The 144,179-nt window shown below is 34.4% G+C and overlaps 2 protein-coding genes across 2 annotated transcripts; one reads left to right on the top strand and one right to left on the bottom strand.

Annotated features, from left to right (window-relative positions):
* Positions 1–23,247: 23,247 nt before the first annotated feature.
* On the top strand, positions 23,248–123,551 carry LOC124363571 (probable G-protein coupled receptor CG31760). The gene is made up of 9 exons (XM_046818826.1): positions 23,248–23,310; positions 80,557–80,649; positions 93,535–93,721; positions 94,826–95,042; positions 97,730–97,894; positions 99,729–99,855; positions 103,429–103,540; positions 103,726–103,858; positions 123,416–123,551. The coding sequence occupies exons 2-9, from the start codon at positions 80,575–80,577 to the stop codon at positions 123,549–123,551; spliced, it is 1,152 nt and encodes a 383-aa protein (XP_046674782.1). The 5' UTR covers positions 23,248–23,310; positions 80,557–80,574.
* A 7,609-nt stretch (positions 123,552–131,160) lies between these two features.
* Positions 131,161–136,544, bottom strand: LOC124363898 (probable G-protein coupled receptor CG31760). The gene is made up of 4 exons (XM_046819171.1): positions 136,396–136,544; positions 135,485–135,590; positions 133,423–133,566; positions 131,161–131,786 (listed from the first exon to the last, which is right to left on the bottom strand). Exons 1-4 carry the CDS (start codon positions 136,407–136,409, stop codon positions 131,577–131,579), a joined length of 474 nt encoding a protein of 157 aa, XP_046675127.1. The 5' UTR covers positions 136,410–136,544; the 3' UTR covers positions 131,161–131,576.
* Between the last annotated feature and the right edge of the window lie 7,635 nt (positions 136,545–144,179).

The raw sequence follows: 144,179 nt of genomic DNA, 5'->3' as shown, positions 1-144,179 counted from the left end.
TTTCGTGATTAAATTTGTCATGAAATTATTTATGGTAGCCTATCACGCAAAATTTATCAATTAATTGAGGTTTGGTAAGTGAGATTCGCGATATTTAAATTAATGTGATTAACCTGCCTTATATCGTTCATAGAGAAAAAGTGTATAATAAAATTGATTTATTAATTGATAATAAATTATTGTTTGGTTACGAGTAACTTGCATATAAGTAGTACGGGTTGTTTACGTTTTTTTGTAAAGGTCGAATAGCAAAATATACTGTACTCCCTATGGGACTGTTTGTAGGCAACAATTCTTTTTTTTATATACCCCTCCCAGTACTGTTTTCTATTACTGGCACTGCTTTTGTCCAAAACATCACAAGTATAGCTGAGAGAAGTAGCGGTCATCAGAAGAAAATTTATCTTTGCAACGTTTTCCATATTGCATACACGTGAACTTGATTTGGTTGCATTGAGGTTATATTATTTTGTAATCATAGTAATACTTTTATTTCTCACTTTAAAATTCTTTTTACATTTTATTTATTGCAATCATAAAGATGTTAATTAATCAAACGTTTTACTGGAAGACAGATATGAAGTTAATACAATTAAATTAAATTAGTGTCACTCATACACTCCTCACTGATTTATTAGGAAATTTAGTATATTTGAAAATAATTCGTTTCGTAGATAGAGTTTTGTTCATTCTCACATTAGTTAGTAAACAGAATATTTGAAACTTATACACCTCACACTAAAAACAAACAGGTTTTTAGAAAAAGAGGAAAGAATTCCTGATTCAGAACAAATACATTATACAAAAATAACTAAATAAATTATGTAATATAAATCAAACTTAAATTATAAAGCCTATTAAGGGACATTGTACTATAAGTTATTTTAGAAACCAAAATTGTACTCACCAACAGTTTTACTGTTTTATTTCTTTCCCTTCTTGGAGTGAACAAACTATGATTTTAAATATCTATTGTTCCACCAATGTTTTAAGTTGGAATTAGATTTGAACACTTAAACAATTATAACAGAAATTACTAATCACATAAAAAGGTATTTATCAAAAGAATTGTATCTATACTTAACATTAATCAAAAGGAATGTTTTCAGAGACGTGTTATTGTACTATGTGGTTATAAGATCCAGTTATTACGCTTACGTTATAAAATTGTATAGAAGCTCGTTCAAGTATAAAGTTTCAAGATATATATACAGGGTGGAAAAAAAAGTATGGAAACGCTTTCACTAATTTTGTATGGCTTCACTTATACAAATTAAATTTTGTACATCACCACTTGTATTAAGAAACCTAGTTTTTGAGACCAGTGGGGACATTTTATCTTTTCAGGGGGACGGCCCGTGAGGAGTCGGACGAAAATCTTAAATGTAAGCATTAGGCTGAGTTTGGTATCAAATTAAAGGTCTAGTAAAGAGAAACTCATTACCGCAAACCGCACTTAAAAAGGTTGACCCTATCCAGAGTACGGGCCGTTTGAATTTCATAAGTAACGTTTGATTAATTATTATTTCTCCGCAATTTCACAGTCTCAAGTAAACTGTTCTGACTGAAAAACGACACTTTATGGAACACAATTATCCAAAAGAATTAAATTAAAAATTATCTATGTATTACAAAAAAATAACCATACCTTTTAAATGAGGTGCTCAAACTGCTCTCCGAACACTTGTTGGCAATGAGCTTAGTCTATTATAAAAAACCTATGCAGTCACATTTTGAAGCATCTCGGGTGTAATTCTTCTTGCTTCTTCTAATAAACGATTTGTCAGCTCCTCAATATTGGCTGGTTTAGTTTTATACACATTATCTTTTAAGAAGCCCCACAAAAAGAAGTCTAGTGGATTAAGATCCGGTGACCTAGCCGGCCACTACAAACGGTACCCCTGCGACCAATCCAACGGTTAGGGAAACACTTCATCTAACAGATTGCGCACCCGCAAATAGTAATGGGGGCGGTGCTCCATCTTGCTGAAACCATACTGCATTAAAATTTGCCCCAAGAAGAGCACGCACTGCTGGCAAAATGTTATTTGTCAACATATTGAAATAAATTTCGCCTGTTAGATTTCCATCTATCACAAACGGTCCCTACAATGTTATTGTTTATTATTCCAGCCCACATATTCACTTTCTGAGGCCTTTGTGTGTGGCCTTCTATCATCCAGTGTGGATTGTGGTCGCCCCAGTAACGGCATTTATGCCTATTAACTTGTCCATTAACAAAGAATGTAGCTTCATCTGAAAACAATATCGAACTTAAAAAAATTTTGAATTTCGTCACACTTTCTCATCATTATTTCGCAAAATTCAGTCCTTCGATCAAAATCATCCTCTGCAAGTTCTTGGGTTAGGGTTACTTTAAAAGGGTGATACTTGTTTTTGTGTAAAACATTCAAACACTGAGGTATGGCTCATATCAAGATCTTCTGCAGCCACTATGGCCGAGGTGCTCGGATTTTCAACAAATGTTTGGAGTACATCCAAAGATTTTTGTTCATTTGTTGCCGATTTAGGCCTGCCACTTCTTTCGCGATCTTTGACTGTTCTAGTTTCTTCAATCTTTTTACTGTCTTAAACACTGTTGACTTACTAATTAGGGGTCTATCAAGAAAAGTGTTATTAAACAAATGCGCTGTTTCTTCATAGGGACGAACTAGATATCCATACCCACGCATCATAAGCAGTGTGATTCTCTCAAACTCACTAAGTGACATTGCTTTTAAAACTAGTAGAATAAAATGTAAACACTTAAGTAAAAAAAATTTATAACTATCGCAGTACCTTCTAGTGAAGACTTTCAACTTTATCTTACGTGGACGAAAATTATAACGTAGACTAAAAAACCAAGCTGATATTAAAAATACAAAACTGTGGAGTTTTGCTGTGACAGTACTGTTTGTATTGCCTAAACCAGTTTATGTTTGCCTGAGATAGAAGGGCTGGAGGGACTGGACCTTGACCTCATGTTGATAAGGAGTTAGGGTGGTATTATTGAATACTCTCAGTTTCTTGAAGACAAGACAGGAAAACCCCTATTTTACTGTTATTCAACAAATGTAGAGGTAAAAAAAATAATTTTTTGTTGGAAATTGTTTTTTCAAATTAACATAACCTACATAAAACATACTACTGAAAGTAAATTAGTTACTTCACAAGACAAAATTACTAAATTTCTTTGTCATGAAATTCATACGGCCCGTACTCTGGATAGGGTCAAACCTTTTTAAGTGCGGTTTGCGGTAATGAGTTTTCTCTTTACTAGACCTTTAATTTGATACCAAACTCGGCCTATGCTTACATTTAAGATTTTCGTCCGACTCCTCACGGGCCGTCCCCCTGAAAAGATAAAATGTCCCCCACTGGTCTCAAAAAACTAGGTTCTTAATACAAGTGGTGATGTACAAAATTTAATTTGTATAAGTGAAGCCATACAAAATTAGTGAAAGCGTTTCCATACTTTTTTTCCACCCTGTATATATATATATATATATATATATATATATATATATAAAGTAGACCAATCACACACACACACACACACACACACACACACACACACACACACACACACACACACACACACACACACACACACACACACACGCGCGCGCGCGCGCACACACACGCACACACGCACACACACACACACACACACACGCACACACGCACACACACACACACAAACTTGCCAAATATACCCAGTCGATTTGATTTCGATTGGACAACACAGAACTTCCAGAGAAGCGCCTACAGATGTTAGAGACTTCATTGAACTAAAGATACTACATTTCTCGAATGTTTTAACATTTTAAAAATCAAACTGCTAATATACTTATTGAGTTTAATTTCATTGATTTAAAAGTATTTAAATCGTGGGGAAAATCGTAGAGTTTAAGAGGAAATTCGTCTAGAACCACTAAGTTGGAGGAGAAGAAAGAAAGAAAGCAAAATCGAAACAAACCATGAGTAGGGATAGAGCTGGGTAGGAAAGTGAGGCGCTCAATGTCAGGGAAGTGTCATTGAAGAGCGGGGAAATCGTGAGTGTAACTAGAATTAATTCCTCAAAGTCCGGCCATTACTAGAAGATTAAAATGTTTCAAAATTAAACAAAATATTTTGCATGTTAGTGCTATCTACAAATCGCCGCATAGCTTTACAAGATTTCTGCCACACAATCCTTCTAGAGACGCAAAGTTTATTGTCATTACACTCCCGGGAGATCATACCTATAGATGTGTTTGTATTAGGTTAAACGTAAGACAGAAATATGTAGTCCTAACTTCGTCTGATAAAATTAATTAATTTATAATACTATTTTGTAAAGCGATTGGAGCAGACATTCTGCAACAAAATTAATACTAGAATACCTTTTTGTACTTTAACGGACAATTTAGTTTCCACAGTATGGTGGTTTTCGTCAATAATTATTTAGTTGCCTGCTAATAAATTGTATTTCAATAAAAAAGTAAATTGCCATGAAAGTAAAAGAGAAATAAAAATGCGACATGTTTAAAATGTTTTAACTATTATTTATTACATCTATTGTTATGATTTCGTGAGAACTGTCTCAATAAAATATCTTATTATTGTTGGTATGATAGATGCACCAACACACAATTCTCTATATTTCTCTCTAGTGTGTTGTTTATAAGGGTAAAGTAATGCCACAGACTGAAGATATTTCTATGTATAAAAATATCTGTAGTATGCGGTAATAGCAAAGAAGCCTTATTTACCTGGAAGTGCTGTTTTTTATGAATTAAAAATATGAATAGCGCATTACGTCTCCATTAACAGCAGGCCTACTGCAGTGTGTACTTTGCGATCTAAAACAAAGATATTGAATAAGAGAAGAATCAGGATCAGTCAGTGTAGTCAGCTCACAAATTGACTATTATTAAGGGACATATTAAAAATACGAGTTTAACAAAGAATTATAATTGTGTAGTAGTCAACGGTAGAAAAATAAATATTACTATTTTTAAAAGAAATAACCGTGATTTTTATAATGTTAACAATTGTACAATCTATAAAATCTTGTTATATAATGATTAATTACTATTAACTAATTATTTTGTGACGAAGAATATGAATGAAAATTACTATACACAAAAAAATAAAATGCAAACAATATAAAATTTAAGACTTTTTATTTGTATCGCATTTTAAAATTTCTTATTTAACACATTTCTTTTCCTCAACACTGCTCTTATTTCCTTTACAGTCTATTTTCCTTTAAAAATATGATAAAATTTAGACGATATACTATTTAAAATGTGGAATATACGTATACCTTAGGTATAATGATGATAACTTTAGTATATAATGATAATGACTTTAGTTTACTATATGATATAATAAAAATAATGGTCCTATTCCTTAAGGAAAATTTTGAAAATAATGATCACAATATAGGATTTAGATTTATAAACATTACAGGCTACATATCAAATTGCGATTTATAAGTAAAGAGTGAAATAACTACATAATTTTTTTAATTATGTAATATACGTCGTCAGCAATCATCCGGGTCGGTGGTTCCGTTGAAATGTTCTAATCTAGTCATAACCACTAATGAGACAATGTATGTACAAGGAGGGTAGAGGTTATATAGCTGTCTGTCTCTCTCCCTCCCATGTTGTGTGTTTGACTTACGACACGGAGCAGCACGGAGTGTTATAGCTCAGTTCACTATGTTTAAACATGAGCTAAACTTTGTTACTTACACCTTCATACATTTAGTTTATTTGTTCTTATTTAACGAAGGTATCTCTCTCTGGATATTCAAGTTCCCTGTCTGCTTTCAATTATAGTCATTAAACTTTTGTAGGTTTCCATTATATTTCTACATGCATTCTGAACAAACAATCCTGTACATAATATTTTCCACATAAGTAACCAAATAAATATTTATTTAAGATGTGTTTATGATTATAACATCTATCGTTTATTAAGCATAGTTTATTGTTATAACCAATATAATTTTTTAACATTAAAAATACTAATGCATTGTAACGTTATCGTTATCCATGTTTTGTTGTTCCAAACCATAAGGAAGATTACCCATAAAAATAGGTATAAATAATATAAAACAAATGTATTTAAACATTTCACATACGCACGTGAGATTATCGGCCTACTATCATTGTAACCGAATAGAAAGAATTCACGTTCTACAATACATACAATACATTACAATACAGTTCAATTACATTACAATTCATTAAGTAAAAGTAAATTTTTTCCGCCCGTATTTTTTTACGAACGAGCTTCAAAGTCACAAACTATGTGTCTTTTAGTATGAAGTTGTTCTTTCAAAGCTAAAGTTCAATTGTATTCATCTAAGGTCAACTTACCACAATGTTTAATCAAGGTTATTTGAAGCTCTCAGTAGCACGGATAGTAGACTAGTAGACTAGCTTATAGGCCTAGTACTGTCTGAGGCAGAGTAATATACTCGTAGACGAGTACCATGTAATACACCCTTTGATTATATAACACTTTATGAGACGATATTACACCCATTATTACAATCTGTTGTAGCTTTTAACTATGGTTGCATGCTGTCTAGTGGCGAACGAAAAGGTGATTATGAATATATTACAGAAAAGTATAAACCATGTTATATGTTATATTGAGTTGGCTACACTCGTACAATAATAATCATAAAAAACACAGGATATTAAGTAGATTTTTACCGATGGCCGTCATTTCAAAATTTCAAACGGAAGTCACGTTATTAGTTTAGATGTGTGATTTGCACAACACTCATTGGACAGTAAATCACAATGTTGGTAATAGAGTCGTAACATTTTCAAACATTTACAAACTCCATAATCTTGAAGCCTTAAACAACACATATAGGCAGTAATAAGTAGCAGTAACAGTAATAAGAATTTCTTTTTAAAAACGAGGATTTGATTGACTAACAATTATTCCAAAATTATGCTCATAAAAATATTTTCTTATCAAGGTTCAATAATTGTATACTCATATAACTTTAAACGGACATTATCTGGAAACATGAAGAGCTATTAAAAAAGATGCTTGAAATTGCGTGACTAATTGAAGTAAAGGATTGATTTAGGTTTATGTTGTGAAATATTGGAAATAAAGATTTTGCCCAAATGCGAATGACCACCATACTAAAACGTTTTATTGGTTATGACTGACTAGTGAACCCAACTAAGCTACTTCTAAATGCTCTGTATGTACCAAGTTTATTCTAATCTATTAAGAACTACAGTATTTATCGTGTTTACATTTATTCCCGCAATATTGTAGACTACTTAAATCTGTACTCGTGGCTTATGGAAATCTTACGTAATATAAAAAGGCGTAAGAAAAATCATTATTGTAACCACTTGAAAATTCCATACAAAGTTTTTGTTTTGCACTATAATGCATAATAACGAGTGGCGGACTTCCCTTTAGGCATGCTAGTCACGAGCCTGCGACGGCAGTTAGCCGGAGCTATTTTTGCCTGCAAAGTTTAGGAACAATAGTAGGCTACCTAGTTAAATCAGTTTTTGTTGAACGGGCAGGTATAATAGTTTTTCCGAAATTGATGTTTATTCAATTTCATGTTGTCGGCGGTGATGAGTAAAACACGTTCATATCGAGACATGCATGATAAGTCACGGTTATGTCGAGATATGCATGATGAGTCAAGTTCATGTCGAGACATGCAGAGATCAATGCGACTCGCTACTGCATGTCAGTGCGTGTTTATAGTGGCAGACAACGTTTATATGTTTATATTTATGACGAGTGTGGTTTTTATCTTACAGTTGTGCAATGAATTCTAAATTAGTTCTTTTTCATAGTTGAGAGTTTACACGCAACTAAAATCCGTTACGTAGTAAGTGCCCTCTGCCCATTTGCCTAAGATTTGCATTTAACCCCGAGAAGAGTACTAACCATACTTGACCACTCGTAATTAATTCGTATAAATGACACTGGCGCATATTACCCATTCTAAACACGTAGTAATTTGCTAAGCCAGGTGTAGATACTTATACTAATACTAGAATATTTCGTTACTCAGTTGAGGTCGAAACCGTACCGTAGATTGCTTGATTGACGCGATGCTATGCTGTGACGCCAACCCTCCTCCCATAACATAAAAGTAATACTTGGTAAATACTTAATCTAACTGTTAATTAAATTACTACAATAATGATCTAACTGTTAATTAAATAGTACCAGCATTTTTAAAATTAATAATAATATTTACAAGTTTGATACTTACGGTTCTTGATATGATTTTTAATTGGAGATATGTTAACGGCACTTAATAATATATAATACTTAAATATAATTACAATAATATTTTTATAACATATACTGTGCGAAAATATAATTACAATAATATTTTTATAACATATACTGTGCGATTTAGATAGGTTATGTATACTCTGTTACATTCAGATTGCAAAATATAACAACAATATAAACATTGTTACTGAAGAAAATTTAATGTTTTAGGGTAAATTTGGCCTAAAAAATATGTGTACATGTATGTCTCTATGTGATATTTTGTGAACTAAATCTGTTTAAATGTATATTTCAATAAATATGTGGTACTTATATTTATTTAATTTGTGTATAAAACCCTAATTTTTAGTAACCGTTTTTTACTATGTTTACTTTTCTAGCTACCTATAGTTATTTTTATTTGGTAAACGTATTAACCATAAAAAGATATGTGCATGTGACATTATAGAATTTGTTCAATTTTGAAAAAATGCACTCAATCACTTCTAAATTCAACACTACATCAGTATCGTAAAGGTTTTGCAGTTTTGTTGCATGTTATACAACAAATGGTGATTGTTTGAAATGTCAGAAAAGACTGAACGTCTATCAGCTAATATAGAATATGCTTCTTATCTTTTTATTAGTTCACTTGTAAAGTTTCTCAATAATAATGTAAAACGCTTCCACTTTAAACTTTTCTCTCCCTGTAAGGGCAACTTCATCTCCTTTCCCTTCATCTAGACGACTTGTTCTCTTGAGCAAACGTTGAAAGAAAGTGTCATAAACACTCTTACACCGATTCATTGTCTTCTTTTCATATGCGTCAAACATGTCACGAAGATCATTCATATTCTACAGGAGAGTCATATAGTTGGTTCGCTCTCTTATTAGACGTATCAACATTTTCACTACCGGTAGTTTCGCTTACTTTTTCAAACCTTTGCAATTCATTATTTCAAATCTCCAACATGATGAAGTTTTTAGTTTATACATGCCATACAATAGCAAAAACATAATTTCTTACCAAGAGGGTTTTTTTCACGGATCATTCTGGTAAGTATGCAGGACCTCGATTACAGTTTCCCGGTTTTCACACAAACTTCTGTACGCATCTTCACAGGCATACAACCTTGTATCAGATACACCGTTTACAGTGTTACATTTATGTACCTAGAGCTGCATTAATTGCTTCCAACGATATACTCGTATATATAATATATATATATATATATATATATATATATATACATATATTTACATACATACTATATATATATATATATATATATATATATATGATTATTATTTGAAGAAGTGTACTTAGATACACGAAAATTCATAAGTGTTTTGGACCATTATACCGTGGTTTGTTTGTTATTTGAATAACCTGTTATATATACCCGTACACACCACACACACACACACACACACACACACACACACACACACACACACACACACACACACACACACACACACACACACACACACACACACACACACACACACACACACACACACACACACACACACCACACACACACACACACACACACACACACACACACACACACACACACACACACACACACACACACACACACACACACACACACACACACACACACACACACACGCACACGCACGCACGCACGCACGCACGCACGCACGCACGCACACACACACACACACACACACACACACACACACACACACACACACACACACACACAATACTACATTTAAAAAAACGTGCATGCCTCCTGCCAACAGCTGCAGCACATGTGTCTATTAAGTTGAGTGAATTTGCAACACACAGAGCATAAAGAGCTTTGGGGTTACATTCTTTAATACGAGCTTGTAGGCCGGTATAAATTCCAGACATATTACTTGCATTGTCGTACACAAATTGTCATTGATGTGTTTCTACAACTTTCAACACAGTGCCAGCCTGATTCTCTGATTTGTGTCCGAAATAGGGAATGAATAGTGAGAATCGTTCAGTTGGTAAACCGTATATTCCACCATACCTTATTGCAAAGGACAATGATTGATCTGTGTGAGAGATATCTAGAATTTAATCTAATGTTACAGTGTAGTATTTGGAACTCTTATTAATGATAACCTTCTTAGCTTTATTAGCAAATAAATCAACAACTTCATCAGGTAGGAGGTTTTCCCGGGCAAGGGTTCCCGTATAGTTCAATGTGATTAGCTAGAAAGGGATCAAATTCAGCTACAAGCTCTAATGACACCATGAATTCTCCATTATGCAGAGAACCAAATTTTACATCATGGCCACGAAGAGGACAGCCTGTGTTTGTTAATTATTTTACAACCAATAAGCTCTAGCAAGTATATATCTCCAATATATACGAGTAATTTCTAAATACGAACTATAGTACTAATTTGTAATAGTTAGTACTATTTCCGTGCTAACATATGTAACTTACAATTTATATAATCTTCGTGTGTGGGCAAAATACTTGTAATATTGTTTCAAGGTTTTGCGCTTTTCGTTAGAAGATTTTAATTTTGTAGAACCTACATATTTTGAACCAAAAAGGTTCCATGAAGCAAACTAAAGCGAACCACTACTAGTAGAATAAACTAAATAGCTCCCTTGACCTTATCTTGCTAATTGACTTCTGGGAAACAACTTTACTTTGCCTCCAAATTGTCTTTTGGACTTTGAAAAACTACAGTTCTTATTCTGATCAATACCAAGACATAATAGAAATTCGATTGGAGTTACTGCCCAATCAATAGGATCATCTCTTATAAGTCCAGAACTACTTTACATTGTCCACTTGGACGCCTTTTTCACTACTACTGTTGGATTTTTACAGGACAATCGTTAGCGTTTGAACATGAAACGTTGGCGTCTGTTTTAGAAACTTCCACGGTCCTAACAATTTGAATGTTACCACTTTTATCCGTGTTAGTAGGCCTATTTCAGCTGTAACATGTTTCATCATTTTTGCTATTTTCATTTGGTTTCTTGTTTTAGAGAAATAAGAATCATATTTTTTATGGATTTAAAAACTTAGTCTCTCTTTCATCATCTTCATTCAAACATTTTCTAAATTCTGCACCACTTATCTTTCTTGTTTATCGTCACTCATAATTTGTTAATGATTAATGAATGGTTGATATGTTTACCAAATAAAAATAACTACAGCTAGAAACGAAAATATAATAAAAAGCGGTTACTAAATACTAAACATTTCGCTTTTACAACATTACCTACAATTAACGAAAGAAATTAACATAATATACCTATCACCGATCATAATACATAAGATACCTATGGTACATCGATGTTTTATTGCGGTTTATGTATAAATGAAACAAATATAAGTATCCTATATTTATTTAAACATACATTTATGCAGATTTAGTGTTTCGGAAAAGAATGTCACATACGTAGACACATAAGTTTTAGTTAAAATGTAGCCTAAAACGTAAAACGTTTTCAGAATCAATGTTTAGATTGCCGTTATATTTTATGTAATCTGAATCTAACAGAGTATACACAGCCTACTTAAATCGCACAGTATGCGTTATAAAATTACGATTGTAGTAACAATATTACCTTATTGGCTTACGTACCGTTAGGTTTTCTCAATTAAAAATGTTAGCAAGAACAACAGTATGTATACAACTTATGAATATTATTATTGATTTAAGAAATGTTGGTAGTTACTAGATGAAGTATTTACTAAATATGTTTTTTGTATTGGGGGGAAATTGGTGCCAGCTACATTGTAGCATCGCATCAACCACCCCACAACGGTACGGGTTCGACCTCAATTGAGTAACGAAATATTATAGTATTAGTATTATAGTACTCTACACCTTGCTTAACCCTGGAAGTGTCTACCAGAATTTCTGAAATGTCGGCACTTTTCATGCAATTTGCCAAAATTGCATAAAAAAAAATTATAAAAAAATGTTTTTTTTTAAATTTAAGTATAAAGCGTTATACATCAATGTTTTTGTTATATAACAGAGAATAAAACTAAATAAGTTTTAATAGGAAATTTTAAAAAATTAAAAAATCATGCCATGTATCGTGACTATAATTTTATGTGTGAAAAAATTATGTTATTTAAAAATATCCTCATCTTACAAAAAATTAAGATGAGTAGAACATGTAGGATAGCCAAATTGTAGCAAATTTAGTTATAAACACAAAAATATATAAATTTATTGGTTAAAAAATAAAAAAAAGTGATAACAATTATATTATGTTTATACAGAAAAGTGCAAATTTGCCATTTTTCAGTTGCTAGGCAACACAATGAAATAAGTACTATCAAACAAATATTAAAAAATATTACTAGATCCACATGGATCAGCCATTACTAGTTTTAAAATGAAACTAATTATTTTAAAACTGGACACGAAATATTATAGTACAGTATTAGTAGTAACTCTACACCTTGCTTAACAAATTACTTCGTGTTATGAATGGATAGTGATATGTGCCAGTGTCATTTATACGAAGTGAAATTACGAGGAAATTACGAGTGGTCAAATATGGTTAGTACTCTTACTCTGGGTTAAATGAGTCTTGGGGAAATAGCCAGGGCACTTACTGCATAACGGCTTTTGATAACATCACACCCTCTAGAGAAAAGTGACACAAGTCCAACTATAATTGTTTTCAGTATGTTGAATTGAAAAAGTTAAGAATTTCAACTATGTAGCTTTGATATAAACATTTTGAAAAAATTGAAAATGTTGTTACTATATAACATCCTGCCCTATATAGTCCTGTAATGCCTGTATTGAGTAACGTTCCAGTAAATTGAATAATGTCGAGATTTTACATTCTCCCATTCAGAGTTGATTGAAACCTTTTTATAAGCTCAGCGGAGAACGTCTAATTAGAATATTCTCGAGAATTGTCTAAACTAGAAATAAGTTTAAGCAGACGTTGTTCCACATAAACTTCCTTGTTTTAAAGTTCATCTTTATTGGAAGTATAAGTCTATTTCTGGATAAAATAGTTGATTTTTGCAATGTTATGTGGGACTTTTCTTAGAAGAGTAGTGCTCTTCTTCGCCCCCTGTTTTATATTAGTTACAATACATTGAATGAGGAATAAATTTAAAAAACCTTATATTTGTACGGTATGTTTTAATACCAAAACTTCAGGGAGTGCTGAAACAAATCCAAAGAATTCTTTACAATTCATATTACCCCATTATATAAAGCATTAATGTAACAAAGACTCTTGTAACAAGATTATACTCAAAATACCTTACTCTATGACAAAGAGGTAGCGGATCACGTGGACCTCTCTAAATCAGGTAGCACGTGCGTACAGTTCTAAGCCTGCTAAAGTTCTCCGACCACTTGCAGTTCCTAATTAGAATCCCAACCACGTGATCTGCCAACTTCTATTGTACTATATAGTACTAGCAGTTACTCGCGGGTTCGCTCGCAATTTCCTACTCAAAACAACGACATCGTGACCATATTCCTTTTTTACGACAATCTAATGACTCGTGAGTTATGTGACAATCACTGAAACATATTCCTATTTCGGGCCCTCAAGTCGGAGAGTGAATTAGTTTTTATAAGTACCGTGAAATAACTCCAATTTATCTAAAATATTTCAGTAACATTGCAACTATTTTAGACAAGCGTAGAGGAAAGCTAAGGTCGAAATTGTTAGCTTTTCAGTTACACACTCATATGATAAATAACAGAGCTCTATGTAATTTTGCAACGGGTGTGTTGATTTTGCGTTGATGTTCCAATATAATATGCATGTCTGAGAAGCCTATTTCAATCAAAAATTCAATAAAAAAAACCTAGGGCCGTTGTAGTTTTTGCCGGTCTAAGATGAGTTTGTCTAAAAGGCCTAGTGCATAAAAATCAACTGAGTTGTGTTTTATAACAGTTATTAGATCTATAGCTCAAGTTAAATAGTAACTTTGTCTTTGATTTACTGCATTAGAATATCAATCAAGTACTTAATATTTGTTAAAATGTACTGTTAATTGTAAATATTACTGTATCATCTTATTTTATTATCTGAATAAACTCTGTGCTTATCAGTGATTACAAAAAGGTTAAAATAAGAAGTGTTGCTACATTTAAGCTTACTCTATGCTTTAAAGTTCTAAATATAAAAAAATTAAAATGGCATTTAAAATGGTAATTAATTTAATTAAATATATGATTATGTTGCCACATAATAATGTTTACAAACGTTTACTATCTTCTGATAAAGAATTTTTCTTTCGAACCAGGAATTTTAAGAAAGTCCATGTAAAATTTCAATCCAGTAGATTTCACGTGATTGAGTAACACACACAAGATTACACAGACATACATCATTATATTTTTATATAATGGTATAGATAATTTATACAGAAATAGTGCACTATATTAATGTGTAATTACACCATTTTAGTATGTTCAAAAAATTTATAGGAAGACAAATCACTCAATGCCACAGGGATAAGTTAATGCTCAGTACAGAGAGATCATATAATGGCCCAGGTATCCTTACTTTACTTTTACAATGTCGTAAAAATCTTTAAACTATGCCATTTTAACTACCAATTATAAAACAAAACGCACAAAAAAGATAATCTAAGGACTCGGACAGAAGAAGAATTTTAATAAATCTATACGAAATCATAGTATGATTGTAAGAAGTTCGTCTACAATGAACCAATAAAATAGCCTTCCTCTGAGCCCTGATGTGTCGCCAATTTGGGTGTAGACCTACAGATGGGCCAAAGGATCTGAGCGCGCGGCAGAGGCTATACTACCCGTCCACGAAACATTGACCTCACCTACGCGCTCTATTCATGTGATTGATTTAAATGAACTGAACTAACGGAACACCTTTTATTTGATTATAACCACAAAGACACCCGAATAAATCAGTAAATATGCCATATATAAGTTTATATTTACTCAGATAAATATGTCTTTGTATTCTTTCCATTTCAAAGTTGATTCACAATTATTGTCAACTACAACAAAGTTGTTTGATACGCACCGCGGACACAACTCGCCTTGACCTCGGCGGTAAGAGCCACATTTTTAAACATAGAGTATTAAATTTCATAGCGAGATACTCTACGAAGTCATTGGACAAAAGTAATTTACCAAGGAACAGTATAATCTATAATATCTTGACGTTAGTGATTGGCCGGAGCTCGGAAAATTCGTATTGGAAGATATGCCATACATACGAACACTTATAAGGGGAATATAATCGCAGATGTACCGTAAAATCACTATAAAATTAAATATCATTATGATTTTATTGATTTTTATTGAGAAGAGATACTTACATTAGAGTTCTTACACTATCAAGAAATGGGTGTTTATGTGATTGATCTTATAATATGTAGAGTTTAGTTCATACATTTATATTCTATCTATGAATTGTCAGTATAAATAATCTTTATAAATAAACTTTTTTCATTTTCCAACATTATTTACCATTAGACAGTATACATAAAGTTTAGCACCTTTATATTCTCTGAACATTTACAAATAAAGCAATAATACTACTTAGAAAACTTCACATCTTTGAACTGAATCAACCTTTTTAAACGCTGTTCGCAGTGTTCATTTCTGCTAAACACACTATTTAAAATTATGTAAATATCGACCTATAATTATGTTTAGTATTTTTGTCAAAATCCTTGTGGATCATCCTCATTGGATGTGAAGACTACCACTCTAAAACATTAATCAGGTCCAGAAGGCATTTATAACGTTTAAATTTCCCATCTTGAGGCAAGAAGTGAATTTAAGCGGTCTACGTCAGGACTCACATTGCAATTTTTTGAAAATGTAAACCTTTAAGGGTGGATCTTTAGAGGTCGAATTTGTTCTCCAAATAGAGCTCTTAAATTTGATGCATTACTTGTAATATGCTCTCGTTTAAGTTGTTTTTTTGTGATTCGGCTCCTTGCGGGCTGTCCCCCTTATATCACAGAAAACTGGTAGTTGATATAGTAGGTACTAAGATTAGTGATAGAAGATATAGGCCGGTGTGGAAGTTTATGAACACCCCATGTAGTCCATTTATACATCCCGCTGAGATTGTAACAACTCCGATGAGTTACCGAAACCTATGAGGTAGCCTGCCCGCTCATTTACTGGGTCGGAAATCCGTGAGCTGTGTAACAAGTAACTTCAAAGCCTGTTAGATAATGTTACTATCTAACTTTTACTATAAATTTAAAGACTGATATAAAATCCATCTTCGTTCCCTTTTGATAGTAGGCTCCTCGTATCTGTGATAACATTTTCATAATCGGGAAACAAAACAAAATCAACTATGGAAAAAACATACCAAGAACGAATTACATTTAAATGGCCCTAATTATAAATTTTTGTCGTATTTACTTGATCGTGGCAACAAGGCAAACTAAACATTGGCGTCGGAAATATAGTTCACTTAAACAAGCAGTGGTCATAAACATGCAACGCCTATTAAATTACGTGCAAAGCAGCGAGTATCGGCTAGCAGTGCAGATATAAGAAGCAATGTAACTTTTAATATACATTTAAAGACTGTTATGAAACCTATCTGTTTTTACAAAAGTAGGCTTCTCAGAGCTGTGTATGTAAAAAACACAAACAACATTAATAAAAAAACAAATTATTTTTGGTTTGTAAATAGCAAAATTATTACGTTTTTATATATAGATTTGTATATATTTATGTACAGGGATATGTTTATGTATGTATACAGAGGAATTTTCCAATATTTAAAAGGAAACTTTTTTGTTCTTTGTTTTAATAACTTATATGTTTAAAAGTGTATTTTATTTAGTTAAAGCTACACAGAAGATGGCAGTTAAAGTGTTGAACTGGACTCTGTTTATTTATATATTATATTTTAGTTGCGCTGCCACATAACTGGAAATCGTGGCAGTGTAATTCCGAGGTTTTGTAATGTTATTTAATTGTTTAGTTATTATGGAATAAATCATTATTCTCATGTGTGTCTATTTTCTTGATCGGGAGAGAGGCAAAATCAGCTTTGGAACAAAAACCACTCTTTAGCACATTTTATTGATTATGGGAAGAAGGCAAACTCAACATTGGCGTCGCAAAAATATAATTCACTCGAATCAGAAGTGCTCATGCATGTGCAAAACCTTCGAAATTGCGTTGAGTCCGCGGGTAACTGCTAGCACACACACACACGCACGCACGCACGCACGCACGCACACGCACATGACAACAGACAGAACGCCAATGATCTGTAAAAACGTTTCTATAATTTTTATGTTTAGTAATTAACAAGCCTTTTGGTGAAAAGCTTGAATTGTACGGACAATAAACTAATTATGTATGTGAACTGTTACCAACCGTAGAACTCAATTATCAGCGATACATAAGTAAATATTAGTCTTTACAGTTGTAACTGATAACATTCAGTCGACATCAAATTAAAAACATGTTTATCAATTAAAAGCAAGTACTTTACATTTTGAGACATAAATACAAGTGAAATGTGATTGCACAGAGTGCGCACAGTCGCATGTCCGAAGCCGTTAGCTTGTTTGTGTTCTATAAAAGCTTTATACATATCATTTTGTTTACTATTTATGAATATTTTGAATAAAGGCATTTTTAAGTGTGGCCATGACTGTGTGGACACATTTACTCCTACATTAAAACCCATAATAGATTAAAATGTAAAATTGAATTACGTAGATGGCGAACAAAGTTCACTAGTAATTACTTATTAATTACTGTTCAAGTACGCGTACATTGTAATAATACGAGTATATGTATAGGGTGTCTAGAATACTAGAAATAGATTTACTAAAATATGTAATCTTTATTTTCAATGTAATTTAATTTAAATTTATTAATGGATAGTGACTCTATAGTAAGCGTTAAGAATGTTCAATTATTTAATTTGTATTCTTAAAGGGACATTTATTACTAAGAACAAAACAAACCAAATAACTTTCTCATACACTTGTCATACTATTGATTACTGCTGAAGTTTTAAAATTATAGGCCATACCTTCACTTCTAAAATAAAATTAATTAACAAAAATATTAACTTAACTTGTTTGATATTTTAAAATTAATGTTGATTATTCAAAAATACATTATTAAAACATTCATTAATCAATAATTAACCACTTCGTTCATCTTGATTGGTAAGCAAATTGATGTTTTATTGATTTAAAATCGTAAAATTTATATTATACTAGCAGTTTCCTACTGCTTCAAATGCAAACATTTTTAATGAAAATATTTATGATGTAGTTTGATGGAGCACTATGATATTTTTCAAATAGGATTAGCCATAAAACATATTATTTCAGTATCATAGTTGCTCCAAAGATTAAAAAGTTAAACACAATAATGACTGGTTTTATTTTAGGTTTTGTTATGTGAAGAAATATATTCATATAGGTCTCAAAACCTAATTCAGTCATAAAACATTCTACATCCACCGTTTTAGTAAGTTTACTTTCTGTTTTTAATAAATTCACTTTATAATAAATTGAAATAAATATTTTTTGTGCCATAGTTGAGTTTACCTACTAACTCGCTCAAGAAAGTATATACACAATTGAGTAAAGTTTGTGGATTTTGGAAACCAACTTAGATTCAGAAGCGCCAACTTCCGATATACGATATTTGTGATTCTATAATTAATCGACTTTGCATTTTTTACCTAGATCAAAAATATATGCATACGTACGCTTAAAAAGACTACTTGGGCCAAAAAGCATCTACTTCTGTCGCTCCGGTTTTCCTTTTGGTATAAATAGAAGAGTGTGCCATTCTTTTGTTTTTTCTTACAGTAAAAAGTCATACACAATGTCAAGGGAGCCAACCAGTTTTAAGTACCCTATGTAAAACCATTCACAGCTTTGCTAATTAAGGCGGGTTTTATAACAGCGTTAGATGCTTTCGTCACAAGTGCAATATGTAGTAGAAATTGTGTAGTAATTTCGTCTTTTCGATTTATAACAAGCACTGTATATTTAATATTTTCTAAAATTTAAATTTAAATAAATTGTTCTGCCTTTTTTGTGAACTTGTGAACAGCTGGAAGTTTCAACAGTTTTTAGTGTCAGTTAAGTTTGTATTACGTAAATATTATAATGATTTTCGTAAATTATAAAATACTCCGAGAAACCTTTCGAACTTCCTCGGATTCAGCCAATATAAAAAAAATTAACCAAATCGCCCGTTCTAGAGATCAGCGATTAGCAACACATTTAGGGTTTCATATTTAATTATAAGTCTCAATTCAACAAATGTTCAAAATATTATATCCATTTCTATTTTAGTGGCCCACTAACAAATACAATCTACAAACAAAGTCCATATCTTTATATCTATCCATAAAATCAATCCTTTTTAAATTAAAACTATATATGCACGAAATGTTTCCATGATATAAACTAAATATAAATAGTTGTTTTAAGTTATATTATTCTGCAATACCTGCAAGTTTGATATTGTGTCATCAAATATTATGGAAAATGTAAATATATTCAACTAATTTGATCAAATTTTGTAAAATTATGAATGTTAACATAATTAATAAAGACTATAAAAATCCCTTGAAATTACAATTCTGGAGTTTGATTTAAATGTGAGCAACTCGTTCCCTGCTCGTTACTTACGGAAAGTCTCACATAGATTTACTTAATCCAGACAAAGCTCCTTCTAAGTACAAGCCACTTGAAAGCTCGGCAAAATAAGGCCTCTTGAGTTGGAGTATCCCTAACCACCTATCGACGTGAGGTGGCCAACTCGATTATCCGGCCACAAGAGCAGCCCCGCCCCAAACTAGCTTTTTGTTTATTTCAACTTATAGCAATTGCCTAACACGACCGGACAAACTTGTCTCATTTCCCCGTTCGCTTTCTCTCACTTTTTACAATTTATTGTGAAAGAATAATCTCCTATTTTTAAAATTTCGTATAAACACACACACACACACACACACACACACACACACACACACACACACACACAAACACACACACACACACACACACACACACACATTTTAGGAGGCTGTTACTATCGTCACCATTAATCGGTGCGGGCATATTGTTCAGTGCGCTTGTTCTGTGGTTGAAATTGATTGGCTTAAAACTTACCATCCTGGAGCCTCAGCTACATGCTTGAGTTTCTTTAACGTACAGCATGTTTGAATGTTCTGAACCTTTTGACCTAGCCGAGTTAATCTCCACATATTAATTGTTTTCTATTTTTGTATATGCTTAACCTTATGCCATAAATTTTTGACACCTGAAGAAAAGGACAGATTCCAATCCTCGAAAGTAGTGTGCTATTTTCCTAAATTAACTATAGCAAGTGTTCGAAAACATGTTATTCCTTCAAATAACGTCAACGAAAACTGTAAAGAAAGCATATTATTTATGTTTTAAATTGTTAAAAAAAGCAGGGTTTGTATTTTTGTAGAATCATATTTGATGATACGCTTTTTCTTTATTTCTTCGTCTTCTTCTATTTTTACTCCAATTTCTCGAAATGTAATTAGAGCTTTAACATTTATTGCAATTATTGTATTGGAACCTTTAAAAATTGAATTTTGGGCTGTTCATTATTTTTGTTTAATTGTCGCAATTCGTCAGCCAGTCCACTGTAACAGACGAACGCTAGGAGTAATTATTGCAATTTAGACATGTGGACATGACACCGTTTTTGGCATGATCGTTCATTTTGGATAAATAAATCAGTATTACAAAAAGACGTAATTCCAACGGTATTTACTATTCGAAGAGATACTAGTTTTAACCTCAAACTATAAACACTCCCGCCAGTTACTGATGAAGATTCCGATTATTATCTGTCTGTACGCACGATAACGAGTCGAACGATTTCACCAAGAGAATTGAAATTATATGTGAAACTCTAATCTAGCTCTATATCGGTATTGAACATAGTACACATCTGTCCAGTGAGAGTCACGATTTCTGTCTGTCTGTACGGACGATAACGAGTCGAACGATTTCACCAAGAGAATTGAAATTATATGTGAAGCTCTAATCTAGCTCTATATCGGTATTGAACATAGTACACATCTGTCCAGTGAGAGTCACGATTTCTGTCTGTCTGTACGGACGATAACGAGTCGAACGATTTCACCAAGAGAATTGAAATTATATGTGAAGCTCTAATCTAGCTCTATATCGGTATTGAACATAGTACACATCTGTCCAGTGAGAGTCACGATTTCTGTCTGTCTGTACGGACGATAACGAGTCGAACGATTTCACCAAGAGAATTGAAATTATATGTGAAGCTCTAATCTAGCTCTATATCGGTATTGAACATAGTACACATCTGTCCAGTGAGAGTCACGATTTCTGTCTGTCTGTACGGACGATAACGAGTCGAACGATTTCACCAAGGGAATTGAAATTATACGTGAAGCTCTAATCAAGCACTATATCGGTATTGAACATAGTACACATCAGTCCATTCATAGTTACGATTTTTGTCTGTTAAAGAGTTACTCTAGTTCACTGGTCTTATGGCTCAAGTTGGTAACGAGAAAAACAGAGAGGAAAAATAGTAGAGCATATCGTGGAAGTTACTCATGTAACGTTATCCAGTTCTTACCACCAGTATGTCCGATTAAGTTACTATATTATATTGTTTGCTTTCATACAAAATTATTAATCATATTAGCTTAACTTGCAATATCATATTCAGCCTAATTAAAAGGTAGAAGGCTTTTTTATTTTGTTTTGTTAACTAGGATTAGCGGAGCATAGACCTCATGTACTTTAGTTGGAAAGTTCCTATTATCTCAATGTATTACATGTCTTTTAAATAAAATAGCGATATAAAGCTTGCTTTGTAAGGACCTAGTGTCTTGAAATTTGAAAAATAATTTGGAACTGGAAAAAGTGCTATATTATGCGATTTACTACTTTACTTAATAAACTGGTTCATATATTAAATTTGCACATGCTTAGGATAATGCCCTTGAAACCGAGGTAATACCGTCTGCCATCTAAAAATTATTAGAAGTTTGACACTGGATAATGCAGCTTTTGTTAATTTTTTTGCAAACGAATATGAACACAGTTTGTCCACTTTTGTACAGAAAGCGTACAAGGAAATGTTACAAAACATTCATTAATTGCAATAACTAGATTTTTGCTCTTAAATCTACTAATATATGTATAATTAGGCAATATGAAGTTTAATTGGCTAAGCGTTTAGTGGAGTCTTTCCCAATGGTTGATGACAAAAGCAGATTTGTACAGAACAGCTTTGTTCGTTTGAGTTAACTTAGAGGGATTAAATTTGGAGTAGAATCCCACATCTACTAGCTCCATGTCTAAATTGACAACGGTACACATTGGTCTATTGGAAATCTCTCTTCGGGCCACGATGCTGTCCTTTGGAGCGAATTTGAAGGCTCCAACGCTGACCCAAGGTCTAGCGTGCAATTTCCTTGTTTATTTGTTCAATTACTATTTAGTTTCAAAAATTTATCTTACAACTATGAATAGAGATTATGTGCACATAAATACTATTTTTATATAACTATTAATACAGATATATTTAGATATTTTGTTTGTGGCAACCAGACATACTAGAAAAGTTTATAGAACATGAATAGTATAATTCAAGCAGATATTTTGATTCAAAACATCATTAATATTTTAAAATTTAAACATTTAGAAAACTACTAGTATTGTATAATATTGCACAATGTACACATAATATTTGTACAAAAGTGTTTATTAAAAAAATATTTTTATATAGCGGACTAACACCGTCTTACTGCAAGGAGATGACTACGTGTAATTAATTCCTAGACTTTGTTAATGGACATCAACTGTACATTAGATCATTGAGTAGTCGGCTGCTAATGATTGGCACGTTGTGTGGCGGGGGGTGGCGAGGGGAGAGGGTGGGATGTGGGGTGGCCGGGCCAGCTCTTGCACAGAGGTGACTTGTTGCTCGTGTAGTCCCGTGATCCATGTATCTCCAGGCGGATATCTCTCTAACGTGGTGAGTCTGCACAGTGTATACTCTCTAGTTGTTGTATCTAGCTAGCCAGGGTGTCTCTAGAACTGACAAGTCGTTTGTAGTGACTCCAACAGAACCTAGGTGACGAGCATCCCCGAGTTCTTGGCACAGGGACTGATGTCGGATCTCCCAGCGAAGCTCTCATCTTACTCGACGGTTTCCTCAGGTGACAGCTGGAAATAATATGATTTATCGATGCAGATGACGTTGTTGACAGAGGCGCAATTGTGGGGCGCAACGCCCCTTATTTACCTTACCACCCCTCCTCTGCCTCCACTCGCTGATAACTGTCACCTCCGCTATCAGTTTGACCTTGACCAAGGACACAAGAGACTGCCGAGGCCTCTGCCAGGATCGATCTCCGCCCAGTAGGTAGGTCACCGGACCACCGCACATATTTTCAACTTTGCCATTTACGCTTCATACGTCAATATTGCCAATCCCCTCTTTGCTATCTCCCGCTCCGGACGATTTTGTCTTCTCTGTGCTCTCTTCTTCCCCTATTATACGTTCAGTGAACAATAACTTAATTACCGATCCGAGTTTACAGCAAAATTTGCATTCCTTAACGAAAGGCATACATATGTAAACAGTAATTTGTCTAGAGGCGTGTTACAAAACCCACCCTGAAAGACACCATTTGCATCTTTGATGAGCTGCCGAGGGCCTGCATATCCTCTTACTACGGCATAAAAGAATATTTAAATACTTGCAAATGACGAGATTGACCAAAGGCTACACAAGGTCTCTAACGTAAAATACATCATTATACATTAATCTATTAAAGTTCCCACGGCTCGGGTACAAAAGGCGCATTTTTGTTTACAAACAAACAATATAACGTAAAAATATTTTGACTTATGCTAAATAAGTCTTTTATATTTTAAGCATTTATAACTCAAACATACCCATCATAATTCATATTGTAGGATCAAAGTAAAAGTAATAAACCCTAATTAAAACATAATTAAATTTATATTGAGTGTCAGATTGCTTGACTAAACGAAATTAGATTTACGGCAATTAATTATTGTTTTATATACATTATTATAATTAATCCAAAATCTCATATTATGCTGTACATTGTGCATATTTAAAAACTCACAGAGTTTACTCGTAACAATGGGCACAACATATTGAGCAGGCAAACATGGGTGGTGTGAGGAGGTTTCTGAGTCTGATCCCTCATCTAACTGCCACTATTAGAGGCCACAAATAAATGTATGGATTTCATTGAATATAGCATTATAATGGTTATGACGTGTAAACAAATTAACTCTGAAGATAATTTAGTAACAATAGTTTTAGAATCACCCGTTCCAAAAATACAGTAAGAAACATGTTTAAAAAACTACTAATGTACTTATAAATTAGTAAACCAACTCAGCAGTAAAAACATAATGACGCTTTAATTTATATTCTAAACTAGCCGTTATCCGCAACTGCCCACGCAATTCCGTAGGCTTTGCACATGTATGAGCACTTGCCCAGAATAGTTGACTACATTTAACAGGCTCTTTCAATTAATTAATAGCAACTTTACTGGCCAAGATGAGAGTTTCGCTAACTTTTAGGCCCGGGAGAATAGACCTCTATTAACAAAGGGGCTACTAATGTTCATTAAATTTCAGTAGCCTACAATGTGTTGAATCGTATAAGAGTGGATCGTAAACAAACAGTTACTTTCACACTTATAATATTACTAGCACATACCCATGGCTTCGCTCGCAATTTCTATGCAACATTTCCATGTATTTGATTAAATATATCCCACGATTTCATTAACACAAACTATTTTAAAGAATTAAGAAGAACTCTAAAGTCGAAGTTCATAGCTTACTTAGTGAAAGCACTTGTGATGTAATATAATTGGGTACTTTAATATTTTTTAAATAGAATTAGCAATATATCATGCATCAGGTACCCATTTTTCAGTGTTTACGAGTAAGAAGAGGACATATAGATAACATATAAATTAAGCGAAATTATGGGTAATTTTTATTTTTTGGGACTTAACTTCTAATTCAAATTTATTAAATTTTCATTGAGTTTGCTATTTTGTCCAGAGAAACAATATATATATATATATATATATATATATATATATATATGTGTGTGTGTGTGTGTGTGTATATATATAGACCTACGTACAATGTTATAATGAGGTTAAATTCAAAACAGTATAGCTTTCTAAATTGTACTTTACATATTGTTATTAAAAATTAAAAACTAAAATTAACATCTTAACTTATGTTAATTTTAATTAACTAATTAATTTATTGTATGTTTGAGTATTTAATAATTAACATACTTACATTATGACAGTTGTCATTCATATGAAAATATTATACATGATGCAGTAAAGTTCATGTTCTTGCTCCCCAATCCATATTCGCTATATCATACTATTTCAGTCTAGGAATTATATCAGTATTTATATACCTTAGCGCGTATGGTCGTGCTGTCATAATACAATGTTTATACAGAACATTGATTACATTTAACAGGTTCTTTCAATTAATATTCCGTAACTTTAGAGACAAAGATGGGATATATTGCTGCTTTATAGATCAGTGGTGAGTAGCCTGGAAGATTCTCTAAATAAGATTACGCCTATATTCATCCCAGGGGCCTTAAGTATGTCGATATAAAATTTCAGTATAATCGGTCGAGTAGTTTGTGCGTGAAAGCAAAACAAACAAACAATCATGATTATGATAACTAGGAACAACTCGTCAGAAAATAAAAAAAAGGCAGGAAACAATCCAAATCCAATTCTGTCATCAAATGACACCTGGTAGCATTTGGTAGAGAATAACGCATTAAAGTGGGTATAAACTCATACGTGTATTCTGGAATTAGCATTTTAACACTTCCGCTGTCAACACCCTGTCTACCTGTAAGCAGCTGTATTATATTAGGCTACTGTTGAATGTGCCATTGACATCTCTTGCCACAGATGACACAGTCAATTCAATATCCTTGCAATATCTATCAGAACGAGAGGAAGACCATTCATATCGCGATCATTGTACCGAAAGCTATAACAGAGCAACACGTGTCGCCAGTATCTTTTATAATAACACTGTCCTTTTCTGTTATTCAAGATGGATATTTTGGAACAGAATTATTCTGTTTGTTAGATAAGAAACAAATAATCCGGGCACTATCCAACCTCAGAGAGAACTTAAATGATATTGGAATCAAATTCCTTCTTACCCCGTCTCCTTAAAGCCCATACTTCAAAGTTCTTTAACAATAACGGTTTCTCCGTAAACGGATTCCCGAAATTTTATAAGTTTTAGTGATTGAGTGCTTAAATATTAAGATGCTATAACGTGAAGCTGCGCAAAATTGGTTGATTATAAGAACCCAAGACCTATTATTTTGAGCCATTATCTTGGACCGCTTATAACTACACAGGTTGGTACACTAACAAAGACTCAGCTTACATAAGGATACAAATAGTATGTTACCGTTTTTAATGTATCATGAGCATATCCAAAAGAGACGATTATTTTGGGTAACTTAACACATACCTTGATGCCTTTTTGTTGGCAGGAAGGCACCAGGTCGTACCAGTTCTAAAAAATATAATTTTAGTTAGATTTCGATAATTATTCAAAATTTATATCTCGTCCGTTACTTCCATTGATAACTATAGATATATACTTTTAAAGAATGCTCGCTTAACAAGTGAGAAATCCGGGTTCGAGTCTCGGTAGAGAATACTACTACTTTTAGTAATTCAAACTTTATTCGAATTAAATTAGGCTATTTGACGTTTATACATAGGCAACATTAAGTAATTATATAGATATTAGTCGAATGATTTTTTTATTATGAATAATCAATAATGTTTCATGGATTGTGTAAATTAAAGCATAATTTTTCATAATTTAAATACATAATGTATAATATTCATATTATCTTTGTATGGTTTATAATGTCTATTAATTTTAGAATATAACTAACTCGTTCTTGTCAGTAATAATATAGTTTATAGGATTATTTACGTTATTTTATAATTATGTAACAATCGTGTAATTTATATAATAGCATTTATTAATTAGGTATTCTTGGATAGATAATTTGTTTTCACTGATTAGTAGTATAAAAATAGCGGGTAAAACTGTGTTGGCAATAATGTTAAGATAAGGTTATCAAGAAGAGAATGACGACTGCAGATAAAAAACCTTCTGTGGAAACAGACGATCACGTCATTCCCTCTGTCGTCTTTACACTACGAGTAGTTTGTATTTTTAGCTTTTACTAACAATCGATTAGTATCCCAACACACATTTTGTAGTAGAGCGTAATATTTACAACAAACCGATAAAACAACTAATTGACTGTGTAATATATTTACCAACTTAGACGATGTTCTTCCCATTAACGAGATATTAGTAAAAAGTTGAGTGGATCGTACAAATAAAATGACCTAAAGGGAACTGCTTTTCTTCGTAAATTATTTAAATGCCTATAGCTTGAAACGTACTGCACGTACTTTGTTTGATTATTGCTGATAAATGATTTGAAAGGACATTAGGATTTCGGACATTATACAGCGTTATGTGTAATGAAAAATACAGTACTATATTTCGAGGACTGGAATCTTTTTTCTTCTTCAGACGTTAAGAAGTTAGGAAGTATGCACAAACGTTAAAAACAAATCAATATAAAAATGGTAGTGAACTTGCTAGTGCCACACTTGACGAAATAAGCTGTCTGAAAACTCACGCAAATATCTGAAGGTCTAGAGCACTCAGAAGAGACACAAACATCACAAGAGAGATGACAGAGAGAAGACAGTGTGTGTCCTTCCTTGTGTAGCGCACTTACATTGGCTTTATGACGTATTATGTTTGTGATTTTCGTTTGGATAGATTATAGACCTCTAAACATTGAGTTTTATTTTTGTTGTAAAATATAATCATGTTAAATTTTTGAAATCCTTTTGAAGACCTCAGGGGGAAAACTGCTCAGTCCTACTGAGAATTCCTGAGGTTCCTACCACCAGCTGATCTGTTTACTTCAAAAACAAAAGCTAAGGTGATGTGTTTGGATAGTAAAAATACTTTATTTTTACTTCATTAGTTTCACTGTGGTAATAAGATATATGTATCTCTATACTTGAAGCAAGAAAACATTTGTTTTTAGTTTGAGTTTTTAAGTTTAGCTGCAGAGAGAAATGTGGTATAGGACTACACTAACGTTTACACCAATGTATTAGAAAAAAATTCAGTCCTAACATAACCTTCTAGCATCAGTTGTATGAGTAGCTTAATTATTATAGTGACTATCGTACATACCTTATTGCCTAGCTCTGATTTATTGAAATGGATAGTGAAGAAGACGTTTTAGTACTTTGGTATTATCCAAAAGCCACTATATTTGGAAAACCTTTCATACCCAGGCTTAAAAACTACAATTCTAAGAAAGGGCATACTTGTTTTGGTACGTGTTTTCTGCCTCCCAAAAGGAAGACATGTCGGCGAGAAAATGGCCACTGTGTCCGTATGTTGGAGTAGCCTCCTTCTTGCCGACATCGCTTCCTTTTGGGATTAAGAAAACAAGATCTGATCGTTATAATGACATGTCATTTGCACAGTACGTCGAATAAATTCTGTTGATAATGTAGGTTTTTAGGTTCTTGGTATGAAAAACTCTACTAAAAGTAGTGGCTTCCGGATAATACCTAAGTACGGAGATTCCGGATAATACCTAAGTACCGACGAATTTTCTCAATGTCTTACTATAACAAAACAAACCGATGATAATATTTCATAACAACTTAAACATTATGGCAGAATATCCACAGTTAGTACAATGCTTAAAATTCAATGCCATGATTTTCAATGTTTACGTCAATATTGCCGACAATTAAATGAGATAACCAGAAATAAGATCATTTCAGACTTTAATCTCTTGATGTCACATAATTAACAAAATAACTGCTTATGTGGCCTAATAACACTGTCTTACCTGTTCAGCGTATAGGACTTAGCGTAGAATTTGCACAACAAAATCAAGCATGTACTAAATAAATGCATTTGAATTTAGATATATTGTCTGAAACATGTAGGCATATTTTTGTAACAACTTTGACACAGTTTTTGGTTGTAGCATTTAAACACTTGTAGCAAGAGTACTGAGTTAACAGCTAAAATAAAAGGTCTAAAAATCTAAAAACAATGCAGATCGTGATGACATTGTTCATTAACGATGAAATAGTTTAGCATTAAATTGAAGTAAAAGTTAACCAAATTAAAGCAGAAGTGTTTTACAAAAAGCACGTGCCAAGGAGTTATGTAAACGATCATCATAACAAGACCATGTTTACATGTGTGTAGACTGCAGTAAGAACAAGCAATCTTCGTATATTACCATTAATGACATGTAGGCTACTACAAGCGGCAGTTGCCAGTGTATGCTATACATGTTCTGTCTAGTGCAAAAAAATGTTTTACCTATAGCCTATAAGAAAAGGAAAGAAAGAAAGTGATGATGTATCTTCAATACTACAATTTTATCTATGATCACCTGTATGAACAAGCCAGACACCTTCACATTTGCTGTGTTTCTTGTTCTGGACAGAATAAATATTACACAAGAATAAACATGTGAACACTTTTCCAGTATTTTTTCTATTTATACAATATAAATTTCGGATTCGAGGAATCCACCTTGAGGTACTTTTAGGTTAAATTAAGGAAATAAATAATTGAAACAAAATTGACATATGTTTTACTACCTTGGTTTTATTTGCCCTAACTCTGAAGATGGATTCTTCGAACCTGCAATGTACATTGTACAAATAAAAAAACTACAAGTGTTCAAAGGTTTATACTTGTAGCTTATATCAAATACTTTTCGAGGCTACATTTCTAATACAAATTTCACATTAATAAGTTTCTTTAACTACCTTGTTTATGAAGAGAAATGACGACTGTGCGTGGCTATTCGTACATGGAATGTAACAAGAACATAGGGCTTGCCAACTCAGAATCCAAGACAGAACTTCCTTCAGATTGGATTGAAGTTTTTGAGAATGCTAATAAGAATTCCTTTCCATTTGAAGTTGTCAGTGTAGGCAAACGATTCTGTGGGCAGTGGACAAAGTTCTGATATACACTCTTGAAAAACCCAAAAAGGAGTTTAAATGTATTAATTTGTATATTTACAATAAATACCCGTTTTATATTTAATCGTATTTTATTATTCTAGATCCAAACTCAAATGTTTTATGTGGGGAAAGAACAGGTTCAGAGCTATTGTGAGCCACTTTTTCATTGTAAAAGTTGTAATTGAACCAAATATTTGATTACAAATCAATTTATTAAATTGTGTTGTCAATGAACACAATTAAAACTTAAACTAAAATAAATAATTAATTATACTAAAATTAAAAAATTAACCTATCGTTAGAAGTGTACTTGCACGGTAGACCTTTAACTTAAACAACAATTTGTTAAATGTGACTGAGTCTGTTTTCCCCGACGCGACGACTTCCGTTGACGTGGTAATTATATCATTGTTTGTGACAAAATTACGAATACATTTATTAGATTTCAACATATGCTTGGGAATAGGGGATGAAAAGGGGCGTTTGTGTTTGGAAAACTGCGTTATTTCTTTATTAAAACTTTGTTATTGGCGATTGATGGTTTTAAAATAAAAGTTTATATTCCACTGCAATAAAATTTGCTTTCAACGTATTTTGTGGTCGACATCATGGTTTCGGTAAGGTCTCTATTAGAACTACATGTTGTTTAAAAGGCTAATCTCAAGGATGTTTGCCTAAAAATAGTGGGCATGCATTTTCATACGCAGCTAGAGTTGGCATGTTTATGTGAGATAATTTTTGTTTACGTAAAAGTCCACAAGACGGATCATCTGCTATTAATCATAATCATAATCATATGCACGAAATTTTAGTTCTGTAAATATTCTAATTAAGCAAGTTCTCTCCACTATTAGCGAATTCTCATTATAAAACGCAAATTTTATTCAGAATTTATCATAACAATCAGCATGCTTCCAGAACAAAGAACATTGTATTCAAAATAACTATCCTTTAACTGGCTTACTGATTTGGGTGGGGTGGTAACTGAACTCATACTCCAGGTGTAGATAAGACTTACTAAGTTACCCTTATATTAACAAATCCGGTCCCTTTGTTATTGAAATGAATAATGTAATATTAAGTAAATAAGTTTATAGTTATAACCTTCCTTTTACCTAGACCGACCTCTGGGTCATCCATGTGGACACATTTTATTCAACAGAAATCAATATTTTACATTTGCAAGTGCTTTATTAATATAATTAACTTTTTCCTTTTGTAAAGACAATAATATATTTATTCTATCTCTGTTGATTAGGCGGAGAATAATATTTAAACTTTGCATCTTCGTAATATGTTTGTGTAATATTTCTATCATAAAATATATGAGTCCTATTTTCCGCAAGTTTTAAAAATATATAAATATTATATATTTATTTTATAAGAATAACACATATTTCATACCCCAAATTTCTCATATAAGTTTCATAATTTTTACAGTGTACCTTCATTGCTGAATTGTATAACCATTGGGCTGTAATTGTAGATACCAGACGCGGTAATAAAAGGAAGGTGAACTGGAGTTAAATTTAACATTCGAATTAAGGTGCAACTGATTTACAGCTCAACGTGTATCGATTTAATGTTTGGGCAACATGATGTATGATGTAACATCTGGAATCATGTTTCGTGTAAATTCTTAGCTCAGTGTCTTCTACAAAAATGTATTGCAGAATACTGAATACTGACAGTGAACCGCTTAAATGTAAGGTTTCTTTTCCTTTTAATAATCTTGCATAGAAACCTCACATATTCAAAAGTAAATAGGTTTTTAATAGTTTAATACAGGTTTTTATCAGAGATACATAAATACCAAAATGAAATAATGAATAACGTAACAGCAATTAAGCATTTTGGCATTCGAACTTTGCCATTCTGATCGCCATTTTCATATTGGGGATGAGAGTTCTTGAAGTATGAAACGAGCTCTGTGTGTTTGAAACGCAGAAAGCAATAATCATGAGATATGCACGACTGCTAAAACAGAAAAAACTTGTTTAATCAGATACTTTACCTTTTCCAAGTACAATCCAAACTGTAAACCCATCGGTTATTTAAACGTTTTCAGTGTAAATCTTTACAATTTATTCACCCATCAGATCACGACGTATGGGAAAAACAACTCAAGATCACCACAAACTACTTTCGATAGTAAGTGTTTTATTATTAATTAACATCGTCTTTCACTGCGTTTAAAAGATAATAAAATGGATAAAACTATAGGATAAAACTATGGATATACTCTATAGCGAAATGGAAAGTAAATCTATTCATAAACTGTATTCATCATACAAATCAATATACAACTTTTGTTTTGTGATTTAGGTATTCTTCTTATTAAAATATTTTAAATAAAAAAAATTTGAATATTCATTCGAATATACATAGTATACATTGCAAGCTTGAATATACATTTCGTGGGTTTGATGTAAATAACCGAGCACACAAAAATAAACAACATGAATAACTGACTGTTATCAAACTGTTAAAAATATAAAAAAGTGTTGATTTTTTATGACCACACGTTGTCTCTTTGTAAAGTTGTCTTTGAATAGGACAAACATATTGTTTACTAGGATTTCGAACATTTGCTATCGTTATATGTTACAAAACACTCAATGTATAAATACACAATGTGTATTTTTGACGATGGAAAATGACCAGAAGTCCTATTATTCTTTAAAACGTCCCATCGTCAGTAATAAACTTCACTGAACAACGCAGAATATTGTTTACACTATGTTGTAAATAGTGCGTGGTTTGTACACGGATTTCTGGCGCCTGTTATTTCATCTAAATGATGTTTTAGCTGGGTTCGTATCCGTCTCTACACATTACTCTGATACAAGGCCCCTTCCTAACCATGGTGGGTTATGAGGCAGGTTGACAATCTGATTCATGGCCCAACAGTTCTACCTGCGGCGCTTCCACGGGCGTTGGAAAACAAACAGTTCCAGCAATGGCTTGCTATCTTATGGGCTTAGATTGAGTTTGAGAACTCGAAGAATCAGAAGAAGCAGGAAACATATAGAATTGAGATTGAGAATAAAATTTATGTTAGCCAAAACAAAGGCACAGCAAAAAAAAATGAAGTGTCATTATTATAGTTGAAGTGGAGTCTAGTCCTCTTTACCACTCAACCTTTATGATTTAAATATATACAACCCTGCGGAGCAAGTACTTTTTGTGATTAAATGTTTATTAAAATTAAATTCGGCTATTGTCATTTATAAAAATTTAATTAATGTATATATATAACTTATTCAGTTTAACAAGCCGAGCCGAGCTGTAACCAAATTAGAAATTGAGGGGACAACAACTTTACTTACTCTGCCACCCCTGCGTGTCTAAATCTATCTATAACTTATCCCCAGAACAACCTACGAGGATGTTAAAGGATGTCTTACACTTTGATGGAAACAGAAAAATAACTGAATAGTCAAAAATTTGCTTCAATAAAATTTGATATGAACATAAATAACAACATTCTTAAAACCATTAATAATTATTGTTTTCATGTTTTAACTCCTTCACTGCGACAAGACTCATGTACCGACTTTTTAGGACAGCTGGAATAGCTATAAAATGCATTACCGCAAATGTGTTATGAATAATGTAAGATAGTGTAAACTATAATAAAAAACGTATCCATGGAATTTTACAGTGCTGAACGTAAACCATTGAAAGATTACAAGTTATGAATTTAAATACTCAAACTCCGTCCACGAAAGCAAGCGAGAAAATAGTAACAGAGATCTACGTTCATTTGAATTCGCCAAAAATATAGCGGAAAGACTTATGTATTAATTATACATTAACTGCTGAGGTTTAGGTTGACAAGATTCCCAATAGGGAATCTGGTCAAATTCTTTGAGATAGATTTAATAAAATCTATCTCAAAGAACTTATTTAAAATAATTTAAACTCTGCAAAAAACAGGTTGTCCAAAAAGAGAGAGTCCCATGCTCAAATACTTCAATTGTAAACACACATATTTTTATGCATCATTTTAGAGGTTTTCATCATTTTAGCAAAGAAAAATTTAATTGTCTCTAGTGGTTTCAAAATAACGGTCTAAATTGTAGAGAAAAGCAGTTTTTATTGTCACTTCTGTTATACGAGTTGAAACCAAAATAAAATATGTTTTAAATATTTTTATGACACGAGTACATGATAAGGATAGCCGTTATGTTATGTGTACTGGAGATTTAAAACAATACTTGGAAATGACGTTTGTGTTTGAAAAGCTGCGTTAGTTCTTTATTTAGAATTTATAATTGGCAACGGATGATTTTAAAATTAAACTTTATATTAAAATGCATTAAAATTTGCTTATATCGCATATTGGTCGGGTATCATGGTTTAGGTACGGTTATGCATGCGTGTATGTATTATAACCAAACATTTGTTGAAAAGGTAATTCTCAAGGATATTTGCCTAAAAATTGTTGTTATGCTACAACACTTTCTTATGGAGCTATAGTAAGGAGCTATGTGAGACATTGTTTTTTACACGTAAAAGTACGAGATAAGACGAATAATCTGCTATTAATCATAATCTTATACAATCATCTGCAAGGACGGAGTTCTGATTCTGTGTGAATGTTCGGAGTAAAGCGAATGTCCTCCACTATTGACGAATTCTCGTTAGAAAAAGTTTTATTCAGAAACTTTTCAAAACAATTAGCAGACTTCCAGAACAAAGAAAATTGGATCCAAAAAGAACTAACCTTTAAATGGCTTACTGATTTAGGAGGAGAAGAAACTCACACTCCAGGTTTAGATAAGAGTTAAGAGTTGCCCTTATTTTATTAACTTATCCGGTCCCTTTATTATCGAAATGAATAATGTTGAATGTACCTTTATTTTTAAAACCTTCCTCTTACTCAGGCCGATATATGATATCTCTGGGTCATCAATGTACAATTTAATTCAGCAGCAAGTAATACCTTTTATATTTACAAGTGTATATCCACTTTGTAACTTATTGTGGAAAGTAGTAAAATATTGGGTGATTTATGTCAATTTGACGGGGACTAATATTTATTAAACTCCGATAGAGAACTCTGCTTAAAAAGGCATTCTTCATAAAATATACGAGTCTTATTTTCTACTAACTTTTACAGATTAATTTAGTACATTTAGTTTTTATAGGAATCATTCGTAGACCCCAATTGCTCTCTTTGTCGTATTACTGTTATAATTTTATATTACCCTCATTATTTATTGTATTAATACATTTAATTGATTTGGAGCTTGATATTTAACGCGTATCGCTGTAATGGTCGGGAATCGTATTCTATGACGTACTGTTTTCGCTGAGTTTCTTCTTAAAAAAAAAAATACATATCACATAATAGTGTAGCCTACATTGTCAAATTGTGTAAGATTCAATATTAATATGATTTATATAGTAGAGCATTTATAATTTAAAGAATTCAAATGCGTTTCATAGTGAAAAATCAAATTTTTGGATACGGGAGCTCAAAAAGTAGAACCCAACTTCAAAAGCAGTTTGTTCAGCCTGAAAACTGTAATGTTTGATAAAATCAATATACCAAATCACTGTAAATACATCAATGTAGGCTAGTTAGTTTTCGCTAGTTTTGAACTAACTTTCTTTGCCCTCTGGCAATGAAACTTGTATTAAACTAAAAGCGGCGGCGCGACGTGGGCGGAATATTTGATGAAACAGATGACAGTACGATATACGAGTACGACGAGTTGTTATTACTGTGACATTGTGCAGTCACTGGCCGAGTGACCGCGGCGACGTACGGCAGCACCATGAGTTAATTACTGACTTGTTTTCGGAAGTTAACGGGAAGTGGAGTGCAGAGGAAATGGGATTTGATTCATTCATAATGATGTTCAGGATAGGGAAATTGATGTTCCTGTAGGTAAACTATAATTCAGGTCCAGTTCCATTTGTCGCTGTTCGATTGGTCGCTCGGATTTTCTGTTAAATCTTCTTCGAATTTACCTTGTATAATCTTAGTGTTCATTCTGTTTAAATGTTTAATGGTTATAAGAATAAAACAATGTTCTATTTAATATAGCCCTATTATGTTTTAGGCGAAATTCGTATACTCCACCGGGTTGAAAAGTAACTCGATTCTGCATTATAATGTTGTAATCATTTATGTTTAAATTTAGTTTGTTTTTTAACTTGGAATTTGTTTGTATATGGATGGTATTAAATAATTAATTTTTTTATGAGCTTGTTTCTATTATTTTCTGCTGATTTACTTTCTTTTGAACATCTTGCATGTCTACTTACAATTAGTTCTGTAATTAGTACAAGTATTGTCAGACCCATTTTAAAAACGAGATATGAGAAATCCACACTGGTGGATTTCTAGCTGCTCAGTCTAAGGTCCCGGACAAGTTGGGCCTGATGTATGGAGATAACGCTTATGGGTACGAGATATGAGAAATCCACACTGGGGTATTAGCTGCTCAGTCTAAGGTCCCGGACAAGTTGGGCCTGAAGTATGGAGATAACGCTGATGGGTACGAGTTATGACAAAACCAGACTGGTGAATTAGCTGCTAAGTCTAAGGTCTCAGACAAGTTGGGCCTGATGTATGGAGATAACGCTGATGGGCACGAGATATGCCAGAACCAGATTGGTGTAGTAGCTGTTCAGTCTAAGGTCTTAGACGAGTTAGAACGATGTATAACACTGATGGGTACGAGATATGAAAAAATCAGACTGGTGTAGTAGCTGTCTAAGGTCCCGGACAAGTTGGGCCTGATATATGGAGATAACGCTTATGGGTACGAGATATGAGAAATCCACACTGGTGTATTAGCTGCTGCTAAGTCTAAGGTCTCAGACAAGTTGGGCCGATGTATTGAAATAACGCTGATGGGTACGAGATATAATAGAACCAGACTGGTGCGAGATAACGCTGATGCAAATCCTATACTTTTCGTCAATACCTGCCTGTATATTATTGGTTCGGTTGTATTGGATGGCACAGTATAGCCCTGTAGTATGATCCTGAACAGGCTCCTGGAGACGGGCAAAATACGTCTAAAAAGAAAATTGGCCTTAAAATACTTCTTAAAATAGTATTTAATAACATATTTGTTTTAGTTATTTCAGTGAAACTCTGAAAAACTACTCGTTTGGCAAGTTTTGTTACAGTTATGGAACAACTTTTTACCCATTTTTGATTTTACAAATACAAATTTTATGTTTAGATAATAAAAAACTTGTACCATACATAAGAGTTAAAATTGAACATTATTATACTATGGTAAAAAGCATCTTTAGTTTTATGTTCAAAAGATAGATGCATTTGATTTTGTGTAATTCTCAGAATCACGTACTTCGATAATCATAGAACTTACAGTTTGCTCTTCTGAAGGAGGTCAATCAAACAATCTTTATTCTTTCTTTGCCTCACATTGTTCTCGCCAGCAAATGAATTGCTACCGAGCAGAGTAAACAAAAATAGATTATTTCTAGAAAGTTGAAATCTCTCTTTGTACATCTGGAGTTAATTTAGAATTTCATTAATGTTATGTTGGTCGAGAGTTTACCCAAGGTAGACTTATCGTCATTTTAAGTTATTATTCACAAGCATCCTTGCTCATTGGAAGGAACATGATTATTACAAGGAACTTTATAGTTCTTACATGTTTAATTCGGGTTTCCTGCTCGCTAAAATCATCGAAGACATACGTGTATTAGTTACAAGTTCCACGCTTATAACATTGTAATATTTTAGTTTACACAAATTCACATGCCAAAGGTTGATTTGAATTTGAAAAATGCATTGTTGCGGCGTAGACGATCAACGTGCAGGATTATACTTGTCTGTAAAACGAGTTAATATGTACAAATGCATTCTAGTACTAGCAGTTACCCGCGGTTTCGTAGGTTTTGCACCTTTATGAGGACATCTGGTTTGAGTGAAATATATTTCCGACACTAATGTTTAGTTTGCTTTCTTGCCACGACATAGGTAATATGCTAAAAGTGTATATTTATGGTCATTTTAATTTACTTCGATGTTAGTATTTTTGGTTCCATTGCTAATTTTGCCTCTTTTCCGATCAAGAAAATTTATATTCTAATTTACTTTATTAGATAGTAACATTGTCTTTTAGATCTAATACTTAATATCTGATAAAAAATATACAGCTAAAAGTACATTACCAAAAACACTACACTTTTTTTTATAAACTAAAAATACTGTTCATATTTTAGAACATTTACAGCTGGAATTAGTACATTAGTTCAAAAACAAAGTCCAGCGAACTGCCGACCGCTCTTCAAAGGAAGTCTTCGGTGTCAAGTTTTGACCATCTTATATTTTGGGGCATTTTGTAATGTAGGGGGTACTTTCGAGTGAATTAGAGATAATTATATTTTCAACGCCAATTTTTAGTTTGCCTTGTTGCCACGATCAATAATATACGTCAAAAAAGTTATAATCATGGTTATTATAACTTACTTTACTCTCAGTATGTTTTGTTTCCCGATCAAGAAAATAGACTATATTGTTAGAAGTCTAATAGACTATAGACTATAGTAGTCAAATAATGATTGGTTTTATATCAGTCTTTAAATTTATAGTAAAAGTTTTTAAATATATTTTTTTGAACATTTAGAGCTGGAATTGATGCTATGATTAGTTCAAAAGAACAGTACAGCGACATTTCATCCATCATAGTTCTTGCCGACTACTTAAAAGGGAGTCTTCGGTGTCGAATTCTGACCATCTTATATTTTAGACATTTTGTAAGATATATGAGTACTTTCCTAATCGCTGAAATCTAAATCGGCGTTAAAATATGTGTACTCAATGTTTACACAGAAAAGGTTATTAAATTAGAAATTCTCTTTTAATTAATATTTCACAACTTTAGAGACCAAGGTGGGATTTTGTCGCCACTTTAAAGATCAGTGGAGCGTAAGCCGGAGGGATTTCAGAAAAGAATAGGTCTAGACTCATCCCAGAGACCCTAAGAATGCCCATGTCAAATTTCAACGCAATCGGTTGAATAGTTTATGCGTGAAATAAAAACAAACAAACAAAGGCACTTTCGCATTTATAATATTATTACGATTAGGATTTGTAGATACAGTTTTGAGTAATTGTAACAAAAACAAAATCTTCTGCTGCGACAGTTCTAGCATGTAAGGTATGAAAAAATCAAATTAATTTTAAAAATATACAATAATTGAAGTGAAGTTTAATAAATAATGAAAATGACTTATTTATGGTAATTACTGTTCATATGTATAAATTAAATAGTGGACAATTTAATACTTTTTTGTAGGCTGAGGTATTCTACGAACGACAACAGTACAAACATTTCAACATTCTCGATCTACCTAAAGACTCAACAAATTTTATAAAAATCGGTCTAGCCGTTTAGGAGTTCAGTGACATACACACGCACACAAGGATTTTATATGTGTATGTGTAACATTAAAAACAACTTTACCTGTTGGTATTATATTTATGAGCCCGGACCTATAAGTGAATATGCATTTCCCTTCTGCATATTCATATATAAAACGAATCATCTAAAAAAATATTTGTATAGTTATTGTATTGGAATTTATAAAAATCAACCTTCGTTTTAATTGTTGTGAAAATAAACAAAAACTGTTAAAAACATAAGCATTATTTACATAAATTATCCATAATCTGACTTTGTCTATATAATTTAATTTTTAAATATTTGCTGACGAAGTAATATCATTCCAGTTAAATAACTTTGTTCGAATTATAGATTTATGTGAAATCCGAGAATACTATATGTATACTATATACATATTTTTGACATTTGTGCATTTAATACAATGCAAGTTATGTATTTAGAGTGAATCAAGAAAATATACAGAAACTGTGGGGGATCATTCTACATGTAAAAATAATGAAAAAAGTTCATATAAACAAGGGTCCGGAAATGCTTCGTTAGCGAGTTACGGCTAGCGAAAGATTTTACCCGCATTTCAGCTCACCATGTAAAACGAGGTCTTCCAGAAATTCTGGTAAAGTTAGATTAAAGGGCGAATTCAATTATTTATCATGGGTTTTGATCTGATAAATTTAATAAAATAGGTACCAGAACTGTAAGTTAAGTGGTTTTTTAGAAAAAAACAGCGTCAAATGCAAAAAATGGAGTGAAAAAGCAGATTTTTCATCTTTTGGTCAACAATAACATTGTTATTTCACCAAGATGTTTAATAGAACTTGTAGACAATTTTATTTTGAACAAAACGGTGTAAATAAAGTACAATGAAAGCGAATAGATATTTTATTAAATGAATTCATAGTAGTTCAACTCCTATTTTACATGTTACTGACAATAAAATTTGTTAATTATGCATTAAACAAATTAAATTCCTACTAAGAAATTTTAAAATTCAATTTTAAAATGAAAGATTATTTAATAGAGTGGATTAATTGCATTAGTGCATTCAGGTGGTGCTGACATACGTACGGGTTGATTAAATTTGATTTAAAAACACACAGTGATGTTTTGTGGGAAATTTTAATTTCATAAGTTGGAAATACAATAAGCAGCTAATCAATAATGATATGATTTGAATTGTAGAATTCAGTAATTTTGAGAGCTAACAACTATAATATAGTTTCAAACGTATTCATTCTAAGTAAATACATTTTTTACAATAAATGTTATAATGTTGTTATATATTTCTGTTAAATTTGCAACTTGAGCTCGTTACTGTGCAGTGTCAGGTTTTATTTTTTCCTGTCTGGACTCCAAACAGTTCTCGGCTATCTATGACCCTTCCCTTTCTCTTTTTTTTGTTTTAGTTTCTTTCTTATTTTAGGAACTATGTAATTATATTCTCACCTGACGAAGAGGCTAGATTTCAATCCTCGAAACGATACATTTTGTAACAAAGAACGATAGCAAAAATCCGAAACCTAATTATCCCTTCAAACCTTCCATCGTCATTAACAAACTTTAAACCAAGTAATAAATTTAACTTCTTATAAAAATAAAAATGAATTCATCAGGAGATAGATGGATGTTTCTATATTCTGTCTAAACAATATAACCAGGTAATTTAAAAAGCTTAGTTTGAATTAAAACAAACCTAAATTGTAGTACTTTGTGTTAGTATTATACTGAGCTATGAAGATAATAACAGTATTCCTTTTTAGACCATTAGAATAGTCTAAGGACGGCTAAGTTTTGTATTTGTACCATCTCATAGTGATTAGTTTATGAACATGAGATTTATGATTTTAACTATTCTCTGTTTATTTATAGGCATTAATGATATGACTAAATCTATATCTAAAATAAAACATATTTATAATTGAATTTACGCTTCTTCTGATTACGTTGTCTCGAGTGGTTTTCATTAATTGTTTTTAGTGCGATATTTTGTTGTTAACTTTGGTGTTTATGGAATGTAATGGTAGCATGATTGCATTTTTTTTACTGTATGAATGTAACCATAATCATTAGGTATTTTGTACCTGAAGACGGATGGAAATACTGGTCTTCAAAACGTCGTCTTAATGTTGTTCACACATGCCCATTGCAATGTTAACAATCCTTTTTAAAACTTTCTTTAATAAAATTGAAATAAACATAAAATAATTTATAAAATCAAAAAAATATAATTATAGCTTCTTACATGTCGAGATTTTACTCTTGTTTGGTGTCAATTAGCATTAACCTTAGTTGACAAGACACCAATATTAATCGATAATTAGTTCAGACAACGAAAGAACGGATCAAATTGACAATATTCGAACAAATGTTTTACAATAAATGTTCATATCTTGAAATCTTCTTTAAAAGAGATTCTTTAGTGCCTGTTTTAGAATAATATTTTTCTCTATTTATGAAGCTACCAGAGAGAAGGATAATGAATACTGTCCTGTCGATATTGGCTGAAGTGCGAGGTCTTCATAATCTAACTCCTCTATTTATAAGAAAGCCATTATGTAACATCAGCCTTCTAGATTGCATAATGCCGTTGAATCTGTCGAGATAAGCCATAGTGTCTGAGTCTGACGTAGCAATCTACAATCTGAAAACATAACTTTAATTTCAAGAAACAAATTTGATTAATTACCTAACAGAACATTTATTTATTGTGATTTGTTTATCAATATTTTATGAAAACAACGTCTCCAGTCAAAAGTAGCTTACAATTTGGTTTTTACATATTGGAAAAATATACTAGCAATATTAATTCTATCAACTACTAACAACACATTTAATCCACAATCTCTTGTTTTCTTCTCGGTTTCAAATTTTAGTATAAATTATTCATCATGACGTTTGTTCTATAATTCTACTATCGCTGCAATAAAGATTTAACTATTGACTATTTAAAATTTAGGTTACGCATTTTAGAAACTTATATAATAATACACATTTATATACATATAATATAATAAATAAATATTTAATTTTAATGGTCCATAAATTCATCCACACACGTTACAGCTACATCATTAACTTTGATTAATAATGTTATATAATATACTGAAATATTTTTATTATTAACACAGCTTTTCATAATTATCATGCATAATAGATTTTCACTGAATATTTGTATACGAATAATAATGAAACGAACGCTACAAAAAAATTATCCATGTTGAATTTTCCATGTTAAATTATCCAATTTAAGGGGATTTGTTGGATGTCTGAAAATATCGATGAAATGTACAACAATTTTAGAATTAGTTTCTTATAACACGTTAATAAAATGCTACCCACATAAAAACTTCAACAGTTATACACAAATTAAGAGTAAATGGGTTTTCTAAGGCCTTTGTAGTATAAAAAAATTGAGGCAGAGCAAGCAAAACTTACTAAAGGCCAAAGTTCAAAATGTTTTGTAAAACAGTTGAAATTGTACAAACGGATGGACGTAAAGTAAGATGAGTGGCAAAAGCATACGAAGAAAAATATACAAACTTTACCTTATGATAATCTCTCAATACAGCTAATAATATAGTAAATAATACGAAAATGTGTTTTCACGATTCTTGTTTTCTATTCAACTTATGGTTGATAAATAGTTTAATGATAGTTATCTGTGGTAATAATTATTTTTGTAACATTACAGAACTCATAACATCATAATAATGTTGTCTACTTCATATTTATTCATAATTCTATGAAAAATATCATTAAAATCTCCTAATTGTAACATTAAATATACAAAAAACTTACTATTACAATTTCATCAATCAATTTTAGTAATTCTTTTCAATTGTCAAATACATCATCATAATTGTCAAATATTATACTAAAAACAGATATTGATGTAATTTCAATGTGGCTGATAAAAGAGTGATCAAGACTATTTAATCCTTAATAAGTAAATGTATTAATATTTCTTTTTATAAACAGGATTTTTCTTTGAATAGCTAAAATACTGAAATGACATTCCAATATTAAAACAGGACGCTGCAATGGTAATCGCCCTTTTTCCAATTTTCCCGCATTTAGAAACAATACAACAATTATTTTGTAATCGATTGTTGGAATTTATTAAAAACCAAAAATATTTTACCAAAGCTTTGCTTTGGGTTGGGAGAACGCCGACAATCATTAAAGCTACAATTTTGGTAATTTAGTAATATTAATTCCATATCTATACTATACTGGCGTATTTCTACATAGTAGTTCTATCTAAAGCGTTTGATTGTGTCACCAGACCCTCCAAACATTCTTCAATGATATTTATGGTATGAGGGGAATGCCACATAAGTGGCTACAATCGTACCTACCCAACAAAAATTCTATAAGTATATTATGTTACTTATTTTCAATATTGAGAAATTATTAAATTCTAGTAAAATCGAGGTAAATTGAAAGTTTGTATAGTAGTACATTACATACTGTAGAGCCTGGACCTCTACAAAATTCACCGTTACTGCCTTTAATCTAATTAAATATTAATTTGTATATATATACAGTAGACATACTTCCTGGCCTTTAAAATCTTATCTCTTTGGATTTTTCAAGACATATGTTTTTATTTAAATCTAAATTGTTTGTATTATTAATTTACATTTATTTCAGTTGTGTGGGTCTGACGATGTGTTCTTTGAGCACGAAAGGCCTCACAAAATAAAAATTTTTCATTTATTGGAGTGTTTGATCATATATTAAGCACATAGTAGTACATTGGTAAAACAAATTAATTTCATAACTATTAATATTATTATTTAGAGATAGCAGTCATTCAACATTTTAAGAAGTATACGATAATATCGAATCATAATAAGTGAATATGTTTACAAATATTATAGTTGATTATAAGTACTGATATACTAAACCAAGTATTCTTAATATGAGTCTATGCTTACAACTCGTAGTGATGTTTGTCTTGCAAGATTCAGGATGATGCAATATCTAAAGTTTTTCAAGTGTTGCGAGTACAACACTAACGTTATAAAGTCGTCATACTAATGGTGTTATACAAATTAACCTTTTAAACTAAGTACGCATCATCAGTTTAACATTTAGATAAGCCAGCCACATCTGAAATCTTCCTTTCTTCCGACCAACCAAGCAGGAATATTTTTAGGTAGTCCTATTGTTACCTAAACAATATCTTATATCTTTTATCATTGTATTACATTTATCCTATTGTATCTTTGTTACTCCAACGCTATCTAAACTAATCTTCGAACAAAAATCATGGTACATCTTTGTACACCCTCGTTAAAGAACGAGTAACGTCTGATTCTACAGCAAGCCAGCCGTTCTAGCGTTTGTATACCTTCGCTATACACGCGGAAGTCTGTAGCAGTTTAATATACAAAGTAATAAATCAAATATTCATTTTATGTATTAAACTTTATTATTTGTTCCACCAAAATCTTAAGTTGGGCTTGTCTTTCAATTTGTGAACATGGGACGAATTACAACGTGCAATTTTTTTAAGTCTAAAAGGTTACAGACCTTGAAAAAACATCTCAAGCCAGCAACGTAAAAGAGAACATCTGTCTCACGTTGGTAGCTCTGTGAAAGTTGAAAGCCTCTACTACTTCATTAGGAGGCGGTGAAGTGTACATCAAGCTCCTTAATGATGTCTTTCTTCATAAGCACACTCAGTTGACAATTTCGGTTGAAGTATGACCCAAACACTGCTGTTTTTCAGCAAATGGCGAATAGCACGGTTGTGACCCTCTAGTGGATTTTCGATGGGCTTAAAAAGCTTACATCCAGTCTTTAGAAATTTCTTGCCAAAACCCAATAAATATTCATCACATTCTGACTTAACATTTTAACTTCATTATTTCCTAAAATAGACTCAGTTATTCTTGCGTATTCAGTCACTAGCGATTTCTAGAATGCAACTTTTCATAGTTTAGCAAAGGGATGGTTATATCCCAGTTATTAACTATAATAGAGAGAAATGGAGAAGTCTGTTATAGTACGAAACATATTATTGCAAGTCTGGCCGTATGCAGTTACCGTGCCCCACTTCCTCCCTCACCTTGCGGCGTTGCCACATTGTCGTATCAGCTGATTCTTAATAAGAGGCGACGCAACGACTTCTCGCTTCATTCCGGTTGTTACATCCGTTTTGTTCTTCGGCGTTCAATTATTCTGCATGATTTTATTTTATTATTATTTTTGCTCACGTTCTGTATTATAGTGTCAACACGTATTAATTTAAATTTTGAAATAAAGCACTCAGGAAGATAGATAAGAAGTAACGATTAGGAATAACGATCACTCGATTGTTGATTCAATCGATTATCCAATCACTAGTTATTATTCCGTTGGAGCTGGCAACACCGCGCCACAATCCAAGCTTGCATTGATATGTCTCCGACAATAGTATTTATAACATAGGTAAATACTTAAATTAATTAGATGCATTGCTTCGTGGTATATTTCGTAATTAAATAAGTAACAGGTACATTTCAACGCACCTTAATAAATGATTGCGTACTTAAATGTTTATCTTTATTTTATTAACCTCAAAGGTTTTAACTATGTAACAATATGTTGTTTTGTGAATTATTTTGATGTATTTTACAGGGATAAGTTTGTGTAGAGTTTATATATATATATATATATATATATATATATATATATATATATATATATATATATATATATATACTTCTTATTCAAAATGTTGGTATCTTTTTTTCATTTTTGTTATTTTTTTATATATCGTTTACTAAATAACTTCCACACACCGTGTCTGTGTCAATACGCCGCAAAAGAAATCAATTATCTATTTTTGCTGTGAATATTTCCATCGTACAATAAACATTAGAAATAAAACTGTAACATACTCCAGGTCAGGTAACATGCAACAACAACACGTGGTAGCTGTCTGAACTCTGCGACTACAGCGAAATCACCAAGGTGCAAAAACGCATGATAGAGAACCAAGAAAGTATATATAGTTGGAGGAATTTAGCTGTGCTTGTAGGGTCCTAATACTCATACTCAACAAATAAACGCTATCTTTGTGGCGGGTTGCGTTTACGTGCTAGCCGCTGAGATGAAGGCGCAACAATCTCTTTAACGACTAAACTCACGATTTCGATTTGCAGATTAGTATTGACAAATACGTTATTAAAAAAAAAACATGTTAAGCAACACTATAACAACAAAAAACAAGGATAAGTCCTATTATTGCTATTATTTAGTATTCTCTTATTATTTAATTCCACACAAAAAATCAGCACTGTCACAAAACAGACTGATTGTAGTGGGTGTGATGAGTTATTTGGGTCAATACGATTCCTGAAAGGAGGGTTTTACCCATGAGTCACAGGAAATGTTTTTGGGGACGCAGCGCATCGAACTACTGACATCTAGTAGAAAACACCAGAACCACTTTCGCGACACGCGGTTGGTATAGAAATGCTTCTTGCGTAATATTACGGCAGACAACATAATAAGCGTAATATCACGTCAAAACCGTGAAGGTTTGAGATTAGTATTATAACGTGGTTAAATATAACTAAAAAGAAAATACATCCTTTCTAAACTTATTATATTACGTATTATTGTACAGGAGTGGATAAATATTTAATAAAGAAAAGAATTCTTCGGACACTGGTATTAACTGTTAACCGTTCTGCGAATCCCCTATATAAGTTGAACGTTCATTCAAAACTATCAAATTGATCATCATATCATGTTTTTGTATTAATTTATACATATTTTAAGTATTGAAGTATGTATACATTTTCAAATATAAGGGGTTGAACTAACGGGATCGTAAAAAATTGTTATATCGTTGTGTAACACTAAACTTTCTGTGTATTTAAATGTCCATTTTATTATGACCCTGAAACAGAAAATTCAAACAGTATGTAACACACTTACTGTCTAAAAATTGTAAATCTACATGTATATGACGAAGCATTTTTGGAAATGCATGTTTTTAGCAGGCGGTACGTATATTTATTGAATCATATTATTGAATTGATTGTTTAAACGCAAATAATTTACACAATAACAAATAGAAAGCAACTATTAAACTAGTTGTTATATTTAGTTTCCACTACAAAGTTACAATATTTTGGATGATGCATGCGTTTTATGTATTGGACTTTTATCTGAAGGTACCATGACAAAATCATTGAAACTTTTCAACTATAATTTATTTAGTCAAAGCAATCAATATTCATTGTCATCTAAAAAAGAATTGCAACACGGTTAGACACTTAAGTAATGGCTTCCTCTTAAGTACTCACTTAAGTAATCACATCAAAGGAACAATAACTAGCTAAATTCTGTGGAGTTCTGGCTGGCTTAATATTTACTTTTTGCATAACCTTTCTTTAAAGTTTAATAAAAGAAACTAAGATGACTCTTAATGACTGGTATGAAAAAATAGAACACTTATTTTCTTGTTATTATCTATATATATATAAAAATGAAACTGTTCGTGTGTAACAGCATCACTCACAAACGGCTGGACGGATTCGCCTAATTTTTTTTTAAATTTGTTCGTCTTGATCTGTAGAAGGTTATAGGATACTTTTTATCCCTTTCCCGATTCAGGATTCCGCCCCACTGGTTACAGAAATACCCGTAAGAAATGCATTGCAGCAAACATATGTTATTAAGTGAAAGAGTCTTTTCAAATTTTTAATCAGCTGTTCTTTGTAAACATATATAATGCGACAAAAAATATATTTATATATAATTTAATTACTACACTTATAGTTTTAAAGCATAGTAATATATATAAATGAATGTTTGTGGGTTTCTCCTTTATAGACTCAGAAACTATTGGACCGATCACTATGAAAATTTGTATTTATTTGTATTTTTCTATGTAGAAGGTTTATATGCAATGCCCATTGATGTAACTCACCACCAGGCTGTACTGCAAGATATAAAAGTTATCAAAGCGCCTGCACATTATAAACTGCAATTACGACACAGTTACGTATATTAAATAGCCAAACACTATTTGAAGGCAAAGAAATATACGGGCAAAGCTTAAGAGACGCGTGCGAAGCCGCGGGAAACAGCTAGTTTAGATTACAAACTAAATGTTGTAGAACACAGTTTAAATAATGTGAACCTAAATCATAATGGGCTACCATTTAACTAATTTATACAAAGAAGATCTCAGAGAGTTGATATAGTGCAAAAAATTCTATTTAGTCTTTTTACTTAGAAGTATCCAGTTAGATATACTGACAAGAAAAGAGTTCAAAGTCTATAACATATGATCAAGAATATTTTCTCATCTGAAGTATGGGTATTCACAATATTTAATTAAACATGTATTGTTTATACTATCTAGTAATATAATTTAATCTGTGCATAATATATATGTAATATCTAGATGTTTGTTTACAAAATACTTATAATTGAGAAGTCTTACTTTATACATTTATGTATGTATAAATATTCTAAAACCCCCTACGTGTGATATGAATTATGCATACAATAGATATACTGTAGATGCTCTGCATAATCTTATTACATCCAAGGCTGAAAGATCCTTAACAAGATTAATTAGGCCTTGCTGAGGATCTAACAACGTCAGTCCTCACAAATGCAGCAGTGGAATATAAACTCGCCCTTGATATAGACATACGAGTAATCGTAAAGTCCAGGCCCTGCTAATGTTTGAATAGTTAAGTTAAAGAAATTAGTTGTTTAATTCAATTTAAAAGAATCTAAGGCAATGTTCCTAAACTAATAGAAACTACTTTTTGGCGTATTTCAAATTTTCAAAGAGTGAACTCCGGAGGGGGTCATTTCCCTTACTCGCACTTTTGAAACGCTTTGCACCCATGGTTTACTTAAAAAATATGTTTAAAACGTATTTACGAATTAGAAAAATATGCTAAATTTATATTTGATTCAATATATCGAATACCGGGTTGGATCAAAATTCTTATTTTTACACACTTTTAGTAAAGGTTTAACAGAGGGGGTTCCAAATTTAATAGTTTCCGTTGGTCGGTGATTTAACCTTTAACATCTAATAATTGTAAGCAAAACCAAAAATTAACACGCTTATAACATAAGTTTGCAATTGGTAGTGTTATGGAAAATAACTATTTATTATAGATGTTCAAGGTTCAATAGTCAGTTTCAATGTTGCAGCATTCAATGTAACATCTGTTCAAATACTGTCAAATTATGGACCATTTAGTTTACATGTGTATACGAAACCTTCCATAAAATAGTTATTTCTAAACCGATTTTTACAAATGATGTATTTTTAGAAAAGAAACATGATTTTAAAACTTGTTTGTGTGTTATAGCAGTTAGATAAAAACAGAGGTTTATTAAATGTTTCATAAAACAAAAATTAAATCACCGCTATTTAGAAAATATTAAAACTGATTAAAAGTATTTTTCAGAAATAATACATTTTGTCATGGACCCGTTTACCAAGTGTTGTAGCAATCGTAAAGACAACAACAAAGATACAATTGATTTAGTAAAAAAATGGCGTAGAGTTGCTAAACAAAAAGAAATTAGAAAAAAATATTCTTAATTTTTAGCTTAGAATTACACATAGAATATTAAAATGCATAACAAATAAGGCAAAAAAGTCTGGTCTGTGGTAAGAAATGAGCCGGGTACAACATGGTCCATGTCCAAAATTAGAGAAAGCAGGCAAAATAACTGACGCAACTTTAATAGTGACAGAATTTAATAATTACTTTACTACCGTATCAGATCGGCAATAATCTTCATTAAAAACTTCAATCTCAAACAACACACAATATGGCGAAAATAGGCCATGAATTTACTTTTTCCAAATTAAATAACTAACGTAAGAGAGACATTGTAAAAGTGATCAAAATTAAACAATAAAAGGTCAGTACTTTGGTATGAAATTCCAACTGTTATTATAAAAAAACTGAAACTTCAAAATTCGGATATATTATACATATTAATGAATTTTTATATAAAATAAGGACAATTTCCTTACCAACAGAAACATGCCAAATTAACTCCAGATTTTAAGAAAGAAAATTAAGCTCAACTAGAAACTTATCATCCTATTTCTGTATTAAGTATTTTTCTTTCAAAATTATTTGAATTGTTGTGAATGAACACTTGAATTATTTGTTGAATGAATTATTGTATTATTATACACTTGAATTATTAAGGGGTTAACTTGTTAACAAAGAATCAGTTTGTTTCTAGCCGAGGTTTTAGTACTGAGACAGCCCTACCCTGTTCAATTAGTGTAATAGAGATGTTTTCCCAGGCCACAGCTGGAGTGTACTGTGGTCTTTCTAAGCCCTTTGATTAAGTTGTACATCATATTCTTTTACAAAAATTAGAATTCTATGGCATAAAGGGAAACAACTTGAACAAGTTAAGTTCTTACCTTAAAACAGAAAACAAAAAAGTATTCTTTTGATCAAAAACATAAAATATGAATCTGGCTGGAACCACGTTGAATTAGGTGTGCTACAGGCTCGATTTTGGGCCCTACTTTGGTTTTAGTTTATATTTATGACATTCGATAAAAAATTGTCGGTAATTTAATTTTATATACAGATGACACATCAGTAATTCTTAAAGAACTAAAAGTACACTTTTATAAAATGAAATCATAGAAACAATATCAAAATTAAATGAATGGTTCCATTCCAATGGTTTTTAAATAAATGACACAAAATCAAAGATAATTATTCTAGAACATTTCAAAATAAAAATTATTTGAGCCTAGCTAATTTAAATACAATCGCATTAGAAAAAACTGAAACTATTTCTTTCTTAGATCTAAAAATGAATGAACATTTAGCTGGAATCCCCATATTAAAATTTTTAGAAAAAGACAGTTCTGCTTGCTAGACGTTTTTGCATAATATAAGTTAATGAGTTTTTAAGTTTAAAAAAATGATATATTACGGGTATTTCCCATTATAAAGTATGATATTACAATATAGGGATGTTCACATAAATCGGAGTGTGTATTCAAGTTAAAAAAAGCAGTACGCATATTAATCAAATCCAGCTCCAAGATACCAAGCAGAACTTTTACTTTATATGTATCGAAATAAACAGTTGGCACTAAAAACCGTTATTCCCTATTGTTATAATACAAGACATCGAGATCTACTTCCAATCCCAAATTCACAGGACAAAATATTTGAACAAACACCATTTTATGTAGGAATAAGTTATTCAACTCTTTACCACAATGTTAAAAAAATGTATCATGCAAAGAAGTTTCAAACAAAATTAAAAACCTCCCAGATAAGGCCTATTACTTAGTACATGAATATTTTTTAGATTCAGCTAATTCTCAAAACGTGTTATATGTTTTAATAGTTTTAAATTATTTTAATCAGTAGTTATTTAGTTGGTAAATTTATAATATGATGAGGGACCTGTCATCGGATACAGAAGCTCAAGAAAAAAAGACTAAAAAATATAATGATCAAGATTTCTTTCTTAAGGGTATTGGGAATTTGGTCCACAGTATAATTATTATGAATGTATATATGAATATATAATACATAATTTGTAGTAAGTGAAGTATTTTATCAATTTGAACTTGAGACATTACCTACCGTACTTTTATAAACAAAACAGTAGCAATAAAGTTTAGCCCAAAATAAAAATAAAGAATACATACCATTGTGTTTATCTATTTATGTAGCACAAACCATAAACCATGTATGTAGTGTTCCTTATATCACAACAATTTAAAACTGTTCATAACCACATATATAAATTCTTCTGGTGGCTGATTTTACGCAATATAATGTGTAATATACATTTTAGTGCGTAATTAGCATACGTGTAAACAATAATAACAGTATGTGATAGTAAAAAGAAAATCCCTCAATAAAGATTAATTCAAATTGAGTTCACGTTCGGGAGTAAAATAGCGGGTATTGGTACTTGATAAACCTACACGGTGTTTCCCTTTATTTAATTCTCACAGCGTACCAGGAATATTCAATATTATCCTCAATCAAATCAGATTCTTTCAGTTCTCTCTGTACAGTTATCTGAAGAGGTAAGAGAACATAGATTTAATTTAAGACTGTAACATAAAGTCATAAATTTACGACAGTTTAAGTTATAAATGTCATCACAATTTATGCAATCGTAGGCACATCTGTTTAGAGGGGTCCGAAAATGGTACCGCGCGCCTACAAAGCTCATACATTTCGTTTTAAGAAAGGTGATTATTTATAAGATGAATCATTAATGATTCTATGTAGTTATAATATATATATATATGATTAACTGTAGAATTACATGTTTTAGATATAGATATCCTGTCACGTTAGTGCAAAATACTCAAATGAATGTCCATGTTCCAGTTAATACTGAGAAATATTATAACCATAAAAAGAACAGATTTATAAAAATGTACAAACGTACAATAACTAGTTTGTTATTGGTTTAGTAAAAAAATAATAATACTATAATAAACTAATAATAGTCGTAATTAATAATAACTTGAGATGAATATTTAATCAAATGTTATCGATAAAGTATCAAGTATAATGAATTTTTGGTTTACTAGACTATCATAAAGGTTTTCCGGTTCAGATTTGAATTGAGATAAGAATTTTTTGACCGGTTCAAACCGGAAATCAAGTTTAATTAAATTTGATAGAACATTCTCATATTGAATTTGATGGGCAATTAAATAAAATTGACATACGCGATCGGCTAAATTGTGAACTGCGAAATAGTTCAAACTGATCCAGTCTAACCATTATTTATTGTTTTATCAAATCTTGAAGAAACTTCTCAATTCTCTTGACCAAGAGTGATCGGTTGACATCTGATTTGAGTAGGTTACGGTAAGATTGCACCAAGTTTGAGGTGACACACCAAACGCAATGCGTAATATAGTGCAGGCAAGCCACGCATTGCTATGCGGTGTGGTGCGAGAGGTCGGGAAATCGGAGACAGCGATGTGAGGGAGGTTATTGTGGCGATCGATAGCTGCCGACACCCCGCCTTATCTCATATCTCCACCAGCAATCCTCTCTCTTCGGGAATGTTAACGTTGTGCCCCCCCCCACCCCTCCTCTCACACTATAACTCTGCAACAGCCCTATTATCATTTGTCAATCTGTGCGTGTGTGGTGCGAGAGGTCGGGGAATCGGAGACAGCGATGTGAGGGAGGTTATTGTGGCGATCGATAGCTGCCGACACCCCGCCTTATCTCATATCTCCACCAGCAATCCTCTCTCTTCGGGAATGTTAACGTTGTGCCCCCCCCACCCCTCCTCTCACACTATACCTCTGCAGCAGCCTTATTATCATTTGTCAAGCTGTGCGTGTGTGGTGGAGAGGTCGGGGAATCGGAGACAGCGATGTGAGGGAGGTTATTGTGGCGATCGATAGTTGCCGACACCCCGCCTTATCTCATATCTCCACCAGCAATCCTCTCTCTTCGGAAATGTTAACGTTGTGCCCCCTCCTCCCTCCTCTCACACTATACCTCTGCAGCAGCCTTATTATCATTTGTCAAGCTGTGCGTGTGTGGTGGAGATTTACAGTACTGGCTTACAGACTTGATATGGACTGTTACAGCCATCGTTTATTATTGTGCAACTTTCATCTCAATTATTCCGGTTATGAATTTAAACTTGTATTAGTTGTAAATTTGACATGTAAAATAGAATAAACGGTTAGTAGTAAATATAGAAAATGTTTTCCCTTTACGCAACATGTATATCACCATTTTAACCCCTTTAAAGTTATAATAAGCTTGAATTGGGGGAGGATTTTCAATTTTTGAGGTTTCGATTTCCAATTTAATTTTTACACGATATTGGTTGCAAATATATGGCCTTTGATATTTTAACTATTGGATGATAGGTTATAAAAGGATGAAATTTAATTCAGAATTGTTAGGGCATATTTCGAAACACACTTTTCACAAAAAACACGTTTTATATAAATACATTTCCTTAGTATATATCAATGTGATTTCTATAGATAAGCTATACTGTAATAAATTTGAGCCTCACACTCTTTATGCGAGTCCCATTACAATTAACCTAATTAAAATTTAATATATTACATATTAACTTATCTTTGTGTCTACTCTGGACGATCATTGTCGACGAACATTTTATTGTTCGTTGGTGAACGTTTGGTGCTCGGTAAGTGTGGACGCCTCAACGAACATTCTTAGATGCAGGACGGGTTAGCGCGTCACATTTTTAGGCCAAAACATTTATCCTGTAAGCGAATAATTATGTATATACAGGGTGTCCAGCAACCATTCGAACAAACTTTGCCACATCGTTCAGCAGGCAAAAACTAACAAATAATGCAATATAACAGGTGCCCTATTTCGCTTCGTTTAGCGTCTGTCTGTCTGTATGTGTTTTTTTGGGAAAAAATTACTACTCAAAAACCACTTAAGATACAGAATTCAAACTTAACAGTTATGTTAACAAGGCGTGGGTCCTTTTCAGTGAAAAAATAAAAAAACAAATATCTCATTGCATTTCAAAATGGCGGCCGTTCAAAATTTTCAAATTGTATTGGCTTTGAAACGGCTACTTTGACAACAAATTCACCAGGATAACTTTTTTAGCATATTTTATTACCAGTTCAACAATTTTTGTTTCAAAAAGATTGAATAACAAATAACTGAGTTACAGCACCAAATGTAAAAACAGGTTAAATCCATGCATTGCAAGTACATACAACAATGTAGTGGATTTTTACGAATACACTTTTTAAGGTTCTTTATTAAAATAGTGAACAATATTATAACCTGAAATTTAATATTTATTTTATATATATATTTATTATTATTATATATATAATATATATTTAATTTGTTTTAAGGTAAATTAAAAAAAAGTTCTTAACCAATTGTGAATCCTGGTTTTTAAATCTTAAAAACAATTTTAATAGGGCTACGTTATGGTTGGGTATAGGGTTTTCTAACATGGCAATTGTGAAACAGCGTAATTAATTCAATGTGTTTGAAAAATGTTATTGAATATGATATTTTTTATTAAGAAATCAATGATTACATTACTGTAAAACTTTCATAATCGTTGCTCAAAGTGGCGTCCTTGTAACTCGTTGCAGATTCTGAAGCGTCATAAGCACGATTCTCTCACCCCTTCAAAAGGATTACTATCTTGAATAAATGCAGCAGCCTCAACAACTCTAGCTACTAGATCCATTTCATTCTGTATGGGGGTGGTATACACTAATTGCTTCATGTGTCCCCACAAGTAAAAATCAATGGGTGTGAGGTCAGGTAACCGTGGAGGCCAAGAGACGGGACCTCCACGTCCAATCCAACGATCTCCATACACTTCATTCAAATGTTGTCTAGCAATCAGGGAAAAGTGGGCCGGTGCTCCATCGTGTTGGAACCACATTCTTTGTCTAGTTTCAATAGGAACATGTTCCAACAGCTCAGGTAAGATTTCCCTCAAAAAAACTTCATAAGTAGGTCCGTTCAGTCTGTTTGGTATAATGTGTGGCCCAATCAAATATCCGTCTACTATTCCAGCCCAGATATTGACAGAAAATTTGTGCTGAAACTTACGTTGCACAATTTCATGAGGGTTCTCTTCAGCCCATAAATGGCTGTTTCGGCTATTAAATATACCATCTCGGGTAAATGACGCTTCGTCAGTAAAGAGAACATACCTTAAAAAATAGGGTTCATCAACTAATTTGTGAAGGAACCAACGAGAGCAGTCTACCCTGAGAGGAAAATCTGCAGGTTCTAAGGCTTGTACTTTCTGATGTCTGTAAGGGCACAAACGTTCTTCATTTAACACTTTCCACACAGAACTTTTGCATACATCCAAATTATGAGCAATAGCGCGAACGCTGGTGGAGGGGTTTTCTTCTACGAATAATAAAACCTCTTCTTCAAAATCAACAGTCCGTACGGATGTTACCCGTTCTACAACATTATGTTTCAAATGTCCAGTTTCCCTAAGACGAATATGAACGGCACTGAAGACGCTATGAACTGGGTGCAGCCTATCTGGAAAGCGCTCTCTGTACAATCTGCTAGCTAATCTGGCATTGCCTCCAACAAGTCCGTACACAAAGTGAATATCAGCATACTCTTCAAAAGTAAAACGGTTCATATCGTACAAGAAGTAATAAAAGAAATTTAAATTAACAGGAAAAACTAACAGGAGAACAAAGTGAAGAACAGAACATTCAAACAGTGACAATCACGTTCAAAACATAGACTTGCTCAACAATGTTTTGATAGTTTGTTTATTAGTTTTTCTTCATTTAAAACACCTGATTTAGTTGCTGATTGTTGGTCAGCTGTTTTCATGTAATATTATTCTATTGTTTTTTTAAGAGCGTTGTAAATGTTTCTTTTATAACTTATCACGAATGCCACTTGAATTTTTTAATGTCTACTTCCAAACTTTCGTGGAAAGAATTTAAAATTAATTAGATTTAAATTTGGAGTATTTGTCGATACATTGAGTTTACATTGCTATTTGCCTTATTCAGACACTCCGCTCTTTAATCGTTTTCCGCGAATTTTGTCATGCTACCTTCATTAGTAATAATCATGACATAAAGACAACACACACAGTATTCTTCTTTGCTGAGGTACATGCAAAAGTTCAAATCTATACTTATAAGTGTTATATTATGTCACAAGTTAAAATTTTAAGATAGTACTAGATTATTTATTTCGCGGTTAACTTGTTGCCACCCTGAAATCAATATAAAAATGTTCACTAATCTCGGCCAAATCACATGCACCATCATCGATCTAAATTTTTCCTATACAGAGATGAAGCTTCATGCAAGTAAGTCATAACAGGCCCAGAGAGACAATAGCAAGTTGTAGTGTTGGACGATTAGTTAAAGATGTACCTAGTAGTATTGTATGAGCCACACAACATAAATAATACTGTAACAGTTTCACCGCTGGTAAACACCTCACTCAGCTGCCGCAACTACCCGGGGGGACTGTACAATAGCGAGTTGTGGTGTTGGACGATTAGTTAAAGATGTACCTAGTAGTATTGTACGGTCCATACAACATAAATAATACTGTAACAGTTTCACCGCTGGTAAACACCTCACTTAGCTGCCGCAACTATCCCGGGGGGGACTGTACAATAGCAAGTTGTAGTGTTGGACGATTAGTTAAAGATGTACCTAGTAGTATTGTACGGTCCATACAACATAAATAATACTGTAACAGTTTCACCGCTAGTAAACACCTCACTGAGCTGCCGCAAGTACCCGGTAGGGACTGTACAATAGCAAGTTGTGGTGTTGGACGATTAGTTAAAGATGTACCTAGTAGTAGTGTACGGTCCATACAACATAAATAATATTGTAACAGTTTCACCACTGGTAAACACCTCACTGAGCTGCCGCAAGTACCCGGTAGGGACTGTACAATAGCAAGTTGTAGTGTTGGACGATTAGTTAAAGATGTACCTAGTAGTAGTGTACGGTCCATACAACATAAATAATATTGTAACAGTTTCACCGCTAGTAAACACTTCTCGAAGCTGCCGCAACTACCCCGGGGGGCTGTACAATAGCAAATTGTGGTGTTGGACGATTAGTTAGAGATGTACCTAGTAGTATTGTACGGTCCATACAACATAAATAATACTGTAACAGTTTCACCACTGGTAAACACCTCACTGAGCTGCCGCAACTATCCCGGGGGGGACTGTACAATAGCAAGTTGTAGTGTTGGACGATTAGTTAGAGATGTACCTAGTAGTATTGTACGGTCCATACAACATAAATAATACTGTAACAGATTCACCGCTGGTAAACACCTCACTGAGCTGCCGCAACTATCCCGGGGGGGACTGTACAATAGCAAGTTGTAGTGTTGGACGATTAGTTAAAGATGTACCTAGTAGTATTGTACGGTCCATACAACATAAATAATACTGTAACAGATTCACCGCTGGTAAACACCTCACTGAGCTGCCGCAACTATCCCGGGGGGGACTGTACAATAGCAAGTTGTAGTGTTGGACGATTAGTTAAAGATGTACCTAGTAGTATTGTACGGTCCATACAACATAAATAATACTGTAACAGATTCACCGCTGGTAAACACCTCACTGAGCTGCCGCAACTATCCCGGGGGGGACTGTACAATAGCAAGTTGTAGTGTTGGACAATTAGTTAAAGATGTACCTAGTAGTATTGTACGGTCCATACAACATAAATAATACTGTAACAGTTTCACCACTGGTAAACACCTCACTGAGCTGCCGCAACTACCCCGGGGAGACTGTACAATAGCGTTGTGGTGTTGGAGGATTAGTTAAAGATGTACTTATTAGTATTGTACGGCCCATACAACATAAATAATACTGTAACAGTTTCACCGCTAGTAAACACTTCTAGAAGCTGCCGCAACTACTCCCGGGGGCTGTACAATAGCAAATTGTGGTGTTGGACGATTAGTTAAAGATGTACCTAGTAGTATTGTACGGTCCATACAACATAAATAATACTGTAACAGTTTCACCGCTGGTGAACACCTCACTGAGCTGCCGCAAGTACCCCGGGGGACTGTACAATAGCAAATTGTGGTGTTGGACGATTAGTTAAAGATGTACCTAGTAGTATTGTACGGTCCATACAACATAAATAATACTGTAACAGATTCACCGCTGGTAAACACCTCACTGAGCTGCCGTAACTATCCCGGGGGGGACTGTACAATAGCAAGTTGTAGTGTTGGACGATTAGTTAAAGATGTACCTAGTAGTATTGTACGGTCCATACAACATAAATAATACTGTAACAGATTCACCGCTGGTAAACACCTCACTGAGCTGCCGCAACTATCCCGGGGGGGACTGTACAATAGCAAGTTGTAGTGTTGGACGATTAGTTAGAGATGTACCTAGTAGTATTGTACGGTCCATACAACATAAATAATACTGTAACAGATTCACCGCTGGTAAACACCTCACTGAGCTGCCGCAACTACCCGGGGGGCTGTACAATAGCAAATTGTGGTGTTGGACGATTAGTTAAAGATGTACCTAGTAGTATTGTACGGTCCACACAACATAAATAATACTGTAACAGTTTCACCGCTGGTACACACCTCTCTCAGCTGCCGCAACTACCCGGGGGGACTGTACAATAGCAAGTTGTAGTGTTGGACGATTAGTTAAAGATGTACCTAGTAGTATTGTACGGTCCATACAACATAAATAATACTGTAACAGTTTCACCGCTGGTAAACACCTCACTGAGCTGCCGCAACTACCCGGGGGGACTGTACAATAGCAAGTTGTGGTGTTGGACGATTAGTTAAAGATGTACCTAATAGTATTGTACGGTCCATACAACATAAATAATACTGTAACAGTTTCACCACTGGTAAACACCTCACTGAGCTGCCGCAACTACCCCGGGGGGCTGTACAATAGCAAATTGTGGTGTTGGACGATTAGTTAAAGATGTACCTAGTAGTATTGTACGGTCCATACAACATAAATAATACTGTAACAGTTTCACCACTGGTAAACACCTCACTGAGCTGCCGCAACTACCCGGGGGACTGTACAATAGCAAGTTGTAGTGTTGGACGATTAGTTAAAGATGTACCTAGTAGTATTGTACGGTCCATACAACATAAATAATACTGTAACAGTTTCACCGCTGGTAAACACCTCACTGAGCTGCCGCAACTACCCGGGGGGACTGTACAATAGCAAGTTGTGGTGTTGGACGATTAGTTAGAGATGTACCTAGTAGTATTGTACGGTCCATACAACATAAATAATACTGTAACAGTTTCACCGCTGGTAAACACCTCACTGAGCTGCCGCAACTACCCGGGGGACTGTACAATAGCAAGTTGTGGTGTTGGACGATTAGTTAAAGATGTACCTAGTAGTATTGTACGGTCCATACAACATAAATAATACTGTAACAGTTTCACCGCTGGTAAACACCTCACTGAGCTGCCGCAACTATCCCGGGGGGACTGTACAATAGCAAGTTGTAGTGTTGGACGATTAGTTAAAGATGTACCTAGTAGTATTGTACGGTCCATACAACATAAATAATACTGTAACAGATTCACCGCTGGTAAACACCTCACTGAGCTGCCGCAACTATCCCGGGGGGACTGTACAATAGCAAGTTGTAGTGTTGGACGATTAGTTAGAGATGTACCTAGTAGTATTGTACGGTCCATACAACATAAATAATACTGTAACAGATTCACCGCTGGTAAACACCTCACTGAGCTGCCGCAACTATCCCGGGGGGGACTGTACAATAGCAAGTTGTAGTGTTGGACGATTAGTTAAAGATGTACCTAGTAGTATTGTACGGTCCATACAACATAAATAATACTGTAACAGATTCACCGCTGGTAAACACCTCACTGAGCTGCCGCAACTATCCCGGGGGGGACTGTACAATAGCAAGTTGTAGTGTTGGACGATTAGTTAAAGATGTACCTAGTAGTATTGTACGGTCCATACAACATAAATAATACTGTAACAGATTCACCGCTGGTAAACACCTCACTGAGCTGCCGCAACTATCCCGGGGGGACTGTACAATAGCAAGTTGTAGTGTTGGACAATTAGTTAAAGATGTACCTAGTAGTATTGTACGGTCCATACAACATAAATAATACTGTAACAGTTTCACCACTGGTAAACACCTCACTGAGCTGCCGCAACTACCCCGGGGAGACTGTACAACGGCGTTGTGGTGTTGGACGATTAGTTAAAGATGTACTTAATAGTATTGTATGGCCCATACAACATAAATAATACTGTAACAGTTTCACCACTGGTAAACACCTCACTGAGCTGCCGCAACTACCCCGGGGGGCTGTACAATAGCAAATTGTGGTGTTGGACGATTAGTTAAAGATGTACCTAGTAGTAGTGTACGGTCCATACAACATAAATAATATTGTAACAGTTTCACCACTGGTAAACACCTCACTGAGCTGCCGCAAGTACCCGGGGGGACTGTACAATAGCAAGTTGTAGTGTTGGACGATTAGTTAAAGATGTACCTAGTAGTAGTGTACGGTCCATACAACATAAATAATATTGTAACAGTTTCACCGCTAGTAAACACTTCTCGAAGCTGCCGCAACTATCCCGGGGGGGACTGTACAATAGCAAGTTGTAGTGTTGGACGATTAGTTAGAGATGTACCTAGTAGTATTGTACGGTCCATACAACATAAATAATACTGTAACAGATTCACCGCTGGTAAACACCTCACTGAGCTGCCGCAACTACCCCGGGGGGCTGTACTATAGCAAATTGTGGTGTTGGACGATTAGTTAGAGATGTACCTAGTAGTATTGTACGGTCCATACAACATAAATAATACTGTAACAGTTTCACCACTGGTAAACACCTCACTGAGCTGCCGCAACTATCCCGGGGGGGACTGTACAATAGCAAGTTGTAGTGTTGGACGATTAGTTAGAGATGTACCTAGTAGTATTGTACGGTCCATACAACATAAATAATACTGTAACAGATTCACCGCTGGTAAACACCTCACTGAGCTGCCGCAACTATCCCGGGGGGGACTGTACAATAGCAAGTTGTAGTGTTGGACGATTAGTTAGAGATGTACCTAGTAGTATTGTACGGTCCATACAACATAAATAATACTGTAACAGATTCACCGCTGGTAAACACCTCACTGAGCTGCCGCAACTATCCCGGGGGGGACTGTACAATAGCAAGTTGTAGTGTTGGACGATTAGTTAAAGATGTACCTAGTAGTATTGTACGGTCCATACAACATAAATAATACTGTAACAGATTCACCACTGGTAAACACCTCACTGAGCTGCCGCAACTACCCCGGGGAGACTGTACAACGGCGTTGTGGTGTTGGACGATTAGTTAAAGATGTACTTATTAGTATTGTACGGCCCATACAACATAAATAATACTGTAACAGTTTCACCGCTAGTAAACACTTCTCTAAGCTGCCGCAACTACCCCGGGGGGCTGTACAATAGCAAAGTGTGGTGTTGGACGATTAGTTAAAGATGTACCTAGTAGTATTGTACGGTCCATACAACATAAATAATACTGTAACAGTTTCACCGCTGGTGAACACCTCACTGAGCTGCCGCAAGTACCCCGGGGGGACTGTACAATAGCAAATTGTGGTGTTGGACGATTAGTTAAAGATGTACCTAGTAGTATTGTACGGTCCATACAACATAAATAATACTGTAACAGATTCACCGCTGGTAAACACCTCACTGAGCTGCCGTAACTATCCCGGGGGGGACTGTACAATAGCAAGTTGTAGTGTTGGACGATTAGTTAAAGATGTACCTAGTAGTATTGTACGGTCCATACAACATAAATAATACTGTAACAGATTCACCGCTGGTAAACACCTCACTGAGCTGCCGCAACTATCCCGGGGGGGACTGTACAATAGCAAGTTGTAGTGTTGGACGATTAGTTAGAGATGTACCTAGTAGTATTGTACGGTCCATACAACATAAATAATACTGTAACAGTTTCACCACTGGTAAACACCTCACTGAGCTGCCGCAACTACCCCGGGGAGACTGTACAACGGCGTTGTGGTGTTGGACGATTAGTTAAAGATGTACTTAATAGTATTGTATGGCCCATACAACATAAATAATACTGTAACAGTTTCACCACTGGTAAACACCTCACTGAGCTGCCGCAACTACCCCGGGGGGCTGTACAATAGCAAATTGTGGTGTTGGACGATTAGTTAAAGATGTACCTAGTAGTAGTGTACGGTCCATACAACATAAATAATATTGTAACAGTTTCACCACTGGTAAACACCTCACTGAAGCTGCCGCAACTATCCCGGGGGGGACTGTACAATAGCAAGTTGTAGTGTTGGACGATTAGTTAAAGATGTACCTAGTAGTATTGTACGGTCCATACAACATAAATAATACTGTAACAGTTTCACCGCTGGTAAACACCTCACTGAGCTGCCGCAACTATCCCGGGGGGGACTGTACAATAGCAAGTTGTAGTGTTGGACGATTAGTTAGAGATGTACCTAGTAGTATTGTACGGTCCATACAACATAAATAATACTGTAACAGATTCACCGCTGGTAAACACCTCACTGAGCTGCCGCAACTATCCCGGGGGGGACTGTACAATAGCAAGTTGTAGTGTTGGACGATTAGTTAAAGATGTACCTAGTAGTATTGTACGGTCCATACAACATAAATAATACTGTAACAGATTCACCACTGGTAAACACCTCACTGAGCTGCCGCAACTACCCCGGGGAGACTGTACAACGGCGTTGTGGTGTTGGACGATTAGTTAAAGATGTAGTTATTAGTATTGTACGGCCCATACAACATAAATAATACTGTAACAGTTTCACCGCTAGTAAACACTTCTCTAAGCTGCCGCAACTACCCGGGGGGCTGTACAATAGCAAAGTGTGGTGTTGGACGATTAGTTAAAGATGTACCTAGTAGTATTGTACGGTCCATACAACATAAATAATACTGTAACAGTTTCACCGCTGGTGAACACCTCACTGAGCTGCCGCAAGTACCCCGGGGGACTGTACAATAGCAAATTGTGGTGTTGGACGATTAGTTAAAGATGTACCTAGTAGTATTGTACGGTCCATACAACATAAATAATACTGTAACAGATTCACCGCTGGTAAACACCTCACTGAGCTGCCGTAACTATCCCGGGGGGGACTGTACAATAGCAAGTTGTAGTGTTGGACGATTAGTTAAAGATGTACCTAGTAGTATTGTACGGTCCATACAACATAAATAATACTGTAACAGATTCACCGCTGGTAAACACCTCACTGAGCTGCCGCAACTATCCCGGGGGGGACTGTACAATAGCAAGTTGTAGTGTTGGACGATTAGTTAGAGATGTACCTAGTAGTATTGTACGGTCCATACAACATAAATAATACTGTAACAGATTCACCGCTGGTAAACACCTCACTGAGCTGCCGCAACTACCCGGGGGGCTGTACAATAGCAAATTGTGGTGTGGACGATTAGTTAAAGATGTACCTAGTAGTATTGTACGGTCCACACAACATAAATAATACTGTAACAGTTTCACCACTGGTAAACACCTCACTGAGCTGCCGCAACTACCCCGGGGAGACTGTACAACGGCGTTGTGGTGTTGGACGATTAGTTAAAGATGTACTTAATAGTATTGTATGGCCCATACAACATAAATAATACTGTAACAGTTTCACCACTGGTAAACACCTCACTGAGCTGCCGCAACTACCCCGGGGGGCTGTACAATAGCAAATTGTGGTGTTGGACGATTAGTTAAAGATGTACCTAGTAGTAGTGTACGGTCCATACAACATAAATAATATTGTAACAGTTTCACCGCTAGTAAACACTTCTCGAAGCTGCCGCAACTACCCCGGGGGGCTGTACAATAGCAAATTGTGGTGTTGGACGATTAGTTAAAGATGTACCTAGTAGTATTGTACGGTCCATACAACATAAATAATACTGTAACAGATTCACCGCTGGTAAACACCTCACTGAGCTGCCGTAACTATCCCGGGGGGGGACTGTACAATAGCAAGTTGTAGTGTTGGACGATTAGTTAAAGATGTACCTAGTAGTATTGTACGGTCCATACAACATAAATAATACTGTAACAGATTCACCGCTGGTAAACACCTCACTGAGCTGCCGCAACTATCCCGGGGGGGACTGTACAATAGCAAGTTGTAGTGTTGGACGATTAGTTAAAGATGTACCTAGTAGTATTGTACGGTCCATACAACATAAATAATACTGTAACAGATTCACCGCTGGTAAACACCTCACTGAGCTGCCGCAACTACCCGGGGGGCTGTACAATAGCAAATTGTGGTGTTGGACGATTAGTTAAAGATGTACCTAGTAGTATTGTACGGTCCACACAACATAAATAATACTGTAACAGTTTCACCGCTGGTAAACACCTCACTCAGCTGCCGCAACTACCCGGGGGGACTGTACAATAGCAAGTTGTGGTGTTGGACGATTAGTTAAAGATGTACCTAGTAGTAGTGTACGGTCCATACAACATAAATAATATTGTAACAGTTTCACCACTGGTAAACACCTCACTGAGCTGCCGCAAGTACCCGGTAGGGACTGTACAATAGCAAGTTGTGGTGTTGGACGATTAGTTAAAGATGTACCTAGTAGTATTGTACGGTCCATACAACATAAATAATACTGTAACAGTTTCACCGCTAGTAAACACTTCTCGAAGCTGCCGCAACTACCCCGGGGGGCTGTACAATAGCAAATTGTGGTGTTGGACGATTAGTTAAAGATGTACCTAGTAGTATTGTACGGTCCATACAACATAAATAATACTGTAACAGTTTCACCGCTGGTGAACACCTCACTGAGCTGCCGCAACTATCCCGGGGGGACTGTACAATAGCAAGTTGTAGTGTTGGACGATTAGTTAAAGATGTACCTAGTAGTATTGTACGGTCCATACAACATAAATAATACTGTAACAGTTTCACCGCTGGTGAACACCTCACTGAGCTGCCGCAACTATCCCGGGGGGACTGTACAATAGCAAGTTGTAGTGTTGGACGATTAGTTAAAGATGTACCTAGTAGTATTGTACGGTCCATACAACATAAATAATACTGTAACAGTTTCACCACTGGTAAACACCTCACTGAGCTGCCGCAACTACCCCGGGGAGACTGTACAACGGCGTTGTGGTGTTGGACGATTAGTTAAAGATGTACTTAATAGTATTGTACGGTCCATACAACATAAATAATATTGTAACAGTTTCACCGCTAGTAAACACTTCTCGAAGCTGCCGCAACTACCCGGGGGGCTGTACAATAGCAAATTGTGGTGTTGGACGATTAGTTAAAGATGTACCTAGTAGTAGTGTACGGTCCATACAACATAAATAATATTGTAACAGTTTCACCGCTAGTAAACACTTCTCTAAGCTGCCGCAACTACCCCGGGGGGACTGTACAATAGCAAGTTGTAGTGTTGGACGATTAGTTAAAAATGTACCTAGTAGTATTGTACGGTCCATACAACATAAATAATACTGTAACAGTTTCACCGCTGGTAAACACTTCTCTAAGCTGCCGCAACTACCCCGGGGGGACTGTACAATAGCAAGTTGTAGTGTTGGACGATTAGTTAAAGATGTACCTAGTAGTATTGTACGGTCCATACAACATAAATAATACTGTAACAGTTTCACCGCTGGTAATCACTTCTCTAAGCTGCCGCAACTACCCCGGGGGGACTGTACAATGGCTCCTAGCTGTCGATTTTTTATGAAGAAAGCTCTACCACTCTAAAATGTTTTCTTTCAGCCTACAATTCCATTTCCACACAGTGAAGAAAAAATAGGTTTTTATATGAAAGTATTGTACCAGACTGGTACACATGATGCACGATAGTATAATTTTATCCTTTTATCTTTATTAACGATACATGTATCGTAATTTTAAACTTGAATTTTTATAACCTGAAGCACATCTTTAACGCCTCGTACAGTATTGTACATTTTATTTTTATAAAGGATTATAAATTGTCAGATGTTAGTTAATTATTTAAAATATATCTTAGTTATAAAACTGCCGAAACCCGTTTGTTAATACTTAGCATGTTAGTATAAAAGTGGCCTGTTAATAGATGCTAACAAAACACTTGACGCTTCTATGGTTATAACTATTTATCTAATTTATTACTCTTGAAGGTTTTAAGATTGTACTCGAAACACATTTTTAAACCAATTAATCTATCCCACCCACTAAAGATTATTAGGCCTGCAAATATCATAACTAATCCTTCTCAGGAGGTTAATTCAAACTAACATTAATCACAATTAATTGAATTTTGTAATAATTTATAATTTTTTTATACTGGTACAGTTTGTTTATATAAAACTCTAGTTCCAGTTACCACAATGGATCTATTACAATGCCCATACAAACAAATGATTTTAAAGATATCTTCATCTTGTATACATAAAAATAAACGACGTCAGATGTTTATGAGTTTATTTTGTTCGGTTTTCATTCGTATTACCTCTGATGACGCAGCAGTATATTGCAATATTTTAAATTTTAAACTCCACAGCATTTAAAAATCAATGGAAATCCACTTGCGTGATATAAGAAGCAAATCTGAGGTGCTGGATAAGGTGCGAAAATATATTCACAATGAGCGCCTTGCTGATTCACATCACATGCCCAATAAATTTGCTGAGCCACAAACTGCTGACCTTTGTTAACAGGCGAATGTTCAATGGGCAGGAAAGATAAACTCTATGTCCGCCATCACATGACATCAGACGCGCGTTCTAACGGACTTGTGGTCTGCTTCACTGAACCTCTGTGCTATAGGTGTACACAGGAGCGGGCAAGCGGGTACTTTCGTACACAACTCACGTGGAACAACTCACTTTCAGTTATTTATTACGATCATAATGTATGAAATATATTTGGAAATATTAACAATGGCTCAGCATTACCAGTCAATTATTAGTATCTGTCAATAAAATGAAAGCAACTTTCAGTTTGGGTAGTTTTGAAATTTTGGGGCAATCGTAGACTTAGGTTTAATATTTCAAATACTTCTTGCCGTCCACCTATCCAGATTACAAGGACTAAAAAAATTTAATTAATTTTTCAGATACTTGAAAGGTTGCGTCCTTTTTTTCTAAAAGAGAGGAATGAACAAAAATGTATATGTTACATACATTTATAGGAAATCTTTTTAGAGGAATCTTATTCTGACTTTTTAAAACGACCTAAAAATTTGTCTCGTTACGTTAGAATGTCAAGGTTAACTGTATATATAAATGAATGTTTGTGTGTATGTCCTTTATAGAATCGCAAACTATTAGACCGACTATTATAAAAATGTGTATGTATACGTATTTTTCCACGGACAAGGTTTATATGATAAGCCCATTGATGTAGCTCACCACCAAGCGGCGCTGCAAAAGATAAAAGGTTTCAAAGCACCTGCACACTATTAACTGCAATTACGAGACTATTTTAAGGCAAGTTGCGGTGTTTGACGACTAGTTAAAGATGTACCTAGTAGTATTGTATGAGCCACACAACATAAATAATACTGTAACAGTTTCACAGCTGGTAAACACCTCACTATTTTAAGGCGCTAAGTTATTATGTATATTTCATTATATATATATATATATATATATTTCAGGAAATTACAACATATAAATAGGGCTATAAGAACATAATAAAAATGTTCTAATATATATATATATATATTTAACATCATCCGTCAACATACAGCTAAAGAAAACTGTAATTAACAATTTTACACGCTTATTCCAATATCTATTATACGTGATAATGGCCCTAATTACGGGTACGAACGGTGTGTGCTCTTCAAAAAGAGTAAAAGGGTCAACAATTTTAAACAAAAAGGGTTATGAACAAGATCACCAAAGGAAAGGTCGGGATCTATTACACCCAAACCCTAACCAAACAGTTGACAGTTACCAGACACAGTGTATCCTGGGGATCTCCACGAAGCTGCAGGACAACTCATTACTGTATTTCCACTTTGAACTCGAACTTTGAACAAAATACTCGTGCAGCATAACAAGTCCATTCCGTCCATTGTAGTTTTTTTGTGAGCATTTTAAAATTAGTATAATAAATAGTTTGTTACTTGTGGTATGGGATTATAAAATTGAATTATTACGTAATTTATGGAAATAAGAATGAAATATTTGTTAATTGTTGTTTGCTTCTAAGAATATTGTCTCCATGCCATGAGCTGGCGTATTATAACTATCCTTGTCTGCAAATAATTGCTTAATGGGAAGAAATACCCTGAAGTTTGAAACGAGTCCAGAAGATTGAAGGTTAACAATTTTTCTTTGACGAAATCTTCATTGGAAGTAGTCAACTCACTATTTAAGATCTCCTTGAGCGACCAACAGAGAATTAAAACTATTTTTTAATTTCTCTGAAAGCAATCTTTAATTTTAAATACAAAGATTTCAGTAGAGTCGTCGAGGTATGTTATATAGATCTAGTATTAGTAGGCTGTTACACGAGATACAGGAGTGAGAGTCGGTTGTCGGTTGTCCACGTCTACAAATCATGGAGGCTGTGATGAACTGGCAGGTTGATCGCCTCACCATATCAGGGGAGGAATCCCAGAGGGATAGAAGGTAGAAACTCCCGCTAAGCGATAACTTCTGGGTGTGAAAGATGAATTCCATTGGATCTCTACACTCCCTTCCCTTACAAAAATATAAAATTAGATATTTTTGATACAAAATATGTTTGAAGATTTTGTGATGCTTCAATTACCGATACTGTTAAATTAAATATCTTAATTATTTTTATGAAATAAAATTAGAAATTTTATTCTGAAAGAGAGCACGATGTACGAGTACAAAAACAAACCGTGCCATAAAAATTCGCAATGTCTTACATATAAGTGAATACGGGGATGAATGAGTAATACAAGTCAGTTGTAATACAAATTATATTAACATTCACCTTATTGTAACTATATGGATGCTAATATAAATCCTAATTTTTTAATTAAGGGGATAAAACTGTATGATATTTACTATATATGAATAAACTAAAATAAACTATAACAACTTTACTGCAAATATGGAAAGTTATGAGCGACTTTTTAAGATCGCAGTAGTGGCTGAGAGCGTGCAGTTAGGATCTCCATGAGCAATAACAAATTTAGGATGAAAGCTGGCCACGTGGCACAATTTGTCCCTTATTAAGGACGTATTCTGACGGTATGCTTAGTGCACGTTCGCCGCCAGAGTCCACCTTCCCCAGCCAACCCTTATTACCGGCAATTTCCTGCACGTAACGAAAACAAGCAGGCCTAATTAGGAGTCGGTTTTGGATATTCAATGTCAGATGTTATGAAATTTAAACCAAAATATTGATCATAACATGTATTAACGAGTCCAAACGAGAATTAAATGTTTTACAATGTTGTTTTGGCTATTCTTTACTATTATTTAAAACCTCCCCTTTTGTGTGTTTTTTTCTTCCTATTTTTACTAAAAACTACTAACAACATCGTTATCCAAAGCGCTGCATCCAATTTTTGTCTAAGGAAGGTACAAGGTGTAGGTACAATTAAAGTTTGTTGGATGAAACTGTCTATGATCACAACCAACATTGCTCAAGACATGATACTTGGAATAGAGCCAATAATTAGGGATTTGGCGGATCCTCAGCTTTAGGAAAAGCGTATGGAATGGAAGACTCAAAAACCAAATTTAATTTAGTCTCTTATACCAAAATGAGTTGTAAAGCTGACTGTAATAAAATTTATAGTTTATTTGGAATATTCAAAATGAATAACGACCTAATAACCAGGTTTAAAATAATGGAGGAGCTAGGACTGTTACCTGGGAAGCATCTGGTTGCAGCAATGAAAAATTGCAATTTCGGAAAGCCCAAAAAGTCACAAGTGACCATAAAAAATAGGAAGGCTAGGCCACTTGTGTACATATAGAAGATCACTTTGAACATCAGGAAGTGCAGACAACCCAGTATACAGTGCAGGGAATTACTGATCCCGCATCATGTTCATCTTGTTAAGTCGAAGGTTTTTTCAGTCGTGATTTCTCACAAGCTGTGTATTTAAAACTTTGAGGTCAATTATCTCGGCTCCTGATGAAATTTTAACTGGTTAGTTACGATAGTATATAACAGAGTTTATCACAGGGATTTTCAAATATTTCATTTCTTGAGCTTGTAAACAAATATTGGTATTTATTATTTAATTTGACATGTTTACTTTTGTATTATTAAATAGAATAAAGCAGAGTTAAGTAATAACCTAATGAGGTATAATAGTTATCTATAAAAAATGACATAATCAACATTACGAAGATATGCATTATCAAACCCTGTTGAATTTTATAATTTTTAAATGCCACGTTTACCTAAAACAGGTTGGCTTTTATGGACCCGTTTCTATATCGAAAGTTGTAGATCTTGCATTCGAACCTCCTTAAATGTTGTTATTTTTAATTCCACGTTTACCTAAAACATTGGCTTTTAATGTACCTGTTTCTATGTCGAATCTACTTTTTAATTTCCGTGTACTTCTAAGTACAAGACTGAATGTCACGCCATGAGTTGCGTAATTTCCATGAAAAATTCCAAACTAGAGCTCATTTTATTCTCGATAAGTCCTGCGGGTAGTGATAGACAAACATACTGCCTTAGAGAAAAAGAAATTGTTACATCCCCCGCCTGACAAAAGAAATACTGTGTCAACATACTGAGTGATAAGTCTCAACTAAGCTCAGCCAAATCCATGTTTCGACCAGAACTATCATAGAACTCATTCATGTTTATGTAGAAATGCAAAATTCAAAGTCTATATCTTTCTAAAGTTATCTTACCACATGGTATATTTACAATTGTGCTCATTAAGGTAGGAGCTATGGAAGGTAGAATACGCTGAAATCAATTCTTTTCGCAGACTTAACATTAACTTTCAACTCTACTACCTACTTTATCATTTTAATCTACAACTAAACAAGATACTTGCGTTATATGAGATTGTAATATGATTTTACTCAATTTGTTTATACATTTATTTATTCTGCTATCCTCTCATTGCCATCATGGTTATCCATATGGTCAATGTAAAAATATTTGCCAGCACTCAGCCAAATCCCATGGAGTGACATACGCCATCTGTAACTTAGAACTGCCTATATAAAAATGAAGCTTCATACAACATTTGAGATACGTGCGGACAGAGAGGCAGATAAACAGAAAATTAATTTTTTTCAGTCCTTCAGTGATAGGCTCTCAGCCAATTACAGAAAAATACATAAATTTAGTTTCATAAAAAAAATTAAACATAAACAACTGATAGATAAAACAGTTGCAGTCAGAATAGCATATTGTTTCAAACAGCATACAACAAGTTAAGAATAAAATTAAAATTACAAATATGAATAATTAATGGCCACAAAAGTTCACAGCTAATTGTTTTAACAATCAACTGTTGATATATAATAAGTAATATAATTAGAATGGAATTTTTAGCTAATTCGTTTTCTACAGTACTTAAAAGCATTTCCATAAAAATGTACCATAATTTACTTCACCATATAATATGATTCATAATTCTTTATTATATTGTGTACTTGTATTGCAAAGTACGGGGGCATATTTTAGAAAATTATTAATCTGTAATATTCATGTTTAACTATTGACAATTTTACACGCAACTAAGTCATGACAAATGTCATACTTTTTAAATATTTTTGTATTTTAATACATCAAATACCTTTACTTCTTAAACACTGAATTTGGACAATGTTTATTATTTCGATAAATCTTTATACTGTGTAACGTTTCTCTGGAGCTTAACACAAAATTTTTAACAATCCGTTACTTTGGAATTTTTGTCCAACCCACCATTTCCCGAAGTTTTCAACCCTATTTTAGAATTACAGTACGAGATTCCCACATTCTCTAATATTCAAGCACACCTTTAACTTTTGAAATACTAAAACATATTTAGAGCATCTCAATACTCATAATATGTTTAGCTAGTGAGAAGGAAACTTCACCCACTGAACTTTGAACTATTAAAAGGACTATTACACCTTAGACGGTGGTAAACGACCCGTGCACTGAACGTTATAATATTAACAAGATTATTACAACACTCTGAATATTGTTATATTTGGCAATTACGTCAGTTGGCAGTTAAGGCGCTCAGCTACACACTTTAGCGTTCCGTAAATAAATATCAGTTGTACAGCTCAATATAAAATATAGGATAAGGTCATCAGACTTGGCTGAGACACATCCAAATCTATTCTCACAAGATCCAAAATTAGTTCCCTTTAAAACTGCAATTTAAAAATCTGGATTAACTTACTAATGCTCGTAAGCCAAGAGTTGCTTCCATTTATATCGTTAAATAATATGTATCATGTTTACAAGACAATAATTGTTTCTATAAAATTTAAAATTACATTTTTAAAAATATTATATTTGCGTATTTAACATGGTAGACTGTCAGGCAATAGTTTATATAGAATATCTAAACAAAGACTGCGTTTCTTGCTTTATCTGTATCATTTTTTGAGCATATATTTACCATATACGTGAGTTTAATGTTGTGCAATTGTTAAATCCTAAATATATACAGTACTAATGTGCTCACTAAGTACTCATGGGTTGTAAAAGAAAGATTGCGAAAAGTTGATAAAACGGTGAATGGTGTGTTTTCTAATGAAAGACTTGGTTTTCCAAGGTATTACTTCTTGTGGCAGATTTTCAGTTTCAAAATCAGCTGTAAGAAAATTAAAATTAAACCAAAAACAATTTCTGAAAAGTGTTGGCGTTTTCCAAAAACTTTTTTTCAGGAAAAACTTATTATAAAATTAAAATATTTTTACACATACATTTCATGAGAATTGACTGTAACAGTAACAAAAACAGCCATGATACTGGTAACAACACAGTTGTATAATAGCGACTATCTACACGATAAGTAAATATCGTTCCTTAAGCCGTTGTATTACAAATATTACGATTTTTATAACGTAAAGGATCTGTCAGCAGTTCCTATTCAATTGGAAGGTATCCAACAAATACTGTAAACAACAATCAAGAGTAGCTAATCTCAAGCAGGCTGAGTCAGCTCTGACTTCAAACTTGTTCTGACATCGCACGTAAACACGGAACACGCGATGTCACTGCTTGTTAGAGGTATTCAAGGCTTGCCAATATTTTTGGCTAATTGGCATATCACTCATATTCTACATAATTGGATGGCTAATTTAGTAAATTAGCCAATGTTTTGGGAGAGAAAATTCGCTTGCTTTCTTGGATATTTGGAATACATACATTAAAATCACAGAGAGAATTGCATAATCGTGCGTGACACATTATTCTTCTTGTAGTTTGACGAGTTGTAATGAAGAGTTTGATACTTAACTGGAACTTAAGTTGAAATTATGTTGTGCCACGACACGTATTATACTGTGACTATTATACCATCAGTGACACACTAATTTATCATCAATGACATGGAAATTAGTTGTGGAAAAAAGTTGTGTACTTATAACCGAGCGCGATATTCTCTTCTTTGCATACAGTTAAATTTTGAAGTCTTACATGTTATATATTCTGTATTGGAAAATTAGCCACAGCAACTAAATTTAAAACAATTTGTTTCTATAAAGATAAGCTTTAATTTAATAAGGTACGCTTGCAGAAAAATCGAAATACTGTTATCAATGGAAGATTTCAGATCCAAATGTTCAAAACTTGACCTAGAAACTTGAATATCTGAGCTGAGCTCTAAACACCTGTTTGCCGCTATTGTTTGAATGCAGAAGGCGTACGCGATACGTCATCGTTGCCATGGAAACTGCCATACAACATCCTGCAACCGGCTGACGCACTAGCACAGACAGCTGCCTCATTCCTCGCAAATACATCCCACTTTTCATTGCTGCTTTCCGATGAACAATCTGCATTTCAATGGAACGTGCGAGGCATTGTCGTGATTCTCGCTTTGGTAGAGGAGGGAGGGAGGGGGTAGTGCATTGTTTACGAAGGAAACAAAATACCATTTTGTATATATAATAATTTTTAATTCATATTTGAAATGTATTTTTTCTATTTTTAATTGTATATGGTGTAATTACAAAGAAGTATGAAATAAAAACAAAAGGAACAGTTCTCTGCGGCTGAAACTGTGCTGATCAATTTTCACGTATGCGCTTAATTAGTGGTTTCCATAGTTACTTCCAAGGAGAGCCAAGTCAACACGTCCCCTAGAACATGGAGGTTGTTTGATATTTATTAACTCTTAGGGGACCATCCATACTTCGGTTGTCTGTGTTGCATTTTCGCTGGTCTCCAGAGCTTTCAATGCAGTATCCATCGTGCAATAAACACTGTTAGAATTATTGAATCACCGACATCCACAATCAGGGCAGAATGAAAATGCATTTCCCCATCTAAATTTTTAAGGTGAAAATATTTACTTCTCCTGTCAGGTTTTAATATGCATTAAGATGATGAAATGCTAAAAGTAAAAGTAATGGTTAGTAGTAGTCATACAAAATAACTCCATCCGATCCAGAATCTTGGATTCGCTTTTGTATTTGTAAACCCTTACAGTCGAGCTCCCGAGGGAAGTTCCACGTCCTGTGTAGGACTGAACCGATTCCGCGCCATGTTTCTTTAAATGTTATTTTCTATCAACGGCATAAACTGAACTATCAGTGTATTGTGTTAGTGTACCATCAGTGACACACTATTATACCAGCTGTAACTAACCATGTACCATTTGTGACTTACTACTTTACAGTCAGTGGCATACTAACATACCATCAGTAACTAATAATGATGTACCATCAGTGACACATTACTGCACTGTTTGTGTACCATCGGTAACACACTACTGGTTCATCACTGAGGCACTACTTTACCATCAGTAACTAACAATGTACCATCAGTGACACATTATTGTACTATAAGTGATACGCTATTATACCATCAGTAACTAATGGTGTGCCAACAGTGACACACTGCCTTACAAACAGTGAACATACATTCTTGGACGATAATTGACGCATTAATGTACCATCAGTGACACATTTTTATCATCAGTAACTAAAAATGTACCATCGGTGACATACTACTGTACAGCAAACGATAAATTACTGTGCTATTAAAGTCACACCGTTATTGTGACACACTATACCATCAGTAACTAATAATGAACCATCAGTAAGTACTACTGCACTAATTCTTTTTAAGCTTGTTGAGTAATAAATCAGTGTTTCAAATAGAATTAACAAATATAGTAGCTTGTCGAATTGGACTAATCGTTCTCGAGATTAGTGCTTAGCTAAGCGATTCATCTTTATTACATAGATGATTGTTTCATAGAATTCCAAATCTGAAATCAATATTTATGATACAAAAGTTATTGTAGAACTAGAATTAGTTTACATACAATAATTATCATGCATAATTTCTAAAGTTCATTCTAGAATGTACGAGTAATAACCGTTATCTAAATTTATATAATTTTAGACAGTTTCGCCAAACGCATACAGTAGCATTCGGTGTAACATAATATTATTCCAAAGTACCTTGTATTTTTTAAGTACAAAGGTGTGACCGCGTGTAAGCAATCCATAAAATAACTCAGCTCTCATGCTTTGGACATACTGATACACTACACAACCTCTAATTAAAATTTTGGAAACCAACACAACACAAGGGTTCAAGAGAATTTTGTACGACTATTTACATAATTTATATAATACCAGTAGCTACTGAAAAGAAATGTATTTGCATTTTTATAAATTTATCAAAATTAACTCGTTATTCCCTTTATTTTAAATGGTGAATGAGTCCAATCTATCAACATTTTGACATTCTGACTTAGTCTTATAAAACTTTTATATATATAAAAGTATATATATATATTACTGATTACTGAATACTACATTATCTCCCCCTTCATTCTCACCTTCGGCTGTAAACTTGAAAAGTAACCTGTTGACAGGTACTGGAATACACTGATGGCGATGAACATTGTATTTAATAGAGACTGCAGTAGCTTTGGGTGGAGATATATCAGTGCTACATTCCTGGGATATAAGTTTGTATATACATACTAGGTATTAAAAATACGACTCTAGCCTACGCACAGGCTGCTTGCCCATGTAGGCTAATTTCCAAACGCTATGTATAATACTTTTAGTGATTTATTGTACATATATTAATTATCAATTTATATATTAATACTAATTGTAATAGTATTGTAATTATAATGAAAATAAACTTTCTTTCATTTCATTTCATATATATAATACACTCCTACAAGACCTCACAGCAAGTGGAGACTTTTAAGATTGAAACGACTTCACTTCCTTCAAACTCACAACCATAGTCTATTCGTCTGGTTTATATAGCACATACTATTTACATACTTTCTTTCATGTTTAGCAAACAGAAACTTAAAATAAGTACTCACCTTACGGTTTATTTAGGTTACTTCTCCATATTTCATACTCTAGCTTTTAGTTCATTTGTATCTATAGGCTACTTTAATTTATAATTATATCACAATGGAAGAAACAAACCTTTAATCATTATTGACGAGGTAGGTATACGCCAGACCACATGTCACGTGACAGGTTTCGCTGCATTTCAATGATATAGCTCATTTCGGTCTCGAGATTTTATGCGGACAGACAGACAATCATAAAGCAAAACATATATACACCTTCAAGGCTAACCGAAGAGAAATTGTGCCAGCCTACTGCGTGAAAGGCTTCATTGACGCTCAGCCAAATCCCATGTTACGCCAGTAAAATCCCAGCCAAACCACAAGCACTATCATCGAACTCTATGTCGAAACGAAGTTTCATGAAAAACTTAATGTCTAAAATCTTTCTCGGATATCATGTGGACAGTTAGACTATGCCACTGTTGTCATTGTAACTATGTTGTCTACTGTCACATGTTAAAATGTTATATGATTATAAATGTTATATGTACAAGTGTTTTATTCTACGATTTTTTCGTTGCTAGTACACATGGTTGCCCATAAGACCAATAATACAATTTATAAATGTTCACTAACGCTCACCCATAGCACATGGAGACATACACCATCATCGAACTTGATGTTGACTGCACAGATATGAAACTTTAGGCAGAATTTATATTCGTTAGTTAGTTCTCGAGATATCGAGCAAACAGGCAAGCAGAAATGAAAATGTTCAGTCTCTGAAATAATAGGGTGCACTAACGCTCAGCCATATCACATGGAGACATACACTATCATCGAACTTGATGTTGACTGCACAGATATGAAACTTTAGGCAGAATTTATATTCGTTAGTTAATTCTCGAGATATCGAGCGAACAGGCAAGAAGAAATGAAAATGTTCAGTCTCTGAAATAATAGGGTGCACTAACGCTCAGCCATATCACATGGAGACATACACTATCATCGAACTTGATGTTGACTGCACAGATATGAAACTTTAGGCAGAATTTATATTCGTTAGTTAGTTCTCGAGATATCGAGCAAACAGGCAAGCAGAAATGAAAATGTTCAGTCTCTGAAATAATAGGGTGCACTAACGCTCAGCCATATCACATGGAGACATACACTATCATCGAACTTGATGTTGACTGCACAGATATGAAACTTTAGGCAGAATTTATATTCGTTAGTTAGTTCTCGAGATATCGAGCAAACAGGCAAGCAGAAATGAAAATGTTCAGTCTCTGAAATAATAGGGTGCACTAACGCTCAGCCATATCACATGGAGACATACACTATCATCGAACTTGATGTTGACTGCACAGATATGAAACTTTAGGCAGAATTTATATTCGTTAGTTAATTCTCGAGATATCGAGCGAACAGGCAAGAAGAAATGAAAATGTTCAGTCTCTGAAATAATAGGGTGCACTAACGCTCAGCCATATCACATGGAGACATACACTATCATCGAACTTGATGTTGACTGCACAGATATGAAACTTTAGGCAGAATTTATATTCGTTAGTTAGTTCTCGAGATATCGAGCAAACAGGCAAGCAGAAATGAAAATGTTCAGTCTCTGAAATAATAGGGTGCACTAACGCACAGCCATATCACATGAAGACATACACCATCATCGAACTTGATGTTGACTGCACAGATATGAAACTTTAGGCAGAATTTATATTCGTTAGTTAGTTCTCGAGATATCGAGCAAACAGGCAAACAGAAATGAAAATGTTCAGTCTCTGAAATAATAGGGTGCACTAACGCTCAGCCATATCACATGGAGACATACACTATCATCGAACTTGATGTTGACTGCACAGATATGAAACTTTAGGCAGAATTTATATTCGTTAGATAGTTCTCGAGATATCGAGCAAACAGGCAAGCAGAAATGAAAATGTTCAGTCTCTGAAATAATAGGGTGCACTAACGCTCAGCCATATCACATGGAGACATACACTATCATCGAACTTGATGTTGACTGCACAGATATGAAACTTTAGGCAGAATTTATATTCGTTAGTTAATTCTCGAGATATCGAGCGAACAGGCAAGAAGAAATGAAAATGTTCAGTCTCTGAAATAATAGGGTGCACTAACGCACAGCCATTTTCATATAATTATTAGTCCTTGTAATTTCAGGAAATATGAGGTCATGCATTACAGAAGAATAGTCGTATACTACGACAGCGCATGTAATGGATTAAATGACTCGGGACTTTACGTGGTCATAATAATTTTATCTTATATCTTACATATAAAGCATCTCATCTTATTGTTCCTACATAGCTTTAACTATACATTAACGGTATATTACAATACTCTTTAAGTTTTAGTGTAACCTATTCTACAAAAAATATTCATTTTGTTTCGGGAGATTCTAGAAGGGGTGTATTATAACGCCAGATGCATTTTTATTGAGTTGTACTAATAGTTTTTATGAAAAATCTAGCCAAACCCATTTACAATTTAATTTAATTTTGAGGCTTAATTTATCGTTAGAATGCTTTTGTGATAAACGACTCGTACAGTAAGTTATGTTGTGTTACAGGATCAATGAGGGGCCGTGATGGGCTGGTGGGGCAGCTCCGTGCTACTAGGCTTGCTGGCCTCGCTGTCTGTCCTGCAAGCTGACAACAGAAAGGTGGGCAACACTTAAACTCTACACAGTGTACACATTATTAGATTGATTATGGATGTTGGTTGTTGCCAAGCTGACAACAGAAAGGTGGGCAACACTCACACTCTATACAGTGTACATTCCTCAGATTGTTTATGATTGTTAATTGTTGCCAAACTGACAACAGGCAGGTGGGGAACACTCACACTCTACACAGTGTACATACCTCAGATTGTTTATGATTGTTGAGTGTTGCAAGCTGACAACAGAAAGGTGGGCAACACTTAAACTCTACACAGTGTACACATTATTAGATTGATTATGGATGTTGGTTGTTGCCAAGCTGACAACAGAAAGGTGGGCAACACTCACACTCTATACAGTGTACATTCCTCAGATTGTTTATGATTGTTAATTGTTGCCAAACTGACAACAGGCAGGTGGGGAACACTCACACTCTACACAGTGTACATACCTCAGATTGTTTATGATTGTTGAGTGTTGCAAGCTGACAACAGAAAGGTGGGCAACACTTACACTCTACACGGTGTACATACCTCAGATTGTTTATGATTGTTGATTGTTGCCAAGCTGACAACAGAAAGGTGGGGAACACTTACACTCTACACAGTGTACATACCTCAGATTGTTTATGATTGTTGATTGTTGCCAAACTGACAACAGAAAGGTGGGCAACACTTACACTCTACACAGTGTACATACCTCAGATTGTTTATGATTGTTGATTGTTGCCAAGCTGACAACAGAAAGGTGGGCAACACTTACACTCTACACAGTGTACATACCTCAGATTGTTTATGATTGTTGATTGTTGCCAAGCTGACAACAGAAAGGTGGGCAACACTTACACTCTACACAGTGTACATACCTCAGATTGTTTATGATTGTTGATTGTTGCCAAGCTGACAACAGAAAGGTGGGCAACACTTACACTCTACACAGTGTACACGTTATTAGTTTGATTATGGATGTTGGTTGTTACAAATTAGGAATTCTGAAGAGTAAATCGCATGGTCTTGTTAACCATTATCAGGAAAATACTTTGATCGTCGGTTTATGCACATGAAACGATAAGGCCTGACAAAAGTTTGATCTAATGCTATAACAACCTAGTAGTAACGAATTTCAATCTACTATTCTGGATTAAGTTGCTTCATCAAATCACTTCCGGATATTTAATGACACTTAACATCCTTTATCGGGTTTAAACTAAAGATTTTATCAAGTCGACTTAAAGTGTTATGTGATTATACTAGGTGTCTTAAAAGTTCCACCCCCTATTATCTTTTTTATAAATAGGGAATTATTTACTTTGGGGGATGTTTATATGACTAACCGAGGAGTTTTTTTATGTATGAAATATTTGAACCACCAAATGAGGTGTTTTGAATGCAAATTAAAATTTTTAAACGTGACCCCTAGCAAGTGGCATTTCATTTTAAAGGCACTATCAAAAGAAGAGGAATGGCACAAACTAGAGGTCTCTATTGTTATTCTACCAAATTTGGTAGAGTACGTATTTGAATTGTTTTATGAAACCCCCACAATTGAAGTACTCCTCCCGCAGGTATTTTCTACGAATAAACCTTAAGGCCACGTGCTTATTCTCATAGCCTCAACATCTTATTTGTGGAGTAAGCAGAAAAATAGCGTTTCTTCATCTGCAACGCGAAGTAAATACTTGTGTATATTGTAAAACATGATGTTTCTATCTGCTGTCAACATCCGTCAGATGATTATACGAGAATTCCTCAGCTAGCTAGCTTTTACGTGGAAGCACACACTAAAGATATATCTATAAGTTTTTATTGTCTAAATGTTTGATTCTTTATCTGTGGTGGAAGCCAATGACCGATAACAACAGTTAACCGATTTTTTACACTTGAACTCTATTCATTTGGAGTGTTGCAGGATGGTTGGTTGCATCGAGAGAAGATAATTTAGTACTTTTATACGATTATAAATTAAATATGTCATTCCTGAAATGTATACATATATACTGTAAAACCATCGTCACTGTCTTATTTGTGTAGGCCTGAAAAAGATTACCTAAATTGTTTTTTTTTTAATATCTACAATTATTCATGGAGTGATCAAAACCTGGGAGTGTCGATGGCCGAGCGGTCTAAGTCGTTGGACTTTGGGTCTGAGTTAGAGATGGCGCAGGTTCAAATCCTGTCTGTGACCGTTGCACTTTTTATCAGTACTATCAACCTCGTACTGTATCGACTCTCCCCCTATTCTGTTTGATAAGATCCTCGCACAGGCCAGTGGCCCATATATATATATATATATATATATATATATATATATATATATATATATAATATAATATATATATATATATATATATAAAAGAACAATGTTCTATTTATTCCGTCTTCATAGGAGGTATCTGTTATTTTTTCATAAGAGTACGTGATTACTTCTTTAAAGTTAAATATATTTAACACGACCGAACACAGAATGCACCACTGTTATTCTTGATATTAAGGAGATGCCTAGTGAAACGTAATCAGTTTTCGTGTAGCGATTTTCTCGCCCTTCTCCACCAGTTGAACACACGTTCACGCCCGTGGGCGAATCTGTGTATTAACCTTGTTTGGATGTTCTTGTGTAGATGAACAGATAGGCCTTTCTTAGTAATAAGCTATTTGACTGTTCTGAAAGTGTTAATACTTTTCCAAGTCACAGTTATTTAAGACAACTAATCCTAAAAAATAAAATAAAATATGTTTACAAAGTTTACATGAAAGATAAACATTTCGGCATTTTTGTATAGATTCCGAAATAAAATGGCTGAAGATAAGAATGTGAATTTTACACAGGATATACACAAGTTTTAGCGAAATTTATTTGTTTTACAATAATTATTTATGACTTAAGGAAATAAAATAGTTTGTTTGAAACATGGAATGAATACATTACGTGTTTGTTTCAATAAACATATATTATTGTAACACTTCTACCTCATATAAATGTTATTAATATATCCCACTCCATTTTTATACTCGTATTATTACATACATAAAAAATTGATATCGTTATCTTTACCCGTTTGACTTTGGGTCTGATAATAGATGCTCCAAAATATAATTTAAATGCTTATAATTCCATCGTGAAGTGATCAAAATCATACATCAAATTTTTATATTTTCCTGTCTTTAGATAAGATATATTAAAGGGTTGTGACTTGAATTTTGTTTAGTTGAAAAAATTAACCCAATAGATAACCGACTGCTCGACCTTGATTAAATAACTTCTGTTTATTTCAGTTCTTTTTGTATTTTGTAAATTTGGTATCGTTAGTATTGAGATGGCCTATTACTGAAATAGTTTTGGAAAGTAAAAAAGTTATATTTTCATGAGAATTGGCATGTAAACTTTAGAGCCTGTATTACTACAAAAGTGGCTAAAATAAAAAATGTTTGCTTTGGACAGTTATATGAAATAACGTAAATAATACAACTGTTTCAAATTTCAACTCTGTTTCAATCCAATTATTTTTAATCGTAAAGAAGTGTACTGCAGAAAGCAATCGCAATAATTCATTTGGAATTATATTAAATTGTTGCCAAATTACTCGTATCAATCGCTTCTTACGTAAGAAAACGTCGAATAGCGAAAAATGTAAGTGCTGTTTGTTACAAAACTGTACGTGATAGAATTTGTTCACTATTAATTGTTCCCGCAATCATCGCTTAAAATACTTTAAAGTTCACTGATTATATTTTATAAAACTTCTATCGCAGACCCGTGTTATTAATTGAATAATTATGTTTTTGTGTGGTCTACTTATTCATTTAATATCTGTTGACGTATAAGACAAAATTTGTATACAATATGTATAGTAAATTATTAGTAGTGTCCAAAAGTAGTTTCTCCTTACAAACTCGATAACAATATGGTTCCAATCAGGTAACTTGTAGGCCTTAATTATAACATGGGAATATAAGTAGTGGACCTATATGCACGTCCATGCATGTTACACATAATGGTACATGTTGCACATAATGGTACATGTTGCACATAAATGCATATTGCAATTCTACAAGCATTTCCTTTACAATTGTTCAACATTACCTGAATGCTTTCATTATCACTCTGGCCGTGTTTGTTATATCTGAACTAATTAACATATTATAATTAGCCTAGTTATATAGTCAGTTACCTTGCAATAAAAGTTTCAGTAAAGAAACCCGATTTCTTAAACAGTGATTACATTAATTATTGTGTTGGTATTATCCTTTGTCTGTAAACTGCACGTGTCATGTCTTACACGACTTTATTTTGTGTTCAAAATATATTCAATATAATTTAGAAACACCAATTGTGTTAATGTTTGTTTCAAGGATTGTATTTTTGAACTATTAAATTTGTTAATTCTAGTATGAGTTAACAATTGCTCCAATTTAAATCAAAACAGTAATCATATTTGTAAACATTTTCATATACTTGTTTTACCAATAGATGTTTTCTGTGAATTACGAAACCTAGAATTCTACCCTATCTATTGTTAAAGAAGACGGTAAAAATGTTTCTCTTGAAATTTTCAGAATTCTTCAACCACAGAAAACATGAAACACAAAGCCTCATCAGAACACAATCAATAGTGCAATCCTATGAACAGACTTCAAACAACTATTTACTAGATATAGCGTAACTACTCTTGGCGAATTGTAACAGAGATACGGTGAAGCGACTAGGTTTGTATTGTCTTTCAGTAGTTTGAGTTAATACCGCCAACTTATCTCCCAATGTATATCCCGCAATACGGGTTCTGAGGTTTTACCTCGGCAAACCTCTGGAAATGTGATAACCAGATTTGGAGAGATCTTCTTCATTGTTTCCACTAAACTGCGCTCAAAGTTGAGACAGACAAAGGCATGATATAGTGGGGATAATTTCAAAATCATCAAATTACTACTTGAAATACCTACACATTTTTGTGGAATTATAAAAATATTCCCTATTGTTCTTAATGGAAGGTTGTGACTATGAAATTGTAAAACAAAATCCAACCGAAACCCAGTTGCATGGCTTTGTGCTCTAACCGCTTCCCCAATCATTGGGATATCATAAGATAAGTTGTACACCAGTGCAAAGAGATCTTTTACGTATTTTCGCTCTTGTCTGATATGTTGCGAAATGTTATTACGTCATACCTTTTAAGCACTGTTTACTGTTAATTTTTTTTTTGAGTAATCAGAATTTCAAAATATTTACGAATAACCCAAAAGCATGAAATAGAAAATTAGATACAAAACATAGGTAAATGAGCTCCTAAAGTGTTATTTTGAAATTTGTTTTTGTAGAAGTTCTGTATTATATAATGGGTTTACAACACTATTTAAATTTATTGTAAATTTTAGATAGTAACTTTTGTATTGGATATATGCATTACAGCATTGACCAATCACTGCATACTTCATTGCTAAATTGTACAGATAAGTGTATATTTTTACTAAAACTTTTAATAATCATATCAAGATGTTTCCTTAGTCTGTGCCCAGCAGAGTGGATGCAGAAAAGGTTGAAATAAGGGGTGTTGTTACTATCAAGCTTATACTCTACGCTTTCAAGAGAGTGGTTAAATTAATTAAACGTATGGCTTGTACTGTCACAGAACATGTGGTTACATTTATCAGACTCCTATTTATGCTATTATATAAAAACAATTTTTTTTCTACTTACCTGATTTTTTTCCGTGAACTTTTATTTAAATAGTTATTCTGCTATTTTGGGCTATTTTTCAAGACGAACCATCAAACCAGGGATCATTGTAATTCTTGAATTATTATTAATGGTGTAACTAACCCAATACATTTTGTTTTGTGTCTATAAGTTATTGAGCTATAAGGTCATAATTACGGATCAGATTTTATTACGCAGGTTATCACATCGTAATACGGAATTCGATTAATATCGATTCTAAATTTTCTAAGGTGAATCTAGTGAACTTTATTATTATTTTCACTTCAGCAATATTAGGAATTCTGTATAAAAGAAACAGAAGGTGAAACTGACGATAGCAAACGCTCAGTAATTTTTACTAAAAGGTTGTGTTTAAAAATAAGTTATTAATAATTGAAAACTCGGTAAATTTCAAAAAGTTGAGCAAAATTACTATCTTCGTTACAACTTTTCTTCAAAAGGAAATAAAGAAACACAAAATGTCCTACTTTATTGTTGGAGAACAATAACTTTAAGAAGGATAACTTAATTCCTTCAGTTATTACTTCTTTCATTCTTCAATATTTACTCCAAGAGAATTTTCATAAAGTTTTTTGAGAGAACTTTCTCAGTTTAATTAATACAAATTAAACGACCTCATCAGCTGTCATCTTCTCAGTTATTAACAACTTCCAGGCATTATTTGAATGGGAACTTTAATGAGTTTTAAAATTAAGATGAGTGGGTACCTCTTCCATGGCTTATCTTAAATTTTAAATTAACTAACATTTTGACACATTAAGGTCACGTTGACCTTCTTCTTAGGTTATATATCTTTTTTATGTTTATTTCTCTAATTTCCTAAATGGTAGCCTACTCACTTCACTTCCATTATAGTTCAAAACTTCAGTCAAACAGTTTATTCTAATCGTTCACTAGGAGTAAGAAGTATGCTGTCCCTGGTAGTTAAATGGCTCAAGGCTCAACTTATCTCCCCAGGGATCAGAGTTCGAATCCTGAGTTTTCTCAATATTTTGCACGACGACATGAGCAGTGTAGATGTCACCAATTAGTGTGATAAATGATTCAGATTCAAAGTTTCAGGTTGTCCACAAAACTAGTAAAAAAGAGTAAAGAGAATACACGAAAACACTGAAAATTTGATCTATCAACATAGTGATTTCCAGTAGTAAAAGTACGAGTAACTATTTAATACCTAATAATAATTAGGACGTGTGTTTATAAGGAATGGAAGTAAATTTTGAAAATGATATCAATAGAAATAAAATAACCATTATTATGTTGTTTGATAACCTTACTCAGACAAGTTTTAAACCGAGCTGCCAAGATTTCAATCACTGCAAAATATAAATGTAAATCTTGATAATTAACTATTATAACTTTTGAAACATTATTTAAATATTAACCAGTTAACTTCCCTGCTTTACTAATCGGAAATTAAAACTATTCAAATTGCGCTAATATTGCTTTCCTTTTTATTTAAACCCGATTGTAACCATATTATTAATGGAAAATCGTAACAAAGTTCTATTAACATATCTGCAATAAAGGGTTTTTGGTATGTAGTTACAATTGAGCCACAAATTGGTCAATAAACTTAGGTATAAATTGTTTATTTCAAAACATATTTGCTATTTCAGAGCGCATGCTCAAAACAAAACTCGGCTATGATGTAAATGTTTAAAGCCAATACAGTTATAACAGTTTGATTTTTATGGCATTTACGTAAATCATTTCACGTTTTATTTTTCTGTCTACATTGCTGAATACTTGATCCGAGAATTCCGATCCTGTTCGAGTAGTTCTGTTTAGTAAGATTTGTTTTCTATCATATCTGTGAAATGATGACGCTTATTGGAAAATTTGCATTGTACTTTGTGAAGAAGGCTGAAAACAAAAGGTAAATTATATGAAGGAACGTCAAAGTATGAAAGGAAAGTAGAATAGATACAGAATATGGATATACAATGGGTACGGTCAACATTATTTATTATACTTTCGTCTTGGAATCAAAAGGAGAAGGTCAGTTTATGTCTCCATTGTTACATTTTTAAACAATATTTAGAGTTTATTTATTAAAATTAAAAAAAAAAAAAACTTAAAAGTACAAAGCATTGAAATGAGTGTTTGTTTTATTTATTTTTGTAAAATTAATATTCATACGTATAAAGCCAAGCTGTCCTTACCTTGTAAAACCATGCAAACAATAACATTTCATGAAGTACATAGTAGGAAGAGACGATTAGCCTTAGAAGATCTCAGAAAACTGAAACAACAGGATTACATAAAGACTTCATTTTCATTAAACATTACTGAAGAAGCCACATAAATATTGAACCCTTAATTATTCACACTTGAGACTAGATCGTAAAGACAATCTGGTAAGAATAACAATGACCTTTGTTCCCTATTTTCTTTGTTAAACAATGAGGACAAAGGACGGTGATCATGCTGGTCGAAGGTTACACAATCGAGTTTCCTCATGGTAAATATTACTGAGCTTTGAAAAAATAGCATTATTTACTGTTGCATTGTATTGTCATAAACTGTACGCATGTCTAGTAGTTTGAAATACGAAAAAATTTGGAATGAATTAATTTATGAATATCGTAACAAATATGGAATAAAGTTTACATCCCAGCATAACCTATATCACGTTATCTTACGATAACTAACTGAACGGTACTATAACAAGATGCTCGTACTCGTAATCAGTCATTCTGATGTAAAAGTACGCATCGTTAGAGGATTACTTAGAAAAATCTTTAGAATACTAAGTGAATAATTCGCCGAATAATAGATAACCTCAAAAGTGACTGACACATAAGATTTTACCTTTAAGGTTTACATATTTCACCTCTATATACTGATAAACGTGTTTTACTTATTACTATTTTCTGTTAGTAACGCTCACGTTAATAAGTTAATTTTTCTTTTTGGATTCTCTGAATAGTAAATATGGCAATGATTTATTTAACAAAATTCTACTATTTAATATAATTAGTATTAGCTCCATATTATTGGCTGAGCGTCAGTGAAGCAGCTGAAAATGTTTAAATTTGCCTGTTTGCACGTTATCTCGAAAACGATCTTACCAATAGACTTTACATTTTGCACGAAGTTTCATTTATATATATAAGGAACACTAAGTTCCGTGATGCTGCAAGTCACTCCATAGCATTTGACTGAGCGGAAGCGAATAATTTATTGGTCTTATGGGTAGCCATGATGACGGAAAGAAAATATCACAATAAATAAACTGAGTACAATCATGATTTTTAACATGTGACTTAGTAACACATGTTGATATGATCTAAAATTTCGCATGCAGCCTAAGTGAAGGTTATTTTACGTGACAAAGGAGTGACGTACTTCTGCCTTGCTGTAACTAAGTATAAATATTTTATTCAAAAACTATTTTCAACATTTGCAATTTTTAAACAATAAACTAGTTAGATTTAAATTTCATGTGGAATAACAATAATAGATTCTGAACGTAATTTATAATTTTTATTTCGATGATATAATCACAATGCGTAATATAAATAATCAAAACGATATTTATGGATTATTTGCAGCGAATGAGAAACTTTAAAATTAGTTGTGCAGGAAACTGGCTGGAACAGTTCGAATCATTCACAGTGAATAGTTCAGCCGCTACGAGACCACGAGGCCAGAATAATTAGAATTGTTTTAGTGTTACTTCAATACCTCTTAAACTAATCGGGTAGGAATTTGAAATTATTAATTATATTCCAATCTCCCTTCTAACTTCCCCACTTTGTTGTACAGTTGACCAGGATAAAGCTGTCAAAATCAATGCAACTACGGAGGATCAAATTGACACAGATCCATCCGATTTCCCCTCGAAGTGGTCAGAGTGAACATATTAGTGCAGTTGCATTAACACGTACGCCCCTGCCACCTGTGCCTAGATTGGCACTATTCTGCCACTGACGTATTGATGTTGTAGCCAAGCATTAATCATGTATACTGCAGCTGCAATAATGTTTACAATGTATGATGTGTTCGCTACAGAGGTTAGAGAGTTTTACAGATAATTTAGGTTCAGCCCGGACTGTTTATCATATTACTCCAAGGAAGGATGATATAATTAGGTACGCTAAAAAACGTTCTAGAATAAAATGACTTATCACAATGGTAAGCATTAAACTATACATCAGTCATCCCTAGCTCTGCCTTCAGATTATCTTCAAACAAAAAAGAAAAAAAATTTAACAAATTTTTAAATGATTAATGCACAACTATCAAATCTGCTTTAACCTTTTTTTTACCCGGCAGGACCTTTTCGTGTCGGTTTCTTTCCATACGATAATTCTTGAAAGAAAGGTCCTTACGACTTCAAGGTTAGTACTTGGGTCCTCTTGGTCCAAGAAACAACTCTTTTGAGTTTGGGTTCAAAGGTTCAAGGTGAAAGGTATAATATAAAAAATAACATTTTTACATTGCTCATATGGGTAACTATGATGGCAACGAACAAGTTGCACAATAAACAAATTTGTAAATGAACTGAGTATAATCGTGTAACTATTAATCATGATAACACGTGTTTAAGTTACTTCAGTTACATTCTCTTGGATCCATCGATACTTCCTTGTATCGGTTCATTTAAACATAAATGTTGGCCGGGTCACTTTAGATATCAAGAGATTATTCTGTCATCTCTTGTTTTCTCTCAAAGCTTCCTAACATTTAAATTGATCTTTGATCACTGTTTTAGATATTTACAACTATTTAAACTAGAATTGTCTACGAGCCTTGTTAACATTTTGCAAAGTTATATTACAATTTATGTAACTACGTTATATAAAGTACAATACGCCAGGATTATCCCGCGAGGCAAACAATAAAGAGTGACCTCTAATATTAATTACAACACTGATACTGGTATATTTTATTAATATCGTAAATTACATTTCACAATATCTCTTGTATTATAAACTCCCTAAAATTCATTTCACAAAACAAAAATAACGTGTCAGTGTAATTGTATTATTATTTGGCTAACTAGCCTATGTATGCACACACTAATTAACAACATTCCGGACTTCTAGCCAGATTATTTTAACTCTGTGTTTTAAATGTGCCATTGAAATGGGGTTTAGAAACTATTGGGGTTAGATAGCGGTCTCGCATGAAATGTAATTCCCTTCTTATTATTCTAGAAAGGACGATGTTATACTACGTTAAGTTCCACGGGCATCATGTTTTTCAAAACATACAAAGGTAAACTGAATCTCACAATTTATTTTGCTATAGCCATTCTTCACTCCGCCGAGAACCATTGAACACTTTGAATTATTTGAAGCTTTTAAGAACATATATTGAAAAGAAGTAACTAAACAATTTAATAAAGTATTACTTTATGAGTCAAATTCATTTTTAATTACTAAAATATAAGTACAAACCTGCGACAAGTCATAGATTTACTTTGGCTGGCCTAAAGACCCATCGTAATTATACAGGTCTTCATGAAGTCTGTTAGAAGTTAAGTCGAGACACAATGTAAATGTGGACTGTCAGGGAGGGGGAAGGTGGGTTGGAACTTCAAAGTCCTGACAATATTCCTTGTGACACGGATGAAGAATCACATCGCCCCAGGCAGGCAATATTGCAGCATACGGCTCAGGCTTCTCGAGACTAAACAAACATCATATGTACCAATAAGTATTACTCTACTTGATACATGTCAAATGTCCTATAGTAAATTTCCATTAATTTATTAGAAATTAAAAAATTGATTTCCGGTTCACATCGTGTAGAAAAAATGCCAACACTAAGTCCTGAGTAAGCGCCGCTGCAGATAACCGTCTTCAATCAACAAAAGTAAAGTCAAACTGTTCCATGGCAAGGCCAAACATCTCAAAATCTTTGTAATTTTTGGCCAGAAAATTTCGATGACGTCACAAAATATTATTACTTGAGCAATATTTATTCAGAACTCGATTGGTCCTTTTTACGAGAAATCGTTTCTATTCTCCGAGATTCTATTCGTTTCTATTCTAACTCTTGTTAGAATAACTTAAGAATTTATCAAGTCCTAGATACTTCAAATTGGTGCGTATGTTTCTCTTGGTTAAAGGAAAACCCCGATTGATTTTGGAGTCAAAATATCAAAGAGCAACCAACAAAGTTGTCACTATAAAGATTATAAGGCTATGCGCCTGATTAGTAGGCAGTATACGCAGTGCAGGTAACAGTTGGTGTTGCAGGCACCAGATAGAAGGCGCTAGGCGCTTCTGACGCGAGGTTCTGTCAAATTATTCGATACTCCTTTGTATTGGTTTATGATTTTTTTACATCTTTTATTTTATTTTAATTTTAAACACATAAGTACACCACACATGTATCCGCTTTCTCGATGGAGCTTATAGGCTGCTGTTGTACTGAACGCCTATTTACCAACATATAAATGGCTGCCATGGATACAATCATCCTACTCACAGGGCTGGATTTACATATGGGCTGAATATGAGATAGCTCAGGGCGGCAGAATTTAGGGAGCGGCAAATTTTAGGAAAAAAAAGTAAAAAATAAATTATTCTAAAGTTAAAAATATGTGAAACATTATTTGTAATCAATTTGTAAACATAACAATTTGTAAATTGGAATGGTTTCAACAATCATTCGCTTAATATATTCCATTTATTTCGTAGTCATAACATAATGAAATATGGTATGTTCTGGGACGCGACAGCATTCGCCCGCAAGTAGTCAGCCGATAGCTCTGGACCTTTGGGACTTGAAGGTATCGTTATTATTTGCCGAGCCCGCCGGCGCCGTCAGGCCAGGTTGCAACATCTCATATTTTATGGTAAAAGCTAGAACAGCAACTATAAAAAGTGTAACTTCAATGTTGAAAATTCAACCTATTTTATTTGAGTTTATTATAAGCTTAGTCAAACCACCGCGGTACCAAGGTAAGCCTACATGGTTGGGGGGGGGGGGAGGGCGGATAGCCCCAGGGGCGGCAAATCTTCAAATCCGTCTCTGCCTACTCAAGATTAGCAATAGTTCCCTTCATCATAAATATCAAAACAGGCAGTCATTATGATGTCAGTAAAGATCAATATACAATATCAACGAAAGCTGGATACAGTCCTCTCAGCTTCAGGTGGCAGAAGCATGTTATTTATTGTACCTGGTAAATCCTTATGCTTCATATTGTTTCAGAACAACATCGAAGAGGCGCTGGAGGTGATACACGACATCTCCACAGGAAACATGGGCACTCTGTGTGTCAGTGAGTTGTACCGCAGTCTGACCGCTCACATCAGCCCCATGCGGTACGACACTGCCAGGCAGAAGGCTGATCTCATCGCCATGCTGCTGCAGGATCTGGGTATAGCTCATCACAATGGTAAGACATCACAGTCAGTCATCTCTAGCCTCTATCCTAATTACGAACATGAATACGTATATCAGAATAAATATGAGGCGTACTATTAATACAATTACTATAAAGTATAAAAACTAGAGTATTGCAGATCATGAAGAAAAAAAACTCTGGTGAGTGTAAGTTAAATAATTCTCAGAAACAATTTGAATAAGTATAATTTACAATAAAAAAAACTATGGATTTATATAACCTCTACTAAACCCTCCTCACAAAAAAATCTTTATTTTAGATATTTGCCATCAACAGTAGTGGTGAAAAATGTTATGGCTACAATGTATGTTGTTGCATTTAGAGAACTCAGAACAAACACACTGTAGAAAATGAGAAATTCAGATAACAGCTAATACAATTAAAAATTATAATATTTTCAACAGTCTACTTCGAAACATTTAATAAGCAATGTGTGTTTTCAAAACATTTCTTGTCATGCGCGATCTTATATCAAATTAGTTATGTAGCAATACAAAAATTCAGAAATAGATTTGTTAACTATGTTTAGTTTAACAGGTTTTAATAACAGTTCATAGGCTCTTACAAACACCCTCTTCTGTAACAAAATCACTGTAATTTATGTGATATTTCCATTTTATAGATACTATAGGACCATATACAGCCAACTGTCTTTATTTACTATTGTTCATTTAAATTCATTTAAATTTTCAACTAAATATTATCAAATAAGGCTATTATTATTAACATTTTGAATTACTTAGTTTATAATAGTGTTACATATATATGTAGAAACACCGATACCAAATACAGAATTTATATGCACCAACATGTATTTAGCACCAAAATATTAATGATTCATAATAAAAAAAATACTGTGTGTCTGTTAAATAATATTTACTAAATATGTATTAATAGATATAAACATAAATATGTCTCTAATGCCATAGACTGCCTTTTACTTCGATGTTTCTTGTGAGGCCTGATCACTCACTTGAACCAGTGTGAATATATGTCTTTTAATCCAATTTTAGGCAAGAAATTGAGCGAGATTATAAATATTGCACCAGTTGCCTGTAATGTGACTGCGTGAGCAGAGTGTTGTTGATGCTGTAGGCTTGCTAGATGCTGTGGGCCGCACTCTGCTGGTGTCAGACCGCCACATGCTGTCGACACGGGTACTGGCACTCAACGCCTCTACCGGCCACCTTACCAGCGTCGCCATCTGGAGGAAGGCTACCACAGATTCCCACGAGATCGTAGATCTGGGCGCTCGTCGTGTTACAGATGACATGCTGCGGCCTGGGGCACGCCCTGACCCCAGTGTGCCCTGGTATGTGGATGCTAAATGTTAAAAAGTCAATATATACTCTGTCCGGTAACCCATAAGTCGTTAGTTGACGCTGTAGTAAAACTGGTCGAGATAGTTGTAGAGGGACTACACAATACACAAACCTCCTTAGGCTTGTTTCTCGCTTTATATAAAGCGTTTGACTGTGTTAGTCACAAAACATTTCTTAATAATTTGAATTCTCGCGGGATTCGAGGACGGCCACGTCAATAGCCCCAGTATTTTTTAGTGACAATCCGTTTCAAACAAGTTTTCAAAATCAGCATAGCTACGACATGCAGTCTCACAGGCATCAATAAGCATAATTTTGTTTTTAACGTACGTCAACGACATTGATTTGTGTCGGTAGACAAAACCAATTTCTGTGTCAGTGAAAAATTAACTTTGTTAAAACAACACCTCTTTAAAGATTTGAATACTTGCGTTCAGCGATTCAATCACATGAATCTAAAAACCAGCATTGCAGAAACAAACTGTATAAAATTTGCTCTGCGCTCTATGGACCTTGACTGTGGTGGAGCTGTCATGTTGGACGACATCATGATTGAGGAAGTCCATAATCTAAATTCCTAGGAATACAGATAATACCAGTAATTCTGAGTGTTTAAAATTATCCTCAGGAATTTATGTCGAGAAAGTTGGTTAAATACTGCCCTACTCAGGGTGGCGTATTATATACTGATTTACCCACATTTTATCCTAGTAACACTGTGTAGGGTGCTGGCGCAGGAAACAAGATTCTAAGAGTATTCAGGCTTCAAAAAAAGCAGTTCGGGTAATTGCTGATTTGTGACCCAGTCATGCAAACCAGGATTCAAAAAGCTGCAACAGTTGATTTCATCTTGACCTATGTTTTACAAACAATACTTTTCTGTCTCCCTAAATGCCCCCTCTCAAAAGGGGCCGTGATGTGAACGAATGTGAACCTAGAGACAGAGCAATTACTGTACTGGGAGATGATGAATACCTGCCGTCACGAAATTTTCATTTTAACACCAGTTAACCAAGTTCCATAAAAAAGTGCTTTTTAGCATCCTAAGAATTTTATTGTGCGGACAAGGTTATGGTATTTAACTGGGAGACTGCCTAGTTGAAAACAACAGGATGACTGCAGTGTGAATCTACTAGATAATGAATAAAAATGGATGAATGTTTACGTTTAATGTTACGTTTAAGTGTGATATTATGAATCAACAGCTACATTTTAAATTAACTTGACGATGGGCATGCATTATAGTATGTATAATGTTTACTGGCATTGATTAATCACAACTTGATTGATTGGTAACATGTATGCGAGGTTTAGACCCATTTCCATTATTTATTCCACAAATGTTATGTGATGATTTTAAATGATTTCAATACATTTAAAATTGACAAAATATTTGATCTAGTTACTAGTCGTTACCTGCGTCTTCGCACGCGGTTTTTTTTATAATCACAGCCCGTAGCTTACATTGTCAAAACACTTTTGATGTAGTATGATGATCCTCTATGATATTTTCAGACGTAAGTAGGCATACGATCAGTTTCATATTATTTCAGTGTTCATGGTTAGACTATCAGAGGTTGAGGAACTAACTCTTATGTCAAATTTGGCGTGTTTAGGAGTATTTCTGGTCCAAATCAATTATGTTCCCGATACCGCGACTGAGTTTGCCTCGATGCCCTCATCAAGAACGAAAAATTCAGCTTTTAATAATAATAATAAGATCCAAGCAAAAATTATGTAGCAAAATATGGGTATTACTGACACCTATCACTGTACTTATCTTGGGATCCAATCTCTTATCATTCAATATAGTTGGTATTTCTTAATTCGGAGAGGGATTCGTCCCATTATCCTCCTGGATAAGCCTTTGATATAGTTTATTTCTTAATTGTAACCAAGGTTCAACAAGTCAACACCTCAAACTTAACTGTTATATAGAAATAGTTCAGAATTTTCCACGATAGTATTCTCTACAGATAGAATCTTTTGAGGAGGAGGTTAAAATGCTTTTTGCGCACACTAAGAGGCTCGTTGTCCACTCAATAGTGCCGGACTTTCGTTGTCTCACGGACTACCGGCTAACCAACCCCCTTATCACCAAGGACACTAGGCTGGAACTGTTTGTACATTACTTCGGGCCAGACCTTTGAAGTTACGCCACTACGGCTTTCCTCGTCGGGGAAATCAGAGAGTTAAGGCCGATCGAGGTCGACCTTTTTCAAATTTAATTGCTTTATAGAAATAGTTCAGAGTTTTTTTCCATGGTAATATTCTTTACAAGTAGGAATAGAAAATATTTCAATACCCATTCAATATGTATTCAATTCAATAATGTATTAGAATATTATATTTAACCGTAAGGTTAGAATTAAATTTCCATTACTTGGGATTACTCAAAATGTTTGTATTACTGAAAGAATGTACTTTATTGACCTAAAATTAATTACATTCACTACCAGTAAGGTAATACTGTTGGACAGAGAAGTAATAACAGATCACGGCAAAAATGGGTTACAAATGTATAGTACGAGTATTTTGATGAAATAAAGACTTATAAGTCTTTGTAAACTATTCTATAACAATTTCTATCGATTTATTCAGACAGTCCTAGAATGGTTTGTCAGTATTTTCGTGTTTTACAATTGTGAGTTTACTGATGTACCACTGTTACCTCAAGGTATGAAGATGCGCAGACCAGCCCCACACTCCGCTCCCCAAAGTTCATGTCCAGCCCAGACTTCATGGCGTACCGTGGCTGGTGGACATTCCCGTACTACTCTTGCCTCACTAAACTCTGGATCATGTCCTACAGTGTGGTAATTCCTCCCTCTCCTAAACACGGGTAAGAAAACAATCATGAGTGGGTGTTTTTGATGGACTGGAAGTTCGGGCATTAAACACCTTACATTTAAAGTACCTTCTTCACTTTTGAGAGCGAGTCAAGTGGTTTCTTTGTTAGACATTCCACAACTTGTTTCACGTTCAAGAAACGGATAAATGTTTGAACTAATGAATGTAATGGAATTAAATTTTTTAATACTCATTCATACTGTAGACTCATATAATTATAGAGTAATTATCAAAATATCCTGTTTGTTCAATGAATTTTTGATGTCTTATAGATATATCGAAAGAATCGTTGAGTTACATTATGCATTAACTTAATATTGTATAATACTATATTTTGTGAATTTTCAGTTAAGTTCCAGTTCACCTTCCTCTTTGCCCAGCGTCTGGAATCTGACGCTGTCACAGATTTGACTTCTGGAATTTGGAGTCATGTCTGTCTGAAGAGATCCTAAGAGTCTTAACGATGATTTTGAGCTTCTTGTCGCCGACTTTTTTTGGATCTCTTCAGACGAACCTAACTCCACATTCCAGGAGTCAGTCTGCACCAAGAGGAAGGTGAACTGGAGCTAAACTCAACATTCAAAATGAATCAACCATTCCCGCAGTAGCTATTATATTTTATATTGCTCTGTTGGTTATATACAGGCTAACGATTTAAATTACTGATATTTATTTTAAAAAAAGTGTATTTATAGTTTCAAATCTTTGGGGCCAGAATAGAAGATAACATAGCTGGATGATTACATAAACAGAAAACTTTAATGATAAAATCACTAAATATCGATAGATCCTATTTTCCAAACATAAACCAGTGAAACTCCCAGTTTTTAGACAGGTTTTTTATAACCTTGGCTGGACTTTGTTAGACAGGGTACTTTACACAAATTTATAAAAAATATATACATTATATTCTTATTAGAAGGAGAGTATACTCTGTATTCTGTATGGTTCGAAATATCTGAGAAATTGTTTGATGCTTACTTATTCCTGCTTGAACTATGTTTTAGCATTTTGAAACTTTCCGACACTCCACAAACATATAACATTGACACTAGGATTGTGAGGATTAACATGTTCAACAGCTGTAAGATGATGAGCTCTGAAGATTAACGGTATATGCATAGTTCATGACGTGTTGACAGTTAACTAAAGCGTGCTTCATTTGCTGAGTTACCTTTGCATTTTGTCTTTTGTTGTGTAGGCTAGTTCCATTTATCGTATTGTTTGTTAATAGATTAATTACGAGCTAAACAATGTAACTAATTTATTTTAAAAATGTATGTATCTGAATTCCAAACCCTTCCCAACCCAAATTCCACCCTTTGATGAATTTTTATTTATTAAAAAAAATGCCAGTAATATATTTGTCCACATTTAACAGCAGTGTATGAAATATGAAATTTTGTAACTGTAAAATTGTTTTACTCATGACTGTTACGTTTCTGTTTATTCACTCAAGTACTATCAACTACGAACTTGGATATCACAGTAAATAATTTCAAGGGAGAGAGAGGGCCGTCCCGTATCATTTTGTCCAAAGGCCGTCAAAGCTGTCAACATCTTTTTCTTTAGTTACGTAGTTATATCATTCTCAGGGTGAGGAATAAGCAATTGACACTAATATTATTCACAAAAGGAGTCACTGTTCTTTAAATTCGCTATAGTGTTTTACTTAATGCAATCTGTCTTTAGTTATAACTTCGTATAACTGTTATAATTTACAAATGAAAAATACTTAAATGTATTTTTTATGTTTAAATTTTAATACTTAAGATATAAAAATAGTTCATAAGTTGGTATTATTTAAAAGGAAAATTACTTTCCAGAGTGAAAGGGCTGCTCAGTTTTGACGTGGACGTGTCTGGGCTAGAGGTGAACCAGTGCGACTCAGGTCACGACCTTCGACAAGTGCATGTCTTTCGAGGCTCACACAAGTGCCATAACACAACCCAGGTAGGAACCCATCTTGTAATTTACAGACATCTTTTGATCTCACCCATCGAAAATTTATGTCCTATTAGACTACGAATAATTCATTGTTGGAATAGATTATGTTATTATTTGAACCTCCTATTACTCAAAATTGACGTTAAAAGACATATTATGTCCTGGGACAATTTTAAATTTAGCTCCATAACAACAACATGGACATGTTGACTTTATGTACTATCAAATATATCAAACAATTTTACATTTTTCCTCGTAGGATTATGCGTGGCGTATTTTTAAATATGATTTTAATTTTAAAACACTAAAAAACCACAATTTTAGCTTTGTGTGGCAGCCCTTTAAACATCATTAGTTGTCTAAAAACGAAAGAACTCACAAATAAAAATTGTATTATTGTAGTGTTTGTTTTTAAATAAATAAAAGAACTCCAATAAAAAAAGGAGCTTTCACAATGTACGATCAATACACTTTTTCTAATTTTTCTGGATGCTTTAATTAGTTATTCAGAACAATATTTCAATCTGTTTTGTGCTTCATAGTTTATTTAATATAAAAAATTAACTTTACAAGAGAAACTTGTTAGCTTTTTGCCTTTGAGCGCGTTAATCAATTCTACTTTCAGAAAAGTGTGTAAAAGTGTTTGAAGTTTAACTTTGTTCTTACGGTGTAACACTGAAGGCTGTTTCAATACCGAAGCCTCGTGAACAATATAAGAAAATTGATGAGTTCCAGAGGTGCTGAATAACTCATTGTGTATATTCTATACAGCTATTTCAAAGACGATTTCAATTATAAAATTAAAAAGTAATTTCGTGTTTTTAAAAAGATGTACAATTAAGATATATATATTCAGAATTTTTCAGTTTGAAAAAGAATATTTCACATGTTTACTCCACACACTTAAAATTTAATCGACGTTGAATATACATGTGAAGATATAATTATTTAACAGTTTTCATAATATTGATTTTTAGATATGTTTCTAGACCTAGTTCTAAATATATGAATCGTTCTGTACTTTTATTCTATTATGGATTTAAATTAGTTACTTTGTATTACCTAAATTTTAAAATGTATTAACCTAACACCCAAAACCAAGTTATACGTTTTAATTTTTGTTCAAAATTACAGACCTAGACTGAAAGCTATGGGGTAGTCATGGTTACAGTTTGGTGGCCAAACCAATCGTCATTGAGAGGGGCGGAAAATCTTGACCTCGTATTTTTTAATATTATATGATGAATATATTTATTTTACAAATTATAGAACAAAAATCGTAGAACAACATAAAAATATTTATTAAATAAATGGTCCCTTTGGCCCAATAACATAGCAAGAAGTTGTCCCCACCTACCATGTCGTCATTTATAATAAAAATTAAATAATATATTAAATTTCAGTAATTATGGTATGAATTGCAGTCGCCTCTGGGAATACCTGCAAGTAGAGTTTCTGTTGTAATACAAATTCTAAAAGGCAACAAATAAAAACAAACCCAGAATAAAAATGATAATGCGATACAAGCTGATGTCTATTTTATGACTATAAAATGCTACGATATTCGTACATGTAATTTTTTTAATAAAGGGTTATAAAAGAATAATTAAATGTAGACTACGATTCTAAATTACAACTGTCTTGGTACAAGTTTTAAGTGCCACTTTCTACACGTAAGTCCGCCAGCGACATCGTGCGCCGCGCCGTGACGACCGACGTTGACCCGATCTGAGTTTTGTCCAATGTCAGGGTTGGGTGGACGTAACTACCAATTTTGCCAAATTATCATTATTAAATCAATACATGAGTGGTTTTAAGGTATCGACCATTATGCATGAACAATTAAACACACTATATTTTGTGCTATAATAGGTGTATGTGTCTACTCAGTCCCACTATGTAGAAGTTAACTTCACAATTCCTAATGACAAGTTGGTCATGCTATACAAGGTGTTTGAAAAGTCTGGGTACGGCTAAATATTTTACAAACCATAACAGATAACATCTATAAACTTTGCACAGTATCATATGGCTATGTAAACTATTTTTCCTTGCTATTACCATGACATGCCAACCATGGGGGGACGGCCCACAGAGGAAAACATGGAAATCTTAAATTAAAGCATGGGTCGAGTGTACCTCATTTGAAAGAGCACACTTAGTAGAGTTGAATGCCGCAAACCGCATCTCAAAAGGTTTATCCAATCAGAAATGGCGGGTTGTTTTAAGTACACATTGTGAAGTACATTATGCACTGCAATTTCTGACTGGATCGTCGTATTCTGATGCGGTAGGCGGCGTTTCACTCTACTGACCGATGTGTTTTTCACTGACTTTTTTTAATTAGCAAATTATGTCATAAATTTATAACACAATAAATAAAACTAAAATGGATTCGTCGTCTTTATGTTTATGAATTAACATAGTTACACATTAGCAATGCTATTTTATTCACTATGTGAAAATACAATCTTAGAACAAAGTACTTACTTATTAATAATTTGCAACTAACCTATTATTTACAACCTTTTATTTTATAAAACGCCGCCTACCGCATCAGAATACGACGATCCAGTCAGAAATGGCAGCGCATAATGTACTTCACAATGTGTACCTAAAACAACCCGCCATTTCTGATTGGATAAACCTTTTGAGATGCGGTTTGCGGCATTCAACTCTACTAAGTGATCTCTTTCAAATGAGGTACACTCGACCCATGCTTTAATTTAAGATTTCCATGTTTTCCTCTGTGGGCCGTCCCCCCATGGTTGGCATGTCATGGTAATAACAATGAAAAATAGTTTACATAGCCATATGACGCTGTGAAAAGTTTATAGATGTTATCTGCTATGGTTTGTAAAATATTAAGCCGTACCCAGACTTTTCAAACACCTTGTACCGTATATAATTTATTATTAAGGATCTGACAGGTCTTTCTTAAAATTGTTCCACTGTCTGTCCGTCTGTGGTACAGCTCTTGATAGAGAGGTCCTAGAGACTTTACATTTTGTATATAGCTTCTTCATAGTCCACGGAAAAAGGGTCAAAAGTTTAAGAGTGGTAACGTTACAGACCGGGAAAGTTAGTAATCCGTGAAACCGTTCGGTAAAAACTTTCGGTATTGTGAGTACATCTTTCATGTCCGTCGATACTCCGTTGAACCGGTTTATTTTTATCAGTATTAATAACAACGATGCAATCAAAACTAAAAACAGCTGTAGAGTTTTTGTTTAGGTTTCAGAGAGGCAACTTCAAAGCTATAAGAAGACATTCGTGCGACATATCGTTTAGTATTTGAATTATTGATAATAAATAGCTATTTCGGGTAGTGTAGGGCGTGTAATTAACCCACATACCATGATTTTAAACATTTTGATTTCAAGAATAACCAAATGACTATATTTTTTTATTAATTTAAAATTTCCAGCTTGAAATATGTATAGCTAAACTAGTCCTGCTTAACATGTTATTGTATTATTAAAGCCAAAAGTATTGTCGAGGTAGAAAGCAAGCAAACTCTACTGTTTTCATAATTATGTACTATGTGAGAGTACAATCTGTATGTAATTTGTATTCCAGTGTGTTTACATAAGAAGAGGCAGTGGAGGCTGGCATAGAGGGAGTTACACTTGTAGATGCAAAACCGGCTACTACTCTCCCCAGAGGGAGTTCAACGGTACATTAGTAGAAGGTGAGTTTCCCGAGTTTTGTTTTTCTTTTCAATTTATACATTTCAAATTTGGCTCACGTGACTGTCGTTTGTCTGTGAAGATGTTAAAGAAATATCAATGTTAGGTTTTCCACATTTAGTTTTTTCTGTGTCCAACCAATGTGCCTAATCAAAACCTTGAAGTGGAATTCTATGTTATGTTTCAGCCGCTTGGATTGAAAAAAACTTAAACGCAAGTACAATCTATGACGACTTGTACCAATGCAGAAAATGTGCACCAGGCTGCGCTGCCTGCAAGGGCCCTTCTCCATGCCTTTCTTATTACAACTGGCCATTCAGGTATCTTGGATTCAAATACATATATATGATATGATCGAGTAGGCTAATTACATGTTTTGAATAAATAACCTCAGTACATACATACAAAATTTAAAAGGCGCCTAAAAATGACAAAGCAGAGAACATAGATACAATAAAACTTGAACTTCAGCAGTGACCATCAAAACTTTCGTAGGATTTGTTGTAGGCCTACTGCCTGAGTCTTTTCGATCCAAAAAAGTTAAAATTTTCGGAGATGGTCTCATATTGCCGACAATGTCAGACTGCCAATGAGCAGCTGTATTGCAATGAATTTAAGTCAAGAAATAACAACATATAGGTCAAGAAATTTCAACTTACGATGTAACATGATGTTTTTTCGACTATTAAGGGTATAAAATAAACAGTTTGAAAAGATAAATATGTCTTATTTTACTAGGCGAAGTTGGGTCTAAGATGCCCCCTCCCTAGGTAAACTTCTTGAAGGTGGGATCCGAACTACCCACCAATAAATGATCGGGCAGGTGGGCTGCTTGTAAAGACAGGATCACTCAATGTGCACCCGTCCAAAAAGCAGCCACGCTCAGCGTTGCTTGACTTGCGATAACCGTGCCGCGTCGTACCGCTAGACTACGCCATTGGAAATTAAAATTTTATCTTTTACTAAAAAGATGTATTGCATCAAAAATTGAAAAACACGTCATGATTTTATATACTGAATCAATAACTCGTACGCGTCTGACTGTTGAGCGCTTAAGACTGTCATATGAAATTTGAACAGTCATGATGAAGTTAAACATGATTTTTCCGGACTTTTGCCATCGTTCAGTGAAACAAAAAATCAATAACACTACGTTTCGAAATCTGCAATCTGTTCTCTTCTTCAGGTAAATAACTAATCTAACATATAATTACAAACTAAGCTAAAACAAACAAGTCATACCTAGAGCGTTGTGACACGCTTAAGTCAGTCGTAGGTGATTGCTCGACGAATGCTGACGTATTGTGACCTGTATTCTGTAGTTCAGTGTTAATAATTAGTGTTGTTTAGTTTTGTATTAAGTGCAAGTTTTAGAGTTAGTGAAGTTGACACACAACATGGTGGTTGTGATTCCTGACTTAGGCGTGTCACAAAGCTCTGGTATGATTTGTTTATTTTAGCCTAGTTTGTAATTATGTGTTAGGTTAGTCATTTACCTGAAGAAGAGATCAGATTGCAGATCTCGAAACGTAGTTTTATTGATTTTTTGTTTCACTGAACGATGGTAAAAGTACGGAAAAATCCTGTTTCCTTCACAATCCTTCCATCGTCGAAAATAAACTTCAAACAAAGAATGGTGAAGTTGTTTAAGACAAACGTTATATTGTAAATCAATTTTGGTTTGAGGTTAAGAATTTAAATTAACGTGTGAGCAAGAATTGAAAATAAGTGCTGGCGAGGATTTATGGACATATGGGGAGAGCAGCAAATCAATGTTTCTCCATTCACATAACTGGCAGCTGCTGTAACTGATGTGTCACTTGGGACAGGCTCAGGTCTGGGACTAACAGGGAACCTGAATCCATCGCTGTAAATAAGGGCAGAGTTGAAATGTATTTCAGTTCTACATGTCCACTCCAATCATTCACAAATATGTCTGAATAGCATGAGAGGCTGAATTGTTCCAGTTACCTCTCATTTGTGACTTCCGCTTGCTTTAAAAGTGTCTACTTCCAATATAGCCTTTCCTAAGCTTTATATGACATAATAGCCAACAAATGAATATTGATGATTGGACATGGATAAAAAACTTTAAGGTGTATTAATTCTATGAACCAACTAGAGTTTGATGTGAATTTTATAAGAAACCACAGTATTATAACAGGAAAAAATAACTGTAGAAACAAGTACATTGATTGAACAATAAAACATTTTATTTCAGTTTATGAAATAATAATTTGCAAATCTGTCCATCTTTCCACTAATACTATTTTCATTTATGTTGTTGGCCTTAATTTAACATTATATATAACACAATTTTAAATAATATAATCCATTCTCTTAGTGAAATATTTAATAAAATTTATAGTTTATACATACATTTTACAATAGTTTTTATTTTATGTTTTTTTGTCTGTGTTTTAGTACGTTTTATACACTACAATTAGAAAATAATATTATAAACAAATCTATCTCAATTTTTTGATCATTTGTCTGTCTGTCTGCACAAAAAATTTCATTTATTATAAACAGTTTAAAATTGGTGCAATTTTGTAGCCATTTCATTTGTTAAATAACCAACTGTAAAATTAGACATAACTGAGAGCAAAAGACATACTATGGAAAGATGTCAAAGCAATAAATTTGTGCAACGGTAGTTGTTTCAAAACTTTGATATTACATTTCAAAGAAAACTTTATACAAAACTAATCACTTGAAAACAATAAATTATCTAAAACATGTATGTTGCATTTATTAAGATTTAATTGAAATAATGGAGTTGTGGACCTATTTTAAGAAATTAAATAACATTTTGTCTTTTCTGGACCATTTTTAATGTGTCTGTAATGTTTTGTCTATTTTACATGAAATTTGATATAACTTTTTAAAATTCCTTCTACTTTGAAATTGATAGAAAGTATAGTGATATGGGTTTACAAGCTATATACTAGGTGGCATATGGGTTATCATAAAACACAGAATATCTTTTATAAAATCAACAAGATTATTTTATTTTGTTTTGGCAGAAACATGATGTGTTTGTTACAAAACATTTAATTGAATAAAGTGAAATCTATGAAATATTATTGGAAGAAACTTAAGTTGGTGACAGTACCCAATTTAGATTGTTGTTGGTAGCTGTACCACATGCAACAGCTATACTAATTTATGTGTTAAGTTTGGTTGAACAATAAGTTAAATACAGTAGCTATATAAAATTATCATGCAACAATTGTTTACAGTTTACAAATTTTTAAGTAAAAAACATAAATCAGTAGACAAGAGGCAATGATGAAAGGAACAAGTTAGTGAAATGTATAGGCATATTTCTAGGACATCCTGTAAAGTAAATAAACTATAATGGTTAACTGGAATGAGCACACAAGGGCTGAAGCCCGAAAAAGGCATAAATTAATTATTGTTTTATTTACAAAAGTTAATAATTTAGTTTTTTTATTGGATTTTGGGGGGGGGGGGGGTGGGGGGGGGGGGGGGTGGGGGGGGGGGGGGGTGGGGGGGGGGGGGGGTGGGGGGGGGGGGGGGTGGGGGGGGGGGGGGGTGGGGAACTCACAAAATTTTATAAGAATAGCGGAAATTTCATCTATTCCAGCAGAAGAAGAAGATTTCAGAGTGTGGACAGTATTGAGAGTTTCGTGATGAATTAGTAGGTAGACGAATTGAGAGAGAAATTACTGCGAGGTCCTGGTAAGATGGTTGTTCCAGTTTCAGATTGTCAATTGCCTTTAAGGTCCTCCTCAGCGATTTTTGTAAAAGTACTCATTGAAGTACAAGGAAACAGAGGAGCAGAAGAACTTAAGACAATAGCATATGCGGATGACATAATGATATGGGAAAATAGGGAAGAAGAGTTTAGAACGAGAGTTAAACAAATGGGCAAAAGTGGCGAAGAAATATGGTTTAGAGATGAACATACAAAAATGTTAAAGTAATGAAAGTAGAGAGAAGGGATGGAAATAACAAAGACGTGTTAGTTGAAGGAAAAAGACTTGAAAAGGTGAAGGAATTCTGTTATTTAGGAAGTATCATAACAGATAGGGGCACAATAAGAGAAGAGATAGGAAACAGAATATGGAAGAGTGGAAAGTTTTTCAATATGGTAAAGAAGATTGTGTGGAGTTGGAAACATTGGGAAAGAATCAAAAGTATTGATGTATAAAATCTTATTTCCAACCAATTTTATTATATGGAGCAGAGACGTGGACGTGGACTAAAAATGATTTAAGCAGATTGCAAGCTGCAGAAATGAGATTTTTTAAGAGGGATAGAGAAGACTACAAGAAGAGATAGAATAAGGAACGAAATAACTAGAGAAAGATTGAAGGTAGTTTCACTGCAAGAGACAATGGAAGGAAAGAAGAATACAGTGGATGGGGCATGTGAAAGAGGATGGGAGATAATAGAATGCCTAGAATAGCACTGGAGAAGGAGGAAGGAGGAAGAAGACCAAGAGGAAGACCGAGAGGAAAGATGGGAGGACCAAGTGTGGAAAGACATAGAGAGAAGGGGACTACAGAAAATACAGGTGGATGAAGAGGAGACCTGGAACGATAGACTAAAGTGGAGGAGGCTGTGTACGACGACCCGTGAGAACGGAAACGTCTGACGATGATGATGATGATGACTCATTGAAGTTATTGTCTAACATGTCAATGCCATCCATTATCTCACTCCTACTAATTTATTTCTCATACCATATGTTGAAGGTACTTTCTAAAGGACCTTTCATTATTAAATTTATTGTTTAGCAAATAGCTTTGCTTTTGATGGTAGCTCTATTTATATAAGATTCATTGGCAGATCTTTTCAGCTTAAGGTCATAAGCATTTTTTGTTACTACAGATTCTTCTCTGTTCCTGTCACATTTAAGTTAAAACAAATCTGTTTTTTTTTGCTTCAAGGAATTGCCTCCTCAGAAAATTAGTAGCAGTTCATGCTTCTCTTATGTTGTAAGAGTTTGCCTCAGACAAGGTCTTAGGGCAGGCAATGTCCAGGGCAGTTGTCAATGTATGTGAAATAAATGTGTTGTGTGATGACATTGTGAGAATAGTTAAGTCTCTGAAAAATGGAAAATCGCCTGGGATTGATGGTTTGAACTCTTTTTTAGTTTAAGCATATCTGCTCAAGGATAGCTGAAGTCTTTACGTTTATTATCAATTTAAGTTTTAGGCACGGGAATTTTCCCTGAGAGTCTTAAAAGGGCTGTTGTAATACCAATTTATAAAGGTAATTCGCGCCCAAACATTTGTTCAAATTTCCGCCCGATCTCATTGATTTCAACATTTTCCAAAATAATAGAAAAAGTAATGAAAGAAAAAACTTATTAGCTTTTTAAAAATAGAATAGATTTTTTTAGCAATAATCAGTATGGGGTTTAGAGTCGGAATGAATACAGAACGGGCTCTTTTAGACTTTGTTAGCAAATTAAATGAAGGTATTAATAGTGGTAAGTGTGTGAGTGAGTGGACTTTTTCTAAGATATACAGAAGGCATTTGATACAGTCAACCATGCCATTTTATTAGAGAAATTATATAATTGTGGGGTTTTCGTGGGGTAGCTCATGCTTGGTTTTCCAGCTACTTACAAAACAGAAGGCAATGTGTTAAAATCAAGGGTGTTTTGAGTAAAATGGGTGTAGTCAGGCACGGAGTCCTCCAGGGATCGGTCTTGGGAGCAACTTTGTTTCCTTGTATATATCAATGATCTTTGTTATTCTTCATTAAATAGCCAAATCACCGCATTCGCGGATGACACGGCCCTCTGCTATTTAAGTGAGACGTGGGAAGAATCAGAAAGAAAAATTTTAACCGACCTGGAAGCTTTAAAATGGTGGTTTTACAGGAATAAATTAGTTCTCAACACACAAAAAACTAACTGCATTAATTTTAATTTAAGGGGGTTCATTGAATTTAATAATAAAATTATATATAAATGTTTAGATTGTTTAAATACGATTAATACCTGTGTAAATTGTTCAGAAATCAGTCCAACCAGAGAAGTAAAATATTTGGGTGTAATCCTAGATAGCGAATTGAGCTGGAAAACGCATATAATTAAACTAAAATCAAAACTCATAACAGGAATTAGACTTTTTTATCACTTGCGGGAACGTATGCCCAATCCAAACTCTTCGTTGTTTATATTTTGCCTTAGTAAATAGTAGATTAGAATACGCTATAATTTTCTTGGGGTGGAACGTATAGATCTACAATAAAACCTGTGGAAAACATTCAAAAATGGTATGTTAAATTAATTCTAAAGAGAAGATTAAGAGAACCATCTCATCCGTGTTTTGTTAGTATGAATATTTTGCCGTTACGTTGTATTTATATATTTAAGGTTTTTAAAAGCTTTTTATTTAATTAGTGGAAATTTACCATCAAATGTTAACTTTTTTAGACAAGGTCTTAGAAATGCTAGCAATTTTAGAGTTCCTAAACCTAATGTAACTTTTTATACAAAAACATTTAATTATACAGGACCAAGACTTTTCAATAGGTTGCCGCAAAATATAAAAAATATTACAAAAGTAAATAAATTCCTTAGAAGTGTTTAAAACCTGGCTTTTAAGTATGGACAGAAGCAACGTTGAGTATCTGTTAACTATTATCCAATAGGTAATTTATTATGTTTAACCTTTATTATTTGTTATTTTGGTTTGGCGGTTTGTGGAGATGTTTAAACATATATTTTCTTTACAATAAGTATATTCTGTTTATTTTTAATTTCACGAAGGGTAAGTTTGAGTTTTGTTAATTCTGTTTGCTAAGCCATAAAGATGTAACAATAAATTAATTTATGGGATTAGAAGATATAGATAGTTATAGTGTCTGCAACCGCAAATGAACTCTTTATTTAAATAAACTTATCTGGTGGAATCCCTCATCAGGCTTTGCCTTTGGGACCCTATTTTCCTAATAAAATTATATTTTATTTGTCATAATAGAATTTTATATATGTTAGTATACATATGTAATACGCATATGATTTTGTTGTGTTTGATACTTATATTTGTGTTTTTTTAGGAAATAAATCATTTATTCATTTATTTATTCATTTATTCATGTATAAAAGTTTGTTTCCGTGTCAGTTTACTGGTACACTCTGTCCCAGCTCTGAAGAGCAAGTTTCTTGAAAAATGTAATGTTTTGAGAATTGGAAGTGTCTGCTTGTTGATGAAATAATTACATATTTTGAAGGAATGTCTAGCTGTGTAACTTGGCCTGTATGGTCAGAGAGCCTTGTGTGGATTATCTTCACTGCTATGGAGTTATGGTTAAGGTTTTGTACATACAATGTCAATAGATGACATTGATGTGTTGGTGATTCTAGTCGGAGGTAGGTCCATTCGAGTTATGTCAAAAGAAGTGAGTATGTCAGCCAACAAATTATTTTCCTTCTTTCTCTTTGTATAGTAAATCAACATTGAAATCTCTATCACAATACAAATGTCATCATTCTTCAGGGGAATATTATCAAGAGAGTCAGATAAAATGGGTAAGGCATGATCAAGCAGGGACCTAGGAGGATGGTAGACTCCAATAATATAAAGCGGTTTCTTTTTAAGTACTGAAGCTCACTGAAGTTTTCACTACTGTAAGTTCACAGGCTAATTCACTACTTAGCTTTTCCAGATTTAATCCTTCCAATTCATAGCCAAAGGTGTTTATTTTTGTAAATAACTACTCCTTTTAAGTGATGTTCCCCACTTAAAGAGGTATAAACAGTATAGTTTGGAAGTTGTGCAGCTTTGATTGTGTTAGAATTTAAGACATGCTCTGTGAATACAACAATTTCTGGATTTGCCAGATGAAGTAATGTGATAATCGTTCAATCTTGTTAAAGAGTCTGTCAACATTATCGTGAAATATACACAATTTTTTGCCTACAGGAGGCCTTGCATTCTTTTTGGATTTGTCAATATGCATTGTACCAACTGGTTGTTCCCAATCTCCCCAGAAATATTGTCTAAAGGCTGTTTCTTTTGTTGCAAGGTGCTCATTGTCTGATGGAGAGAAGGAGGAAGATTATTTTTACTAGCCAAGGATAAACAGATTTTTTGGGCTTCTTCAATATTTTTAATGAAAAAATCTGCCAATGTTAAAATTTTTTTTGCAGTATTATGAACTTTGAATGTATAAAAATTTGACTGTTAGCTAAGAATTGTTTTTTTATTTATATCTGTGTGTTCTCTATAACAGTTATTAAAATCTACTCTGTTCTCAGTATGTTATCCTGTATTAGTTTCACCCACTGTCTTGTCGCTAGAACTCAGCTTGGCAGGTCTGTTGAAAGTTGTCTTGCTTTAATGAAATTGGTTTTCATTGTATAACCCAATTCTGTATTTCTTGTTTGAGTTTCTGAGCTGTTAAAAGTTTAGGTCACTTCCTTAAACTGAAGTTTTCTCTATATTAGTTTGTTTCAGTAGATTGATTCAGAAGGTCTTATATATTCATCTGTCCTGATAATTGTGTAACACAATACACTGGAGTACTGAAATCCTACTTTACTTTGCAGTAAAGTTACCAGTAAGTTTTTTTATTTGAAACAGTGAAGTAATTAGCAGCCAATATTCTAGTGTTTACTGTATACTACTTTATAAAAAAGCATTTACTGAACTTTGCTTGGACTCCAGGTACTAATAATTACAGTTTACAAACCAAGCCACAAAATAAAATTCCAGTTCGATTGAGGCCTATTTTGTAGAACTAATTTTGCAGCAGCCACAACTTCATCTCCTTCTTTAATGTTACTACACTGTCTCTTCATGTCTTTGAGCAGGTAACTCCACAGTTTGAGCCCATATAAGAGCGTTTGTCTTCAAATAAAAAGTTGATACTATGTTTATTGCAGTAAATGACCCATCCTCCAGGTTTACTGGGGTTCTACCTCAAGGAAATAGAACAATATCATCAGCATTCATCCAAGTACCTGGGTCAGTGGCGTAGCGAAGGGGAGGGTCCAGGGGGTCCGGACCCCCCCCCCGAAATTTTAAGACATAAAAAAATAAAGCATGGAGCAGGAGAAAAAGGGAGAGTTACCATACTCTTGTCTACAAACATTAAGTTCATTGATTTAATTGATTAAAGTGACCGTTGTTAAACATTTAATTGTCCTTTCGTTTAAATCATAAAGTATCAAACGATACTTTTGGGCTCGGCCTTTCGGATAGTGTAGTGTAATCACGGTATTTCTATAGGGCGCGGTCACGTGATGTCGCAAAGTAACCTGAACCGTAATTATATAGGTATTATTCGGCGTTGTATTAATACCTAAAACCAACGTCCTAACATAATTCTAAGTAACTTTTATACATCAAGAGATTCCACACGGGCCCTGAGAAGCGCGACAGGGGAGTGGTGTGGTACGGAGTGGGAGAAGCCGTCAAAAGAGGGGAGGGGCTGACTGCCGCCGCGCCACAAAGCTTGCCACTTGAGACGAATGCGGATAATTACCCTAATACTTAAAACCATTTTCCGGAAGTGGTTCAACCACGTGGTGATCCTAACACCTAACCAAAATTACATTCCCCCCAAAGGCCCGGATCGGTCATTATGCTGGGACACTCCTCTAGCCAGCTTTGACTTAGAATTAGATATTAATATTCCCCCATAATTAAATCCCCCTAAAAATTAAAGCACGGCGTGACCCTCGATACCCGAACCATGCTGCCCGTATTCCCGATCCCCACAACCCCCACGATCCCCCGCCTAACCTGCCTAGCCCGACATAATTTATTGGCACCTAAATGGTAATAAAAATATATATTACACTTGAGATTTAATTTAACACTAGGACCAACTCACGGATACCCGTCCAGCCTGCAGCGTCGGTCAGGCGTACACGTCCTCTCGCTCCTCTCCTACAAGTGCGTACTCGACCAAAACCCGTTCACCGATAATCGGCCTGATTGCGCCCGTTCCGATATTCGGCCAAAGGTCGCCCGTTTAGCTCCTGCACACTGACCGACCCGATCACCGTGGCGGTTACATGCCACAACCTCCCCCTCCGGCGGGGCTGACAAAAAAAAATTATTTCTATACGGATACGACGAAAGGGTGGGGTAGGAAGGGATAGGAGAACCCTACTCTCAATATAGCAAATTTTCCCATAACCCCATCCACAATCTGGACTACTCACGGAATTTTGGGTAACTCCCCCCCTATTTGAGGGAGTTGTCAGCTCCCATGGGATAACGCCTATAATCCGGGAAGATCCACAGGGCAATGTATACCATGTTGGAGCTGCTGACATTAAAGCATTCGAGCTTAATTGGGGAGCCATGATATGCTGATGTAAAAAAGTAGGAAAGAAGGATGGGTTTGGCAAATATATGTAAATATTATATTACAATTTTTCTCCACATCGCGCGACAGCATCCTCCCCCGGCGAACAAAATTTTGATATGAGGCCTCACATGAGAATGGTAGCATTAGCACTTTACTATTATAGAATTAAGACAGCCGTGATTGTGCACTGGGTAAATTAACAAACGTCTGCATTAAGGGCCCATGGTTGCAGTGCCGCATTTCCCTATAGGCCCACTAGGCCCAGGCCTAGGGCGCAAAATTTTAGGGGGCGCATAAATTTTAAAGTACACAAAAGAAAAAAGTTGCGGCGGCGGCGGGTGGTGTTGGCGCTCGGCGGGGCGGATGGCCAAGGTCAACTAGGTCCGGGGTGCGACGTTTGACTCATTCATTGGTTCATTGCTTTTATTTATTCAAAACACTCCTATATATATATATATATATATATATATATATATATATATATATATATATATATATATATATATATATATATATATATATATATATATATATATATACTATTGTAATTATCGTTCATCAAAATTACGTAATTAAGAAATTTACTGGATTTCTACGTCAGTGTAATCAGAGTCCCCTGGGGGGGGGGGGGCGCTCTTTGGTCTGTAGGCCTAGGGGCGCCGAATTTGTAAATGCGGCCCTGCATGGTTGTAGGTTTTATAGTTGTGCGCTTAATCAATGGGTACCCACATGGAGTCACTTCAGGAGTTCCACTTTTATGGTAATAGTGGTTTGTTATGCTGTACAAGAAAAATGTATTATTAGACACCAACTTGTGGGTGCTGTGGACTCCATAATTCATTAATTTGCTGAACCCATGAACAACCATTTAATTGATAATTCAATCCTGCAACCAAGCAAGTATGATACTGCGTGCACGATTTCGAGATTATGTTATCAAATATGGTATATGCCGTCTACCATTCTCATGTTTAAAAGTAATACTACTCTGCCAAGTAAGGAGCTATTGCGGCGCACGATGGGGAGAAGAGTTCCATTTTCATATCCGAAATCGGATATCATGCCAATAGTAAGGATGGGACATGGGGACCGGGATATCAGCAAATGCGTGCAAGGGTTGTTTGAAACCATTCCACCGATCTAAAACAAAAGGAATACTCAAAACTGCCCAATTATAATAACACATAACCTAACATGCATAAAACCATATATATAAAACTGTACAAGGTTACACTTACATAGGTAGGAATAGAACAGGAATTGGAGGACATTTTCGTAAGACGAAAGAAACAGCAATAATTGGCAAACCGACGCAAATCATACACAGATCATACGCAGTCGATGTTTCGTGTCCGGTACATTAGTTTATATAACTGACTCCCTATTGTGACGGCGCCTGAGAGTCCGTTTTTTGTACACGTCTATTCTATACCCACCTAAACAAACATGCGAGTATAATACCGAGTAGACCAAATCCTAACCCTTATACTAAAAATGAAATTAATAACGTACGCATGCTTATTCAAACAACTAACTTAACTAAACTACGTTTGGATAACCCAAGATCTGGCTAGACCTATACATATATACATTTCTGTGTAACTTTTAATTTTTTGTGAGTACTTTCAGTGCAGCCAAGCCTAAATGTTGAAAGACATGACATTCCAACAAGTAGGATCCTGGGCCTTGGTTACTGTTGAGTGTCTTGCTCAAAGAGAGTAATTAAAAAATACATACAAAAAGTCACTCTCCTTGACCAAGGTTAATTAATTAGCAGTACTGCTTTCTAAAAAAAAATCAAACTCAACCTGGTTCCCAGTGCCCGATGACCACACCGAAAAGTTTAATGTTTAGGGGCACTGCTTCCCTAAGACAACCCGTCCGTTCTAGGCGGACCTCGAAAAGCCATACCTCAGACCAAACGAACCACAATCGTCTATGGGAGCAGATGTTATCCCTGTGTTTAAGTGTTAAAGTGAAGGAGTACACATTGAAACTTAAAACTAATATCACTACAGAGAAGTGTCCCCTACCGACCGGCGCCCCAGGAGTTAATGAGTTGGTGAAAAGAATCTCTTTAAGTGGGATACGTGTGCCTTGCGCACAAATTTTCCGGTCGATGGGTTAAGTAGCTTAACAGTCACCGGTGATGTGAAACATTCTATCACGCAAGGTTTAGACCAAAGTGGTAGTAACTTCTGATTTATGCTATCCGCTGCTCTGCTCATAGGATTGCTCTTATACATGACCCAATCTCCCGGCTTAAATACAACGGGCATCCGTCCAGCATTATACAACCTCTCTCTACGTCTTCTGGCCTGTTGTAAGTTTTTGTAAGGCCTGATGCCATTTTTGATCATTTGGGACTATATGCTTTTGATTAGGTACCAATGAATCCAGATTCCAAGCCAATTCTAATGAATGAGAAATTTCGTGACCCAAAAACAAACTGGCTGGTGAAGCTTTGGTGCTGTCATGCAATGCAGAATTAAATGCCAATTGAAACCAATGAATGTTTCTGTCCCATGACTTGTGATCCTGTTGATGAAATATATCCTGATAGCGACCTTCAGATTTTTGTTCACCCTTTCCGCGTGCGAGGGATTGGCATAATAGGGCGAAGTATAAATGTGTTGAATTCCATACTCTAAACACATGTCTGTAAATTTTTGGGAGCGAAATTGACTTGCATTGTCGGACACGAGATATTTAGGAAACCCGAAATACGAAAAAACATGTTTAGTGAGAAGTTTCACTGTTGAAGACGCAGTGGTATTTTTAACCGGTAAAAGAATGGTAAACTTTGAAAATGCATCCACTACAGTTAAAAGGTACCGATTTCCCTGACCTGATCTTGGTAAAGGTCCTATGTGATCAATAAAAATTTTTTTCCATACTTGATCTACTATTTCTGAAGATAGATGACCTATTTTAGATGTAGGAGCTTGCTTTGATCTCTGGCATAAATAACACGACCTAACTCTGTCAGCAATGAGATTGGTTAGATTGTACGCCCAAAAGTAACGAGTAATACGTGCTGATGTCTTCTTGATTCCTAAATGAGCAGAAGTTGGTGCCTCATGATAGTACCTAAAAACCAGATCTATTAATCTTTGAGGTAAAACGACTCGTGGTTTAGTTTTTCCTGGTGGCTTATATAGAAGGACACCGTGCTCTACGCTGTAGTTCTGATACTTAACCGGAGTTTTGATAATCTTTGCTAGCTCAGGATCCTCTTTTTGATGTTGTGCAATATCTTTAAACGCTTCGGGTATGGCAAATAAGGTCATAGTAACATCCTTCTGACCATCTGACACCCAACTACCCTCCGTGGAGCAGCTACTAGTTACCCTTGTGTCCTCATTAACATTGGTTTTTTCCGTATTCTCAAAAAGTCTAGACAAACAGTCTGCGACCACATTTTCCCTGCCTTTAATATGCTGGACCACGAATTTGAAAGAATTAATTAACGATACCCATCTTGCGATCTTACCCGTTTGCTGACGAGGATGGTTCAGGAGCCATGATAGTGCTGAACAGTCTGTGTGCAACTGGAATTCGCGGTGCTCAAGATACTGCTGAAACTTAGTGAAGGCAAAAACTACGGCAAGGCATTCCAATTGTAAAGTAGTGTAGTTTAGTTCATGTCTATTTAGGGCCCTAGATGCAAATGCTATTGGAAGGAGAGACCCGTTGTGCTCTTGAGACAAGACCGCGCCGACCGCCGAACCCGATGCATCGGTGTGCAAGATGAAATGGCTCAGAGAAATCTGGGGTTTTAAGCACTGGTCCGGATACCAAACATCCCTTAAGACTCTCAAATGCCTTTTGCTGTTCAGGACCCCAGACAAACTTCACTCCCTTTCGCTTTAACTGATTCAAAGGTTGTGAAATCTCAGCAAACGATTTAATGAAGCGAGCATAAAAAGCACACATGCCTAGAAATCGGGACAACTGTTTAACATTTTTTGGTATTGGGAATCCCTCTATTGGTTTTTGCTCGATCAGAGTGGATGGAAATTGTCTGGTTGCTGAAAGTGTGACCCAAAAACTGAATGCGGTTTGAGGCAATAGTGATTTTTTCTGGGTTGACGGTAAGACCTGCCTTGTGAAGTCGTGATATTACCTCCCTCAGATGTTCTATGTGTTCTTCAAAGGTCCCCGATGAGTACACACACACATCATCAAAAAAATTGTAAACATATCTAAACTTAATATCACCAAAAATTGTGTCGATCAGGTTAGTCAAAACCATACTTCCCGACGCCAGACCAAAAGGCAAGAAATTAAACTCATACTGTTGCCATGGAACTACAAATGCCGTATACTTCTTTGATTCTTCCTCCAAGGGGATTTGTAAATACGCTTGATTTAAGTCTAATAAAGAGTACCAACGACTTTGACCGAGATGCTGAAAAGCAGATTCTATTGTTGGCATAGGAGTCGCTTCAAGATCCAATATGCTGTTAATACCGCGATAGTTCACAACTAGTCCTACTCTTTTCCACCCTTTTTGGGGACTAAAAAAGCCGGAGATGCGTATTGAGATGTTGATGGACGAATGACACCCTTGGAAAGAAGATCATCTATGTGCGCTCTCATCTGCTCCAATTTTGGTGGAGCATACTGATATGGACGTGCCCTGACGATCTTCGGTGAGTTGACTCTAATAGTATATTTAAGGAGGTTGGTACGGCCTAACCTCTTAGTTATGGTGTTGGGAAACTCCGCAATAAGATCCAAAGCCTGCTGCGTTTGAATTGGGTTTGAGGTTCTCACCCAATGTCACTGGATAATCACGGCTACTCTCTACAACGGGAGACAATAACAGACACCGCGGTGTTCCGTATGGAAAGGACAACGTACGACTAGACATATTAACCATTGCTCTAGTTTTGGATAAAAAGTCCGAACCCAATATAATAGGCACTGGTAATTTATCATTAATCAGGAAAGGTATATTCCATGATAAGTTTTTAACCTTAATATGCAACTGTGCCCCACTACAAAATTCAAGGATATCCCCATTAGCCGCTAGAGCCGTCTGTCGAACACAAAATTACCGATTTGACGATTCTAGGAATATTCCTAACAGTTTCAAAACACTCCCGCGACATTAGTGTGAAAGAGGACCCAGTATCAACAAGTGCTCTCTGAACCAATTTACCAAAAGATATATTTATAAAACAAAGATTTGATTTTGGAACTGACGGAGCCATTTTTGACTTTGGTGAAGACCTTACACTTGATAACGATTTAGAGTGAAATCCAGGAGGGGCGGCACAACAAATTGGAGAGTCATTTGCGCCCATTAATGACCTCCCTTGGCTTTTATAAATTGTTAGATGTAAAATGTATATTATTTTGGTTAGACGACCCATGGTTGCTCGATCGGTAACGAGAATTTGTGAATGAAAGTTGACCCACGACCCTGAAAATTTTCATGATTATGGTTAATGCCGTGATTATTTCTACTCTGATTGCCGTCTACCGAGCGGTTATGAAAGGATCGTTCATTCCTTTCTGAATTTTGTGCATAATACAAGGTTGAACCAGTATCGTATTGCCGATTATAGTTCATATTCCCGTGCCGTCCCTGGTATTGATTGGGTTGTTTACTCGCGAAAGCGGTGCGACTGTTGTTTTGGCCCCTAAACCGATTGTGAACATCCTGAAAATGCCGGTTGGAAATATCCCGTGGGCGTGCCACCACTCGCTCCGCTGGATATAGCATATTCCCTATGAAATTGCATTTCAGTTGTCCTAATAACGTCTATTCGAGGGGAGAGTGCGTATAGATCGTCAACTTTACTGTCGTTGGCGGTGGGAAACCTGCAAGACGAGCACGCGTAGCCGGATTGAGACCGGTCAGGATAGTATCAAGCAGATCCTGCTCACCAAATTCAGCCAACAAAATATCGGCGAGTGACTGAAGATCAGTTACGAAATCAGCCAATGTCTCTTTAGGTTTTTGCACCCGGTATAGCATTTCCGATACACACTGCTGCCTCACTCGACCAGGAAGAAAAGTCTCTAAGACCGAGCATAATAGTTGACTCGATGAGTATTTTTCAACTATGGCTCTATTCCAAAGCGCCCTCAGCTGACCCTCGGTTTTAGGTAAAACATTTAGAATCACATTATTCGATGGGACAAGATCGAGCTTAATTACTTGCTTGAAGCTAATAAGGAAACGTACTAAACGTCTTGGATCAGTTCCTGACACCAAAGGAAAGCTATCAATCATATCAGCCAAAATCTTGGGTAAATTAAAGTTTGAGTTATCATTTCTGGGGATTGGCCCAGATCTAGCGTCCCCCAAAGCTGCTGCCACCTCCATGCCTACCGCTGCTGCAGTGGTCTTAACCAAATATGACCATTGGTCCTCCGTGGCTATATTTTTTTGGTGCCTCCTTAAGATTTGGGGTAGTTCTCGCCTCATCTTCCAATTCCTGTATTTCCTCCGATTTATTGTGAATTGGGCCTAGTAACTTTTCGACCTTATGATTAATGAAATCTTTAAGAAGAGTTCTGTTGGCTTCCAAGGTGGCTGCTGGCGTGATATGCCAGGCCAGGCATTGATCTTTTGCCTGACTTGACCTTAGTTTGTCCACCCAAGAAGTTCCTTTTGGTCGCGATTCCCATTGATATGGTGGTTGTGCTTGTTCCTCTACCTCATGTTGTCCTATCGAATTCTCAGCCATGATAGCGGGACAAAATTACAATTCTTCAGAAATTAAATCCCCTCTGTAGACTCAAAATAGTACACTAACCGTACACAATGTATGAAACGTATTTGATTTGTGGGGGGGGGGTGGATGGTCACGGTAATACGGGTTCTTTTCCCTCTTTGAATAAATGTTGAACCCCTAAAAAAAATTATTTTGACATCTAAAACTTTTCTTTTAACAAACCAACCAGTATTTCATAACCACGCTCTGCTACCATTACTGAGACGAATGCGGATAATTACCCTAATACTTAAAACCATTTTCCGGAAGTGGTCAACCACGTGGTGATCCTAACACCTAACCAAAATTACATTCCCCCCAAAGGCCCGGATCGGTCATTATGCTGGGACAACTCCTCTAGCCAGCTTTGACTTAGAATTAGATATTAATATTCCCCCATAATTAAATCCCCCTAAAAATTAAAGCACGGCGTGACCCTCGATACCCGAACCATGCTGCCCGTATTCCCGATCCCCACAACCCCCACGATCCCCCGCCTAACCTGCCTAGCCCGACATAATTTATTGGCACCTAAATGGTAATAAAAATATATATTACACTTGAGATTTAATTTAACACTAGGACCAACTCACGGATACCCGTCCAGCCTGCAGCGTCGGTCAGCGTACACGTCCTCTCCGCTCCTCTCCTACAAGTGCGTACTCGACCAAAACCCGTTCACCGATAATCGGCCTGATTGCGCCCGTTCCGATATTCGGCCAAAGGTCGCCCGTTTAGCTCCTGCACACTGACCGACCCGATCACCGTGGCGGTTACATGCCACAACCTCCCCCTCCGGCGGGGCTGACAAAAAAAAATTATTTCTATACGGATACGACGAAAGGGTGGGTAGGAAGGGATAGGAGAACCCTACTCTCAATATAGCAAATTTTCCCATAACCCCATCCACAATCTGGACTACTCACGGAATTTTGGGTAACTCCCCCCCTATTTGAGGGAGTTGTCAGCTCCCATGGGATACGCCTATAATCCGGGAAGATCCACAGGGCAATGTATACCATGTTGGAGCTGCTGACATTAAAGCATTCGAGCTTAATTGGGGAGCCATGATATGCTGATGTAAAAAAGTAGGAAAGAAGGATGGGTTTGGCAAATATATGTAAATATTATATTACAATTTTTCTCCACATCGCGCGACAGCATCCTCCCCCGGCGAACAAAATTTTGATATGAGGCCTCACATGAGAATGGTAGCATTAGCACTTTACTATTATAGAATTAAGACAGCCGTGATTGTGCACTGGGTAAATTAACAAACGTCTGCATTAAGGGCCCATGGTTGCAGTGCCGCATTTCCCTATAGGCCCACTAGGCCCAGGCCTAGGGCGCAAAATTTTAGGGGGCGCATAAATTTTAAAGTACACAAAAGAAAAAAGTTGCGGCGGCGGGTGGTGTTGGCGCTCGGCGGGGCGGATGGCCAAGGTCAACTAGGTCCGGGGTGCGACGTTGACTCATTCATTGGTTCATTGCTTTTATTTATTCAAAACACTCCTATATATATATATATATATATATATATATATATATATATATATATATATATATATATATATATACTATTGTAATTATCGTTCATCAAAATTACGTAATTAAGAAATTTACTGGATTTCTACGTCAGTGTAATCAGAGTCCCCTGGGGGGGGGGGGGCGCTCTTTGGTCTGTAGGCCTAGGGGCGCCGAATTTGTAAATGCGGCCCTGCATGGTTGTAGGTTTTATAGTTGTGCGCTTAATCAATGGGTACCCACATGGAGTCACTTCAGGAGTTCCACTTTTATGGTAATAGTGGTTTGTTATGCTGTACAAGAAAAATGTATTATTAGACACCAACTTGTGGGTGCTGTGGACTCCATAATTCATTAATTTGCTGAACCCATGAACAACCATTTAATTGATAATTCCAATCCTGCAACCAAGCAAGTATGATACTGCGTGCACGATTTCGAGATTATGTTATCAAATATGGTATATGCCGTCTACCATTCTCATGTTTAAAAGTAATACTACTCTGCCAAGTAAGGAGCTATTGCGGCGCACGATGGGGAGAAGAGTTCCATTTTCATATCCGAAATCGGATATCATGCCAATAGTAAGGATGGGACATGGGGACCGGGATATCAGCAAATGCGTGCAAGGGTTGTTTGAAACCATTCCACCGATCTAAAACAAAAGGAATACTCAAAACTGCCCAATTATAATAACACATAACCTAACATGCATAAAACCATATATATAAAACTGTACAAGGTTACACTTACATAGGTAGGAATAGAACAGGAATTGGAGGACATTTTCGTAAGACGAAAGAAACAGCAATAATTGGCAAACCGACGCAAATCATACACAGATCATACGCAGTCGATGTTTCGTGTCCGGTACATTAGTTTTATATAACTGACTCCCTATTGTGACGGCGCCTGAGAGTCCGTTTTTTTGTACACGTCTATTCTATACCCACCTAAACAAACATGCGAGTATAATACCGAGTAGACCAAATCCTGCCTTTGCGGCCAGCGTGCAGCGTCGGTCAGCGTACACGTCCTCTCGCTCCTCTCCTACAAGTGCGTACTCGACCAAAACCCGTTCACCGATAATCGGCCTGATTGCGCCCGTTCCGATATTCGGCCAAAGGTCGCCCGTTTAGCTCCTGCACACTGACCGACCCGATCACTGTCACTATTGCCAGTGTGCTGGCTCTGCGTGCTGCGTACGATTATTTAAACACATGTTAGACAAATTTAACATTGGCAGTATAGTTAACATACTTCCAATAGTAACAATTAAAATATTTCTATCTGAATTTAAACGTTATAACACAGAGGTAAGAAGAGTGTTGAACAAGCAAGCGCGAGGACCGCACTACACAGCTCCGCGATACAGACTGAGGAAGCGTTACCCCCACTCTTCCAAATGACAAGTAGACCACTACGCATCGCCAGGCCAGGGCCCGTATGAAATCTCTCCATCAGTACCTCAACCACTCAACCAGTGAAATTCAAAATCGTCAAAACTTGAATCTGTAGAGTGCTTTTCTTCGGTATTTACCGACCGGAAGTGATTTTTTTTCTCGATAATTATATAGGTAGTCGAGTACAGTTTAATGATAACAAAAAATCGTCGTCCTAACTCAATCAAAAAATACCACGTTTACCTCAATAACTGAAGTCCGAAGTAGTTGAAGTTCTAATCATTAGAGTTTTTCAGGTGTATTTTATTTCCGACCGAAAGTGATTTTTTAAATTTTTTTCCGATAATTAGGCCTATATACTCGTCTACAGTGTAATGATACAAAAAATCGTCATTATAACTCATTCATAAATACCTAAATCAGTGAAATCCAAAGTAGCCGAACTTTCTAATCAGTAGAGTTTTTCCGGTGCATCTTTTACCAGTGAACCCATTGGCAAATAACACACAAAACGTCCCCCGGATCCCCCGGTTTCGGACCCCCCCCGAACGAAATTTCTGGCTACGCTACTGACCTGGGTACATCATGAGTAAATAGAGTAAAGAGCATGGAACACCCCTCAAGAAAGGGAAGTGGACTGGATCTGATTTGTATGATTTTATTTTTTTGGGTTTGCGGGATTTCACATATTCGTTGTCTATTGGTCAAAGTAAGTCTTAAACCCTACATCTTCAGTGACACATGTCACCATAGTATTCAATTCAGTCAACAGTTGTTCAAGTTCAAGTGTGTCAAAATCTTTGCTAAAGTCCACATATTGCCGTTGTATTTTTAGCTTCCATTTGGTCTATTATGTAGACAATAAAACAAGGTAGTAGTACACCACACCACGTGTTACGTAATCGGTTTTGCTGAGATTGCATGCAAATATCAAATCTATAGCATACTTCATTATTGAGGTTTCCATAGACAGACAAAAAATATAAAAATTCTAAGTAAAAATATATTATTTCCTCAGAAAGAGTAGAACATAAATTAAAATAAACTTTATATAACTATAGAGTTAAACTAAAATAATAACGAAAATAAACGTAGGCTTTGGGAAAAAGCCTGCAAAGGCAGATTGCCTGTTCACAGCTTAAGCTGTTTTCTCTCTTGCAAAAGCCTTTCATGCGCATTTGACTCTTAAAAATATGAAAAATTTTAAAGAAATAAAAACCAGACAATCATAGATAAAAGAAATTTTTACATCTTCCGACAGACAAAAGAAAAATTGTGTCAGCCTACTGAGTGATAGGCTTCAATGACGCTCAGCCAAATCCTATGTATGGACATACACTATTCTTTCTTGTCTGTATATAAATGAAATTTCATGCAACATTTAAAATCAACAGATGCAATCTATCTTGAGACAGCCTCTGCTTTTGATAGTTAGGTTAAATATATTACTACTTCACAAGTTAAAATGTCATATGAATGAACTCAGTTGGTTTATAAATTTATTTATGCTGCGATTTTCTTTTTGCTATCATGGTTACCCCTAAGACCGATTTTAAAATGTTTTGCTAATGCTCAGCTAAATTCATCATTATTGAACTCAGTGATGCCTATAGAAAAATGATGTTTTCGTGCAAAATTTCAAGTCTATAAGTAAATTAGTTCTCGAGATATTTTATGGACAGAAATGAAATTTTTCCAGCTCCTGAAGTAATGGGCATCAGACACTCAATCAACAATATAAAACTGTAGATGTTGATTGGTGAGTCGGTTATTATATGTCTTACCTTGCTACCAAATCACTAGGGTTTACATTCTTTTTCTAGCTACACTACAGATTTATAGGTAGGAAGGAAATAATGTGATGAATATTTAATGTTTATTTATCAACACACTTGTTCAGTAACACTGATTTATATATTTTTATAATGTTTTATCATTAACAAACATATTTAACATAAGGAAAACAATCTGACCAAGTACATAATTGCATGCGGTTATCATATTTTCAACACCAGTTAAATAATAACTGTACAACTAATAAAATAATGATCTTCCATAACTCACAAGCATGTTTTAAGTCATATATTAATTTTTTACTTTAATTTCAACAGGTTTTTATTTGTAACATTTACACAAATATTATAAGGTTAACTTGTGATACTTATTAGAACAGCAAAAACTAAAGAAATCCCAAACAGATAAATCCCAAATCTGGGATGATTAGGATAAACATCTTACTTTATTTTGTAGTTACAATTTATCAACATGTTCAACAGTAGTAGTAACCAACAACAGTAACAGTCATTTTATTCTATCTTAAGCTGTGAAAAGAATATAATAATAGTAATACAGCAGTTCATTTGTAAATCAATAACATTTTAGAATACAAATTTTCCAGATTTCCAAATTAATTATATTTGATTCAATTATCAGAAGATCAATAGGAAAGTTTAGAAAGATGTTGAGAAATACGTGAACATTGAAATCAGACATTATACATCCACAATATTATAAAATTGTACGATTGTTCTCCTACAATTTAACAAGATGTATTATATTTAGATTTTCAGAAAGATGTTTTATCAGCTATTAAACTTATATAAACATTGTCAATAATGAAATACTGTAATGTTTTTTTACTGTTAAATTCTTGGAAACACATTAAATCATAATGAGATTGAATGTATTGTAAAACAATCTAAATCCTTTAAAACAAACACTAGCACTGGAACATGAAGCAGCCATGTTTGATTAAGGACTACAATAGTATTGTTAAGAGGTATGTATCTGATTCGAGGCTCTTCTTAAAACAATTGCTACAATTTTTAACTGTGAATTTGAGAACATACTATGTAGTTTATAAATGTTTGCACAAATAAAAAAATCTATACTTATAAGTTACAAAAATAATGTTGAAATATGAACAGATCTCAGATTTTGTCAAATTGATATAAACCTGGCTAAGGTAAGGCCACTACTGTAATGTTACATCTAACATATATTCTATAACATTAATAATTCTCTACCAACACATAACAAACAATATCACACTTATAAGCTTAGTAATGTTAAGGAACCACCTCTACTCGAGTTCTTGTAAGCTTACATCCTTCTAGTTTAATCAAAACAGACTTTGCATATACAAAATTCCTAAGCATAGTTCTAATTGAAATGTAATGTTCATAAGTTGTCGACAAAAATGCACACTCAACATGTAACGAAAAGATATTGTATGTACAGTTATTATGAAAAAACACATGTTTATGAAATGTCATCTCTTGTAAACTTTCTTATGAAAATAATGTATTTTTAAGTATATGACTAGGAAATATCACAATGTAAAACATATGAGAAGTTACAAAAAAACTTAACGAAGCAGAAGAGATTTTTATTTACAAGTAAGAATTTAATTTACAAATCGATCATTGTATTTCTCAGGGTCCAGAGAAAGTGTTGTAAGATTGACTAGTAGAAAGGTTGTCAAGATACTAACCTACTACCACCTTCCCTTTGTGCTGAAACTGAGCAAAGTGTTGTATCTGTGCTGTCAAGTTTACTTCACAAGCAATATCTCAAAATACCCACTACAGTAGATAATAGGTTTACATTAGAATAGCTTGCTATTATTATTATTTTTTATAACAATCATAAAGTAGATATTGTTCTCCTATTCAGGACTTCATTCCCTTTCAAACTTTTATTAACTTCAAAACCTCCTGCCATCATATAATTAATAGTGTTAGGAAGTAAAGATAGTACGATAGAGAACAAAGAGGACCTTTCAAATTCAACAAAAAAGCATTTTTTTTATTTATTAGCTGTTTTTCAAAATAAACTGGCATACCAACATATTTCTCCTGAGGAAACTAGTACATTTTCAAAAAGATCTTGCTTATTTATTTATTTTTATTGTTCTCCGAAGAGAAATCTTCTCGGACTAATTATTCCTAACTGTCGAATTTAATCAAAATTTAACCGCCCTTTTTGTCCTCCAACCCAAGGTATTATAAATCAAAATCTTTGTTTAAAGAGGTTTCTGTTTAAAATTAAACTTTTTATTTTTGACTAAAATCATGTTATATAAATATTTTAAATCCTTGATTTGGCTAAAAATAATTTTTGTTGCATTAACTTGTTGCAATATAGACCTCCACAGTAATGGAGTTACTGTACTTTGTTTAACTTTTGATTGTGTTATACAACTAGTAAAATGAATTTAACTCAAGTTAGTTGAAAGGTACAAGTTGTATATTTTATTATTTAAATATAAAAAGCATTCTACTGTAATATTTTATTTTTAAATAGAAAATTATAAATAAACTTAGTAGCCAACTTGTATTACACAATTACATACAGACAATTGTCTTCACTTTCTGAGGATAATATTCAGACATATTGTACTTATGATGATCATCTTTATTAATTTGCTTAAAACAATAAATATACAGTATATGTGTACACAAACACACATTACAGTATGGTACATTTTTGTGAACCTCAATACATTTATATTCTAAATACCCAATCTTTGGTTTCAACCATACATTTTTTTTCCTCAAAACTACGTAAGTCTTGATCTAAGAATTTTGATTTTTATAAAACTCAAGTTAGTAGCCCTGCAAAACTGTTATTACACAACCTTACCCCAATAGCAACCACATTTTCTTTTACTTTCCATATTTTGTCAACAGAATCATGTTTCATTCATCCAATAAATTATTATAGTTTTTGCGCTATAAAATGTAGAAAACAATTTTTGGGGGATTTGTAGTTTTTCTGATCCTACTTTTAAATTACCTATAAATAATTTTTGCTTTTAAAAATGGTACTTTTAATGACACTTAAATACTTCATAAAACCTTAAATTACCTGAGAATGGGCTACAAATTTTATAACATCTTTTTCTTTTCTATGTTTGTCATTTATAATTTGTTTGAAATACAAAATTAAATTTTTTTATATTTAAATGGTTTTGTGTAAATTACGTTTCTTTCTAAAAAGCTTGTATGGTATAAAAACAAATAAGCAGTGATTTAAAAATCCTTACAAAATTGATAAAAATATAATGCTTTCCTATTGAAAAAATTATTACCAGTTCCAGAAAAATAAAAAATTATTTCAAAATATTATTTATAATATGGCCTTTCTTCAAAGAAAATTCATTGAAAAATAGAAACAGTTACTCCACATGTTTTGGCTGTCATGCTGTGACAGATAGAGATGGAATTCCATACAAAGTATATTTTGATTGTATTGGGCAACTAATACAATCAAAGGTATTAGATATAAATATATTTTTGCTCAGTAAAAATTTCTTATGACCATAAAAATAAAAACATTTAATTTGTTGTGAAGTTTTGCAGAAATAGATTATCACACTATTAATTTAATTAAAGTTGTTTATCAAATCATTTAATTAGTACTAGTAATAATAATGAATTCATTCTTTAAAAATGTACATATGTTTTATTGTGGAGACGTACAGTCTGTTTCCATTTTGATGTCAATTGCACAGTTAGAGTATCCGTGGAACGTATGTTGGAGATTATGTTTTGGTTTCCCTCAATTAGGTAAGTCAAAAAGTTGAGTTTATAAGATCATTCCATGTTCTCCAATACATTGCACATATTGTGCCAAATATAATGCCTGGCAAGAAGAAGCGTTCTGATGCAGTCTGGTGCTTTAGGTCTAGCTTATCATATCTAGGTAACCATTAATCACTGTGCATAACTGATCTTGTCACCTAAAATAATATTAAAACCAATATACAAGAACATAGTTCAAAATTTAAATTAAGAGGGCTCCTAGTATTTTATTTACCTAATTTAAAATTTGAATTGGAAGTTTGAGTAGTAAACTGTTTATATATTTTATTCAAAATACAATAATAATGAGTTAAAGGTTTAAGCTAATGATAAGTAGTAAGTATGGATCTAACAGACAAAAAAAGTCAATATTAATAGTTTTATGGTTGGAAATTTTAAATCCCTGTAAATTTGTTATTGCTTATAAGATTTCATTGTTCAATTAATCAACTATACTTACAAATAGCACCTTATTTTGTATAAATAATTTTTCTCCACAAAATATAAACTCTACTTATCAATAATAAATTGGTAACTAGAAGTTTCTTAGTAAGGTGTAATATAATACAGGGTGGTTATAAATTATTGTACACATTTTAAGATTGAATAAATAAATAACCAATCAACTTAAAAACATGGGAATTGTTTTATTAAATTGTAAATTTAAAACAGTTTTATATACTGACTGAAAATTAATAATTGTACACATTACAATAATTAGAAAAAGTAGTTATAAAAAGAAAGTAAAAATGTCACTTAAACTGTGGGTGTAAGGTATGATTCTTCTTAATGACTTGTGTTGTGACATAGTCAGCTGGTCAACAATGGATCTTTCCACACCAGCTGTTAATTACAGTTGACTAAACAAACACTAAACTAACCTCAGTATCAAAATGGCTAGTGTGCAAGAAAAAGCAAGGTGTGTTCTTTGGTTTCATGAAAGCAGATCTGTAATAAACTGTTCAAAGAAGGTTTCGTTTAGAGTATGGCCGCAATCCTCCGAGTAACAATTCTATAAAATGCTGGTATAGGCAGTTTGAACAGACGGGAAGTGTCCAACATAGAAAAGGTGCTGGTAGACCTCCAGTTTCTGAAGCTATTGTTGATCAAGTAAGAGAATTGTTTACGAGGAGCCCTGGTAAGTCTACTCGGCGTGCAAGTTTGGAATTAGGATTACCTCGATCAACAGTCTTAAAAATTTTGCACAAACACCTTAAGCTCCATCCATACAAAATTCAGTTATTACATGAACTAAAACCTAACGATAAACCTCGACGCTACCATTTTGCTGTTAGATTACTTGACCTCGAAGAACAAACAATAAACATTGGAGAAAGCAATTTCTTGAAAAAAGTAATTTTTTCTGATGAAGCAACCTTTCATGTTTCTGGTAAGGTGAATAGACACAATTGTAGGATTTGGGGTACTGAAAATCCTCATAATGTTCGAGAACAAGAAAGAGACAGCCCTAAAATAAACGTTTGGTGTGCATTGGCTATAGATGAAGTGATAGGACCCTTTTTCTTCGCAGAACCGACAGTCACTAAAGAGGTATACCTCGACATGCTTGAACTTTTTGCAATACCGCAAATTGAGCATAGACAGCCAAATGTTTACTGGCAGCAAAATGGTGCCCCTCCACACTGGGGTAAGATAGTACGTGACTACCTAAATGACACGTTTCCTGGTCGTTGGATTGGACGGGATGGTCCAATTCCTTGGCCTCCACATTCCCCAGACATTACACCCTTAGACTTTTTTTTGTGGGGCTATGTCAAGGACAGAGTCTTCGCCAAAAAAGTTCAAGATATTGAGGAACTCAAGAATAGAGTTCGAGAGGTTATTGGAAGCATAACTCCAGTAATGCTCAGAAACACATGGTGTGAGGTTGAATTTAGACTACAAACTTTGCGTGCAAACCTCGGAGAGCACGTGGAATTAGTTTAGTTTCCTTGTAAAAGTATGAGTAACAGTAATCTTTTTGTCCTTCATTGGTAATAAAACTGTTTTAAATTTGCTATTTAATAAAACAATTTCCATGTTTTTAAGTTGATTGGTTATTTATTTATTCAATCTTAAAATGTGTACAATAATTTATAACCACTCTGTATAATTACAGCTGTGTATCTAAGTCATGGATGGAAAAATGATATACTCATACTTTTTTAAACTACTGTATGCATCAGTAAATGTCTTTGCTTACCATCCTTCTTTGTTGCTATCAACAGAAAAATGCCTTAATTTGACATTTTCATAATCAGTGAGTATATGTTTTTTTTTTTTGCTAAACATTCAACAAGAAACTTTAGTAATATTCTCATTTAGTGAAATTACAGGACACCTTTTATGAACACATCATGAGTAACATTAATTGGTTATGTTATATGAAACAGTAGAGATGACAAAATGTAGTATTAAATATCTTCAGTTATTATAATCACAGAGAAGTAAATATCACAACCAAACTTCTTGACCACTAAAGACTAGTCATACCCGCTCATCGGGTTCCTCCGTGGTACTGAAACTTTTCCCTAAGACAAACCCTGCCGAAGGCTTGCTCACCGGACTCTGCAGAACCACGGAAGTGTTAGTAACACTAAAGTAACCTCCAGGTTTCATTTTCAAGTGCCGATTGTTCATTTCCATATGCACTATTTTCATAAACTCCATCTGACCAGCCAGTTTTTGAATTTCTTCCTGCAAAGCAAAAATATACATGTTAAATAGAACATCTATTTATTATATATTATGTTATAACAACTCCTTAACTGCCAGTTTATAAGTTTGTGATAAGCAGGTTACTTTGTTTAAAGTTTTTTTTTACAATGAAAGAAATGTGAAGGTAGATAGGATGTTTCAGATGTGTGGCAATGTTCAATGATGGCAATGCATACAATGATGGGATGAACATCGGGATTCTCATATTTTTAAAAGGATCTGTATCAAAGCTTCTTACAATAAATTAGCGGATCACAACCATGAGTTGAAACTAGGCCATTTTGTTTGTCAATTCTGTAAAACAAACTAAAAAGGAAACATAAAGAACCAAACAGAATAGAGATGATATTTCTACTTAACCAATGCAACTAGAATGAACCAACAATAAGGGGCCCACTCCCATTACTTGATTTGCTACCATCAAGTTTATTATTTGCTGTAGCAAAATAAACTTTGTTTCGAAATGTTCATCTTAAGGTACCCCATATTTCACTGTTGTTGTAAATTTTACACAGTCTCTCATTTTGAGTTATTATAGTTTAATGATTTTATATAAAGGCCATTTTAAAACCTAATACAATATTTTTTTTAACATTTCAGTTTTTTCAAAACATTCTTAATTAGACTAAATATTCTGGAAAGTTTGAACTTCATACCTTTATTAAATTAAAAGATATTTGTATCTAGAAACACAAATAAACAGATAGATTAAGTAAGGAAGATCTATTCTTTATGATATCCATTTCTTGCTTATTTTATAAATCAATTGGTGAAGTTTGATAGAGTAATCTATGGTCAGTCTTTATGTCACCACCTCATTAACTATAATACACAATATTAAATAACTTAAAATGTGGATACAACACAGCCTCAAAATCCAACCTGAATATTTATTTTAATCATTGTTAATCACTATTTTGTTTAACACTGTATAATATGTGTAATCATAATGTTGTAGTTTTCCATTAACATTTCATTGAAATATTTTGTATGCTTTATTTTAGACCATAACAACAAAATTTGGGGTGCAGATGAAGAGCGGTCTAAGACGGCACACTTCTGATCTGAGTTACAGTTAGCGCAGGTTCAAATCCTGTATGTGACCATAGCACGTTTTATCAGAACCATCAACCTCGAATTGTATTCTGTCCTTCTTATTCTATTGTATAAGATCCTGAACAAAGCAGTGGCCCATAAGGGTTGGCAGATAAAGGCTTAAAAGGGGATCAGTGTCACATCAAAGATTTTTTTTAACCCTAATTTGAATTTTTTAAATGTAGAGTAGAATTTTAAAAATCATTAGTTAAAAAAAATTTAAAGATTCAAAGTATTTTGTTTGTTTCTCTTTTCAATCTCTAATATTACTTATATTGTATTAAAGATACAGTTATCTCAGACAAACATTATTATATAGTAATTGTTTTATATTGTCGCTTGAAATAGCGATTTAAATATACAGTATTTACAGAGCATTAGCAAAGTGTATCTGAAATTGTTTTAGTTACTTGCATGGTAGTTGATTTATACATTAGAATATAATTAGAATAGAATATAGGCAATTAACATTACCAAATTAGTTTGAATAGAGCATAAAAGTAGTTTTTGAGACTGTTACCTTGAGTTCCTCATTTTCTTGAAATAGGTCAGGAGCCTCATCAGGAACAAGACCAATGCCGTTGAGAGAGAAGGAGGCTGTGACGCCCCTCGCCCTCGCCCTGTTGTCCCACTGGTCACCCTGGCCCCTGAGTACCCTCAAAACCTGCTCAACCACAGTCCATTGTCAGCAGTGAGAGAGGAGTAGGGATTATCAAGGAAACAATAAGTTTGAAAGGACAACTCATGTCTTTGAAGCAACCATAATTTCAGATTCAAACTAATCTAAAAGTCCATGCTCTAAGACAACAAGATCCCAATAATGTAAACATGTTCATAAAATGTTAAGATGATACAATACATTTTTGGTTGGAACAATTTTTTTTACTTAAAAATGATAGCACTAACTTAAGATAACTTCCCTGAAAAGAGTAAAAAACACTTTTTATTACGAGGAATTAGGCCTACAGGTATTTAAAGTAGAAAATTTAGGCAGTTTTGTAAGCATCCCAAATAAAAAAAGGCTGAAGAAAAAAATTGAATTTTTATTGCTTGTAATAGTAGCTTTAGGAAATTGGTTTAAATCAAATATCATTTAAGAAGATTATTCTTTTTTCTTAAAAGAATTAAATTGTTTTATAAATAAAAACACGCACTTCCTTCAGTCATCTTTCATGTACAAACTCGAAAAGTTCATATTCTTATCTTGAGTCATTTTCGTTGTATCTGATTATAAGATGTATCTAAATTCTGTTTCAAATGTCCACCACTCCTCACTGAATTATGAAAAAAATGTTTCTATTTTTTCATATCGTGGTATTAATGTTTACCATGAGAGGTTATAATACAAATATTATATATTACTTTCCATAATGTTAATGAAGAGAAAGTTAAAAGATTGTATAAAACATTTTGTCTTTTATTGTTGCTGCCAAGGAGAGAGCAAATTTCAATTATATAAAAATACAACCTTAGTTTTTGAGATCCAAGAAAGGAATTTCCCATTGGAAAGAAATTAATAAAAAGTTTCACTTCTTTTGGTGAGGGTCAAAATAGGGTTGCAAAAGCACACCTTATAATTACTATCCATTAAAACCACATATAATTAGTATCTAAAAAATAGTAAGTACCCTATATGGCTTTAAATTCTTTCCCTTGACCAGTGATTGCTAAATTGAAGTAGACAGAATTTCAATTCTGTCCACATTTTCCCCTGCTCTCCTGATTTGGCTTCCTCTATCAGTTCTCTGGTAGAAAAATCTCACTAGGAGGCGATTTTGTCAAAATGAGGATGACATTGTGGAAACAAATGTCAATTTTTCTGAATGCAACCAATATGAAAAGGGGTGTAACCATAAGACGAAATTACATTTACAATTAAACATGTAACAAAAATACATTCTTTTCATTTTTTCAGATTTTTTAAACAGTTTTTATTAAAATATATATCTCAGTACTTTGTTAAAACATTCCTTTTATCATTTGCAATGCAACTTAAACATATGAATATCTGTTAGTTTGAAGTTTTGATTTCGTAATAAATGGGAATACAGTGTTGACATTATTATTATCATCTAAAAAATAGTAAGTATTATATGACTTTAGAATGTCTTATTTAGACCTGCACATTTATTTTACATTAAAATGTTAACAAAGTACGTGATTTATTTCAGTACACAATGACTGTTGTTTGAAATGGGTCAAATGCTTTAAAATTGAAATTCATTCAATTTTATTAAAATATAGCTATAAAAATCAACTAATTTTGATGTGTTTCTGATATACTATGGTTACAAATTTATTTCTGTAAAGATATAATTGTAGAAATTTGTGTAGCATAACATTAGTATATGAAACATTAATCTAAAATAGCGTTTCATATTTTTTTTAAAGTAAATATTTACGAAATTATGTAACTTGTTAGGATTGTTTCCATTTGGGCCTATCATATCTTTGAATATTATTGTTGACTTACAGGACACCTACAACGATCATGAAAGAGATAAAAACGGTTTGAGTTTGTTTTGTATTTTGATTCACATTACAAAAAATAGAACATAATGAACCATATTCATAAGACTCACCTTCGGGCCAAAGACAAGGGCAACTGTGACAGAAGTGCTGAGCTGAGTTCTGACAAACCCAAGGAGATATTTGATGTCAGGGCCTGCCCTTGGGAATAGAAATAAACTGGAACAAAACATTTCAACTATTTATGTAATATTTATCTTTTCAGCCCTTACTCATGTGTAGTACCATGTAGACATTGAAAACCAACTCAAAGGCGACTTTTTTTTAAAACTAAATACCAACAATAATATCTTAAAAACAATTTTTTAATGAAAAATACATCCCTAAACATTCTATAATCTGGTTTATTATATCAAGCAGATATAAACAATAATTATCGTAACAAGACATTATTTAAAATTTCTGTATGATTGGTTTACATGAAAACATATTAATATTATTAAGATCTTCATTAACTTACAACATTTATTGACATATTACCAGATTGTGTAATATGTTAACAGTGACAGGTTTCTTAAAGTGAAGTGGCAGTGTGGAGACCACTTGGTCTTGCTCATTAGAAACTATAACTGAAGTTGTTAAAACTAAATAAATTATCAGATTAAGTAGATTTAAGTTAAGTAGGTATTACTGCAATAGACTTAGCATGCATTGGATGGTACAACTTAAAATGTATGGCTTCTATTAAAAGCGAATACAAAGCTCCAAGCGAACAAAACTGCAATACATAAAGCAAATTTATCAAACATATATCACATTTTAATGAAACATGTTTACCGAAATTGTGATATTATGGTTGAGACCAAATAAATAAGCTATTACTATAACATTATATGTTTACATTATGAATATTAAATTAATCTCCTTAGTTTATATACAAATAACAGTCACAATTTAACTCAATTTTGAGTAGTGGGATCTACTATTCTATATTTTTGAAAAGAAGACAAAATGAACTACTTACTGGAAGGCTACCATGGTAATGTTTTACAACTGCAATATTGTATATTGCAATGGTAATGAGGCGAGCCTCGTTGTACAGAGACTCTGCATGTCTGACATTATAGCAAACTCGGATACCCCACGCTAGAAACAACACCTCTCCTGGAAACATTAATTACCAAACAATATTGAATATTACAACGGTAATGGGTTATACTGAGATTCTGCATATATCAGGCAAACCTGCAACCAAAAACTGGAAAATCTTTTGACTACAACTCCGACAAACCCAAGCCACTTTTTGACATCAGGAATCAGGCAAACCTGCAACCAAAAAACTGGAAAACATTTTGACTGTGTCCCCAACAAAACAGAACCACTCCCTGATATCAGAAATCACACATGCCATTGACCAGAAACTGACTGACTCCGTGATAGGCTCTAAACACATCAACACATCTGGCCGAGAAGACAGTCTGACTACTCACAGTACCCAGCACACATCTCTCCTAACCAAGAACACAAAAGGAAACTTCTACAGTGTTTCTTTTCAAGTTGCAACCGCTAGAAAACATAAAACTCTACAAAACACAATGTCTGTCAACTCTAAAATAAAATTGAATGTGAACAAGTCACCACCAATAAATGCAAAAATAAGACTAGCAGATGAAAAATATGAAGATTTCTTTTTAAAAACACATAGAGTTTCTATAAAAACCTTTTGAGAATAGATAAATACCTATGTCAGGACCAACCCGCCACTAGGCGACAATACTTCTGCAACTGCACCCTTGACTCAAGAGCTCTCTACACAACAGATTCACTCTTTTCCCAAGACCCAAAGTTAGAAACTACTGCAAGCTGATGTGCAACAACCTAATCATTTTTTATTACACAGCAACAAGACAAACAGCAAAATAAAAATACAATAATAAGCAAAGGAAAAAGACACTCTTCAAAAATTAGTATCCTCCACCAAAACATAAGGAAACCTAGAGAACAAAAGAGAGCAACTCAACCACTTATTACATGACACCTCTCCAAACATATTAGTACTAATAGAACATGGTCTAAAGCAGAATGAATTGTTGAATACAATAATTCCTGGATACAAGCTAGTCACAAATTTCTGCAGAACACAACATAAATATGGAGGAGTAGTTATTTTCACAAAAGATTGAGGCAGAATCTATGAGTGTGGGAGATCTTAGTGAGGAACTTACATGTGAAATAGCAGTAGCAGCCCTAAACATCAGTAAAACCAACATTACTATAATTGGAGTGTACAGACCCCCACAAGCAAATTTAGAAGATGCACTCAGAATTTTGTCACAAGTTTTAGAGCAAACTGAACCACATAAAAGTAGCGTTGTTCTGGTAGGTGACATAAACATTGATTGTTTAAAGGTACACAAATCCAAAAACAGATTTGAAGAGACTCTAGCAGCTTATAACTTTAACAGACTAAACCTTCCGCCAACTAGAATTACTTATCACTCAGCTTCCTCGATTGATTGTGTTTGTACAAACTTCCCCATAGAGAGCCTCAAAGTGCACATACTTGATACAGGTCTATCAGATCACAAAGGACAACTTTGTGTGCTAGATATTACCACCGAGCAACCAAGACAGACATCCCAAATCAGAAGACAAATAAATGTTAATACACTTAACCACCCTGAAATAATAAAACCTCCAGTGGTCTAGATGAAATCTCTGCTAAGCTAGTAAAACACTGTGCTGAAACAATCATTGCTCCTCTTGTTGATGTTATCAACAAATCTTCAAAAGCGGCATTTTCCCCTCGGCTCTCAAAGTATCAAAAGTGTGTACCCAAAACTGAAGAAAGGAATCTCAACTACCAACCTCAGTAACTATCGCCCCATTTCAATAATTCCCACCTTTTCCAAAATCTTTGAGAAAATCGTCCTGAAGAGACTCATAGACCATTTGACACAACTTGACCTCCTCACTAACTGCCAACATGGTTTTTTAAAGGGTAGATCTACAGCCACAGCCTTAACAGACCTAGTAAAAATTTATTATTGATCCACAGATACAGATACAGATACAGATAACTTTATTCATGAGCTTCAAGCACAGAATGGTGTCAAAATTTATATAATTATAATTTATTTATTTATTTTTTGTAGTGTAGTGTCAAGTAGCACTGCTGACGTCAGGTCTTACGCGAGCGATGAAACTCCTCCATGCTGTATAGTGGGATGTCCTGCAAGCCATTGCCGGAGCCTCTTCTTCAACGTGGAGGGTGTGCCTTCTTTTATTGACTGTGGAAGCATATTGTACAGTTTTGCTCCAGCGTATGAGGGTTTCTTTGAGAAAATAGAAGTTCTGTGGATGGGAAGATTAAAGTTGCTATTGTGCCTTGTGTTGTAAGTTGTGAAAATTTCTGTTTCTTGGGAAGAGGTGATTTTAGAGCGAAATCAACTGTCTCTAGGATGTATAATGAGACTGCAGTTAAAAATTCCAAGGCTTTGAAAGGAGTTCCTGCAGCTTTTCTCTTGGCTGAAGACCCGCCATGGATCGAAGAGCTCGTTTCTGGAGCACCAGCACTCGTTTCAAGTTTTCTTGCTTTGCCCCACCCCAGAATATTATACCATATCTGAGGTGAGACTCGAAGAGGGCATGATAGCATGTTCTTGTTGCTTCAGCCGTTGCTGATGGCTCGAATACGGCTTCAAGGCGAAAATTGAAGAGCTCCAGCTTCATGCAAAGAGAGTCAACATGGTAGTTCCAAGACAGCTCATCATCAAGAACTATACCTAAGTGTTTTGTTGAAGTTAGGGTTTGAATGTTAGGAGGACCAGTGACCTTATTTTTGAGCTTTCCCATAATCAACTGTGTAGTTTTTTCTTCATTGAAGACCAGATCGTTGTTGATGCAGTAGTCTTGTGCTGAGCCTCACAGCAATGAAGTTGTTCACTTCCAGTGCTTCTGCCGCCTTGTCGCTAGTCAGGAGCATGGTGTCATCGGCAAACATGATGGCCTTGCTATACCGGCTGACATGGTTTGGAAGATCGGCTGTGAACAAGGCAAACAGCACTGGACCCAAGACCGAGCCCTGGGGGACTCCTCTCTTAACATTCAGTGGCTTTGATCTGATCAAAGTTGTAATACCATTGGCGATTCCTTTCAGCTCCACAAGCTGCATTCGACTGCTTAGGTAGCTTTTTTAAACCAAGAGTGTGCTATTCCGACAACTCCAAGATGTTCGAGTTTGCCTAGAATCATCTTGTGGTCAAGGCAGTCGAATGCTTTGCTTAAGTCAAGTGATGTACTAATAATTGTTTTCCCAGCATCCAAATCGTTAATCATACATTCAATGATATCTCCAAGAGCTGTTGCTGTCGAGCGGCCTGGAATGAAGCCATGCTGTCCTTCAAGGTTCATGTTGTTCCGCTGAAGATGAGCTCTGAGTCTACTTAAGACAACTCTCTCCAGGACTTTTGAGAAGGTGGAAACCAACGAGATAGGCCTGTAATTCTTGATTTCCATCTTTTCGCCCTTTTTTATGGAGGGGATATACTTTTGAGGTCTTCATTTTAGATGGAAACACACCTTGTGCCAGAGACTTATTTATTACGTCAGTCAAAGGAACCAGCAGTTCCTCCCCGCAAGATTTCATGAGCCTTGAAGACATATCATCCACACCAGCTGAAGAAGATGATTTAGTTGCTCTGATGATTGTCCGGATTTCGTTCATCGTAGTTGGAGCGAAGACCCTGAGATGATCGTCAACAGTAAAAGTATTATCAATAGGTGTATACCTTTTTGGGGGATTATTTTTTTATCAGGGTTTCTTCGGCGACATTGATGAAGTAGTTTGTTTAAATGTTCAGAAATGGTGTGTAAATTGCAAGTAGTTCCATTGGCTATTTTTAGTGAAGATATTGAGTCAGTTAAGTTTTTTAATGTTTTTCTTTCAGCATCTATTATTGTCCAGATGGCTTTATTCTTGTTTGCAGATTCAGAGATGAATTTCTCGCTGGCTGACTGCCTCAATGATCTAAGCTTGAGGTCGTAAAGTTTTTTCTTATGAGCCGCATCTGCTTTGTCTTCCGGTCTTCCATTCAGAATAAATCTGTCACGTGCTGCAATATAGGCGTTCTTCTTTTCGCCTCACCTCTCTGTCATAGGCAATTATTTTATGTTTTTACAGATTTATTGCGATATGTCTTGTATGGACAAGCAAAATCCAAATTGGAGACCATCAGAGTGATGAATTTGGAGTAAGCAATGTCTGCATTCTCCTCCGTAAGCACTCCCATCCCAGGACTGATAAGTGATCGTATATCTTTAAAGGTGAACATTGTATTGCAGTTGAACTGGCGTCGAGTAGAGACAGTCGATGTACTTTTCAACGATGGTACATTTATAGTACATATTTGACCAGTATGGTCGGACAGGTTGTTCATCAACTATATCCACTTTTACCAGATCTTGGTCGAGACTTGAGCACACTAGGTCGATGGAAGACTGTGACGTACTTGTTATTCTAGTGGCGGGGAGAGGTAACCTATGTATACCAAAGGAAGCTAAAAAGCTCATTTAAGGATGATTTATCTCTTGAAATCTCTCAGGTGATCAACATTTAAGTCTCCCACTATGCAGATCCCACATGTTGTTACAAGGTAGTGTCTCAAGCACATCCGACAGTAGCGCCAGTGCATCTTCGAGGGGGGCATCTGGTGGTCGATAGACACCAAAATGAGAAGATTTCCTCCATTAGTTAGGGAGATATTTATGCCTGACAACTCCAAAAGGAGTTCTCTGCTAGACTGTTTCAATGTGTAGACTCTCCAAGGGGTTTAACAATTGAGTCGTGGCTGTAAATGGCGACGCCGCCCCTTTTTGTGATTGGTCCTGCTGAAAGCTTACTATTAGCTTATAGCTTATAAGATGAACATTTGAGATGGATTCGCCAGTCTAGCCCATGTTCTGTGATAACGAGAATGTCAGGTTTATGACTATCAAGCAGGACAGTTTCAAGCGTTCTATCTTGTTTCCAATGCGGTCTACATTCTGGTGAAGTATAGTTGTCTTTTCAGAGATGAGTTGATTATTATTATTCTTCCTTTGTTTCTTGCTTCCACCTGTCTTTGTAAGGGGGGCCTAATGCCTAAAAAACGTTTGTTGCCTTGCTTCCTCTGAGATGAGTATTCTGATGTAAAGAAACCTTGAGAAATGGCATTATCTGCCATTTACAAAGATATAATGTGCCTAATAAAGATACAATGTGCCTTTGATCACATTGACAAAGGCAAATACACCACTGCTGTTCTCCTTGACTACTCAAAAGCGTTCGACTGCCTTAGCCATGATATCATTCTTGATAAGTTAGAGGCACTAGGGGTCCAGGAAACTGCTAAACACTGGTTTGAAAGCTATCTCAGAGGACGGAGTCAACTGGTAGAGCTCAGTTACATGGAAAATGGTGTTACTCGAACAGTAAAATCAAAGTTACGTTCGATTGAAAGAGGAGTACCACAAGGATCGGTGCTTGGGCCTGTACTTTTTATACTTTTGACAAATGACTTCCCTGATTACATCAAGGACTACAGTTCGGTGGTGATGTACGCAGATGACACAACCCTTTTACTGAAAGGAGACACACCAGAGGACATCAGCATCAGTGCATACATTGCCCTAAACATGACATACGACTACTGCCTTACAAATAACTTGGTAGCAAACCCTTCTAAAACAAAACAGATCAATTTCAGCAGAAGAGGTGAACAAATCCCGGCCCTTCCTGATATTGACCTTGCAGACCAAACTGACCTTTTGGGTCTCACTCTAGACTCAAATTTGACATGGGGCCCACATGTTGACATCCTGTGCAAGAAACTCAACTCTGCTCTCTATGTAATAAGAAGAATTAAATGCATCAGCAACATAGAAGCAGCAAAGATGGCATACTTTGCTTTATTTGAGACATACTTGAGGTATGGTATAGTAGTATGGGGTGGCACATCAACTACCAACTTAAATCGTATACTCACCATCCAGAAGTCAGCTATAAGATCCATAGCAAACCTAAAAGCACGAGACAGTTGCCGAGAAGAATTTAAAAGCCTCAAAATTAAAACAGTAATCTCAATTTACATACAGGCAGTCATACTCCATGTTGATAAATTAGGACTCCCAAAAGAAACAAGATTACATTTTCATGACACTAGACATTCATCAAGAATCCCCGTTGCGAGACATAGGACAGCTCTTTATGAAAGAAAACCATCATTCATCGGGGCTAAACTCTACAACCATCTCCCTGCTGACTTCAAGCTACTGACAGGCGAAGCGCTGAAACACAGATTGAGCTCCTGGTTGACAGATAATCCAGTCTACTCAATCGAAGAGTTTCTTGACAAGACCAAAGACAGTGGACTTAACTTAAGAACATGATAACATTGTATATTCATCCAATATTGAATTGTCTAACCTCAACATACTTGACACCATTCTCTGTTACTTGATGTTCAGAAATAAAGCATTATTCTATTCTATTCTATTCTATCTAACATAATAGCAAACTCGAATGCTCTACACTAGAATCAACACCTCTCCTGGAAATATTAATTACCAAACAAAATTGAGTGTTTGCAATGATAATGAGGTGGTACAGAGACTCTGCATGTCTGACATTATAGCAGACTCGGATACCCCATGCTAGAAACAACACCTCTCCAAACATTAATAACCAAACAATATTGCACATTGCATTAGTAATGAGGAACAGTTGTAATTAACTTATAAGTTTATATCTTTTGCATTAGCTGGTTTGTTTTTATGGAATATATTCTATAACAAAGATCATAAAAAAACTTGTAATTGGATAAAAGTACTAATACCACACACTGAGAAAACCGTGCCATTGATTATTTCTTAAGTACAATAGGAGTTTTTTGCACCTTCATAATTATTTGTTTGAATTTCATCATGAAGGCATCAAGTCAGAAAGATCTTCTACCGAACTGCACTGACATTGCTTATAAAAATATAATTCAGTGCAATGGTAATTAAGTTTTATTAACAACACTCACATATTTGTTATGATATAGAAAGTGAGCAAGGAATTTGAATTTTAATTAGGGCTTTTATCTATCCCCTCCTTAAAATCTTTATCCAAACATATAGTATTCATTTACAAAAACAAAATTCAAAAAGAACTGGGGGGGGGGGTGGGGGGGGGGGGGGGTGGGGGGGGGGGGGGGTGGGGGGGGGGGGGGGTGGGGGGGGGGGGGGGTGGGGGGGGGGGGGGGTGGGGGGGGTTCTTTACATTTCATATTTGTTATTAATTGGACATTATGATAGTAGGTACTGGAGGAGGCACAGTTTCCCCTTGGGTCCAAAGAATCTTGATACTGTCCTAGTAAAGAATATTTGTCCTAGTAAGTTTGAGGCTGGATCTAATACAATTTTACTACTTAATTTACATTTCTTTACATTTATTTGATTTGATAAACTACACAAAACTGAGGTGTTGATTTGAAACATAACGTTATCATAATGCAGTTATATTTTTTGCTAGCTCCACAACCTCTCTAATACATTCCTTGTTAGAAAGATAACTGACAATAATATGTGGATTGTAAAATTTGTGTTTAAATAATTCCTTTTGATGAACGGAGCGACATTATTTAAATTAAAGAATCAACCTATCAATGAAACACTCCAGGAAGCTTTATTAACCATTGGTCTATTACCAGTAAACAAAGATTAAGAAGCAACATTCTGTAACAGATGACAACTGCCGCTACCCAGACAGCGTCCAGGTAGACATCC

This window comes from Homalodisca vitripennis, chromosome 5, assembly GCF_021130785.1.
Source record: "Homalodisca vitripennis isolate AUS2020 chromosome 5, UT_GWSS_2.1, whole genome shotgun sequence".
In the NCBI taxonomy this organism is placed as follows: domain Eukaryota; kingdom Metazoa; phylum Arthropoda; class Insecta; order Hemiptera; family Cicadellidae; genus Homalodisca; species Homalodisca vitripennis.
Note: the sequence above shows the minus strand (reverse complement) of the source record. Positions and strands in the feature narration are given on the sequence as shown.

Excerpts from the sequence above, each read along its gene's own strand:
- LOC124363898 (XM_046819171.1), bottom strand. Across the intron at positions 133,567-135,484 it reads CCCTTGTCTTTGGCCCGAAG|GTTTTGAGGGTACTCAGGGG; the intron begins GTGAGTCTTATG and ends GTGGTTGAGCAG. Across the intron at positions 131,787-133,422 it reads AAGAAAATGAGGAACTCAAG|GAAGAAATTCAAAAACTGGC; the intron begins GTAACAGTCTCA and ends TTTGCTTTGCAG.
- LOC124363571 (XM_046818826.1), top strand. The coding sequence starts at position 80,575 with ATGGGCTGGTGGGGCAGCTCCGTGCTACTAGGCTTGCTGGCCTCGCTG. Across the intron at positions 80,650-93,534 it reads TGCAAGCTGACAACAGAAAG|AACAACATCGAAGAGGCGCT; the intron begins GTGGGCAACACT and ends ATATTGTTTCAG. Across the intron at positions 97,895-99,728 it reads CCTCCCTCTCCTAAACACGG|AGTGAAAGGGCTGCTCAGTT; the intron begins GTAAGAAAACAA and ends ATTACTTTCCAG.